Source organism: Neolamprologus brichardi, chromosome 13 (genome assembly GCF_056152115.1).
Source record: "Neolamprologus brichardi isolate AB-2024 chromosome 13, ASM5615211v1, whole genome shotgun sequence".
NCBI classification, from domain to species: Eukaryota; Metazoa; Chordata; class Actinopteri; order Cichliformes; family Cichlidae; genus Neolamprologus; species Neolamprologus brichardi.
The window spans coordinates 33,389,687-33,492,500 of NC_142116.1; the positions used below are offsets into that span (position 1 = coordinate 33,389,687).

The following is a 102,814-nucleotide window of genomic DNA, read 5'->3' on the forward strand; positions in this document are numbered from 1 at the left end:
TATTATTGAAAATCTTTGGTGTGAGTTAAAGAGAGGTGTCCATGCTCGGAAGCCACCAAACCTGAATGAACTTGAGATGTTTTGTAAAGGGGAATGGTCCAAAATACCTTCAACCACAATCAGGACTCTCATTGGAAGCCACAGGTAGCGTTTAGAGGCTGTAATTTCTGCAAAAGGCGGATCTACTAAATATTGATTTCATTCTTTTTGTGGTGCCCAAATGTATGCACCTGCCTGATTTTGTTGAAACAATTATTGCACACTTTCTGGAAATCCAATAAACTTCATTTCACTTCTCAAATATTACTGTGTGTGTCTCCTATATGATATATTTAACTGACATTTTTTATTGTAACAACCAACGATTTATACAGGAAAATAATGACTATTAACAAGGTTGCCCAAAATTTTGCATCCCACTGTAAGCCACATGAACTATGAAAAGCTGCTGGAAATTTCAGTATGTGATGTATATGTCCGGTTTCCATTTAAAAGTATCTTTGTTGTGTCATTGGCCTTTCATTTTCTTTCCCTTTGTAAATTAAAAGTTTTTTAGTTAACCATTAATAGTAACCACATTGAAATTTGTTTTTCCTGTAAAGGTTCAACATATGAAGTGATTTAATTTAATCACAAACATTTTTTTTTTCAGGGTGAGTGTTCCTGATCTTTCAGAGAGAGGCTATGAAGCTCTGTCTTCAATTCTCATCTCCCCATCATCTAGTCTTAGAGAACTGGACCTGAGTATCAACAATGTGCAGGATTCAGGAGTAAAGCATCTGTCCGCTACAGTGGAGAGTCCACAGTGTACACTGGAAGCTCTCAGGTCAGATGAAGAACTATTCAGAGTTCTTTTTCAGTTAACATATGTAATCAGTTAAAACTCTCAAATCAGCAGAAGGTCAGCTAACTGCATTAGCTAACATTTCTAACCTCTTTCCAATTCTTGAAAATGTTCTCTTCCCCCAGAATGAGTCTCTGTAACCTCTCAGATAAAAGTTTTGAAGCTCTGTCCTCAGTTCTCAGCTCGGGATCCTCTAGTCTGAGAGAGCTGAACCTGAGTAACAACAACGTGCAGGATGTAGGCGCGAACCTTCTTTCTGCTGGACTGAGGAGTCCACACTGTAGACTGAATACTCTGAGGTCAGTTCAAGTGATGTGATTTGTTTGTCAACTGACTAATATGAATATATTACACTAGAAGAAATGAACAGAATAGACCTTTTTGTTGTCCTTGTACATATACGGCAGAATCATGGGTGCTCCACACCAACTGTGCAAGAAAAGAATAAATTAATAATAAATAGTAAGACAGGGGGAATAAAAAGCAAACATGAGAAATATATACAATCAAGAGGGAACTATACAAAACAATAGGAAAGGCACATACTGGACAAGAAAGTGCTTGAAAGTTTTGCAAAGAACTTGGTCTGAATAGATTTATTCTGTGAGTGGCCTAAGTGATGAGGGATACTCAGACCATGGCTCAGGTGGATGGGAATGGGATAGTGTTTGTTAACAGTCTGAATGTCCCAGGGGAGGCTGTTTATGAGGCTGGAAGTGTTGGACCTGATTGACCTAATGGGGCAACCAGAGAGGAGCGGGTCAAACTGGTGCTGGGCAGGGAGCAAGGTGTCACCTGTGATGGATCTGTTTTTCTTGAGACAGGAGGAGCCGGGGATGCACTGTAATAACCCTTCAGTGCACCATCACTGCACTTCAACAAAAGTTATTGTTTTAATGTTTATCTTTCATTTTTCAGACTGAGTCATTGTAAGTTCTCAGAGAGAGGCTATGAAGCTCTGTCCTTAGTCCTCGGCTCCCAGTCTTCTAGTCTGAGAGAGCTGGACCTGAGTAACTCTGACCTGCAGAATTCAGGATTGAAGCTTCTATCTGTTGGAGTGAAGAGTCCACACTGTGTAATAGAATCTCTCAGGTGAGAGTTAAATTTCTGCAACTGATAATTATTTAAAACCTGATTGATATAACAAATCAACAACAAAAAAACCCAGTAACTTCATAGAAATTGCATCAAATGTAAAGATTCTGAGGTTATTCCTGATATGTGTTCACTTTTTGTTTTTTAATTGCAATAAAATATCTAATCTGATTCTCTGAGTCAAAAATCTTTATGTGAGCAGCATTTCGTTGCCTTGTACCTGTGACATGTGCAATGGCAATAAAGTTGAATTCTATTCTATTCTATTCACTTCCATCCACAAAACCTTCCTTCTGGCTGTAATCTGAAACAGGGCTGTTTGTTCATATATCAAAAGTGATTTACAGAACATTTTAGTAATGAAGATAAAATATTTTCCTGAAAACAAATGTTTACGCACACACACACACACAGTTTAGACAGGTTAGCATCGAATGTGAGTTAGCCCCCAGGTAGCTAGCAAAACATCTAACTAGCAAACCAGCTAACTGCAGCCCCGAGCTGCGACCGTGTCTTTATAACAAGAATGTCAGACATTCAGGCTGGCTTTCTTTGTGGATGATGATGTATTCTGACTGCTTACACTTACTGCTCCTGGATTCACATCTTCAGCATCATCATCTCCATCACCACACACCACTGTGACACAAACTGTGAAACACAGTGTGACTACACAGACATTTGGTCTGAAGACAAACTGATGTGATCTCCATGTTGCTTTTGTTGGACTTTGGGCAAGTGTCAGAGCTAAATGTACATGTAACATGTGTTTAAATATGTGAAAGTTACAGTTTTAGAGCTCTAATGTGCAGCTATTATGTTAGGAAAATGTTAGGAATAGACTGTAACACTGAGCACACTGAGTTTAAATCTTTATTTTACCACTCACTGCATTCTTGATGTTCTTGAATTCAGCAGGTTAATGATTGTCTACATCATTAAGCTCATATTCCCATCTAAAGTTTTGAATTTGACTGTTGTATTTATGTTCTCTATGATCTCTAGCAGCAGTTCATCTATAGGCAATGCTCAGTCCATCCATTTAGTGAAATGAGTGAAATTATGTTTAAAGTGTTCCTTGTTATGTGAGTGTGCACAGATCCTGAAGCAGAAAGCCTGGGTTAACAGAGAAATGATCATCACTTTGATGATACTCATCTCTGATTGGGATTTTAGGTGTTGTCAAAGCAGCAAAGAAAGCCTGGTTATGTTGAACTTGGTGTGGAACCAGCTCCCAGTTTGAGTTCAGGAGACAGACACCCTCTCTACTTTGAAGATCAGCTTCAAACTTTCCTTTTTGATAAAGCTTATAGTTCGAACTGGATCAGCTGACCCTGAACCATCCCTTAGTTATGCTGCTATAGGCTCAGGCTGTTGGTGGACTTCCCATGATGCTCTGCTTTCTTCTCCACTCCCCTCTTTTCACTCCTGATGCTTTTATATGTCACTACTGCATGTCCTTAACTTTTGTCTTCTCTCTCCTTAGTTTGTGTTTTGTTCTTGTTTCTCTGAGCCCATCTCTTCTCTTTCCCCTCAACCTGCAACCAGTCATGGTAGATTGTCCTCGTGGAGCCTGTTTTCATTGGTAGGCTCTTTCTGTTAAGTTAGTACTTCCTTTCCACCATCACCAAGTGCTGCTCACAGTGGATTGTCTGATGGTTGGGTCTTTCTCTCTAATATCTAAGCTGTTTAACCCACCAAAGCCAATCAGAGCGGGCACGCTCCGTTTTGCGTAACTATTTTTAAAACCCTGTGGAACCGGATCCACGTAAGCTACCGCAATAATTTTTTTTGCATATGAAACCGGAGGAGTTGTAGTTACATCTTATGCCATCAGCTTGTCCTAGGTCACGGTTTCCTTCCACATATAGATTTGCAAAAGTTGCATAAAAAGCGCTTGCAGGAACAAAAACATAATATTCCAGAAACACGCTTTGCCGATCCGATCAGCTGTTCATAACACTTCCTACATTGAAATAGACATCAGCGCAAACTATCACATGTCCACCATTACCTGCCCGAAACCGGAAAAGACGTCATTTTCTCGGGAAATGTAGTTTTTTATTTATAGGCCTTATAAGCCTATATTGGTGTTTTTAAAAGTCATGTTTGATTTCATGCTTTTCTGAATACTTTCCAGGATGGTTAGAACTCAAATTGCACTGCTGAAAATAGTTTATTTTGATACACATGCTGTTTTCTTTGCAAATTTGCATTATAGGATTTATTTTTGTTTTTTCTGCAGTATATAAAAATTGGTGTATCTCAAAAATAAAACTATGAAGACACTCAAAATAAATTTCCTGTTGTTGTAAACTGTTTTTTGCAACATTTTTGTATTTTAAGTTTTGAGGGATAAACCTCTTAAATTTCTCTAAACTGAAATATATGTAAAAAACAAAAAAAAAACAGTAGTGTAGTTTATTGCACTTTTTTGCAATTTATGTAGTTACAATGGACTTAATGCATACATATTATTATAATTTGGGCCATAACAGTTATATTGATGTATAGCAACTTGAAATGCTCCAAGAAATGACAATACAGCATGTAGAAATATAAAGTAAGCTCTGGCGGACTTGGTGCTATGGTAGGTCTTAAGGGGTTAAATATGTTGAACAGCTTGAGATGACTGTTGTTGACCGTTGGGAATTGTCACTTGACAAATTGAATGGATGGAAATGGATAAATGTTACTGTATTTGAGAAAATCATTGTGTACAGATGTATTGTTGTTTTGTATGTCTGCAGTCTGTCAGGCTGTCTGATCACAGAAGAAGGCTCTACTTCTCTGGCCTCAGCTCTGAGCTCCAACCCCTCCCATCTGAGTGAGCTGGACCTGAGCTACAATCATCCAGGTGACTCAGGAATGAAGCTGCTGTTGGCTGGACTGAAGGATCCAAGCTGGAGACTGGGCATTCTCAGGTATGGAGAGAATGTCAGAGAGATATATCATACCCCTTATGTCAAGCCAAGTGATTTGTGATTTATGGCCCCAACAAATGATTTATGGTCATAGGAAGTAATAAAAGCGATGGCGACCATAAAATTATCATATTAACAAAATTATTATATTAATAAAATTGTCATATTTCATCCCTCATTAATTTAAAAAAAATAATTGATTATTAAAAATACCCAATTTATCATCAATAGAATTTTTCTCATTTTCTCAGTTTTACTTTTAAGACTGTTACTTTAGTTTTACATTTTAAAAGTTTTTACTTTTTATTGCCATAAATGCCATCTATTCTGGTCCAGGGCATGCGCGCCTGTGTCTGGGCCCATGCGTGTGTGTGTGTGTGTATGTGTGTGAAAAATCTGTTAAACCTTACTAATGTGTTTAGTTAAACTTGACTTTTGTAGTGTTCAGTATGGCGAGACATACAGGCTGCATGCCACGGTGCAAAACTTTATTTACATTTATTTGTGCTTGTTTAATCCGAACAAGGAGATGTAGAATCAAGATCCCCACCCCCACACACACACACAAGAAATCCCCGCATCTCCCCTCTATCCCCAAAACCTTAGAATAAGTTAACAGGGAAATCCCCTGAAAAAACCCTCCGTCTTCGTCCGAACTCACACCACTCCTAACCCCGAAAGGGACTCCCCTCTATCCCCAAAACCTTAGAATAAGTTAACAGGTCTCTGAAAAACCCTTAGTCTTTTCTACACAGGACCCCTCTTTTCACATCCAGCTCACAGCCTAAATTATCCGTCTTACTCGCTCCGTCTCAGCTCCCCAAATGATTTTTGCCTATTTTGGAAACTTTGCATCCGAGACCAACTCCTCCTCCGAGGCATGCCTAACTTCTCCGCTGCCAATCACATATCAAATGGGCGGCTCATGCGGCAGCCTGGATAGCCAATCGGCTACAGGTCTGATTTACCTTCTCTGCGATAGGTTCACTGGCTGGGTCTCACTCAGGATAAAAAATTGACATTTAGGCTTTTTTTTTTCCTCCCAAAAAAAGAAAAAAGACTTTTCTCTCTTTTCTTAAACAACACGGATGCCAGACCTGCCAACCTGACCCTGCTCGCCCAGACCCCTGTAACCAGCTACAGGGCTTCCGCGACGCCAGCACAAGTCCCATGAATGCATCTTTGTAGGGTTAAGCCAACACCCGCTAACCCCTGAGATTCTGTCTCAGCTCCGACGGATTTTGGGGCTACGCCTTCAGCCTCAGAGAGAGCGAGGTCTATTTCTACCAACTAAAAGCAGGTGAAAGTTTTGGCCCTCGAACACCTCGGATTGCCTTTACATCATCTGACTTGGCTGTTTTGAGCCTATCCGGCCCCTTACCCTGCCTCCTCCTCTGCCAGTCCTTTTAAAAATTGCAGCGCTCAGTTCTTCTCCACACCACCCCCCAACAATGCTCACAGAGGAGAGTTTCAGAGCCTCTGCTGCTGTGGCTCATGCATTCTTCGAGCCTTCTGCTGATTCTACTCCGCCGCTGAGCCCTCCGGCGCATCTGGCTACACCACCTCCGGCCAGCCCACCACCAGATCTGGCTGCTATGCTTGCAGACACTCCGCCGCGGTTATCCCCTCAAGGTAGGAACTCACCCAGCCACCCGCAACTTTGGGCGATCCTGTCTGCCGAGCTCTTTTCCGAGAGCCCGAAGACAACCCTCCCCAGTCCCAGTCAGACGATGTAAAGGCAATCCGAGGTGTTAGAGGGCCAAAACTTTCACCTGCTTTTAGTTGGTAGAAATAGACCTCGCTCTCTCTTAGGCTGAAGGTGTAGCCCCAAAATCCGCCGGAGCTGAGACGGAATCTCTCTTCCAAGGGGTTAGCGGGTGCTGGCTTAACCTTACAAAGATGCATTCATGTGACTTGCGCTGGCGTCGCGGAAGCCCTGTAGCTGGTTACAGGGGTCTGGGCGAGTAGGGTCAGGTTGGCAGGTTTGGCATCCGTGTTGTTTAAGAAAAGAGAGAAAAGTCTTTTTTCTTTTTTTGGGAGAAAAACAAGAGTTGAATTTAAGCCTAAATGTTAGATTATTTATCCTGAGTGAGAGCCATCCAGTGGACCTATCGCAGATAAATTTGTGTGCTCTAATCACTCTAATAGAATATTATAGTTGACAGTCAAAGGAGCTTGCAAAGAAAAGCATCTGGACTTCGTTGCTTGAAGACGTTTCACCTCTCATCCGAGAAGCTTCTTCAGTTCTAAGGTCAAATGGTGGGGAGTCCCAGATTTAAACCTAGTAGGAGTATCCCCCCACAGAGGAACAAACCTTAGAACTGAAGAACCTTCTCGGATGAGAGGTGAAATGTCTTCAAGCAACTTAAATAAGTCCAGATGCTTTTCTTTGCAAGCTCCTTTGACTGTCAACTATAATATTCTATTACAGTGATTAGAGAACACAAATTTATCTGCGATAGGTCCACTGGCTGGCTCTCACTCAGCATAAATAATCTATATGGTGAATTGACTATTTAGGAAAAAAAAGAGAAAAATATCATTTGCATAATAATTTGGAATGCATTGTAGTCCTTGTCAGTAATCTTGCTGCAGAATGTTGGATTAACTGAAAATGTATGCTATGCCTTCTGATGATCCTGCCTAAGGGAATCATGTATAATGTAAACCGAATTGGTCGGTCCTAACACTATTTGAAAAAAGTTCTCTGAAATGAACCCTGTATAAAACCATAATTGACCTTAGTGTGTGAAGAGGACTCTCCATTTACATACACAAATTGGAGTCTATTAGATAGATATGATACAAACCACTGCAGTACAGTACCTGTAATACCTACAGTATGTTCTAATCACTCTAATAGAATATTATGGTCAACAGTATCAAAAGCTGCACTGACGTCTAGCAGGACAAGCACAGAGATGAGTCCACTGTCAGAGGCCATAAGAAGATCATTTGTAACCTTCACTAAAGCTGTATCTGTGCTGTGATGAGCTCTGAAACCTGACTGAAACTCTTCAGATAAGCCATTCCTCTGCAGATCATCTGTTAGCTGTTTGACAAGTACTCTTTCACGGATTTTTGATATGAAAGGAAGTTTGAACTTAAAGAGGCAAAGCGGGAGTTTGCAGAAAAGATCAACACACACTAAACAAGTTTTTTAAAAGCATATGGTCTTACAGTTTTCATAAGCTGTAAAACAGCCAGTTTCAGTTTAAGCGCTGTTTTCAATTAATTGCATTGTCAAAAATTGTTTTTGTCTCACTCCCATTTCTTCTTGTTGCATGCTGAAGCTCTTGGACTTTGTTAAGATCCAACCGTGCAAAATACGATTCTTTGCCATTTTTCAGATGGTTATCCTGAACTTTTGATCAGGACTGTGTATGTGTGTGTGTGTGTGTATATATATATATATACAGTGGCTTGCAAAAGTATTCAGACACCTTGAACTTTTCCACATTTTGTCACATTACAGCCACAAACATGAATCAATTTTATTGGAATTCCACGTGAAAGACCAATACAAAGTGGTGTACACATGAGAAGTGGAATGAAAATCATACATGATTGCAAACATGGGGGCTGAATACTTTTGCAAGCCACAATATATATATATATATATTGTGGCTTGCAAAAGTAAGAGGTATTCACTGAGCACGCTGTCAGTTGGGGCCATCTTTGTGATGTATTCGTGGATGTTCCTTGTCTCATCCTGGACTGTGGTGCTGACACTCACCAGTCCCCGGCCCCCTTCCTTCCGCTTGGCGTACAGCCTCAGGATGCTGGACTTGGGGTGAAACCCTCCATGCATGGTAAGGAACTTTCTTGTCTTTATGTCAGTGGCTTCTATCTCCTCCTTTGGCCAGCCTATTACTCCAGCAGGGTACGTGATCATGGGCAGGGCGTAGGTGTTGATAGCCCGGATCTTGTTCTTACCTTTCAGCTTCCTCAGGACTTTCCTGACCCTCTGCAGGTACTTATTGGTTGCAGCTTTACTAGCGGCCTCTTCATGGTTCCCATTCACCTGCGGGATCCCCAGGTACTTGTAACTGTCCTCTATGTCTGCAATGTTGCTTTCTGGTAGTTTGATCCCCTCCGTTCTGACTACCTTCCCTCTCTTTGTTACCATCCGACTAAACTTCTCCAGCCCGAACGACATTCTGATGTCATTGCTGTATATCCTGGTGGTGTGGATCAGTGAATCAATGTCTCGTTCACTCTTGGCATACAGCTTGATGTCATCCATGTACAGGAGGTGGCTGACAACTGTTCCATTCCGTAGTCAGTATCCGTAGCCAGTCTTGTCAATTATCTCACTGAAGGGGTTAAGGCCTATGCAGAACAGCAGTGGGGACAGAGCATCTCCTTGGTATATCCCGCACTTGATGGTGACTTGTGCTATGGGCTTGAGGTTGGCCTCTAGTGTTGTCCGCCACATTCCCATTGAGTTCCTGATGAAGGCTCTTAGGGTCCTTGTTAATCTTGTATAGTTCTAAACATTCCAGGATCCAGGTGTGGGGCATTGAGTCATAAGCCTTCTTGTAATCAATCCAGGCAGTGCACAGGTTGGTCAGTCTGGTCCTGCAGTCTCGGCTGACTGTTTGGTCTGCCAGTAGCTGGTGTTTTGCATCTCTGGTATTCTTGCCCATCCCTTTCTGTGCCCCGCTCATGTATTGACCCATGTGCCTGTTCATCTTAGCCACTATGATGCCTGACAGGAGCTTCCATGTGGTGCTGAGGCAGGTTATTGGTCGGTAGTTGGAGGGGACCGGTCCCTTCTGGGGGTCCTTGAGGATCAGGACTGTCCAGCCTTCGGTTAGCCATTCCGGGTGTCTCTCGTCAACTAGCAGCTGGTTCATTTGTGCTGCCAGGTGCTTGTCGAGTGCAGTCAGCTTCTTCAGCCAGTAGGCGTGAACCATGTCACGACCTGGTGCTGTCCAACTCTTCATACTGGAGACCCTTTCTTGGATATCTGCCACTGTGATGGTTACTGGACCCTGTTCGGGGAGGTCATTGTGGTCTGCCCTCAGATCCACTAGCCACTGAGCATTGCCGTTATGGGTTGCGTCCTTCTCCCATATGCTCTTCCAGTATTGTTCTGTCTCCAGCCTTGGTGGTGCTGTTCTCATATTGTTAAGAACAGCTGGTTTATTCTCCTGCCTTCTATCTCTCTGGTGTACCTCCTCAAGCGACTGGCCAAGGCTGTGAGTCGTTGCTTGGCAGTTTCCAAGGCCTCAGGTATGGACAGCTTCCTGTACTTCTTAGGCACCTTCCTCATCGCGCCTTTCTGCAACTCCGATAGTTGGCTAAGCTCCCTCCGTGCTATCTTGATCTTAGCCTCTAGCCTCCTTCTCCATGGAGGGTACTGCCCCATGTGGCTGTTCAACTTGTAGCCAAGCATCTCACTGATCACTGCTGCTGTATTGTAGATCAGCTTGTTAGTGTCGGTAATCGTGGCTGTAGTTATCGTCCGTAGTGCTGATTTAACATCATCTAGCAGACCTCCTGAGGGTACTTCACGTAATCTTGGGGGGGGTCCAGGTTTCAAGCTTGGCCATGATCCTTCAGGTCAGTTCCTCTCGCACTCAACGATCCTCCTCCTATCGCACTTGGAGCTTGGTACCCAATCTCGTGTGGGGGTGATGATATCTCCCCCCTGACCTGGCGTCCTTGCTCCCCCTTGCCGTAGCATTTATGTTGTACTTCGTCAATCTCTAGCTGTGAGCGCAGTCCCTTCTTTCGAATGTTGGAACACTGAGCTACTAGTTGTTTCGCCGTCATTGTGGATGTTGGGTATCGAAGAATCCATAGGTCCCTCATCCTATTCATATAACCCCTTCCGCCAGGGTTACTTGCGTAGTAGCATTCCAACAACGCCCTGTTTTCGTCTCTTGCCCACCGATGCCTTCTTGTTCCAGTAGCCCACTTCTCGTCAGGGTGCCCTGGTTCCTCAACACCTGACGCGGACCTTGTTGATCCGGGCGACGTCCGAGCCGGCATACCTTCATATTTATCTGTCTTGCTCATGTCTGCGGTAGGCTTGCTTAGCATAGGGGGTCTAGCCTTAGGACCCTTACTGGATAAAGATGCCCCAGGCGGGAATCGAACTTGCAATCCTCTGCTCCAAATGCGTGTCGTCTAACCACTATATTTATCTATATCTATCTATCTATCTATCTATATATATATATATATATATATATATCAGGGCTCGCAAAATTTAAAAATCCCTGGTAGCCCTTCGGGCAGGGACTCTTCAGTTTTTGGAAGCCCAAAATAAATTTAAGTAGCCCGAATAAAATAGAGAGCAATTTTTGATTGATGTTTTGCTTCCTGTTTTGTGTCCTTTACAATATTATACATCAAAGTATAATATTGTAAAGGAAACAAAACATTAATCAAAAAAATTGTTGAAAAACAAATTACAACATTGTATAAAAATTACAATCATCAACTCAAATACTACTGAACAGAAATTTCTATGAACTTGTAAGAACTGTGTAGAACATGAATTAGTCTGTGTCAGATCCTGAATTTGAAATTTCTACTGAAGTCACGGGTAAGAGGCAAGTGGAACCAAGATCTAGGACATTTGCTTTTTGAAGTTTGCAAAGACTGCTAAATTGTGCCAGTGGTAGTTCAATCTTTGCAACATAGCACGCTGTTCTAAACAGATTTTTCAGGTTTATTTTTAGTATGTTATTTGCAATTGGTGCTTGTTCCGGGAAAGATATTGCAGACTGAGCAATAATGCATTTCTTGCATTTCTCATGGTTTCTAATGGGGGCCTTTTTTAAAATTACTGGTCCCAGTAACAAAGGCGCTTGTCGACTCAGAAATCGAGGGAAAACCAACAACACACCCGGCAGAACATTATGTTATTTACACGGGTGCACATAAGTGGTCCGCAGGTGCGCATTCGCTGTCAAAATAAAAGACGCGCTCCAGATAAGAAGTTGCAACGCGCGTTTGCGTCCATATAAAAGGCACTGTTTTGTCCGCTAGAGTGGGATTTTCACGGCACATTCTGCACCAAATCTCTGTGCGTTCATCATTTGTCTGAAGCTAGCTCACCTCCTGCAACCACTTTTCTGAGAATACGCGCTTCTTTTGTGGTTCGGACTCCTTCTGACATTTCTTTGGAGGTGGAGGAACACCAAAGTAATTGCTTAAAAGAGCTTCTTCGACATCTTTAAGAGTTCTAAACAAATGTCTGTCCTCCTCCAGAAAATCTTATGGACGCAAACACGCATTGCAACTTCTTATCTTGTGCACGTTTTTTATTTTGACAGCAAATGTGCACCTGGTTATTTAGCTTGTCATATTGCAGCCACAGATATTCTTTTGTCCATGAAACCATAAAGCTGCACTTTCTTTTTGCCTTATAGTCTGATTTGTCATAACTTTTCCGTTTTGTGGTGGGCTTTTCTTTGGCTGTCCCTTCTTCACCCTGACCTGTCTTATTTGGCTCAGCAGAACTAAAATATATATCCTGCTGCTTTTACACACGCACTCACACAACACTCAGCGATTCTCTGCGCGATCAACCTCTCACATGTTTAAGCTTGCTGCGGGAGATTTCACTTGTCATGTTTGCATAGTAAGCTAACGATTGATAAGACTATGTCAGAGGAATTGGTGCGCAAATTATCGTCACTCACCAATCAGTACTGTCGCTCTCTATACACAGTTCTATACTCAGTTGCAAAGTGAAAGCAAAAACCAAGCTCAAATTCAAACGCGATTTCAATATGTCACATATTGACTGTGGCTCACTGATGCCAATGACATAATTACCCAGCTACATTTCCGAAAGAATGCAAAAGCATTGACATATAATTTTCCTTCCTATGATAGCCCGACGGGCAGGGCAGAGATAGGTCTTGGTAGCCCGACTGGAAAAATCGCTAGCCCCGGGACGTCGGGCTAGCGATTTTGAGAGCCCTGTATATATATATATATATATATATATATATATATGTATATGTATATATATATATATATATATATATATATATATATATATATATATATATATATATATAAAATGTGGCAATAACTCAGACTGGAATTTTCAGACTTTCAGAGGACAGAAGGAGACTGACAGGTGACTCTCAGTGATGTCAGCTGACAGCAGAACAATTCAGTGCAATAAAATGAGGATCAGAGTGGTTGCTGAGGAAATACACTGATCCCCTAATAGTTTCAACATGAAATATTCAAAAATAAATATCCAATATTTGTTTGACAGAAATTTCTCTGTGTGCATGTGGAGAAATCTGCGTTTATATCAGAACATGAACAGGTTTCAGTTGGCATTAAAACACAAGAAAACAACACTGCACTCACTCAGAGGTCATGTAGAGTAACCACACTGACACCAAGAGGAGAAAGACAGCTGGCAGCAAAGGCAGGGAGGAGAAGTCCTTTCCAGCTAAACCAAATATATAAAACCAATATAAAGATAATGAAGGTCACAGATTGAATCAGTCATATTTTGTTCAATACAGTGGTCCACTGACAGATCCAGGATCAGTTAAAATCATCAGCAGTTTGATACATGTATAGATTGAAGTGTATTTGTGAAAATATTGTGTCTAACAGTATGTGTATGAGAATGATGTAATGTCCATGTGTGCATGCTGAAAGAGACTGTGCTGGTCTGACCTCCTTCCTCCTTTCAGTGTGGGGCCTGCTGGAGTCCAATGGTTGAGACCAGGTCTGGGGAAGTGTAAGTGTGTTTTTAATGTGATTCATGAAAACAAAGCAGCACACATCACTCATTCACATCTCTGATGTCAGGAATCATCATCAAAGTGTCAATCCATGAACAGATGATGGATCAATAACTGCAGCTGGATTGTGTTTGTTCTCTCCATCAGATTCCTGTCAACTCGCAATCGACACAAACACAGTAAACAGAAGACTCAAACTGTCTGAAAACAACACAAAGGTGATCTTTGTGAATGAGCTTCAGTCATATCCTGATCATCCAGACAGATTTGATGAGTTTTGGTCTCTTCAGCTGCTGTGTAGAAATGGTCTGACTGGTCGTTGTTACTGGGAGGTCGAGTGGAGAGGATATGTTGAGATATCAGTGAGTTACAGAAGAATCGGAAGGAAAAGAGGCAGTGGTGACAGTAGATTTGGACACAATGATCAGTCCTGGAGTCTGGACTGCTCTGATGATGGTCCTCATTCTGTCAGACATAATAACAGACAAACATCCATCTCCTCCTCCTGCTCCTCTGTCTCTAACAGAGTAGCAGTGTATGTGGACTGCCCTGCTGGCACTCTGTCCTTCTACAGAGTCTTCTCTGACACTCTGATCCACCTCCACACCTTCAACACCACATTCACTGAACCTCTTTATCCTGGGTTTTATGTCTGGTTCCATGGTTCCTCAGTGTCTCTCGATCCAGTTGAGTATCAGCAGTCTCTTTCTGTCACAGAAACCCATCAGCTGTGTGGAATTTCTTGGTAATATTTTTCCTGTTCACTTCAGGATGCCAGAAGAACACAGATGACGAGTGAGGCTGAAAGTCCTTCATCCCGGTAGCCAACTTATTAAATCCAAAAAACTGAACCTGAAGTAACAAATGATGTGATAATTTACTTCAGATAAAATGTCAGTTATTTTTAAGATAGAAATGAAGTACTTTTTGAGTGATGTACAAGGTAGCAGACTAACCTACAAAATGGATCTACAGACACAAACTCAATTAATGTTCCCTTTAGTCAGAATAGACTTAAATATTTACTTTGAAAATACTGTTTTTTGTTCCTGCAGGGTTGATGAGTTCAAGATGAGTAAAGCTTCCTGTGAGTACTCAAACTGTCCTCCCATCCATCAATCAAGAACAAAATCTGATCTTAAAATGGACCAGTGTTAATCTGGTCTAAACAGTAATAATACATTACTGTCAAATGTATTATTACATTGTAGTTGAAGCTTTGTAAAAACAGAAAACATGTAACCACATCTGTGAGTGGACATTACACCCTATCACACACTTCTATACTTTTATTTATCTATCATGATTGTTTTTTGTTTTTTTGTGAGCTGCCCAGTTTCAGAGAGGGTTTTCGGGTTATAGCAGACTAACAAATCCTCTTAAAATTGGCTCTGAAACAGGAAATCAAGGGAAAAAGCTCTGAAACACTAAAATATACACCCCTCGTGTGCAGATCATGAAAACCTTGAAGGGGAGTGAATCAGAATTTGAATCACGTTATTTATTTGGACCAATCCCCAGAACTATGAGCACACATCATATGGAGGAAAGCACTCAAACATCCTGTAGCTGTGATCTGCAAAGTGATCTTAAATCTTTAAAATGCCAAATTCTTCATATCATCTGTTGCCGATCTTTTCATTAGGTGTTTCCGGTGTAAAACCAGACACGCAGCCTGGTTTGTCGGAGGACAACACAAAGATGATCATGGTGAGCTTTCAGATATTTGAAGACTCTCAAGCATAGATTTAACAAGCCTCTGTTGTACATTGATACTTTTTCTTAACCCTTGTACAACAAACTGTCAGCACATGAACTCATTCATCACTGTACATGAAAGCTTTGTGTTATCAGAATGCATTCAGGTTTTGTTCTCATTCATAGTAAAATATAATTTTTGGACAGTTGTTTACCCTTTTTTCTACTTATTGTACAGATGATTAACAAACTGCACAACACAAGTTTTTCTCCAAATAATGTTCAGGTATTTGTCCTAAAACCTGTAATGTTGCTGTTTTCAGTCAATTTTCACACCTGAAGTCTACAGTGAATCTGCATATATCTGCTACAGGTAATCTTTAAAAACATTTAAGTCTTCATGTATATGTTTGTTACAGCTTGTGTCCATGTGGTGAACTACATCTTCCCCCTCCTGTCGTCGCACTTTTCTTCTGTTGTAGTTAAAGCTTTAGATGTGGCCTCTCATGTTTTGTGTTAAAGTGTGGGAGACTAACCAGTTTATTGATCTGATGAAATCACCTACAGAACTGAAAAATGAGAGAGGATGTTGGGGGGATTACATTTTGTCCTTTATCTCACTTCTTGAGGATAAAGGATAAAATCCTGCAAACTTTGGGAAATGATATTCAGAATAATGATGATGAAGACGTACTGCTGATTGCAAAAAAATTTCACATGCAGGTTGGAAATGGGATAAAGTACAAAAGGAAATAAATATAATGCAACAAGCATGCAGAAAACTGGGACAGTAAAGTCATAATCTCTTAAATTAAAACATTTAAAAATATGAAATAGAAATAATAACCACCTCCTGTAAATGGATAGTATATAGCTGCAAGCTAGGAGTGACTGAGACATTGACTAACTGATCCACCTCTCCTGGATCTACAGTGAGGACATCAGGTTTTCATTCAGACTGGATATGTGTGGCCAAATCGATGCAAAGGCAGCAAAGGTGATCCAGACTGAAGAATAGAGATTTACAGGGCAGCTACAAGTATTTAAGTATACCACAGGCTAATACAAACTATGATAAAGATGCAGCAAGGTCAGCCACAGCCAAATACCTCCAGAAAGTAAGACAGTTACAGACAGCTGAATGGTAGGACTGAGGTCTAAGCCATCAATAGATATGCCCTACTGGTCATCAGATACGCAGCTGGAATAATGAGCTGTTGGAAGCAGAAGATAAATGCCACTGATGTCAAAACACAAATGCAAAAAAGCCATCACAGGGGCTCTGATCATGGCACCACAGTCCCTAAGCACAAAATCCATAGAGGCACTAGTCTACCATAGCCGACAGGGCCCAAGTTGTTTAAAAGTGCCCTGGAGATTATCCAGCACACACTAGCAGAATTTAGATGGAGACTGGGACAGCATACACTGAGACTCATAATCAATGGGATGGGGTAGTGTACAGGAACATCTGTACTACATGTGGACAACAAATCCTGAACTCCTGATGAAAGATGGTTAAAAACAACAGGCAGGATAGCCGCCAGGATTCCATACATTGTCTGATTGTGAGGCATCCCCACTGACACTTAAATATCTCATAAGTATCCAATGAAAGGCATGTGGGTTCAGTGCCAGTGCCAGAGTCACATGATAAAAATCATGCAGCAGCATGAAATGCAAATAAAGGACAGTTGATTAAAAATTGTTGTATATAAAGAATGTTTCTTCCTCAGTCTTTCTCTGCTGAGCAATCTGTGAATCTGTGATGTTTTTAACAGATTTAAAAAGCTAGTAGTCATCTTAAATTGACTTTTGCAATTAGTCCAAATTCCCCCATGATAACTTAATAAATTTTACCTTTTATGTTTTTTTAGAAGGATAATGCATGTATGCATTGATTTATTGTTTCTGCCATATCAACAAATTAGCTAAAAGATTTTCTGCAATATCCATCTCATCTTTTTAACAGCAGCGTCGTATGTTACTGCTATATTTTTTATATTCTTTACAGACTTTTTCACAATTTTAATAACATCTCTGGTTGAGACGGTACTCATCAAAATATTGTTTGTTTTTGCCAAAGTCATATGATGCATGAAACACCCTTTGTTATTGTTCATGTGCTGCCAACTTCACCTCTTTCTTGTGAATGTGTCGTGGGAATGCTGGATTAACTTAGCTAGATGATAACCAGTGTTGTTCTTGTGGTTTCCTGATCATCAGTATAGTGTGTCGTATAACCCCAAAGGTTGATTCTGTTCATCTGGATGTAACTTTTTTATTAGTTAATACATGAGCCGGGCACAGAAAGGGATTGCCAAAAAGACCAGAGGTGCAAAACACCAGCTACTGGTAGACAGAGCAGTCACCTGAGACTGCAAGACTAGGCCAAACAACCTGTGCACTGCCTGGATTGATTACAAGAAGGCCTATGACTCAATGCCCCACACCTGGATCCTGGAATGTCTAGAACTATACAAGATTAACAAGGACCCTAAGAGCCTTCATCAGGAACTCAATAGGGATGTGGCGTGCAACAGTAGAAGCCAACTTCAAGCCAATAGCACAAGTCAGTATCAAGTGCAGGATCCTACCAAGAAGATGCTCTGTCCCCACTGGTGTTCTGCATAGGCCTGAACCCCCTCAAGGAGATCATTGCCAAGACTGGCCACGGATACCGACTATGGAACAGAGCAATCATCATCAGCTACATGGATGACATCAAGCTGTATACCAAGAGTGAACAAGACATCATTTCACCGATCCACACCACCTTTGGTTGCCATTTTTTAAGCCAATATGATAACCTTATCCCACTAATGCTGTGGAGGTCCAGCTTTTCAGATCCAATTCAAATCAAATCACTCATAATGATTCTCTGGAAAACAGTAGAATTCTCAGAACATAGTTTATATAACATTGTTATACAGTAGAACAGTACATTGATAGCAGAAATAACACATAGAAAGCAAAGCAAATGAAAACTGAAGTAACCCCAGGGTGTAAAGCCTTAAAGCACAAACCGAAAACACACACAAAAACAGGAAAGAAGCAGCACTGGGGCATATCAACCCTCCTCTTATATAGGATCAGTGACCCCTCCTCCTGCCATCGGGTACCCTTTCATCATTTGTTTTTTCTTTCCATCTTCCACTTATGATACAACTCTGCACCATCTTCGCCTTCTGGCGTTTGTGGCGATAACCAGAATCCCAGGTACATGGCCTGCAAAGGACAGATTTATTTGCTTATAGAAACATTGAAAGGGCTGTACACGTCTGCATTACAGCCCTTTAAAGGGCTTCCTGCCTTTCCTTTACCGTCATTTAAAGAGCTGCCTGCTTTTGCGTTACAGTCATTCAGAGAGCTGTATGCTTCTGTTTTACAGCCACTTAAAGGACCGTAGGAATTTGTTTTACAGCCACCCGAACAGCTGCATGATTCTGCTGCCCAGTTAAAGGCAGCTGCAAACAGAAAAGAGGTCCTATGCATATACTTAGCAGTGCCAAACTGAATTAACCCTTTGTTGGACTAGTCACAATTGGCCATAACGCTATCAAAGGTTTCTTACTGATCCTCATTGTTACAGTTTTAAATAGCATTAATCAACGTGTTCATACAACAAGTGGCACAAATCTTTCATTAATACAGAGCTTCCCAAAATGTTGGGCCCGCAGTATGAAAAGGGGAATAAAAAAAAACAAAACGCTTGGACACTGCTAGCATAGGGTGCCTACACAAACGCAAAGCAGGAGATGAAGCATAGTTGAATATGTTTCTAAACCAACTTCATTCTAAGCCAAAGACTAGAAAATATGGTGAAGCATATCTGCCCTTTGGTTTCACAGAGAGGCATTTTTTGAAAAATGTATTGATAGAAATGTTGAATATTATTACACAGGAAAACAACAACTACACGTAAAGTAATCACACCATGACGCCTCGGCCTTTCTAGATGGAGGGACAGTAACTGTGTGTGTATATACACACACAGTTAGCGTGTAAAACCTGAAGATAGTCAGATTAACAGTATTTTGTCTCTATCTGCCATTCTGCAATTAATCTCATGTAAACAATAATGTGGCACACAGCGTAACGTGAAAAAAGGCACATACCTTTGACGTTGCGTGACAAACTCTGAATTCCTCGTCCACACGTAAATGCAAAAAAGGAGTTTTAAAAAACCTCCGTTTTCTGTGATTCAAAACGCCGTTTACAAAACAGCTGGACAAAAACAGCTGCTTTTCAAAAATACCCGTGTAGGTGTGGACGTAGCGTAGAGTTAGTAGGTGAGGTGTGAAATCGCAATGGAGCAAAATATGGGTGTGTGTGGTTGGAGAATGTGTTTGTGCGTGGGTGGAGGGGGGGGGGGATTTTACTTGTAAAACAAAGGGAGGCCGAGCAAAAAAAGTTTGGGAACCACTGCATTAATACAATGGTAGATATATTTAACCTAAATATTTGGGGCATGTGATTTAAACATGCAAGCTAAATGCTTAACACAGTGACTCCACTATATAAGCACTTCTTTGTGAGTATGCATAGTATATATGAGTATATATGATTACACACAATTTATGTGAGTAATTATGATTACCTATCTAGTGTACACAGGTATATATATTGTATTTTCTGCACTGTAAGGTGCACATAAATCCTTTCCATCCATCCATCCATTTTCATCCGCTTTATGCGAGGCCGGGTCGCGGGGGCAGCAGCCTAAGCAAAGAGGCCCAGATCTCCCTCTCCCCAGCCACCTCCTCCAGCTTATCCGGGGGAACACCAAGGCGTTCCCAGGCCAGCCGAGAGATATAATCTCTCCAGCGTGTCCTGGGTCTGCCCTGGGGCCTCCTCCCGGTGGGACATGCCTGGAACACCTCACCCAGGAGGCGCCCAGGGGGCATCCTTGTCAGATGCCCAAACCACCTCAGCTGGCTCCTTTCGATGTTGAGCAGCAGCGGCTCTACGCTGAGCCCCTCCCGGATGGCCGAACTTCTCACCCTATCTCTAAGGGAGAGGCCAGCCACCCTTCGGAGGAAGCTCATTTCCGCCGCTTGTATCCGCGATCTCGTTCTTTCGGTCACTACCCACATCTCGTGGCCATAGGTGAGGGTAGGGACGTAGATTGACCGGTAAATTGAGAGCTTCGCTTTTACACTCAGCTCCCTCTTCACCACGACGGACCGGTGCAGCGTCTGCATTACTGCAGCTGCAGCCCCAATCCGTCTGTCGATCTCCAGCTCCCTTCTCCCATCACTCGCGAACAAGACCCCGAGATACTTGAACTCCTCCACTTGGGGCAGGAACTCATCCCCGACCCGGAGTGGGCACTCCACCCTTTTCCGGCTGAGAAGGGTTAGGGTTAGGGTCCTTTAATTTTCTCAAAAATCATTAGTGCACCTTATAATCTAGTGCGCCTTATGTATGAATTCTGGCTTCTGCTTACTGACCTCGAACCGATTTTATGTAGTACATGGTGCTCAAAAATCTGTCAAAAAATGTTTTAGTATGACTTTGGTAAGCTACGAAGCCGCACCGCTTGATGGATTGTCGGAGCATTGCAGCTGCCGTAGTCAGGAGCCCTATATAGGATTGTCCGCGGGTTCCCATGTTAAATGCCCATATAGGTGTTATGTTAGGAAAATTTGGGAACTAAATGGGCCCCAACTGGGCAAAGTACACAGAAACCCACCTAGGCCCCATCTTTCAAGTTTTTTGTGGGTACCATGCGGGTACCACAAAGGCTAAAAAGTGGGTTTTAAGTGGGATTGTCTGCGGGTTCCATACTGTCCCCATTTTATAAGCCCATCTCGGTGTTATATTGGTAAAATCTGGGAACTAAATGGGCTCCAACTAGGTAAAGTACACTGAAACCCACCCGGGCCCCATCTTTCAAGCTTTTTGTGAGTACCATGTGGGTACCACAAAGGCTAAAAAGTGGGCTTTAAGTGGGTTTGTCCACGGGTTCCGTAATGGCCCCATTTTATAAGCCCATTTTGGTGTTATATTGGTAAAATCTGGGAACTAAATGGGCCCCAACTAGGTAAAGTACACTGAAACCCACCTAGGCCCCATCTTTCAAGTTTTTTGTGGGTACCATGCGGGTACCACAAAGGCTAAAAAGTGGGTTTTAAGTGGGATTGTCTGCGGGTTCCATACTGTCCCCATTTTATAAGCCCATCTCGGTGTTGTATTGGTAAAATCTATATTGGTAAGTTCTGTAGTTGCATCTTACTTCTAGTTTGAATTGGCTAATTTCTGGCACTGGGTGGGCCCCATGTAGTAAAACAGTCACAAAATCAATTTATCAGATGGCCAATACGGATTCTGTGACACAAAGACACCAAATATATTAAGGCTGGTGAAATATGAATAAAACCATTTCAAAAATCACGAGGGTACACAAAACAACATTTTTCACATTTATTTTGTCCAACAACTGTGATTTTACGTAACTGTATTCCAAAGTGTGTAAACTTTAAAAAAAACTAGAAATGTCAAACTACATCAAAATTCTTCAGATATTTGGAACTGTAACAACATGGGGGAAAAGTCAGATGGAAAACTCAAAAGCTTATCTTGAATCAGCAGGGTTTCTTTTTTTGTTTTTTTACAGAGCCGTAAGTCTATTTTGTACCTTTTGCAGCCCTCAGTCCTCCTCTGTCTTTAGCTCCAGTGAACCACTTGGACAGAGCCTTCCCTGCTTCTTGCAAGTTGACTTTTGATGGTAAATAATTCTTCTTCAGTGCCTCTGCAAATGACGAAGAAAATGGGCAAGCCAAAGTAAAGTTAATCTTAGCTTACTTCATTTGGTGATGATTTGCAAAGAACAATGTTTATTTCACTTTCTTGCCTCAAAAAATATATACAAATTGCATGATAACCAATCTCAGTTACACTTTCAAACACTTTATTAAAAACGTTTAGTTTTCTAAAGTTCAAATGTCTCAAGTGAAACTAACTTACAATACACAACATTAAAAAGACGCAAATCTCTGAACTTTTTTTCCCATGTCGGCCAAGCATGTTGTACTCCACAGCTAGCTCAGGTGATATGAGGAATTTCATCATCCTTCTTGTGGCATCGTCTACACTTGTTCCCCCTGTATATGCTACCATGGAAACCTAAGGGGAACATACAAAAAGGACAGATTAGATACTGGCATCTGGTTAGGATGTCTCTCTGGTGAGGTGTTTTGGGCACGTCCCACCAGGAAGAGACCCATAACACCCAGGACATGCTGGAGGGACTATGTTTTTCGGCTGGCCTGGGAATGCCCTGGGATTCCCCCGGAGGAGCTGGGCCAAGTGCCTGGAGAGAGCGAAGTCTGGGCCTCTCTACTTAGTACCAGATTGGGTTGCGGGGGGCTGCAGCCTAAGCTTAAGATAATGGACCAAGAATGGAGGACAAATGGACGCTTTACATATTACTTAATGTTTACTGTGTGGTGATAAAAAAAAAAATATGGTAGTAAACATAAGCTAAACTAAAAAAATTAATTGCGGTTCCTTAACCCTTTATCCCCAATAATTTTATGCAGGATAACCGGAATTATATATTGTTTTAGCTTTAAAAGTGTCACAAAATCCGCTGTGAGTGTGTGTGCTTTTGTCCCTTTTTTCAGTATTACTACTACTTCACACATAAAGACTAGACAATATGGTGAAGGGTTAGGGTAGTTTTTTTCCTCTACTGTATACTATATGAGTGTAATCAGGGATTAATGACAGAAAAAAAAAAGAAATTAAAACATTGCCGTTTTTACTGAAAAAGGCAATAAAAATGTACATGAATAAAATATTTAAATTAGTCAATTTGAATTAATAACTCTAAAACACTGGATAAAATCAAGTATTTGACCCTGTGGTTTATTTTCGGACATCTCTTTTTTTTTCTAAAAGTCCAGGCGTGTTGGGCCCCTGGTAGAGCTCAGTTTTGACAAGACATGTTTGGAAAAACCTGTCGCTTTTTGGGGGCTAAAGGGTTAAAATACATAGAAATTGGCCAATATTTGTATAAACTATCATAGAACAAAATTAAAAAGAATCTTTATCTGTTATCAGAATCAAATGTTTGATTAGAATAAAAAATTTAACTTTCTGGAAGATTTCTCGTTACATCTGTCATAAAAGTAACAACAACTCAGAAAAGAAACATGATAGCAACAGAAAAATATGATAGCAGTGTGATGTGATGGTTCCTGGCCAGATTTTTATACATATTATAAGCCCTGTGACACAAAAACCACTGAACTCGGACACACACAGACTGTTTTCCTTCGTGGTAATGAAGGAAAAAGTTGTTGCTTAAAAATAAAACAATAAATTTTTAATTAATAACATCAGCAGAAAGCCTTGTTATTAATTAGATGTACAATTTCTATAGAATAGGAAACAACTCAGTTCATTTTTGATCATATCAATACCAGCATATTACACAACTAGTGATGGGATTTCTGGCTCTTTTTAGAGAACCGGCCCTTTCGGCTCCCAACCTTCTCTTCAGGTTGTTTTGTTGCTTTAATTAATTTATTATTAACAACAATATAAAATTATGCACAAAAGTAATTACTAATGTAAAAAAAAAACCCTGTGGTTTTATTTATATATGTTTTTATATATAAATATATATGGTAGACCCTAGAGACAAAGCACGTAGAAACTCCAAAAAAGCACGTACAAACTCCAAAACCCATTTCTAGCGTTAACTGAACTTCCAAAAAAGAGCTACCTAGATCACTTAAATTACACAATTGAAAGTATATGTGGATTCTTTGTGTATTTATACACAAGCACTCATATATATTCAAATAATTCCAAAAAATGTTCATTTACCTTTTATTACCACACACCAAATCCGGTTGTTGGTACTTCCTGGCTTTTGTAGCCACTAGGTAACAAAAGCTCAACACTGCGCCTAGCATCCTGGAGCACTTCTGTTGTGTTTTGTACGTGCTTCGGAGTCTATACATGCTTCAGAGTTTTTACGTGTTTTGGAGTTTGTACATGCTTCGGAGTTTGTACGTGCTTTGTCTCTAGCGGGCACCGTAAATATACTTTTATTTATTCACTCCACATAAAATATAATAAATAAATCATATAACACAAAAACCAACTATTCACATTTCAACTTTTAACTGTTTAAATTTTCAGCTTTTTCCTTTTAAACAAATTTAAAGTGAAACAACACAAAACACTGCAAACCACAACACAATTAAATATAAATTAAAATATGAAAACAAAAAGAAGATGCACATTCTCTGTCATATGGGCCTGCATGAATAAGCTAATCCTTTATCATCCGCAACTGAAAATAGTTTTGGATGATTACTATACCTTTCTTATGTGACGTTTTTGTCCCTGGCTCTCTTACTCTCTCTCTCTCCCTCCCGCTCTGTTCCTGTGCTACTGCGAGTGTAACTAGCGCCCCTCCCCCCCTCTTCCCAGCGCAAACCACAAGGCTCGCGTGCCGAGTGAAGCGGAAAAAAGTGTGAGAGAGAGAGGGTGAGAGAAAGAAAAACAACCCACGGCTCCCAATAAGGAGCCGGCTCGCATCGTTCACTTCAAAGAGTCGGCTCCAACACATCACCAACAACCATGATGAAAAACGCTCATCTGCTTCCATCACCATCAGCTGATTAACACTGAGCTGCTGCAGTCCACACCATCAAACTAATTTAGTGTTTAATGTTATGTTATTTAATGCTTGTATTTTTAAATCGTTACCAGAGCTTAAAGACTGTAGATGTTCACACCTGCTGGTGGAAAACCAAGCTCAGAGCAGTATTTTTTTTTATAACAGGAAATTAAAATTTCTATTGGTTACCGTGTTTATTACCACTTTTATCAGAAATTTACTTCTTATAAAATATGTGTAACCACGGTAACATCTGTCCCCACTTCCGCCAGTCCCTTTATTGTGGCGGGAATGAACCCCGTATAACTTCCGGGTCAATCAGCTGCATCTTCCCTGCTTCCCTGGCTGCTGTTGTCCCTGTGGTTGGCGTACTTGTCAGATATTGACAAATTTTACACTGCATACTAGTTGACAGCGTGCAATAACCCGGCCGATTCATTCATCTTTACACCACCTCACAATCGACTCAACGGTGAGTTATTTGTTTGTTTTGTTTGGTCGCAATCAATGTACATGCGGAGCGGCGGTCGCACATCCTAAAACGCCGGTAAGCTGATTCTAGGCTAGCGACAGTAAGTGCAATTACTGGTTTTATTTATTGAATATTGTTGTTTTTGTTTATTCTACTATGGCCGGATGTTGAATTAACGTATCCAGAGTTGAACGAGTGATTTGATTTCTGTAGTTTTGTCCGTTTTGCTTGTTTTTTGTTACTTTTCTGATGAAATGCCAAAACGGCCTATGAGATTTTGCATTGAGTTAAATTCCATTTAGATTATTGAATCTGTTGCGCAACATCTGTGATTAAATGAGTTTTGTAAATATATTTGAATAACTTTGGATAATGTTTATTAGCTTTATTGCTGATATACTTTGATGGGACCCATGATAATGTTTTTCTTTGATTTGATAAGTTCAAAGAAAAACATTTGAACCGGTTTATTGAAATCAGCTAGTGAACACATCAATCACTTTATTGAACTACACGCCTTGCACTCTTGTGAGCTCTGGTTACTAACAACAGGTGTGAATGTTTGGAGTCCAAAATACAGATAAAGATTAGAATAACAAGGCAATGTAAAATCAGTTTAATGCAGTTGACAGTAGCAGCTCAGATGGAAATCAGCCAATTGTGAGGGGAGCAGAGGACCAAAACTGTCAGAGTTGTGGGACAAGTGAAGAGAACACTGTTGGGATTATCGTTAGCATAAAAGATGGAAATTTAAATAAATGTTAAATTTTAAAATTGCCTCCTGTCCCTAAATATATATATATAGATATATATATATATATTAGGGGTGCAACGATACACAAAATTCACGGTTCGGTTCGGTTCGATACTTTGGTGTCACGGTTTGATATTTTTTCGATACAAAAAAAATGTTCATGCCTTTTTATTAATTTGTCATTTATTAAATTTTCACGGCACATTCTGCACCACATCTCTGTGCGTTCATCATTTGTTTGAAGCCAGCTCACCTCCTGCAACCACTTTTCCGAGAATACGCGCTTCTTTTGTGGTTCGGACTCCTTCTGACATTTCTTTGGAGGTGGAGGAACATCACAGTAATTGCTTAAAGGAGCTTCTTCGACATCTTTAAGAGTTCTAAACAAATGTCTGTCCTCCTCCTGAAAATCTTATGTACGCAAACACGCGTTGCAACTTCTTATCTTGTGCGGGTTTTTATTTTGACAGCGAATGCGCACCTGCGGACCACTTATGTGTAGCCCTGGTTATTTAGCTCGTCATATTGCAGCCACAGAAATTCTTTTGTCCATGAAACCATAAAGCTGCACTTTCTTTTTTCCTTATAGTCTGATTTGTCATAACCTTTCCGTTTTGTGGTAAGCTTTTCTTTGGCTGTCACTTCTTCACCCTGACCTGTCTTATTTGGCTCAGCAGAACTAAAATATATATCCTGCTGCTTTTACACACGCACTCACATAACGCTCAGCGATTCTCTGCGCGATCAACCTCTCACATGTTTAAGCTGCGGGAGATTTCACTTGTCATGTTTGCATAGTAAGCTAACGATTGATAAGACGATGTCAGAGGAATTGGTGCGCAAATTATCATCACTCACCAATCAGTACTGTCGCTCTCTATACACAGTTCACGCGATTGCAAAGTGAAAGCAAAAAACAAGCGCAAATTCAAACGCGATTTCAGTATGTCACATATTGACAGTGGCCGATGCCAATGACATAATTACCCAGCTACATTTCCGAAAGAATGCAAAAGCATTGACATATAGTTTTCCTTCCTACGATAGGCCGACGGGCAGGGCAGAGATTGATTTTGGTAGCCCGACTAGAAAAAAGCCCCAGGACGTCGGGCTAGCGATTTTGCGAGCCCTGTATCTGATTGAGGAATCACTCATCTTTGGAAAAGAGAGTTTATTATGGAGAAATGTCTCTTTCCAAAATAAAAGCTATACTATACGCTTCTTCTGGGCTATATTCTCAGCAGCATATTAAACATATCAGGTCCCCATAAGGAGAATCATGTGCTAACGGCTGTCTAAATGACTCGGGTAAAGTTTGTAGCATGCCTGCTTGTTTTTGTCTGCTTCCACTTGTCTTTGCACTAGGATGATGTCGGAGTAAATGTGCAGTCATATTGGTTGTGTTCCCACTAGTGCTGTCAGCGTTAATCTGAAATGACATTAACGTCACAACACGGCAAATCTCCGTTAACGAGCTACCGCGGATCGCCTCATGAGTGGGGCTGGAAGACGTCAACACATTAACGAGCTAACTGCGCTAACACACTAGTTCCCACCAATTGAGCATTGCTGGCACATCCAACATACTGTTTTACTTTTGTCCATGACGCGCTTACCTTCAGGGTCATACATCACATGAAAACCAAAATAGTTCCAAACGCCAGATCTGAATGAGGGTGGGGGAGGTTCAATTTGCCATGTTGCAACTAGCCTAGCTTCTGTCTCGCTAGCTTGCCCTGCGCTCAGTGAATCTGTGTTCCACTACTCCGCCTAGGCTGCACTGTCGAGCGCAGATCCACTGAGCGCTCAACACAGACAGCATCTTCAGAAGGAAAGTTGATAAAATAAATTAAAAATGTTGTATCGTTCGATACATATGCATACCGAACCGAAAGCACTGTATCGAACGGTTCGATATCGATACGAGTATCGTTGCACCCCTAATATATATATATATATATATATATATATATATATATATATATATATATATATGGGTTAGGGTGATCCATGATCCTATATTTCATGAGGGACCTATGGATTCTTCGATACCCAACATCCACAATGACGGCGAAACAACTAGTAGCTCAGTGTTCCAACATTCGAAAGAAGGGACTGCTTTCACAGCTAGAGATTGACGAGGTACAACATAAATTCTACGGCAAGGAGGAGTCAGGACGCCAGGTCAGGGGGGAGATATCATCACCCCCACCTGAGATTGGGTACAAAGCCCCAAGTGTGGTAGGAGAAGGATTGTTGAGTGCGAGAGGAACTGACCTGAAATATAGGATCATGGCCAAGCTTGAAACCTGGATCCCCCGAAGCTGGTTACCAAGATTACATGAAGTACCCTCAGAAGGTCTGCTAGAGGATGTTAATGCAGCACTACGGACAATACCTACAACCACGATTACCGACACTAACAAGTTGATCTACAACTTGTTAATGTCAGCACATAACAGCAGGGTGTAAGATGCTAGCAGGCAAGGCATACATGGAACGCCATAACCAAGTGGCAGGCATAGTGTACAGGAACATCTGTGCCGAGAATAACCTGGAAGTCCCGAGGTCAAAATGGGAAATGCCCCCAAGGGTGGTGGAGAATGACCGAGCTAAGATCCTGTGGGACTTCCAGATACAGACAGACAAAATGGTGGTGGCTAACCAACCGGACATAGTGGTGGTAGACAAACAGAAGAAGACGGCCGTAGTGATCGATGTAGCGTTTCCGAATGACAGCAATATCAGGAAGAAGGAACATGAGAAGCTGGAGAAATACCAAGGGCTCAGAGAAGAGCTCGAGAGGATGTGGAGGGTGAAGGTAACGGTGGTCCCCGTGGTAATCGGACCACTAGGTGCAGTGACTCCCAAGCTAGGCGAGTGGCTCCAGCAGATCCCGGGAATAACATCGGAGATCTCTGTCCAGAAGAGCGCAGTCCTGGGAACAGCTAAGATACTGCGCAGGACCCTCAACCTCCCAGGCCTCTGGTAGAGGACCCGAGCTTGAAGGATAAACCGCCCGCAGGGGCGTGCTGGGTGTTTATACATATATATATATATATATATATATATATATATATATATATATATATATATATATACTGAATACCAGTAAAAAAGAAAAAGAAGTAATGCACTCCTTTCAAGGATGCCCCAAAGACCATCACTTTTCAAAATAATAATAATAATAACAAGTAATACAAATAATATGAAAGTTACTTACATGTCAAAGATGGTGTTTGTGATCTTGAACAATCTAAACGTGATAAGGAAATGAAAGAAAGTGCATGAGAAAAAAAATACAAACATTTTAATTTTTTCCCAGGATAATTCAATATAAAAGATTTTCTTACTAAACAAAATGAACAGTGTAATTAAAAGTCTGAAAGGCACTGCATGTGTTTATATGGTAAACTGACTAATTCAAGCAGCAAGCAGTGTATCTAACTAGCTGACAGATTTTAAAGTCACAGGAAGATATATCAAAATGGTGACTTATGCCAGAACAAATGACTTGACAGACATAAATCCTAAATTTCCTTTAAGTAAAAAATTGGTGACATAGTAATAAGTCCCTAGTGGTTTTCAAGTTATTACATCGCTTGTTAATTTTTTATTAAATGATTAAGAAGCCAGATGACTTCAAAACATTTACAAATTACTATAAAACACTATCTAAACTTCAAAACAAATGCCAAAATCTCCAAATTAAAAGTACTCGCAAACTATAAAAATATGATTATACTTAAAAATATGAAAAAACTAATTTAGTGGAATTTTTTCCTGCTCAAGAATACATTAAACATGTACTGTTTAATTGAAAAGAACAAAGTTTGTGTACTTTTAGAAAGGATTATTAGATATTTGGGGGTACTATCCATAAAGAGGGTCTCGTACATTTACGAGCATCTAATTTCCTGGATTTGTTTAATAGGTCTTTGAACTTAATAATAATAATAATAATTATTATTATTAGCAAAAAGAATTTAAAAAACAGCAACAAAATGCTTAATAAATAATAATTGTTTTAAATTTAAGCTTTGTAATTGTAGCAGATTTGATTATGTCTGTAATTTTTTTTATTTAGCCCTACAGTAGTAAAAGCCATAAATGGGAGTTAGATGTATTACTAGTATTTTACACAGCATTCAGCTATATTAACATGTTCTGCATTTTCCTACTTCACCATCTGATCTGAACAGCTGCACTTTTTTAATAAATTAATAACCAAACATTTCTCAGTAACCAATAACTAGATGGAACAGCACAGTATCTAAGAGAGTGATCAGACGGTGTTTGAGCTAAAGAAGCTGTGTGTTTCTTTTGGGTGCTTTTTGCTCACTGATCCACCACCGTTTTCCTATAGTACAATGCATATCTGGTAACATTACCGTAAACGTGACCAGTAGGTTCACGTTCAGATCAGAAAACCGTTTCAGCTGCAGGCATCTACTGCTGTAATTTAAACAATCACCTCACCTCATGTTTTACACCCCTATAAGGTGAGCTTGCTACACTGCACATGTATTTTACTTGACATGTTATGACTAGCTCATGTTCAAACATTTAAAACACTATTCAGCCATTTTGTTTACTGGGTAGTGCATAACTGCCGAGTTACCTGAGCGGGAATCCACTAAAGCCAAAAAAATAATATTTTTTTAAATTGATTACAAATACCTTATAGGAAAACCTAAGAAAAGGTTGCAGAAGCACAGAAAAAAACTGCTGTGTACGTTATAGTATGTAAATTCAAAAACTGTATAGAGAGAATGGCGCAATGAGAACAGACATGAACTTTATTGAATAGAATATAGGCAGTAAGAGTTTTGTAATGAACTTTTAATCGTGTTTGCCAAAGACAATGACGGTAAATTAACCCAGTTCTACCTGCTAGCTAAAGATGTTATGCTTCTCCCCCTTATACCGTTTAGGACAACTATAGAAAGTTACTAAAATAACCATTGATGAAAACTTATCAAACTTTTAGTATTTACCTTTGTCATAGTTTTCGATTCTTTGGTATCCTTTTGTCTTCCACATTCTCAAATACCGGGGAAAGACCGCGAAGACTAGACGCTAGGTGGTGCAATCTGCTCCTCCCTCTTTTTAAATGAGGCAATAGGAGCTGCTCACATTAAAAACAACTTTATTTAAATAGTTATTTTACACCTGATACAAAAATTTTAAAAATCAAACAGTGCACAAGTTTAAAAGAACTATTTTATTTTTAAAAGTTTTTTAAGCATAGGGATGGTTAATATGTTTAAAAAAATTAATATATAATATTTGTCAAATAATTGTCACCCAAATCAACATCATAATAAAAATAGAATTAATCAAATATATGATAATGATAAGAATAATAATAACAGTTTACCTAAAAGCTCTTCTAACATTAGACTGCTTTTGAAAAGTTTCAATAGTGTCAATACACCATAAGGACAAGGGAGTTTCACAGTTGAAGTGTGACTGCTTGAAAGACCCCATTCCCTCTCCTTTCCAGTAGTTCAAAGAAAATATAAATTATTTCTGGTTATATAATTTGAGGGCAAAAGTTTGAAGAGTAATATTTTAACAGATCCGTAATATACTTCAGGAGCTTTACTGGATCCGATTAACCAAAACTTCCAACTTCCATGTAGCTAACTGTCTTTTCTCTAATACAGTAGAGTGAGTCTGATCTACTAAAAATCCTCAACTGCATGTTTGCTCAAGTAAATAGTCTTAATTGTTTGAACAACCAGTAATCCTTAATTTGCAAATGCCAAATCATTATTTTGTCTGTGTAATTCACTTTTATCTTAGGTTTTTTTTTGTATTTTTTGCTGTTCTTTTTTTTTTCTACTCTTATGTCTCTTTAAATTAATAATTATTGCTGCTGTGACAAGTGAATTTACCTAAGAAGAATCATGAAGTCCTTATTTTATCTTATCTGACCCTCACCAAGCGGCCTACCATGCAGAGCGCTGAAAGTTCAAATTAAGTACTTAAAATGAAATCTAAAATTAAAAATAACCAGTTCAAACCAGTTATTTGGAATAGTGTGCAGACTGTTTTTAGTAACATTGAATGTTCAAAAACACCACAGTTCCTATAGTCTCACTTGACAGCTGGGTTGTAGTGTCTGACAACACATAATATCTTGAGGTCTCAACGTGGACTTTGAGTACATTCGCTAGCCAAGGCTAAATACTGAGAGGGTCAAAAATGAAGGGTAAAGAACATCTGACTGTACGTAAAGATAGCAAAAGTGATAAACTGAGGTTGTGCCAAATATGTTAAAGTTAGGGTGATTTAGTCAAAGGAGCTTGCAAAGAAAAGCGTCTGGACTTCTTTAAGTTGCTTGAAGATGTTTCACCTCTCATCCGAGAAGCTTCTTCAGTTCTAAGGTCAAATGGTGGGGAGTCCCAGATTTAAACCTAGTGGGAGTATCTGTCACGGTTCGCTTGAGGACTCACACGCAGGACTCAGAGGCACAGTCAGTATTTATTACAGTTCCACCAGGTGTATATACAAACAGTGCAGGGGGTAGTGCTATATACAAAGCAGTGACAGGGAAAAAGGCTCCGGGGAAATCCAGGTAGGGAAAAGACACTCGCTCCTCTTCTGACTCTCTCCTATCGTGACCACTCTCTCCAGACGCTCACACAAAAGGAATCCGCTCGGGGAATGCAGGGTCATGTCCAGGGGATCTATGTACAGAAGGAAACACACGTTAGGGGTTTTGCGCAGGGAAGCAAAAGAGAACTTGCTCAGAGCCGGGCTGCACACACAATGATCCAGCGATGAGTAGAAGCCACTCCCTGGCTTAAATGCTGGCTGCACTGATGAGGCCCAGGTGTTTCCTCTTCAGAGGGGCGTAGGCCGAGGGCGTGAACCCACCATGAGTTCCACCCTGGCGAGAGAGAGAGCAAGAGAGAGAGAGAGAGAGAGAGAGCACTACTAGTCAGCGGCCTGCTGATCCCCTGGCCGTGACAGTATCCCCCCACAGAGGGACAAAAGGACCCCCTGATGATCCTCTAACCGCCTGAGGCAAGGTGTGAAACTGGGTGTGGGTCCCAATCAGCCAGGGTTTCGGGTGAGCTCATTGTGAAACCTGGCCCCACCTTATCATGCGAATTCCTGAGGTCAGATGGCCCAGGATGTGAGTGGGCGTTAAGGCGTCTGGGGAGGGAACTCAAAACTGGATTATAGATGGCAGACAGGTGTCGTAAGCCACCGCCTCTGTTCAAAGATGGTCGCTCACAGTGGACATAGATGGCTTCTTTCACTCCTCTTTCAAACCATCTGTCCTCTCTGTCCAAAATGTGAACATTGGCATCCTCGAAAGACTGTCCTTTATCCTTAAGATGCAGATGGACTGCTGAGTCTTGTCCTGTGGAGGTGGTTATTCTGTGTTGTGCCATGCGCTTGTGAAGTGGCTGTTTGGTCTCTCCAATGTAGAGGTCTGATCTTCTTTTCTGTGCCTCTTTGCTGACTTTAAGAACGCCCATTTAGGATAGCCGCACGTTTTGAGTGCTTCCTTTACATGTGTGTGTTCCTTCTTTTTTCCTTCAGGCTTAGAGGGAACATGTTCTGCCCGGTGGTGTAGGGTCCTAATTACTCCAAATTTGTGTTCCAGAGGGTGATGGGAGTCAAAGAGGAAGTACTGGTCCGTGTGTGTGGGCTTCCGGTAAACTTCGATTTTGAGGTTGCCATTCTCTTTAATGTGCACGGCGCAGTCCAGGAAAGGCAAACAGTTATCCTTTGTGTCTTCCCTGGTGAACTTGATGTTTTTATCCACAGTGTTAATGTGCGCAGTGAAGGATTCCACTTCTTGTGCCTTGATTTTGACCCAGGTGTCATCTACATATCTGTACCAGTGGCTGGGTACTCTTCCTTTGAAAGAGCCAAGCGCCTTCCTTTCCACTTCCTCCATGTAAAGGTTGGCTACAATAGGTGACACGGGGGAGCCCATGGCACAGCTATGGTTTTGTCTGTAGAAGCCTTCATTGTATTTGAAATATGATGAATTGGTACAGCCTTCGTTATGTCACTGTGACGAAATTGGCCTTAAAATGCAGCCTTTAAGGCTGCAGACCCTGAATTGGGATGCAGCCATAATGTGGTGGTGCACCATCTTGCTGGAAAAAGTCAGGGAACGTGCCAGCGTCAGTGCATAAAGAGGGAAACAGATCATCATGTAGCAAATTCAAATATCCAGTGGCCTTGAGGTTTCCATTGATGAAGAATGGACCCACTATTGTTGTACCCCATATATGACACCAAACCATCACTTTTGTTGTTCAAAAATTCTTGGAGGGATCCATCCAATGTGGGTTAGTGTCAGACCAATAGCGGTGGTTTGGTTTGTTAACTTCACCATTCACATAAAAGTTTGCCTCATCACTGAACAAAATCTTCTGCGTGAACTGAGGGTCCTGTTCTAATTTTTGTTTTGCCCATTCTGCAAATTCTGTGCGCCCATCTGGGTCATCCTCGCTGAGATGCTGCAGTAGCTGGAGTTTGTAAGGGTGCCATTTGTGAGTAGCTAATATCCGCCGAAGGGATGTAACTAATGCCACTCGCCAGTGACATGCGGCAAATGCTTGCTGAATGAAGCTAGGACAGCACCTGATGTTTCTTCATTAGTGACAGTTTTCTTGCATCCACATGTTGGCAAATCCAACATTGAACCAGTTTCACGAAAGAAAGCAGTTTACTAACTGTAGCATCGGAGATGGGTGGTCTCATAGGTTGTCTTGCATTGAAATCTGCTGCAATGACCCGGTTACTGCGTTCACCAGATATCAACACAATTTCGATCCGCTCCTCACGTGTTAACCTCTTTGACATGTCAATGGCTGTGAACACAGAGAAACTTGTAAATAACTCATGAAAGAATAAAGTTACGTTGAAACCAAGCACACCTTTTTTTGTGACATTACCAATAAGTTTGATGTGTCACATGGCCCTCTTCCTATTGAAAAAACAAAAGTTGTATCCAAGATGGCCGACTGCTCTCGTTTGGCTCTCAGCGAAGGCAGTTGCACTTTTTCTCCTCTCCTCCTTCCCCTTATCTTCCCTGCTTAGCCTCTTGTGTCCTTGTCTTGTCTCGTGTGTATTACTTTCTCTGGAACACTCTCTCACAGTCTGTTCTACATTTATATGGATACACCGTAATAACATGGGAAGGGTTGGTGATATTAAAGTCCTGTTTGTGGCACATTAGTATACGTGAGGGGGCAAACTCCTCAAGATGGGTGGTGACTAGGGCTGGGTGTCGTCACTGATTTCTAGAATCGATTCAATTCCGATTCACAAGCTCCCGAATCGATTCGATACACGATTCGATTTAATTCGATTCAATTCGATTCGATTCAATTCGATTTGAATCTGGGAAATTTTGAGAGTCAGAAATATTATAATTCAGATCAGTACATTTACATATTTTTGTATCTATAAAAAGGAAGCTGACACACGCAAGACTTTATCAAAGGTGTGAGCATCACAGCAGAGGCCTTTGTGTCAAAGTAGCTGAGGATAAAACACAGAAAAACATGAAGGTGGGGGATACAAGTCAGAGAACGGTTGCATTACAGAAAGACCACTGAAATGTACACTACAATGGGAAAGTACAAGAGGAAAAAAAGAGACCTCTACTCATAAGCGGCGGCCCTCAACATCAACCTTTCTCTTTTTTGTACAGTCGCCATGGCAGAAATGAGCAGAGAAGGGCGGGCTCGCAGCACAGGTGCAAGTAGCAGAAAAAATGTGCATCCACCATGTGGTGAAAAAAGGAATTACACATTTAAAGCCAGGATTTATTTATTCAGACTTAGAAAGTGAGCCATAAATTATACATAATTAGACTGAAGCTGTGGGCCAACCGCGGGCCGGACTTTGGACATGCCTGGCGTAACTGTATGTGTGTGTGTGTCCATAGTTCAGCTGAGACAGTGTCCTTCGCCCTACCAGGCTAAGTAAACAGTCTACCAGCCAACCCAGGTCGCCTTGCATAGAGTGGGAAGAACAGTCAAAACACAGTCATTATCAGGGAGTTTTTGTTCAGCTCCAGCCTTGAGCCCACAGCTGGCGCTGAAGAAATAGCTGCATTATGATGTTGATTTTTCTTTTATGCGAACAACTCATGAGAATTTCAAAGTTGTTCTTTAACACTCCGACACTGGTCTCTCAATCGCCTGTTGGAGAGCCGCGAGCTTCTCCATGATGATTTTTTTTTTTACCTGTCCTGTTTGGATCTTTAGCCATCAGAATTGTTGCCTGAAGGCCAAGAAAGATGCAAAGTGGCTTTACTTTACCAATTGGATCATCATGGCCTTGCCATATTGGTCCATTTTATTGACCTTTATTATAATTATGTATTTATTTTATTTTATTTTCGGTTGTTACAGACGGGACAGACATGACTGGGGTATTGGACAGGGAGAAAGAATGAAAGAAAGAGAGGGGGAGAAAGAAATGTATTTATTTATTTTACCTGCATCACCTGTTAAGAAAAAAAAAAGAAAACAAGCAGAAGAAGACGAGAGCAATAGAATAAACAACATCACGAGGATCTATGGGAATATAACAGTAAATACTAAATGTTAAACATTATTGTGCAGCACGTAAGATCGAAAGCGCACAGTGTGCTTTAAGGTAGGAGCCAAAAAGGGTGTAGCTTGTGTGTGTGAGCACCCGTGTGTACACCTTTGAGCATGAACGCGCTCGTTTTTAAAAGGTTCCTACATGTAATGATCTGTTAGAGGGTGTGGGGAGCCACAGCCCTGTCCACCAGGGCATGAAGCAGGTATGGAGGAGATCAAAACTCCAGACATCCAGAGGCCCTCAGAACACAAGAGACCAAGGAAGACCAACAGAGGGGCAGCCGCGCCACTATCCCAGAAAGAGCTGAGGAGAGTCCCAGATGAGGGGTCACTCAACAGTCGCGGAGCATAAGCCGGGGGGGGGGGTTGCAGTGACGTGCCCGTGAGCTCTGCCGGCAGCCAGCTGCGCCAGAGTGACCGAGCCCCAGGCCGAGAAGCCGAGGACACCCCACCTCCGAATTGGCCCGAGCGAGCCCCAGGCTCCAGGCCAGCAGCCACCAAGGAGTGAGCCGGTGTGTACCTGGACACCCATCCCAAGACACAAAGACCCACCAACGCACCGATGTCTGAGGGCGTCTGCCACTGGCAGGGGAAGTGGTGGGGGGAGATAGGCCTCCATACCTTGGAGGGCCTGAGATGTCCCCAGAGAGGTGGCGTCTGATACCCAACCTGAAATATAGACACAGACATACAGGCACACACAGATACAAACATCCATTCCCACCCTCATGCTCTCATATGCAATTACTCAACACTCACCCAACGTGGAGACAGACATAGAGAGACGTTGTACACACAATCACACTCCCCAAGCGTACTCTAAGCCCCGGGTCTAGGTACCCTTGCCCCTGGAGGGGGAAACTGCACCCAGACCCAGGTGGTGTTACCCTTTTCCCTGCGGTGGGGAGATGCAGACCTCCCCGACTCCGCAGCAGCAGGGAGGCCCCACATTCCAGACCCCAGTCGGACAGCCAACTCCTCCTCCTAGCCCTCCCGCTCCAGCAGGCCGCAGAGAACGGGGGTGTGAGACGACTCCAAACCTCCCTCCGCCTGCTCATATGTAGTGTTGATGCATGTGTGTTCTAAGGTGCATTTAAAACCCAGGAGGACATGGAGCTACCTGCCAGAGAGCAGCAAGTAAGTGCATAGCCCCTCCTGATAGCCCTCAATGTCTACGTGTATTTAAAATTGAGAGGTGGACAACGATGCCAGGGGTGAGGTGTACACCCTGATGGTAATTTGGGGTCCGTGTAGCGTGCCCACCCCCAAGATCCTATATGTATGTGTTATGAGAGTGTGAGTAATGTGAATATCTAAGTTGTGAGATAAAATTGAGGCACAGGCAACCAGAAGGGGTAAAAAAGGGGGGGGTGCCTCCCCTGCACCCTGGTGACACACCTGTACCCCAAGGACCTGCATGTGTGGGTGATTATGGTGGAGCGGGAAGAGGGGGGCAGCTGGAGATGGGGAGGGAAGGAAGGGAGGGGCAAGTGACCCCTCCCTGGGGCCAGCTGACCCCAGTAGGCACCCCCATACTCTGCAACTCACCAGGGAAAGGGGGCCCAGGCCCATCCGGACCGTGGCCCAGTACAGCAGCACCGCCTGGCCCCACAGAGCCTGGGACAGCCCATCCGACCCCATCACAGAGAAAACTGCACCCACCCCGTCATCCACTCATCTTCCAGACTACATGAGACAATAGAAGCCCAGGCTGAGATCTTCCTCCACCGCTCCTGTATCTCCCCCACCTGCAGAGTGAGTTCCTGAAGAGAGGAAAGCTCCTGCAAGATGTAACAACCTCCCCCACCAGTCGAAGAGCACCCCGGATGGCTCGATGCACTGGTGGCACCCTGCGCCAGGGCTGGGTCCCCATACACCCACCCGCCCGCAACCCTGGCAACACACCTACCAGGACCCAAGCCCCCGAGGCCCAGCCAGGGCCCCAGCCCGGAGACAGACCACCCCCACAACCCCACGCCCATCCCGGACCCACCCCGGGGCAGCCAGGCTACCAGGTCAGTAACCCACCTCCGTCAGGACAGACCCTCCCCTAGCCCCGCTGCACGCAGCCACGAGGAAACTGTCACCTAAGAGCCAACAGAGCCCGTAGTAGGCCATGACCGCTACCCCAGGTTGAGCCCTCCAAGGAAGATGCTCCTGGGGAACCCCCCGACGCCCTAAGCCTGTCCCTACCCCCACACCAATCACATCAGCGAAGGTGGTACCAAAGTATGAGGGCCCCCCCCCGCGCTAGGTGATGGAGCTGATCAAAGGAGCCCAGAGCAATTGATCTGACAATGTGGTGGCAGAGGCTGTATCAAAACTAATGTAATCTAATAGATAATTTCTATATTGGTTAGAATTAAGATTCTTTTTATGTTTCCAGTTCATGAGGACTCTTTTCTTGGCTATGCAAAGGGCAGTGAAAGCCATATGGGCTATATTCTTATCTGTAGTGACATTATCTAAGCTGCCCAACAAACACACTAAAGGGGATGTTGGAATGTTACATTTCAGTCACTTTGATAAGTCCTCACATATCTTGCGCCAAAACTTCAGAACTGGTGGGCAGAACCAAAGAGCGTGGATATAATTGTCCGGAGAGTTGGTTTGGCAGTGTGAGTGTAACCACGGTGACTTGTCATAACGGACCATTTCACAAAATATGCCATTGCTGTGCCAACACCAGGCATCCCTGCCTGGTGCCGCTCAGGAGACAGAAGCTGAAGGATTTTTGGTCATTTGTTTTGACACAAGCTGTTAGGGAGTTATATAATATTTTTAACCAGTTAATGAAAGAAGATCCAACACCAAATTTGTGTAAAGTTGCAAATAGAAATTTCCAGTTAACTCTGTCAAATGCTTTTTCTGTATCTAAAGAAAATATTGTAGTTTCAAGGTTTTTACAGTATGAGTAGTCTATCAAATTAAGTGATCTGCGTGTATTTGTTGATGAGTGCCTACCTTTTATGAAACCAGTTTGGTCAGGATGAATTAAGAGGGGGGTTATTTTCTCTTTGAGAAAGCCCTTTGAAAGAGCTTTGCAGATTATTTTAAGGTCTACATTTATAAGGGATATTGGACGATAGCTTGAGGGATATACAGGGTCTTTGCCTGGTTTTAGCAGGAGATTAATGTTTGCAGAATTCATATTTGATGGAAGTCTGCCCTTTTCTTCGCTTTCCAACAATGTTCTGAAAAAAAACTGGTGCTAGAATCGTCCAGAATTCTTTGTAGAATTCTGCAGGAAAGCGGTCTGGACCTGGAGCCTTATTATTGGGCATACTTATCAGGGCTTCCTGGAGTTCATCTGATGTCAGTGACGAATCCAGTACCATTGCTTGAGTGTCTAATAATTTTGGAAGAGTTATGTTGTCTAAAAACTGATCAATTTCCTTTTTAGATGGGTTTATTTGTGGTGAATACAATCTTTTATAGAAATCCCTGAAAATGTTGTTTATTTGTTTCTGGGCATATACTGTGTTCCCAGATGAATCTTGAACAGAACCTATAGTTGTTTTTTCTTTATTTATTTTTAGCTGGTTTGCTAGAAATTGACCAGATTTATTACCATGTTCATAATTTTGTAAGCGTAGTCTTTGTACTAAGAATTTTTTTTTTTTTAATCAATTATCTCATTTAATTCTACTTTTGTTTTGCATATTTTGTTCAATGTTTCCTAACGTGTAGGCTTCTTCTAGGGATTTGATGTTTTTTTCTAATTCCTGAATATTTTTGTTTTCTTTCTTTTTGCGTGATGAGAAAGAAATTATTTTACCTCTCATCACAGCTTTCCCTGCTTCCCATAGAACAGATGCTGATGTTCCGGGAGTGTCATCATAGTCTAAATATGAAGTCCACTCTTTTTAAAAATATTTAATAAAGTCTTCATCTTTAAGCAGCGATGTATTAAATCTCCAGTTTTTACTTGGCGTAGTATTATTCTTGTTCATTAGTGTTAAAGATACAGGAACATGATCGCTGACAGCTATAGGGTGAATCTCAGTGTCTGAAATGTCACTCAGCAGTGAGCTACTGACCAAAAAATAATCCAGATGAGAGTAGGAGTGATGAACATGAGAAAAAAACTATATTCCTTACTGGTGGGGTGAAGGGAGCGCCATGCATCGCAAAGACCAAAGTCGCTCATATACTGTTTGATTACATTTGTGGACTGCCAATTACGCTGAGTTCCTGCTGTGTTGAGCCTATCCATTTCTTCATTTAGTCCAAGGTTGAGGTCACCTCCAAGAACAAGTGTGCCATCTAAGTGTTCAGAGAGTGCACTGAAAAAACCGTGAAAGAATGAGGGATCATCAACATTTGGACCATATACACTTACAATACATAGCTTTTCATCATGTATAAATAGTTTAATGATTAAGAATCTGCCCTCTGGATCTATAACTGTATCGAGTACTGTGAAATTAATATTTTTATGTATTAAAATTGCTACTCCCCTTTGTCTAGAATTATTGGTAAATATTTTTAACCTCTTTTCTCTGGAGCCAGCTCCATTTATATGAACAGCCGGTTCCGCTTTCTTAATTCTCCGATAAGCCAGGGGCAAGCCAGCTCCAATCAGCAAGAACCCTGTTATCATGGTTCCGAATAGGTGGGTATCTTCAGCATCCTCGATCGACAGTCCCGCCAGGCACATGATCCTCCATTTTTGCCACCCGTCCATCGTGTATCCGGCAGGGAAAGTCCCTCCAGGGCACTCAGGCTCTCCCGAGCCCAGACTTCTCGTCGAGAAAAGGGTGTCAATAGCATTCAGAGACCAGTTGATCAAGTCCATAATTCTCTTTTAGGTTTTAGAGAACAGACTGTGAGAGAGTGTTTCAGGGGAAAAGTAATACACACGAGACCAGACAAGGACACAAGAGGCTAAGTAGGGAAGATAAGGGGAAGGAGGAGAGGAGAAAAGTGCGACTGCCTTCGCCGAGAGCCAAATGAGAAGAGCACCCTACATAACAGCAGGGTGCAAGGTGCTAGCAGGCAAGGCATACATGGAACACCATAACCAAGTGGCCGGCATAGTATACAGAAACATCTGTGCCGAATATAGCCCGGAAGTCCCAAGGTCAAAATGGGAGATGCCCCCAAGGGTGGTGGATAGTGACAGAGCTAAAATCCTGTGGGACTTCCAGATCAGTCTGTCTATCCTTTTGGGGCCACGGGGACAGTTCAATTCAATTCAATTTTATTTATATAGCACCAAATCACAACAACAGTCACCTCAAGGCATTTTATATTGTACAGTAGATCATACAATAATAGATACAGAAATAAACCCAACAATCATATGACCCCCTATGAGCAAGACTTTGGCGACAGTGGGAAGGAAAAACTCCCATTTAACAGGAAGAAAGCTCTGGCAGAACCAGGCTCAGGGACGGGCGGCCATCTGCTGTGACCAGTTGGGGTGAGAGAAGGAAAACAGGATAAAGACTTGCTGTGTAAGAGAGACAGAGATTAATAACAGGTATGATTCAATGCAGAGAAGTCTATTAACACATAGTGAGTGAGAAAGGTGACTAGAAAGGAAAAACTCAATGCATCATGGGATTCCCCAAGAAAGCCTACGTCTATTGCAACATAACTAAGGGAGGATTCAGGGTCACCTGGTCCAGCCCTAACTATAAACTTTTGTCAGGGCTCTGTGTGCTGCCAGGCGGAGATGAGGATCCAAATGCAGGTCTCAGAAATAGAATGCAACTCAAAAACCTCAGCTTTATTGCTGGCACGAAAACAAAACATGAACTGAACAGTAACACTGTGAACTGAAACACACAGGCTTAATTCTGAGGGTATGATGCGACAGAGAACACAGGAAAACAAAGGGCTTAGAAACAAAATAGACAAGGAGCATGAGTCCAGATCAGTCCAAAAACACAAGAAAACAGTTCAACACAAAACTAGATCCATCACAAGTCCACAAATCAAAAGTTCAGGGAGGCAACTGCTCAAAAATCCAAAGACCCAGTTCTGGGCCGGCTGCCTGGAGGCAGCAGCGGCGCGGAGACAGTTCAGGAGGCCGACCGTGCGGACAGCAACAGCGGCGATGACACAGGTGAGCCGAATCAGGAGGCCGGCCATGCGGAAGGCAGTTGCGGCGACAGAGCAGGTCCAGAGGCCGGCCACGTGGAAGGCAGTGGTGGCGACAGAGAAGGTCTGGAGGCCGGCCATGAAGCCAGTGCCGAACTCGTTCTGGAGGCCGCCCTCGACAGCCATGACGTCCAACTACAGGCCTGGAAGGCGGCTGGCAAAGGCAAAGTGCAACAGGCCGAGCTGGATCTGGCAACTGTGGGACCAGACGAGGCGGGGCCAGACGAGGCGGGACCAGACGAGGCGGGACCAGACGAGGCGGGACCTGACGCTGCAGGCGACAGTGTGGAAGTTCCAGGTGGTGATGTTGCAGGCGATGGTGTGGAAGTTGCAGGTGGTGAAGCAGGTGGTGGCTGAACAGACTCCCCAGAGCCATCAGCAGACACGAGGATGTGCTGGCTGGGTCCTCCAGGACCCCCATCTGACGAGGTGTGATACTGGATGGGCTCCACAGAACCTCCAGCTAATGAGGCATGATGCTGGCTGGGTTCTCCTGAACCCCCAGCTAACTTGGCTTGAGGCTGGACAGGCTCCTCAGAACCTCCTGCTAATGAGGCATGATGCTGGCTGGGCTCTCCAGAACCCCCAGCTGACGTGACTTGATGCTGGCTGGGTTCTCCTAAATCCCCAGCTAACGTAGCTTGATGCTAGCCAGGCTCTCCAGAACCCCCAGCTGACGAAGGTTGATGCTGGCTAAAACAGAAAATGACTGGAAGGGCCTCCTGGGTTCTCTAGCAGAGACAGGCGGCTGAAGAGGCCCCGCGGACACTTCAGTGGAGACAGGCGACTGAACAGGCCCCTCGGACCCTTCCGCAGAGATGGACAGCTGGAAAAGTTCTCCAGAACTGCCAGCGGAGACTGCCAGCGGAGACTGCCAGCGGAGACTGCCAGCGGAGACTGCCAGCGGAGACTGCCAGCGGCGTGGGAGCCGCGAAGTGCTGGATTGGCTCACTCGAGCTTCCAGCAGGGAGTGATGCAGGACCAGAAGGCATTGAGATCCCTGGCTGAGGGTGTAGATGATTGGCTGACTGGATGGGTGAAAGCACTGAACTGATGACAAAGCTAATGATTGCGCTACCAACTGAGCTACTGAGTGAGCTATGGACTAACAAAGGTTGTAGTAAGTCTGGTTGTGGTTGTGTAGTAAGTGGCTGACAGGGCTGAAGACTGAGCTACAGGTAGCGGGGCTGAAGACTGAGCTACAGGTAGCGGGGCTGATTGTGGTGGAGGTGAAGACTGAGCTAGCAGCAACTGCACAGGGGACTGACCTAGTGGCAACTGAAGTTGAGATGAAAGTGGTGGTGGAGTTCACGGCTGAGCAACAGGCCGGGCGGCTAACTGGGCAACAGGTCGGGTGGCTAACTGGAATGAGGGTTGGGAAACCCACCGTTTATTTTTAACAGAAACAGAAACCTCAGGACCCTTTGTTTCAGCTTTTAGCTCACAGACATCTGACTCAACACTAGGAAAAACAGTCTTTTGATTTTCAGATGTGTTGTTAGCTACTGTTGACCCGAAAGGAGCAAAGGAGGAACAGTCATTCTTCTGCTTGGTGGCGCTGGAGTATAACTTCCTGTCCTGCTCAAACACAGTGGTGTTTTTGAGTAGCTTATCTGCTTAGCAATTTAATTAAAAACTTTTAAATACAATCTTTTTTATAGTATAATTGTCACGTGTTTCATCCGAAGCACACATTCTGTGTGTTCACTACCTAATTTATAGCCAAAATATTCACTCACTGTATCTGTACTGTTTCGCTAGCTTCGCTCGTAGCCGACTCGCTAGCACCATGGCTACTTCACCTGTCCCTCCTGCAATTTCCTATTCATTGTGTCAGATGTTTAGTTACTCATCTGCCTCCTTTAGCAGTAATGATACCTGTAACAAATGTAGCATATTTGAAGCTCTGGAGGCCAGGATTACTGAATTGGAGACTTGGCTTCGCACCCTTCATTCACCCGTAGCTAGCCAGGCCCCTGTAGCTGGTGCAGCCGTAGACAGCACAGGCCCCACAAGCTGTTTTCCCGGCAGACCCAAAGCAGCTGGGGAAAGAGGGCGGCTAGGTGACGGTGAGGAGGAAGCATGGTCTTAAACAGAAGCCCCAGGTATATCACCAACCTCTTCATGTGTCTAACAGTTTTCCCCTACTCGGCGACACACCCGCCGGGGGTCAAACTCTGGTAATTGGTGATTCTGTTCTCAGACATGTGAAGCTAGAGTCACCGGCAATCATAGTCAATTGTCTTCCAGGGGCCAGAGCAGGCGATATTGAGGGAAATTTAAAACTGCTGACTAAGTGTAAACGTAAATTCAGTAAAATCATAATTCACGTTGGCAGTAATGACACCCGGTTACGCCAATTGGAGGTCACTAAAATCAATATTGAATTGTGTGTGTAACTTTGCCAAAACAATGTTGGACTCTGTATTTTTCTCTGGTCCCCTCCCCAATCAGACCAGGGGTGACATGTTTAGCCGCATGTTCTCCTTAAATTGCTGACTGTCTGAGTGGTGTTCAAAAAACCATAACTGGCAAACCTTCTGGAGGAAACCAGGTCTTGTTAGGAGAGACAGCATCCATCCCAGTTTGGATGGAGCAGCTCACATTTCTAGAAATATGGTCAAGTTTATTAAACCGCCCCAAAATATGACTATCCAGAGTTGGGACCGGGAAGCAGATTTGCAGTCTTACAGGCCTCTCTGCAGCTTCTCTCCTCCTGCTACCCCCCCAAAAAACCCATCTCCATTGAGATTGTGTCAGCTCCCAAGCAGACAAAAAACAAACTAAAAACCAGCAACAAACAACTTAAACATAACCAATCACAAAGAAGGACAAAATACAGTATCCACATCTGAACCAAAGAGTAAAACAGTGAAATGTGGATTATTAAATATTAGGTCTCTCTCCTCCAAGTCTCTGTTAGTACATGACTTAATAACTGATCAACAAATCGATTAACTCTACCTTACAGAAACCTGGTTGCAGCAGGATGAGTATGTTAGTTTAAATGAATCAACACCCCCGAGTCATTCTAACTACCAGAAACCACGAAGCACAGGCCAAGTGGCGGTGTGGTAGCAAATTTTCATTAATTATTGATCAACAAAAGACCAAGACAGACTTTTAATTCATTTGAAAGCCTGATGCTTAACCTTGTCCACCCCAGCTGTAAAACTCAGAAACCAGTCTTACTGGTAATTATCTATCGTCTACCTGGGCCTTACACCCTGGGGTGATCGTGGCTCAAGAGTTGGGAGTTCGCCTTGTAATCGGAAGGTTGCCGGTTCGAGCCCCGGCTTGGACAGTCTCGGTCGTTGTGTCCTTGGGCAAGACACCCGTTGCCTACTGGTCAGAGGGCCCGGTGGCGCAAGTGTCCGGCAGCCTCGCCTCTGTCAGTGCGCCCCAGGGTGGCTGTGGCTACAATGTAGCTTGCCATCACCTGTGTGTGAATGGGTGGATGACTGGATATGTAAAGCGCTTTGGGGTCCTTAGGGACTAGTAAAGTGCTATATAAATACAGGCCATTTACACAGAGTTCCTGTCTAAATTCTCAGACTTTTATCTGATTTAGTGCTCAGCTCAGATAAAATAATTATTGTGGGTGATTTTAACATTCATGTAGATGCTAAAAATGACAGCCTCAACACAGCATTTAATCTGTTATTAGACTCAATTGGCTTTTGTCAAACTGTAAAAGAACCCACCCACCGCTTTAATCACACTCTAGATCTTGTGTTAACATATGGCATAGAAACTGAACATTTAACAGTGTTTCCTGAAAACCCTCTCCTGTCTGATCATTTCCTGATAACATTTACATTTACGATAACTGATTACACAGCAGTGGGGAGTAGACTTTATCACAGTAGATGTCTTTCTGAAAGTGCTGTAACTAAGTTTAAGAATATAATCCACCCACTGTTATCATCGTCAACACAGAGCAGAGCAGCTACTTGAACACTACTCCAACAGAGGTCAATCATCTTGTTAATAATTTTGCCTCCTCACTATGTACGACTCTGGATACTGTAGCTCTGGTGAAAACTAAGGCCTCAAATCAGAAGTACCTGACTCCGTGGTATAATTCTCAAACGCGTAGCCTAAAGCAGATAACCCATAACCTGGAGAGGAAATGGCGTGTCACAAAATTAGAGGATCATCATTTAGCCTGGAGAAATAGTTTGTTGCTTTATAAGAAAGCCCTCTGCAAAGCCAGAACATCTTACTATTCGTCACTGATTGGAAAAAAAAGAATAAGAACAACCTTAGGTTTCTCTTCAACACTGTAGCCAGACTTCTTCAGAAATAAAATTTTTATCATTAGAGAAAAAATTACCATTAATCATCCCACAGATGTAAAATTATCTACAGCTACTTTTAGTACCATTGATATTCAGTTAGACTCTTTTTCTCCAATTGATCTTTCTGAGTTACCTTCAATAATTACTTCCTCCAAACCATCAACGTGTCTTTTAGACCCCATTCCTACAAAACTGCTCAATGAAGTCCTACCATTAATTAATGCTTCAATCCTAAATATGATTAACCTATCTCTAATAATCGGCTATGTACCACAGGCCTTCAAGCTGTCTGTAGTTAAACCTTTACTTAAAAAGCCACCCCTACACCCAACTGCCTTAGCTAATTATAGGCAGGCCAATCTCGAACCTTTCTTTCATATCAAAAATCCTTGAAAGAGTAGTTATCAAACAGCTAACAGATCATCTGCAGAGGAATGGCTTATTTGAAGAGTTTCAGTCAGGTTTCAGAGCTCATAACAGCACAGAAACAGCTTTAGTGAAGGTTACAAATGATGTTCTTATGGCCTCTGACAGTGGACTCATCTCTGTCCTTGTCCTGCTAGACCTTAGTGCAGTGTTCGATAATGTTGACCATAATATCCTATTAGAGCAATTAGAACATGCTGTAGGTATTACAGGTACTATGCTGCAGTGGTTTGTATCATATCTATCTGACAGACTCAAATTTGTGCATGTAAATGGAGAGTCCTCTTCACACACTGAGGTCAATTATGGTGCTCCACAGGGTTCAGTGCTAGGACCAATTCTGTTTACATTATACATGCTTCCCCTAGGCAGTATCATTAGAAGACATAGTATACATTTTCACTGCTATGCAGATGACACCCAGCTCTATCTCTCCATGAAGCCAGATAACACGCGTCATTTAGTTAAACTGCAGGAATGTCTTAAAGACATAAAGAGCTGGATGGCCGCTAACTTTCTGCTTCTTAATTCAGATAAAACTGAGGTTATATTACTCGGCCCTGAAAATCTTAGAAACATGGTATCTAACCAGATTCTTACTCTGTATGGCATTACCTTTGCCTCCAGTAACGCTTTGAGGAACCTTGGAGTCATTTTTGACCAGGACATGTCCTTCAACGCACATATTAAACAAATACGTAAGACTGCTTTCTTCCATTTGTGCAACATCTCTAAAAGTAGAAATATCCTGTCTCAGAGTGACGCTGAAAAACTAGTTCATGCATTTATTACTTCCAGGCTGGACGACTGTAATTCATTATTATCAGGATGTCCTAAAAACTCCCTGAAAAGCCTTCAGTTAATCCAAAATGCTGCAGCAAGAGTCCTGACAGGGACTAGAAAGAGAGAGCATATTTATCCTGTTTTGGCTTCCCTTCATTGGCTTCCTGTTAAATCCAGAATTCAAAATCCTGCTCCTCATATACAAGGTCTTAAATAATCAGGCCCCATCATATCTTAATGACTTTTTAGTACCATATCACCCTATTAGAGCACTTTGCTCTCGCATTGCAGGCCTACTTGTTGTTCCTAGAGTACTTGAAAGTAGAATGGGAGGGAGAGCCTTCAGTTTTCAGGCCCCTCTTCTGTGGAACCAGCTTCCAGTTTGGATTCAGGAGACAGACACTATCTCTACTTTCAAGATTAGGCTTAAAACTTTCCTTTTTGCTAAAGCATGTAGTTAGGGCTGGACCAGGTGACCCTGAATGCTCCCTTATGCTGCAATAGGTGTAGGCTGCCAGGGGATTCCCATGATGCATTGAGTTAACACCCCTCCCTGAGCCTGGTTCTGCCGGAGGTTTCTTCCTGTTAAAAGGGAGTTTTTCCTTCCCACTGTCGCCAAAGTGCTTGCTCATAGGGGGTCATATGATTGTTGGGTTTTTCTCTGTATCTATTATTGTACAATGTACTGTACAATATAAAGCACCTTGAGGCGACTGTTGTCGTTATTTCGCGCCATATAAATAAGTCATACATGAATATGCAAAATCCAAATACATGTGGCAGTCTTAAACAGTCATATCTCAACAACATCAGTGTCTGTATTCCGTGTGTGTGTGGGGGGGGGGGGCATATGTTTGTTTTCAGCCATACCATACATAGACATACTTCCTCATCAACCTTCCCAGTTGCACCAAACAGGATATGACTTTGCAATGACCTTAATGTGTGTATGAGGTGTGCTAAAAGAGCAGAAACGAGCATCTCATTAAAGTATATAAATAGGAACTTGCAAAAGGTCGTTTCTCAAGTGGACATTTAACCTTTTGGGGTCCAGGGTATAATAGGCCGTTTTTGAATACTTTTGATTTTACCTCTATATTTCACCTTTAAAAACTGTTTATCTTGCCTTGTTTGGTATCATTATTTTCAGCACAACCTCAAATATCTGAAATTTGAGTTATTTTTTCATTTTGGCATACTATATTAGCACAGTTGATCTAAATTCAGACAGAAAATTCAAAATCCGAGTAGAAAAAAGTTATATTTTTTACTGTAAAATCCACAAACATGTTAAATGAATGATTTTCATAATTTGAAATGCAAATACAAATTGTACATTTCTAAAAATTATGCACAAGTTTTGCAAACATCTAAAGGTATATGGTACTATTTACCTAAAAATGCAGCCAAGGCCTCAGGCGTTTTTTATATAACAATTTAAAATCTATTTACAGAACAATCAATTGTGCTGCATCAAATAAGAAGGCACACAAATGATTTGTGCCAGTCCAAAAAATAGTTTGTGTTCAGTATAAGACAGAGGAGAACACCACAGGCCCGCTTTCCGTCGTAGGTGTCACTCCTAAAACTTCCCCTTCTCCCTAAACAACCAAGTGCCACATGTTGCCATATCAATTTTTTTGATTGGCTGAAATGGTAAACTTTAACACCAATAGAGAAAAGGTCTTTTCTCTTCTTTTTTTTTTTCACTCGCAAGCGGAGAGTGTTTGCTAGCGCTGTCCTTAGAAAACGCAGTTTTTACTGTTCTTCCCGCTGTAAACATGTAGACTGGTTGAGCAAACTCCCATGCACCCTCAAGTATCCTTGAGAGTATAAAGAACTGATTCAGTGTTCCATGACCAGGACGAAAACCGCATTGTTCCTCCTGTATCAAAGGTTCGACTAACAGACAGACACCCCGGCATACACCTTCCCAGGGAGGCTTAGGAGTGTGATTCCCGTATATTTGGAACACACTCTACGGCCCCTTTCTTAAAGACGGGAACCAACAACCTGGTCTGCTAATCCAGGGCTACTGCCCCTGTTCTCCACGTAACATTGCAGAGGCGTCTCAACCAAGACAGCCCTACAACATCAAGAGTCTTCAGGAAGTCGGGGCAGACCTCATCCATCCCAAGGGCTCTGCCACCAAAGAGTTGTTTAACTGCATCAGTGACCATGTCCCCGGAGATTGGCGGGTCATCCCCTTTGTCCCCAGACTGTGTTTCCTGCACGGCAGACGTGCCAGTGGGATTAAAGAGGTCCTCAAAGTATTTCTTCCACTGCCCGACAATTTTCTCAGCCGAGGTCAGCAGTGCTCCACCCGCACTATACACGGGTAAGGTAGCACACAACTTTCCCCTCCTGAATCGACTGACGGTTTGCGAGAATCTCTTCGAGGCAGTCCGAAAGTGCTTTTCCATGGCCTCTCCGAACTCCTCCCACACTGGAGGTTTTGCTTCAGCTACTGCCTGTGCCGTGTTCCGCTTGGCCTGGTGATACTTATCAGCTGCCTCCGAAGTCCCACAGGCTAACCAATCCCAATAGGACTCCTTCTACAGCTTGGTGGCTCCCCTCACCTCTGGTGACCACCATTTTGTTCGGGGGTTGCCACCACAACAGGCACCAATCACCTCTCGGCCGCAGCTCAGAGCCGCGGCTTCAGCAATGGAGATGCTGAACATGGTCCATTCTGACTCACTGTCCCCAGTCTCCTTCAGAATGCTGTTGAAGCTCTACCGGAGGTGTGTGTTGACGATCTCCCATATCGAGGCCTCTGCTCGGCATTCCCAGCACACCCTCACTATGTGTTTGGGGTGCGCCAGGTCTGTCCAGCTTCCTCCCCTGCCAGCTGATCCAACTCACAACCAGGTGGTGATCACTTGACAGCTCAGCCCCGAGTGTCCAGACATATGGCCTTAGGTCTGATGAAACGATTACAAAATTGATCATCAACCTGCGGCCTACAGCGTCCTGGTGCCATGAGCACTTATGGACACTTATGTTCAGACATGGTGTTTGTTATGGCCAAACTGCGGTTTGCACAGATAACCAATAGCAAAGCACCACTCGGGTTCAGATCCGGGAGGCCATTCCTCCCAATCATGCCCCTCCAGGTCTTGCTGTCGTTGCCCATGTGAGTATTGAAGTCTCCCAGTAGGACAGGTGGAGCACTTTCCAGTACCCCCACCCAGGGACTCCAAGAAACCGCCACTTCGCACATAAGCACATACGACGGTCAAGACCTGTTCCCCGAACTGGAGGCGCAGGGAACTAAACATCTCGTCGACTGGGAGAAACCACAACATACAGGCAGCAGGCCGAAGGGATACCAAGATACCCACCCCAGCCCACCTCCTCTCACCAGGGGCAACTCCAGACTGAGACAGAGTCCATCCCCTCTCTAGGAGACTGGTTCCAGAGCCCAAGCCATGCATTGAGGTAACCGATAACCCCATCCCGGGCAGAGTAAACTGTCTCCTTTATGGTCTTTTCATAGGGGTCTTCTGAATTCCGCTTTGTCTGGTCCCTCACCCAGGACCAATTTGCCATGGGAGGCCCTACCAGGGGGCAAAAGCCCCCAGATAACATAGCCCCTGGGATCCCTGGGACACACAAACCCCTGCACCACGATGAGGTAGTGATTCGCGGACGGGTCTTCCAGATACAGACGGACAAAATTTATTTATTTATTTATTAACCTTTATTTAAGCAGGAAAATCCAATTGAGATTAAAAACCTCTTTTTCAGGGGAGACCTGGCCAAGATAGGCAGCAGCAGGTGTCTCACAGTTACAGAAATTACTCAAACACAGGCAGCAACAACACACATGCAACAATAAGTGAAAGAATACAAATAAAATTAAAGAAAATTCAAAGAAAATAAATAAATAAATAAATAAAAATCAGTTAAAATGACAATCAATCTAATTGAAACAGTTGCATGTTATGGACTTGGCCTCAAGGATTCGTTGTTTAGATTTAAAAGCACTTAATGAAATAAATTCAGTCATTTTCCATTCCTTCTGCAGTTTGTTCCTAGCCGAGGGTGCTAAATGGACAAAAGCTCTTTTACCGAGTTCAGTTCGGGCAAATGGAACAGAAAGCAACAAGTAACCATGCGGACAAAGAGAATACCGACCAGCATGTTTCATTACAAGCAGGGAACATAGATAAGAAGGCAGCAACCCAAGTATCGCCTTATATATAAAACTGTATAAATGAGAGTTCCTCCGACTTACCAAAGCAGGCCATCCTACCTGAGAGTATAACTCACAGTGGTGAGTCTGAAATTTACGGTTAGTGATGAACCTCAGAGAAGCATGATACACAGAATCAACCATTCGAAGACATTGAGCAGAAGCATTCATATATAGAATATCACCATAATCCAGCACAGGCAAGAATGTTGAGGCAACAAGCCACTTCTTTGTATTAAAAGAGAAACACAACTTATTTTGAAAATAAAATCTCAGTTTTAACTTCAGGTTTTTCACAAGATTCTCTACATGTGGTTTGAAGGTAAGCGAGTCATCAATTAAGATTCCCAGATATTTATAGGTGTGAACCAACTCTATTTTATTACCTTCAAGAATGGTTACTGATGGGATTGTTTGGGCTCATCTCCTTGATTTAGAAAACAACATGAGCTTTGTTTTGTCTGCGTTGAGAACAAGTTTAAGCTGAAGTAATGAGTGCTGGACAGCAAAAAAGGCTTTCTGCAAGGAGTCAATGGCTTGGACAAGAGTGGAACTGCAGCTGTAAATAACTGCATCATCAGCATAGAAGTGCAAGTTTGCATCTGGCACATGTAGACTAAGATTGTTTACGTAAATGATAAACAGAAGGGGACCTAATACAGAACCCTGTGGCACTCCGTTGTGCACTGTAACAAAGTCAGAACATAGACCGTCAGATTTAATGCACTGAGTCCTGTTACTGAGGTAGTTTGAGAACCATGCCACTGCTCTCTCAGAGAGTCCTGTCTGGAAGAGTCTAAGTTTTAAAATACAATGATCAACAGTGTTAAATGCTTTTGACAAATCAATAAAAAGGGATGCACAGTGTTGTTTTTTATCAAGTGCAATAGTAATATCATTTACCACTCTAATTGCAGCTGTGATAGTACTGTGATTGTTCCTAAAGCCTGATTGATATTCAGATAAAATGGCATTGGTGTGTAACAACTCCTTTAACTGCTCACACACAAGAGCTTCAAGACCTTTGGCCAGCACAGATAGATTAGATATTGGTCTGTAATTAGTTAACACTGCTGGGTCGCCCCCTTTTAATAGTGGAATAACAAAAGCTGATTTCCATACTGAGGGAATTTTATTTGTATCCAGTGTGAGGTTGAAAAGTGTTGTGAGAGGCTCTGCCAGAAAATCAGCTGCCAGTTTCAAGAAGTAAGGATCTAGTAAGTCTGGCCCTGGAGATTTTCTAGAATCTAACAGTTTAAGAGCTTTACAGACCTCCTGCACAGAGAAAGGAACAAAGTTAAACGGCTGACCAGTGTACACCAGAAGGTTTGTGCCAGATTTTACAGAGACTGGGTTCAGAGAGTCAAACAAAGAGCCAGAAGATATAAAGTGCTTGTTAAAGCAATTCATAATCTCCTTCCTATCATAAACAGGAACAGAATCCTTAAAAACATAGGTGGGTAGAGCGTGGGAGCTTTTACTCACTGAAAGAGACTTAATGATTTTCCAGAACTTCTGTGGATTATTTAGGTTCTCAGTGGTGACAGACAGATGATATTCTGTTTTAGCTTTCTTAATAGAGGAAGTACATTTGTTTCTTAGTTGTCTGAAAAGAAGCCAATCACTAGGGTAGCCTGTTTTCCTCGCTTTGGTCCAAGCCAGGTTGCGCTCATGAATGATATCTGCCAGCTCTGGGGAGAACCAAGGGTTTTCACGACCTTTTATCCTATTTCTTCTAAATGGAGCATGTTTATTCACAATTTGCATAAACCCATCCCTAAAGAATGCCCACGCTAATTCTACATCAGGGGATCAATCCTATTTTCTTCCAGTCATAGTTTGACAAATCATGATAAAATGCTTGTTCATTAAAATGTTCAAGAGTTCTTTTAAAAATAATACGATGTTGTGACTTGGCCACTTTAGTATTTCTAATAGCAGCAACAACACAGTGGTCGCTTAAGTCGTTACAAAAATGGTGATGGCTAACCAACCGGACATAGATGTAGTGATGCCGAATGACGAACATCAGGAAGAGTGAAGACACAAAACTACAGAAGTACCAAGGGCTCGGAGAAGAGCTCGAGAACACCCGCCAGCTAGTTGCTCCAGCAGGTCCCAGAAACTTCATCTAAGATCCCTGTCTGGAAGAGGGCAGTGCTAGGACCAGTAAAAGTGCAGGATACTCAAGCTCCCAGGCCTCTGGTACAGGACCTGAGCTTAAAGCATAAAGCCCACCCACAGGGATGAGAGAGTATTTTTACATTTTAAACCATTATTCTCTCTGTCATATTCTCTCTCTCTATCTCATGTGCATAAGAATCTGCAGCTATCTAGACTTTATTTTACTTCACTGTTTCTATTTCTCTCTTCTTTTCTTTGTCCCACAGATTTAAGTGTCCTGGTTCAGGTCTGTTCCAGTGTTCTCTGACAGGACTGGTGTTTGATGTGAGCCAGAAGGCAGAGCTTCTGTACAGGATTATCCAGTGGGATCAGAGTATCCTTCAACCATATGGCAAGACAGCTGCAGGGCCACTGTTTGACATCAAGGGCTGTAAGGATGCAGTTCATCAGCTCCACTTCCCACACTGCGAAACAGTGGAAGGTGAGCAAATTACAAATTCTGCAGGCTGCAGAGTGTGTTACACAATCTGAAAAAAAAGCTTCTGTCCCAATATCTTGTGGTATTTGCGTCTTCTTCAGACTGTTCCGTTTTCTTAGTTGGGAACAGACTAGAAGTCATAAACAGAAACTTCTGCAGCAGCTGTATGATGATTGAGGAGAGAGAAGCAGCTTTTTAGTGATCAGCTCTTCTGTCCAGATCAAAAACTTCTTAGTGACGAGAGTATTATGGAAATTTTCATTTAATAAAGTCTGCATACAACTATTAGCAGTAGCTAGCATCTTTTAATAGAATCCAAGCTTGAGTGAGAGAGACCGGCCATAACAGGACACTGACCAGCAGAGTCTCTCCCAATCCCAGCGTAGTCCCGGGTTTAGAATAGAATAGAATAGAATAGAATAATCCTTTAATTGTCCCACAAGGGGAAATTTGGTTGTAACAGCAGCCAAAAAGACAAATATACAAACAAACAGTACACAGGACACGGAACAGAAACATACACAATTTTTCTTACATATTTACATTAAGGACAATGGTTACTATAAACAGAGAGTACTGTACAGTTATTAAATACCTTCTACAAAATAAAAGGCATTACACAGCTGTTGTTTACTCCTTTGGTCTCCCCCAAAGAAAGAGTTAAAAACTTCACCACCTGTGCTTTCCTCCCCAACACTGGTGCCAGGCTTTCTGTGTGAATGCCCCCATTTCCCGAGATACAATAACCAGGCCCCCACAGTCTGTGCAACTGTGTGAACCAGACATGGTAAACCAGGTGACATAAAAGCGCTGTTACTAAGAGAATACATCAACACATAAATGAAAGAAATTCTAATACAAGAGCAAAAAACATAAGCTATATAGCAACATGCAGATAGGCCAGTAGGGGGAAGGAGAAGACACGTAATAGAACATAGTGCAAGGGTCAAACTGGGAGCTACACCTGTGGGCTCAGTGGATTTTCATTATTAGACGGATAACAAAATGAATTTGTAACTCTCTATATTCTGTAAAGTAAAACTAATGCATTTGTATTTTTAGTACAATGGAGTAACATCAATTACTGTTCACTTATTTTCTTGAAAGTTCTAAAGTCCTAGAATCAGAAATTAAGAAAGACAATTAACAACATTTGAGTGACAAAAACTGTCTTGGTTTTCACAGCTCTACTTTCTGACAGTTTACTGTCTGTCATCCACTTCTCTGATGATGGAGTGTACATTCTTGAGCCGCTGAAGATCACAGATACTCATGTGATTGTGGAACTTCCCCACTGTTCTGCCTTGGGCCTTTTGTGGGATTTCGTAAAGAGGTTTTGGAATAACACACCAGTTAGGGCCCAAGTTTTATTGTTCCTCAGAAAAGTAGAGTTGGAAAAGTACCTTGATGTGTTTCTCCTGCCAAGCAACATCCCAGTGCATGAGGTAAAGACATATGCAGTATTACAGCTTCATCTTTTTCCTTAGTGCTAACAGAAGCTCAGTACAGTACTCAGTATAGTATTTTTTTTTCTTCGAGAAGCTCATGAAATGTTGTGTATGTATAAAGTATGTATATTTATGGATGTGTATGAATCAATAGATGGCTTTGTGTATATATCAGGCTTACATCATTCAAATATTTTGCTCTTGTTTTAGTATCGCCATTGTGAAAAGTAGCGTGCTTTATTTTCATCATGTGACGGCAACATCTGTGGGTCAGCAATAAGAGATTGAGCTGATGTCTCAGAGTCTATTGGGAATGAAACTTCTAAATAAAATGCTGTCATGTTTCTTAAGGTGGAAGCACAGCATCCAGATTCTTACAAAATCACAGTGGCTTCCGACTGTAAACTCATCAAAGAGCAGACTTACACTGTTCACTTACAAACAGATGAAACAATCCAACCCAAGGTAAGTTTTCCAAATGGAAAAAAGACCAAACAGATATTGATAATTTAGTAGTACAACATGAAAAGTGTAGTAACCATCTCTATGTATAGAGAACCAAGCTCTAAAATCAAGCATTTAATGACTTTGTTTGTCTTAACATTAACCACATAAATCCAAGCATACAATTAATAACACATTTCTTAACACAATGTACAATTTTAGATTATAGCCTTAAAATTATCAGACAAAGCAAAATTGCAACCCATTGTGCCACCTTAATCTACAAAATTCACAAATTCAATTAAATTCAATAAAATTTTATTCATCCTGAAGTTTGACTCCGAAGGAAATTGGGTGACACTTGAAACATTTAGTGAATTAACCCTTTAAGACCTACCATAGAACCAAGGCCGCCAGAGCTTATATTATATTTTTACATGCTGTGGAGCCATTTTTGGGAGCATTTCAAGTTGCTATACATCAATACAACCATTACAGCCTAGATTTTAATAATATGTATGAATTAAGTGCATAGTGATTACATAAATTGCAAAAAAGTGCAATAAACTACAAAAAAATTGAAAATCGTTTTTGTTTTTTTAACATATATTTCTAGTTAGAGAAATTTAAGAGGCTTATCCCTCAAAACTGTAAATACAAAAAAGTTGCACAAAATAGTTTCCCACCACAGGAAATTTATTTTGAGTGCCTTCATAGTTTTATTTTTGAAATACACCAATTTTTATACACTGCAGGAAAAACGAAAATAAATATTATAGTGCAAATTTGCAAAAAAGCAGCATATGCATCAAAATAAACTATTTCCAGCAGTGCAATATGAGTCCTAAGCATCCCAGAAACGACACAGAAAGTCATAAAGTCAAACATAACTTTTAAAAACACCAGTATAGGCTCATTGAGGCCGGGACGATAAAAAACTACATTTCCGCGAAAATGACGTCACTTCCGGTTTCGGGCAGGTCATGGCGGACATGCGATAGTTCGCGCTGACGTCTATTCCAATGTAGGAAGTGTTATGAACAGCTGATCGGATCGGCAAAGCGTGTTTCTGGAATATTATGTTTTTGTTGCTGCAAGTGCTTTTTATGCAGTTTTTGCAAAGCTATATGTGGAAGGAAACTGTGACCGAGGACAAGCTGATGGCATAAGATGTAAGTACAACTCCTCAGGTTTCATATGCAAAAAAAATTATTGCGCTAGCTCACGTGGTTGCAGAGTTACCGGGATTTAAAAATAGTTACGCAAAACAGAGCGTGCCCGCTCCGACCGGTTTTAAAGGGTTAATCAATGGCGTTCTTGACCACCTCCAAGTTTTCGCAGTTTAAAAGTAGTATTATTTGCTCATTACACCAATATTTTTTTGTTTTGGAGGGAATCAAGGAAGCTCCTGCTTATGTTTCCTATTAAAATGTGCAAAATTTAAAAAAAAAAAAAAAGTGGTTTCACAGGAACAAACGATCATTACGTCTAATTCAAACTATATTATTTGGGATTTTGGGAATTAAAGAAACTCACAAAGACTTGCTCATGTCGGGGCATTAGCCACAGTCTAATCCCCAGCTCCCTCGCCAGAAAGAGCGCTACTTGCTGCCGCTCGTGTAGTTCTGGGTCCGCTGGGTCCATATCATGTCTTTGCGGAATGGTTGTTGTCATTTTGTCAGACAGTCGTGGTTAGGATATCGAGAAAAAATTGGACCCAAATACTGGATTTGCACACCAGTAAAGAATGTGGATGACGTTTATTATGATGACAGGATGAACAGATGCCAATGCTCAAAGCTTAATAAAAAGATATAAAAGAATCAACATAAAATAAAATGATATATTTCCCACAATTATTTTAACATGTTTAAATAAAGCCACATTATACATTGCAAAAAGGATACTGCCACACAACGCGTAGCATACCGACAATTTGTCTCGTCCCGAGGCGTCTCATAGTAACAGGAAAGGTAACTTTTGCGTCCCTATGATATGTTCTGGTCTGTGGATTGAATCCAATGGAATAATGGTCCCAGCGGTAGCACCCGGTTTAGCCATGTATTCCAGCCCTAACCTTAACCATAACCTTAACCCTAAACTTAACCGCAACCTGCAGATTCATTCCAAACAGTTCTCATGTTTCCAAACACATAACATACAGATGGGTTGAGTGGCCGAAAGCATAACATACTGACGATTGGCCACATAGTGTCTGTGTGTTACGTTTTGGGATGAGAACGTGTTGCAAAAACAATGACACAATCAAGCTTGTAGGTATTGTAATTCTGTAAGAAGGACCTGACATCAGCTCTATCCAGGTTAGTGAGGATGTCAGATATGTGGGGGGACCCAAGAAGTTTTAAATTAAAATCCAGGACATCCACCCTTAAAGAAAAGAAAAAAGAAAGAAGTTAATTTAAAAAACAAAAAACAAAAACAAAAACATAGATACCAATCAGTCATACTCAATCAATCAATCAATCACAATTACTGAGCACAATCATTCTTATATTACCTAATAAAACTGCTTTGGATAAAGGTACTGAGTCTCTGCTTCTGGTTTTCAGAGAGCTGGATTTCCTGTGGAGTTTGGACCAAACTACTTCCCAACATACGTGATCCGGCTTCCTATAAACATGAAAGATTTCACAGTAACAGTCCGAGACCAAACAGACAAACAGGTCTGGGAGCACGAAGTTCATCTGCCAGGTAAAGTCTTCATCCACCTACAATTTAATATGAGCAGAAAAGCCTTTATAGCAATCAAACACTTCCTATAATTTCAGACGATCTTTTCTCCACAGGTGCCCAAGGCCAAGTTTCTCTGCAGACTGCCTGATGTTGTTGTTAGGAATCTTCGTGTATTGCTCTTGTTTTCATGGTGCCATTTGCTGTAATTAGGTTCCCTGGTCCATTGGCTGAAAAGCACCCCCAAACCATTAGATTCCCACCACCATATTTAAAAGTGGGGAAGGTGTTCTTTGGGTTGAAGGCTTCTCCTTTTTTTAACCCCAGATGAAGAAATATTTTTGGCCAAACAATTCAATTTTCGTTTCATCTGACCATAACACAGAAGACCTGACATCTTCTTCTTTGTCATTTTTTGCTTCCGACCACGTCCTTTGAGATTTTCCACAGTGCAGAACATCTTATATTATTTAATAATACTTTGCACTGTAGCCACTGGAACTGAAAAACATTTAGGCCTTTCCTGACTTGTGAGCAGCCATAATGCACAATGGCAGGTCCTGGAGAGAGCTTCTGTTTTTCACCTGTTGAAACTTGTTAACACAGTTATTCTCAATTAATTAGGGTAACTTGGACCATTTGGAATGGTAAAGAACTTTGGATTTTACCAGAGACTGTGCAAGTTTGTGAGGGTATGAATAATTTTAGACATGACACTTTTTGCTCAAATGTAAATAAAAGAACGAGATCGCAGATACAAGCGGCGGAAATGAGCTTCCTCCGAAGGGTGGCTGGCCTCTCCCTTAGAGATAGGGTGAGAAGTTCGGCCATCCGGGAGGGGCTCAGAGTACAGCCGCTGCTCCTCCACATCGAAAGTAGCCAGCTAAGGTGGTTTGGGCATCTGACAAGGATGCCTCCTGGACGCCTCCTGAGTGAGGTGTTCTGGGCATGTCCCACCGGGAGGAGGCCCAGGACACGCTGGAGAGATTATATCTCTCGGCTGGCCTGGGAATGCCTTGGTGTTCCCCCGGATAAGCTGGAGGAGGTGGCTGGGAAGAGGGAGGTCTGGGCTTCTCTGCTTAGGCTGCTGCCCCCGCGACCCGGCCCCGGATAAAGTGGATAAAGATGGATGGATGGATGTAAATAAAAGCTGAAAACTATTTTTTCCCCCACAATGGTACCTCTTGTCTTATTATCTTTTCGGACACACCTTTGTCATTTCCGGTCAAAAAGAGAACTTGCTGCTTGAATGAAAGAAACTTTAAATCAAAATTTTCCAGGGGTATGAATGATTATGGGCTTGACTGTATACACATATATTTGTGTGTATTCTCCTGAGAACCAGTCTATTCATTTATGTCCTCTCTAATGCACTTTTTTTTTGTCTATATCTTTTGACTAATTCAGCTACCCTACTAAGTCCTAAATAGAGGACATCCTGGGCTTTCCATTTCCACTTAGATCCACAGAGGCTGGAAATCACATAAAAAAGTTCAAACAGAAGATTCTTTTTTCCCTCAGTTCTCAGGATATATATGTAAACAATTTATCATTTTAAATAACATGTATCTTGTCTCGTAATTGTTTTTCCCTTCTTTTGTTTTTTTTTAAAGGATCTCCAGAGAGGAATGTGCCAGTAAAGGTGAGGCTATTGTCAGTTAAGTGTATTGTCAGAGTCTCTGAACCTTTTCACGATATGTGAAAAAGCAGAGGACCACCAAACTGAGAGAGGTTTGCATGAATTTTTGTGGTAACACTTAAATGCAGATTAATTTGAGTAAAGCGGTGATCAATGTTTTAATGTATTTTTTACATCATCAGAACATAACACCAGTTTAACATCTACTCCCTTGTATAGCAGTAATACAAGTAGAAATATAACATAAAAAATGAATAATCAAGAAAAATATTTTGAGACAAAATGTCATAAAACTTCAATGATGTATTTATCATTTACATGAATATTGCTGTAATACTGAACTCTGAAAAGAATGCAGCAACACAATATTAAATCTCTTCCGCAACACTGTGTTCTGATTTTAACAGATAGACAGGAAGAATCACCTCCTCAGGATCCTACAAGATTTAAATGATGATGAATTCAAGAGCTTCAAGTGGCACCTGAAGTCTGAGAAGTGGAAGAACATCTATCCCATCCAAGAAGACAAACTGTCAAAGGCAGATAGGCACGATGCAGTGGATCTGATGGTGTATGTGTATACGAATAATGGAGCTGTGCATGTGGTGGAAAACATATTACAGAAGATCCCCAGGAGAGACCTGGTGAAGAAATTAAAAGACATCTACACTCAGACAACAGCATGAGGCAGAGGAAGCCAAGCAGTCCAAACTGTTTTGTATTGAATGTGAAGAGAATAATTTGATGTGAGTCTTAAATGCAGGTAAAATGACTTCCAATGGTTCAGTTTTCTATGTGATCGAAATGCATCGTGATGGCTTATACTTGATACTAAAACTTATTTACATAGGATTTTTAAACTCTCTTTCATCTTTATTTCTGTGAACATCATATAATGATAAGTTTTTGTTTAATTATCTAATGAAGCTGATGTGGAAGTTCAATAAGGAGTATCTATGGTCTGACATCTGTCTGCTCTTAGGTGCTGCCGGGTGAATATAAGCTTCATATCACTTCCACTTTCCCATGATATCAAGCTGTTTGTGATATCACAGGTCTAGTCCATTTTTTTTCCTGGCACTTTATTAAATCTCCTTTTGCATCTGTCATTCTCCACCAAAACCTTTTATCTAAATTCTGTACATCAATAAATCATGTTAATTTTTTCTAATGATCTCTCCTTATTGAAATAATTTTTGAATTCCTGCATTTAAACAGGTTGAAAAGAAACACACATGTATTGAAGTATTGAACAGCATCCCTTAGCATCACTCTGAGACAGGATAATTCTAATTTTAGAGATATCGCGCAAATGAAAAAAAAAGCAGGCCTGCACAGATTATATATAACTGATACTGTAAGGTCTTACAATATCAGTTACAGTGTCAGAGTCTTAGAAGAAATGATTTTCTGTGTTTAATAGCTGGACATTTGGAGCATTTCAGTGTTTGAAACAAACCCAGAAAAAGTTTTAAGTTAAACTGACACACTGAGTCATGTATGTCTCTGAAGTCCAAACTGATCAGTTTCTGATTCCTCTGATTGTGAAGTTGTTTTCAAATGCTCCTGTGGGAGTTTCATTCTTTCCCAAAGTTTTATTTTCCTGAACTTAGTGTTTCTGACTGATGCTCATCATCTCTGTGTGAAGGCAATGTTTGCAGTCTGTAATGTTTTCCTGGCTAATATCAGCACAAATCTGCTGCTCCATATTTCACAGTAACAGACTCACAGCTGGACTCTTTATCCAAAACTATGCATGAACATTCGGGAGTCAACAATGCACTGGAGAACTGGGTGACATCTGTGTTTGGGCAATGGAAGGATGTATTTATGTCTGCCATGTTTTCTCTTGTTACTTTCATAGGAATATTGGTTACAGGTTGTTGTCTCATTCCTTATGCCAGACGAGTGCTGGAGAAACTGATAGAGAGGGCAATGGATTCGGGGCCAGATGGTCCGGGGTCTATGATGCTGTTGGTGGAGGTGGCTGAATGGACCGAGGAGTGAGACAATAGAAAGGATGTTGGCCTTCTTCAAAGGCCAAAGAGGAGTGTGGGAATTATATAATTTTAATATCACGTTTATTCTTTTATATCCTTTTGATTAAGCTTTGAGTAGTGGCATTTGATTAAAATATTTATTCAATATGTTCCACATATAGTTTCCATTATGTTATTACACATATTGCAATAATGTGCTCATAGAAGAGTTGGCCTTCTGTCTGGTAAGAGGTTACAAGCTTTATCTAGTGAGGTGAGAGGTGAGACAGAGTGCAGTGAGGTCGAGACAGCTCGCTTGCATACACAGACATTATACAAACACATATCTAGGTTAGAGTTAAGACATATTTTGCTTGTAACTGCATTTTGTGCCTGCATAAGCAACAGTTTTTTGTAGGATGTGCTTCTGATGTTCCAGAGATAAGCGAGAATAAGAAGATCAACAGGAAGCACCTGCCGTGGAGACGGAGAGAATGTCTTTTGGAGTGTGTGTCACAGGTTGTCAGCAGAAGAGCTGTGGTTACTGTAACCTATGCATGTTATGTATTTGCTTGACGCAAGAGGGGGCGTTATACCCTGACATATGAAAAACGTTTTAACTTTGCTTTCTTGGGGGAATTTATGCTGAGGATTGTGACGGTGTATTTCCTCCACACGTGTGTTTAATAAAATCATTGTTTTGACGCACTTGGTCCTGTGGTCGTTTGTCTCTCACCTCAATCACGAATCGGGACAAATGTTTTCCTGGCTAATATCAGCACAAATCTGCTGCTCCATATTTCACAGTAACAGACTCACAGCTGGACTCACGAGGCTGAGTGTGTGATCAGAGTCCAGAAATAAGAGCAGCAGCAGAGTTAGCTGTTGGTCAGCAGCTGAACTCAGCTACTGTGGATCCACTTACTCATGACTGAAGGCAGGGTCTAAACTCACCTGTATGTTAAGCTTCACTCAAACCATTTAAAGCTGATTTAATTTAAACAGATGAAATATGATGTTGAGAAAGTTCAATCAATCAATCAATCAATCAATCAATCAAAGCTTTATTCGCCACATGCAGGTTGCCCTGCAGTGAAATGGGACCCCCCCGACCTTACACACACAACACAGACATTACATGGGGATACAAGTCGGAGATTGGTAGCGTTACAGAAAGACACTGAAATGTACACTACAATGGGAAGGTACAAGAGGAAAAAAGAGATCTCTACTCATGCTATGCTTCCATGGTAGGACAACATGAGAACAGGAAACAAGAAACTCCTCTGCATAAAAAGCACATAAATGTCCACAGCACAACTTTGTGAAAGACATGACAAGCCACAGGATTGGGTGGGGGGTGAGGAGTAATACGAAGCGAACACAGCAGCCGCCCTGCACAGCGCTACCATTCCAGCGCGGCACACAGACCCGCCGTGTTCCCCCGCAGGAAACAAGCATCGAAGGCGTTTGGAAAGGGAGGGGGATGAGTGTGTGCTTATCAGTGTAAGTGTATGTGTGTGCGTGTCCAGAGTTCAGCTGAGACAGTGTCCTCCGCCCTATCAGGCTAAGTAAACAGTCTGCCAGCCAACCCAGGTGGCCTTGCATGGAATGGGAAGAATAGTCAACACACAGTCGTTATCTGGGAGTTTTTGTTCGGCTCCAACCTTGGGCCCGCAGCTGGCGCCGAGGTGTCCGCATGTTGATGTTGTTGATTTTTCTTTTATGCGAGCAGCTCAGGAGAATTTCAAAGCTGTTCTTTAACACTCCGACACTGGTCTCTCAATCTCCCGTTGGAGAACCACGAGCCTCTCCGTTCCGTGGTGTTGTCATTCTTTTGATTCTGAGACCCCACAACTGCAGTGAGCTGTTCTGCGATGTGATCCAACTTTCGGTCAAGGGTGTCATTTTGAGCAGGCCTCTCCTTGATGTATCCCAATATACGCTCAATGGTGTTATTTTGAGTCTTCATGGCAGCTGTAAGCGTCTCCAAGGTGTTATTGACGAGAAGAGATTGTTGTCCGTATATTTCCATATTTCCGAAATCACATTGTAGTGACGTATACTGAACACAGTAAATTATATAATGTAAACAACTACCTGAAAAACAGGTAGAACGATACTTTTGTATCGTTTATTGCATTTATGGAGGGAGTGATGTATGCTGGGTAATGGCACAGCTAGCGACTGGGTGACTTTATTCACCCGCTTCGGCTGTTACCAGTCCATACAATTGGCGTTATTAGCACAAATCAGTCCCATAGATATGGGCCATCTCCTGCAAGATTGTTCAGAAGGTTGTTATCATCCATCCAGATGGAGGATCACTAACAGGAGCGTGGGAATACTCCAAAATCCACTCTGGCTGGAATCCGGTGGATACAGCAGTGTTTACAGGTAAGACCGTTTAAACAGACAGCATTTATAGAATGACTATTAAAAGTCAGCGAGTGTCAGTAATGTTAATGTGGTTATGTTAGTAATACACTGAGTGCTAATATAACAGCTTTAAGATGCATTTGTAGATATTATTACGTGTTTTACCGTCTTTATGGTGCTAGCTTAAAGTTACGGTGTAAACGTTAGCTTATATTGTAGTAAAGCTGTTACTGTTTAAACGATGTTAGCACAGAAATATTAGCTTCTGTCATGACTGATGAAGTTACTAGTTAATAAAGTTTCCAGTAAAGTGTTTAATTGCAGCCACAGATTGACAGCAAATATCTCGATTAGCTTCAGTACATCTGTAATAAATATGTGCAAGTTTCAGTGCTTCGTTTAAACTGTATGATACTTATACTGACCCAGGGTCAGTGTAAAATACAATCCTAGCTGTGTGAACAAGCCTGGCTCCTTTAATCCTGCATGACAAACCTCAGGATGCAGATTATTATTACTCTTTCCTGCTGGCACACCTGTCACACCTGAGAGTCAGCTAGAAACTTACAGTGACATGGACATCATGCAAAGACTGCCAGACTCTGTAATACTGCAAATGATCAGTGACTCAAGTTAACACTAAACTTTAAACAGGTCTGTGTCTCTGTGTGTGCTGAACATTTAGGATTGAGTCAGGCTGCATTGAGTTTATTCATTGGGACTTTAATGTGTTAAAAGCAGGTTGAAGACGGCTCAGAAACATTTGAAGATTAAAATTTAGCATTATGGCTGCTGGTGGTGTGTAAAGCGTCTACTCAGCTGTATTTTTGTTACTAATTTATGTTTGTTGTTGTTTAACACAGATTTCAGAAGAGCAAATATGCTTAATAGTTTAACTAGATTTCATTTGTCAGTGTGGGACTGCTGAGTCACCTGAAGAACTCATTTCATTCATTCTCCACATGATGTTCATTTACAGAAATGTTTCATAGGAACTGATTTCTCCCAAAAGGGTGAACTCTGTATGAATGTACTTCTTAAATGAAGGCAAGTGTTTGTCCTTTTTTGTTCCTCAGTTACAGTACGTGATATCAAGGGCAGGCGGTCAACACTGGGGGAAGACAAGAAGCAGAGCTTCCAAGAGGGAGCTGCAGTGAGGACACAGCCAGGTCACTGAGGTCAGAGGTCAGAATCTGAAACAGCTCAGGTTTATATTTTAGGGGTTATAAAAAAATCAAAATGTATTTATAAAGAAACCTTTAAATAATAGTCATAATTATGATTATTATAAGAAATATCAAACATTTAAGTGGATTTTCTGTTACACATATTGTGTTAGCCCTGCGATAAACTGGCAGCCTGTCCTGTCTTTGTCCTGTATCAGCTGGGATAGGCTTCATCCTCCCGCAACCCAAATTGGATACATTGTATTCCAATTATGTAATCTGATCATTTACAAAATCAAGATATCTAATCAAAATGTAAGTAATAATTATAAAATGGGAAAGCAGAAATAAGTGTGACATAAATGTAAATGTGTGAGCTAACATAGAGGACAGCTACATGCAGTTTGAAAAACCTTTGTTGTCAAGTTTGCAGGTATATCAGCACGAGACATTCTTACATAGAAGAGTCTGTTAAAGTCTCTAACTCAGTGAAGCATTATTGGTCCAGTCTGTTTGGATAAATATAGTAAGTTGATGTACGTCCATTTATTGACACATTTTCTTAAGTGCTTATCCAGTTCAGGATCACAGTGGAGCTGCAGCTGGATATGTTCACTAAATAAACCTTACAAAAGTTAACAATAAACCTGCATCCATGTACGTTGTTGTCCACAGGATGAGAAAATCAAACTGGAAGACTGTGGAACATGTTAATAAATGTTTGTGTTTATCCCTGTGTCTTTCACAGGAGGTGCTGGAAGGTTTCCCTAATAGTTCCTGGTAAATCAAAGCAGAACCATAAAGGTTGCTGGACTGCATGATGGCCTTACCCCTGAGCAGTCATCCTGTTAAAGGAGGAACCAGTTAGAAGCTGTTTTCAAAGTAGCTGAGCAGATTTCATCTCAAGTAAGCGATTAACTGTTTGTTCATCTGTTCTGCCACTTAAAAAGCATTTAAGGACGTCTTTTAAGTGTCCAGTTGAATTAATTCTACTGGCTCTCATGGTCGTTTGTTATTATGGACATATTTTTCATGTTCATCCAGCTATTTAGTAAATTCTATCTATTTAGTAATATCTGTCAGCTATAAAATGTAATATAAATATAAAAATATCTAAATATATCCTGCCCTTTATATTTTAATGATGTAAGTCTGTTATCGTGTTACATTAGCATTCCTCACATATCAATGAGATGCTGTACAGTACAATCCTACAGACACAGCAGAGGGATAACGACGGCTATTCAACATCGTTACACATTCGAGCTGCATGATGCAGACAAAGTGACTAAATCATCTTTTTTGTGGTTTATTGTCTTCAAACCAGCAGACAAAGCTGATGGCAGAAGATGTTTGGAGAAGAACTTCAGGCCGTGGACTGAAAAGGTATTTTTTTCTTGTTATCAAAAGACATTAGGAGGGCAGCTTCTACAACTGGTTGCACTAAAGTAAAGCTTACAGTCTAAGAAATCACAGTGTTGATATTCAGCACAAAGAGAAAAGCTCACTTGTTTGAATTTATTTAATTCAATTCAATTCAATTCAATTTTATTTATATAGCGCCAAATCACAACAAAAGTCGCCTCAAGGCGCTTCATAGATACAGAGAAAAACCCAACAATCATATGACCCCCTATGAGCAAGCACTTTGGCGACAGTGGGAAGGAAAAACTCCCTTTTAACAGGAAGAAACCTCCGGCAGAACCAGGCTCAGGGAGGGGCGGCCATCTGCTGCGACCGGTTGGGGTGAGAGAAGGAAGACAGGATGAAAGACATGCTGTGGAAGAGAGACAGAGATTAATAACAGATACGATTCAATACAGAGAGGTCTGTTAACACATAGTGAGTGAGAAAGGTGACTGGAAAGGAAAAACTCAATGCATCATGGGAATCCCCCGGCAGCCTACATCTATTGCAGCATAACTAAGGGAGGATTCAGGGTCACCTGGTCCAGCCCTAACTATATGCCTTAGCAAAAAGGAAAGTTTTAAGCCTAATCTTAAAAGTAGAGATAGTGTCTGTCTCCCGAATCCAAACTGGAAGCTGGTTCCACAGAAGAGGGGCCTGAAAACTGAAGGCTCTCCCTCCCATTCTACTTTTAAATACTCTAGGAACAACAAGTAGGCCTGCAGAGCGGGAGCGAAGTGCTCTAATAGGGTAATATGGTACTACAAGGTCATTAAGATAAGATGGGGCCTGATTATTTAAGACCTTGTATGTGAGGAGCAGGATTTTGAATTCAATTCTGGATTTAACAGGAAGCCAATGAAGGGAAGCCAAAACAGGAGAAATATGCTCTCTCTTTCTAGTCCCTGTCAGTACTCTTGCTGCAGCATTTTGGATTAACTGAAGGCTTTTCAGTGAGTTTTTTGGACATCCATATTTTATATTTACAATCATAGTTTTATAAATTCTGACTGTAAACAGCTTTTACAGCTTTGATATTGTTTGACACTAGATATCAGGTTTAATTTAAAGGTTTCTGTGTCCCAATGAGCCATTTACACTGACCAGTGTTTCACTTTAACTGTAACACATTCATTATTTAGATTCAACAAAGAAATAACTGAATGTAAAAATGGCAGCCCTCAGGCCAGGTTTAATTGATGGAGATACATGCATGCATTATGAAATTTATGTATCCCAGATAATTGTTATTCATCTAGTCCTGGCAGCCCCCCCCCCCCCCCCCCTTCCTCCCAAGTTAACTGCAACCCAAAAGAACTAGTGGGGCTATTTACACACTCACAACCAGTGTGGGGTAAAAAGAGCCACCAAAAGGCTGTCAGCCACAGATGTGCTATAAGAGTTAGAAACTCTACTCATGGAGAAACTTTCTAAGCCTAACAGGGGAAGGTACTCCTGCCCAAATAACATGATATAACCCCACATACACTGTAAAAACGATAACTAGTAATTGTTGATTTGATTAAATTTTTCAAATTAAACTCAATTAGAAATAAAAATTTCCATTTACAACCTAAAAAAACTTGTCTGCCCAACAAATTTCTTCCATTGTTGTCCTAACTAAGATTTTCTAGAGAGCATAACAAAGATTATCAACTTCTGAGTAGATTTTTTGAGTCAAGTTGGGAACCTGTGGGAAACCCCGTAGATGACTGGCACACGTGGTCTGTGCCAAGTTTGAACTGGACCAAACGAGCCTGAGCAGACCTGAGCTGTGTGATAGTGGTTTGTCAATGTGTTCTGGACTGAAAACCTGCTAAGAAAATTTGAAGAAACGTGGCCAAAGTTGGATGGAAATTACCATTTTTCGACCATTACGGATTTTACCTGGTCTGAAGTTGGACTGTATTTTTTGACCATTTTTCGGACAGGACAAGCTGCCGACTATTTGCCCTAGCAGGTAAGCTAACCAGATCTATTATTAGGATTTTCTACAAGCGCCTAGGCTGCATCCTCCTCAGGACCCAGGAGGGTGGAATGAGTAAAACACTGAAAAAAAGGCAAACAATAACATATTTAAGTTATCTAAGTGACTTATATATCATGTTTAAGCTAGCGAAGGACCGCGCGGGGGTGTGTATGAAAATGATATGCCAGCCAGCTAGCTATCAAAGCCGGTGGTAACAGACGTCTCCGAAAACGTAGAAGCATTTTTGCAAATATGTGTTGTCTTATTAAACTGAGCAGATATTTGCAATTTACACAGCTACATTCTCGCCTGAAAATATCTTAAAAGTTTACTTTGTGAGCCGAAAAGGGTAATAAGAGTAATATTAAAACTAAGTGGCTGCCGCCATTGTTGGAAGCTAGAATCGGCTGGGCCGCGCTATGAATTCTGGCATAGGGTGGGCCACGAAGGATACACCTGACCCATCCTTCAAAGCTGTGGAAAGTATTGTATTGTTTTGAGAGCCTTTTTGTTGGTGGAGTATTGATTTTATGTACCATTCCACGGGTAGACACGATCTGTACGGTCCGACTTTGCACATGCGCAGTAAGGATCAGGGAGTCCGATCCGTAACTCGTTTTTTTTCTACATTATATTGAAATGTTTCATTATTGCAAACATTTTCTCTCAGGCGGAGAGAGGTCGTGGAGTGTCAGCCTATGGTGTCCAGTGTGTGTGTCCAGGAGAGATGACCTGGGCTGTTTTACTCTGAGGAGGTAAGACTGTCCTAATTTATTTATAATTTAATTATTATTCAAATTGGGCATGATTTATACTAGATTGACTATATTGAAGTAGTACAGTATTTGCTGGGGCAATGCATTGGCCAACTTTATTATATTGTGCTACTATTCCAGTCAAGACCCTTGCCAGTGTTACATTGAAATCCTTACCCTGAACTTTTCTTTACACAGAAAATGTGTAAAGAAATTTATATCAAGAAAAGAGTCCCCATGCTAAATCGAAATTGTGAAACAGAAAGGCAATCTCATAATTTTGACTTAGCATGTTTTTTTTTGTTTTCTTTTAGTGCTAGAAATAGGACTTCTATAGACTGAGATGGTTAGGGAAAGAATACCAAGGCAGGTCACAGAATCTGATTGGTCACAGATTTTGGTGCAACTTAGAACATAATATGTATTTGCATATTGATACTGGGTTTTGTGGAGGGTATTTCTATTCCTGTGCAAAATACGTATTCATGAGAGATTTTTGAAGTAGGTTTTGCTGTTGATAACACAGTCAGGCATATAACATGGTGCAGACTGTCCAAGACCGCTACCCAGGAATTTTCTGTGCTGAATAAATGACAATATTTTGGTGAATGTCTTGTTTAGATATCTGAAAAATTTTATCGGATCACAAGCAAAGACCTCCTGGGGACCTTCAATGCATCCCTTGACAAATTTGTGCCTGGCCTGCTGAAACTGTACCGGCCTAAGAAGGGAGCTCTTTGTGAGGAGATGGAAGACCTCCTGGATAAACTTGATGAACAGGTGAGTGAAGTGCTTCTTTATCTGACATTTTTAGAAGAGAGAATACTTTTCTCTTAACAGAAACTGAAAAAGATGTTGGCTTCAAACAAAACACATCAGTGGACATGTCAGTAAAAATTAATGCCATCAGTCATTGCTTTGTTCTTATTTGGCAGTATTTCTATTTAATTTGTAAATAGAAAGTAAAATTGTTAACATGATGTTGTTGTTGGGTTTTTTTTGTAAGTTTTGCGTATTGCTGGGTCTGACCTGTGCTTTATTTTCATTACTATGAGAGTTCTGATTTTGCATTGTGTATAGTACACCATGTTACTACACTAATTGAAATTCTTGTTTTCCACTGAATACTTTTTAGGCATCCGACATTGTGTCCCACCGGCACTGAGAGGCCTGCCCATTTTCCTCAGAGAGGATGCAAAAGAGGTTTTCCTGAAGTGCTTAGGAAGTACAAAAAAGTAATGCAAGTAAAACTAATTGCTATGAGATGTTTTTAAAGGATGAGTTAATCCAAAATGGAAATGTACACTTCCTCAGTGCAGTCCAGATAATTTTATAGTGGGGATTGCAGTTGTCATAACTCTCACTCCTTTTTTTTCTGCTGAGCAGCAGCTGGGCATTGTTAGTGGGTGTTCCATAGCAGAAAATATTTTTGTACAAAACTCACAAGGTGGCATTAATTAAAGGAAAATAAGCTTTTTGTTCTTAAAACCTCTATGAGTCAAATGACCAGCATGGTATAGAGGTTAAAGTTAAAATCTTTAGAAATTTGTTTTGTCTTTAGTTTTTCTTAGCTTTCAATAATTCATATTTTACTTTTCTTCAGGACACTGACATTTTGTAACCAGTGTTGAACAGTGTATCAGTTGCCATCCTCACCATCCTACAAGATGACGATGCCGATACGTCTGTGCGAGAACATGCAGTGGTGTTGGAAGGGGACATCGTGCTACATAACATTCCAGATCTCTCTACTGCCCTGCCACACCTCTTTGGCCTTCTGTATGCCCTCAACATTGATTATCCAAAGCAGATGAGTTACACCTTTAAAGCAATTGAGGCCATCTTATTTTGACCTGGTGGGACAATATGAAGGTGACGTGGATAAATCATTATTCGAAATGTAAATTTTAGTCAGATGAATCTGTATTGTTGAGAATATATGGTGAAAATTTGTCTTGTAGTATTTTAAAAGATTTGTTATAGTGTTTTCCACATCACATGAAGCATAGAACTGGTGTTTTACCTGTTAGTTTCCTCTTCATTGATGGTAACATTTCTAATAACTTTTAACTTCCATAGTTCATCATAGTAAGCCCATGTAAAATGTCAATATCTGGGTACATAGGCAATCGTTTGTGGAATTACCCTATTTAAGGTGCAATAGTTATGTTCAGCTTTTACAAGACGGTCAGGGTATGTGCGTGAATTATTAAGTTGCTGGACACTTTTCTTTTTTGGTTCTGGACTGGAATTTTAACGTCTCTGCTGGGGTGCTCAAAGCACCCAAAAGAAACTGGCAACACATTTTTGTTTGTTTGTTATTTCTTTTTCTTTCTTTCTTTCTTTTTTTTTTTTTAACAGAAATTCACCCTACTGCCCATGACATTCTGAAATGTACTGAAAGCACTGTTGAACAAAATAAATAAGCTTTTAGATAAAATTGAATTGTGCTTTGTTTTATTCTATATCTATTTATTGAGTGTTCTTTCAAGTATAATCACAGCATACATTTTCCTTTGTTTATATAGGTACATTTTCAACTCACTGGAGTAAGAATTGTATGATTACTCAACAAGAATATCCTTGTTTGGTGAAGGCAGAAAAACATGGCATTGAAACCAGAATTTCTTCGTTAGACTTCCAGGATTATCCTAATTAGGTGAACAAGAAGAACCAAGTTGGCAGAACTTGTAAATCTTAGTTTAGTCAACAACAGTTGCAAAAGTTGAGAAAACTCAAAAATCTCTTGCATCATGTTGCCTTGAAATTTTAAGTTTTCTCAACTTTTTCTTTTTTACAGTGTACAGCCCAGCCATAAAGTGAACCAAGTCATTTAGTTAAAGACAGCATGGGACCAAATGCATGTAACTAGCCTGCACCAACCTGTCATTTCTTCCTCCTGAATTAAATGAATGAATGGATGAAAGTTAAATGACTACAAACCTAAAGCCACTAGTTCCCACACTGGAGTTCCCTGACACTGTGTGTCAACCGTATTTAGCTTGTATCAACAGTTGTAACAGGCTAAGCCACCTGAGACACTGCTTTGAATGATTGTTCCTGTCTTAATGATTTCAGCTGGCTGGTTTCAGTTCAGATGTTCTGCTTTTTCCTTTCAGTAGATCAAATCAGCTCGTGGTCCTTCTGCTTCCATTTTAATGGCAAGAAGAAGAAGAATGCTTCAGCGAAGTGGCGTTCATGGTCTCAGTGAACAGTCATGGTCACACACTGCATGTGGTTTTAAAAGCAACGTGTCTGTTCACCACAACAATGGAGATGTGTAATATTAGTGCAGCTACGGTTTGTTCTTGAACATCAGTTCTGTTTTCTACTTTGATCACTTAGACCAAAAAAGTGTTGTTTTCAGATTCTTTCTTTTAAATCTATAAAGCACCTGTTCATTTTTTATTACAATTAGTTTCACATAAATGTTAGTGTTTCCTTTATGATCTTTTAATGCTTACACTACACTGTACATGTCTACATTAGAGACATTTCTGTTACCTGTTTCTGTTGACTCAGAGTTGTGAAATGTTCTTTTATTTGATGCACAATATGAAGTTCATAATTTTCTTACAAAATAAACTCTAATGACAAACATGAACAGCCATGCTTATTTCTGAGACATGAGTTTTTGAATGTGTTCATATTTAGACAGTGTGCATTTGTATGCTGAAACTGTAACGGTGAACCTGAGGTGATGGTCAACAGAAGGCAAATATATATAAATATAAAACAATATTGAAGTAATGTCTTTACCCTCTGCAGCGTGTGTGGACGCTGTGCACGCAATCACCTTATTTACTGTAGTAAACATGCACCGCTAGCGCATGTGACTGACTGTCTCCATAGTTACATCGTATATTATTAGCTATGTAAACAGCTTCCAAAGATACCGCCATAGCTCTCTGCAGCTGTAACACTTTCACACTTTGCAAATCATTTCACGTGTTTGATAGTTATGAAGACAGAATATGTTTTTAAGGTCATGCTAGGCGGTTGCTATGGTGGTTGCTGTGGACTTGGGTGGACCGCGTCCGATTCCTGTTATTAGCTGTCCGCCATAGGAAGGCTGCGTTCCATTTACAAGTAGTGACAGTCTGCCGTAACTCGATCTCAAACCCCACTTTGTTCTTTAATTATAGGTCTTTTATAGCCGTTCATGACACGCACACACACACATACACACACATAAAGCACTTTGCCTCACCATGAGAATGCAACTTTACCTAACCTAACCTTTAAAGTATCTGATATAGGATAGAAAAATGAAGCAACCTGTGATAATGTTGTAAAGTGAAGGCTGTTTGTTTCTGCACTGCGTGAACTTCACACACACTGAGTCAGTTTCTGGAGTGTAGCATCCAGCACACAGTCTGACTGCAGCTCTGCTGGACCTGAGCTGTGATGGCTGCACTTACAGCCACACAGTGGTAATACCTACCATGTTAGTGTAAAGGCTTATAAGTAACACATTTGTCTTTCTTTAAATATAGGAATTAATTTACAGGACAATAAATAACTGGTTTTGGTTTAGAATTAATTCACACTGCATTCTAAAATAAGTGCGCACATTAGTGATGGCCCGCTTGAAGCTGAAACTCCGGTGCATGTGTCAAAAAAAACAACACACTGCTTCAGAAGCACTGTGTCGAAGCTTGATTCGTTTGGCCAGAGTCACGTGATCAGTGACGTCTGAAGCTTCATTTAGAACCTAACTGCTTCGGTGTCTGATTCAATGGTTTATAAGGAAATGAATCATTCGTGGGATTTGTGGAGTGTTTTGATGGTGACAGATAGCAAACCACTGATCATTCCACTGAGAGATTTGGAGCCAGCGAGGAATAGAGGAGGTTCTGTTGTGTGGGAGTATTTTGAGTTGATTTTTGTCAATCGGGTGGGTTTTCCAGCTTTGTGTTCTGGCTGTTTGCTTTTGTTTTGTGTGTTTATTTTATCTGAAAACGGGAAAAAGGTAAAATGTCAAAAATCTGCTTCCATAATATAAATATCATTAAATAACTTTAGAAAAACTTCCACTTGACTCTTTACATGTAATGTTGTAAAAATATATATTTGATTGTTTAATTAATCTGAAAATGTTAGTCTGCCAAATGTGCAGCAATTTAATTAATTTATTCTCTTTATCTGATAGTTTGTGGGGCCCAGGTAGACTGTATAACTGCCATCGCACATTAGAACAAATTCTCTTCTTAAATAAAAATGAAAAAGGGCTACTTTAAATGCATCATGTTTTTAATTTGCAAGTTCATAAGCATTTTCCCTTTCCATTTCACAATCAATTCTACCCCCAGGTCAAAAATATGTCTGGGAAATTGGAGTTCATTATGTTAGGTTTAGTTAGGTTTCCCCTTTGTCTCGTTAAGTTAGGTCAGTTTGTTTGAGATATAAGTAGTGTTGTCAAGTTTGAGTAGAGTTCTATTATTTTGACCTCTTTTATGGGCCCAAGATTTTGATTCGTTTTGCATGAGTTACCCAATTATGTTTTTTGGGTTAAATAAAAAATAATTTTTTTGGACTTTAACCTGTGCCTAAGTTACCTTCACTGCGCGGTCCATCACATGAGCGATCCCTCTGATCTTCTTTCTAGTCCTGTCCATCCTGCTCACCTCCAACCACACTGTAAAAAAGAAAAAGTTGAGAAAACTTAAAATTTCAAGGCAACATGATGCAAGAGATTTTTGAGTTTTCTCAACTTTTGCAACTGTTGTTGACTAAACTAAGATTTACAAGTTCTGCCAACTTGGTTCTTCTTGTTCACCTAATTAGGATAATCCTGGAAGTCTAACGAAGAAATTCTGGTTTCAATGCCATGTTTTTCTGCCTTCACCAAACAAGGATATTCTTGTTGAGTAATCATACAATTCTTACTCCAGTGAGTTGAAAATGTACCTATATAAACAAAGGAAAATGTATGCTGTGATTATACTTGAAAGAACACTCAATAAATAGATATAGAATAAAACAAAGCACAATTCAATTTTATCTAAAAGCTTATTTATTTTGTTCAACAGTGCTTTCAGTACATTTCAGAATGTCATGGGCAGTAGGGTGAATTTCTGTTAAAAAAAAAAAAAAGAAAGAAAGAAAGAAAAAGAAATAACAAACAAACAAAAATGTGTTGCCAGTTTCTTTTGGGTGCTTTGAGCACCCCAGCAGAGACGTTAAAATTCCAGTCCAGAACCAAAAAAGAAAAGTGTCCAGCAACTTAATAATTCACGCACATACCCTGACCGTCTTGTAAAAGCTGAACATAACTATTGCACCTTAAATAGGGTAATTCCACAAACGATTGCCTATGTACCCAGATATTGACATTTTACATGGGCTTACTATGATGAACTATGGAAGTTAAAAGTTATTAGAAATGTTACCATCAATGAAGAGGAAACTAACAGGTAAAACACCAGTTCTATGCTTCATGTGATGTGGAAAACACTATAACAAATCTTTTAAAATACTACAAGACAAATTTTCACCATATATTCTCAACAATACAGATTCATCTGACTAAAATTTACATTTCGAATAATGATTTATCCACGTCACCTTCATATTGTCCCACCAGGTCAAAATAAGATGGCCTCAATTGCTTTAAAGGTGTAACTCATCTGCTTTGGATAATCAATGTTGAGGGCATACAGAAGGCCAAAGAGGTGTGGCAGGGCAGTAGAGAGATCTGGAATGTTATGTAGCACGATGTCCCCTTCCAACACCACTGCATGTTCTCGCACAGACGTATCGGCATCGTCATCTTGTAGGATGGTGAGGATGGCAACTGATACACCGTTCAACACTGGTTACAAAATGTCAGTGTCCTGAAGAAAAGTAAAATATGAATTATTGAAAGCTAAGAAAAACTAAAGACAAAACAAATTTCTAAAGATTTTAACTTTAACCTCTATACCATGCTGGTCATTTGACTCATAGAGGTTTTAAGAACAAAAAGCTTATTTTCCTTTAATTAATGCCACCTTGTGAGTTTTGTACAAAAATATTTTCTGCTATGGAACACCCACTAACAATGCCCAGCTGCTGCTCAGCAGAAAAAAAAGGAGTGAGAGTTATGACAACTGCAATCCCCACTATAAAATTATCTGGACTGCACTGAGGAAGTGTACATTTCCATTTTGGATTAACTCATCCTTTAAAAACATCTCATAGCAATTAGTTTTACTTGCATTACTTTTTTGTACTTCCTAAGCACTTCAGGAAAACCTCTTTTGCATCCTCTCTGAGGAAAATGGGCAGGCCTCTCAGTGCCGGTGGGACACAATGTCGGATGCCTAAAAAGTATTCAGTGGAAAACAAGAATTTCAATTAGTGTAGTAACATGGTGTACTATACACAATGCAAAATCAGAACTCTCATAGTAATGAAAATAAAGCACAGGTCAGACCCAGCAACACGCAAAACTTACAAAAAAAACCCAACAACAACATCATGTTAACAATTTTACTTTCTATTTACAAATTAAATAGAAATACTGCCAAATAAGAACAAAGCAATGACTGATGGCATTAATTTTTACTGACATGTCCACTGATGTGTTTTGTTTGAAGCCAACATCTTTTTCAGTTTCTGTTAAGAGAAAAGTATTCTCTCTTCTAAAAATGTCAGATAAAGAAGCACTTCACTCACCTGTTCATCAAGTTTATCCAGGAGGTCTTCCATCTCCTCACAAAGAGCTCCCTTCTTAGGCCGGTACAGTTTCAGCAGGCCAGGCACAAATTTGTCAAGGGATGCATTGAAGGTCCCCAGGAGGTCTTTGCTTGTGATCCGATAAAATTTTTCAGATATCTAAACAAGACATTCACCAAAATATTGTCATTTATTCAGCACAGAAAATTCCTGGGTAGCGGTCTTGGACAGTCTGCACCATGTTATATGCCTGACTGTGTTATCAACAGCAAAACCTACTTCAAAAATCTCTCATGAATACGTATTTTGCACAGGAATAAAAATACCCTCCACAAAACCCAGTATCAATATGCAAATACATATTATGTTCTAAGTTGCACCAAAATCTGTGACCAATCAGATTCTGTGACCTGCCTTGGTATTCTTTCCCTAACCATCTCAGTCTATAGAAGTCCTATTTCTAGCACTAAAAGAAAACAAAAAAAAACATGCTAAGTCAAAATTATGAGATTGCCTTTCTGTTTCACAATTTCGATTTAGCATGGGGACTCTTTTCTTGAAATAAATTTCTTTACACATTTTCTGTGTAAAGAAAAGTTCAGGGTAAGGATTTCAATGTAACACTGGCAAGGGTCTTGACTGGAATAGTAGCACAATATAATAAAGTTGGCCAATGCATTGCCCCAGCAAATACTGTACTACTTCAATATAGTCAATCTAGTATAAATCATGCCCAATTTGAATAATAATTAAATTATAAATAAATTAGGACAGTCTTACCTCCTCAGAGTAAAACAGCCCAGGTCATCTCTCCTGGACACACACACTGGACACCATAGGCTGACACTCCACGACCTCTCTCCGCCTGAGAGAAAATGTTTGCAATAATGAAACATTTCAATATAATGTAGAAAAAAAACGAGTTACGGATCGGACTCCCTGATCCTTACTGCGCATGTGCAAAGTCGGACTGTACAGATCGTGTCTACCCGTGGAATGGTACATAAAATCAATACTCCACCAACAAAAAGGCTCTCAAAACAATACAATACTTTCCACAGCTTTGAAGGATGGGTCAGGTGTATCCTTCGTGGCCCACCCTATGCCAGAATTCATAGCGCGGCCCAGCCGATTCTAGCTTCCAACAATGGCGGCAGCCACTTAGTTTTAATATTACTCTTATTACCCTTTTCGGCTCACAAAGTAAACTTTTAAGATATTTTCAGGCGAGAATGTAGCTGTGTAAATTGCAAATATCTGCTCAGTTTAATAAGACAACACATATTTGCAAAAATGCTTCTACGTTTTCGGAGACGTCTGTTACCACCGGCTTTGATAGCTAGCTGGCTGGCATATCATTTTCATACACACCCCCGCGCGGTCCTTCGCTAGCTTAAACATGATATATAAGTCACTTAGATAAATATGTTATTGTTTGCCTTTTTTTCAGTGTTTTACTCATTCCACCCTCCTGGGTCCTGAGGAGGATGCAGCCTAGGCGCTTGTAGAAAATCCTAATAATAGATCTGGTTAGCTTACCTGCTAGGGCAAATAGTCGGCAGCTTGTCCTGTCCGAAAAATGGTCAAAAAATACAGTCCAACTTCAGACCAGGTAAAATCCGTAATGGTCGAAAAATGGTAATTTCCATCCAACTTTGGCCACGTTTCTTCAAATTTTCTTAGCAGGTTTTCAGTCCAGAACACATTGACAAACCACTATCACACAGCTCAGGTCTGCTCAGGCTCGTTTGGTCCAGTTCAAACTTGGCACAGACCACGTGTGCCAGTCATCTACGGGGTTTCCCACAGGTTCCCAACTTGACTCAAAAAATCTACTCAAAAGTTGATAATCTTTGTTATGCTCTCTAGAAAATCTTAGTTAGGACAACAATGGAAGAAATTTGTTGGGCAGACAAGCTTTTTTAGGTTGTAAATGGAAAGTTTTATTTCTAAGTCAGTTTAATTTGAAAACTTTAATCAAATCAACAATTACTAGTTATCATTTTTACAGTGTACCTGTGTTGATCAGCATGCTTGTATTCCAAAGGTTTCTCTATGTAACGATCTGCTAGGGAGTGTGGGGAGTCATAGCCCCGTCCCCCAGGGCATGAAGCAGGTATGGAGGAGATCCAGGCCCCAAATATCCAGAGGCCCCAGAGTACGAGGACCCGAGAAGGACCACCAAAAGGGGGGGAACCATGCCACCCTCCTGGGAAGAGCTGAGTAGAGCCCCAAATGAGAGGTCACCCAGCAGCTACGGAGCAGAGGCCAGAGGGGGTTGCAGTGGCGTGCCCGCGGGCTCTGCCGGCAGCCAGCTGTGCCAGAGAGGACCGAGCTTCAGGCCCAGAGGCCTGGGGGCACCCCATCCCCCGGAAGGGGCCCAGCCGGGCCACAGGAACCAGGCCCCGCCAATCAGCCACCAGGAGTGAGCCGGTACATACATGAGCGCCGAGCCCCAGACACCAAGAACCACCAACACACCAACGTCTGAGGGCATCAGCCACTGGCAGGGAGTGTGGTGAGGGGAGATAGGCCTCTGTACTTTGGAGGGCCTGAGATGTACCCAGAGAGGTGGAGCCTAAGACCCAACCTGACATATAGACACAGACGAACAGGCGCACGCGGACACAAACGTGCATTCCCACCCCATATACACAACCAAATACTCGGCACTCACCCAACGTGTAGACAGACACAAATAGACACTGCACAGACAGTCACACTCCCCAAACATACTCTATATCCCAGGTCCAGGTACCCCCGCCCCCAGAGGGGCAAGCCGCACCTAAACCCAGGAGATGTAACCCTTCTCTCTGGGGTGAAGGCAAGCGGACCACCTCCTTATCTGCAGTAACAGGGAGGCCCCGCATCCCAGACCCCAATCTGACGGCCAGCACCTCCTCCCAGCCCCCCAGCCCTGATGGCTAACAGAACCGGGGTGAGTGAAGACCCCAAACCTCCCTATGCCCACTCATATGTGGTGTTGCTGTGTGCTGTTCTAAAGTGCATTTAAAACACAGGAGAGCATGGTTCCTGCTTCCTCTCAGAGAGCAGCACGGCTCCTCCAAAAAACCCTTAGTGTCTATATGCACTTTTCCACAGCATGTCTTTTATCCTTTCTTCCTTCTCTCACCCCAACCGGTCACAGCAGATGGCCACCCCTCCCTGAGCCTGGTTCTGCCGGAGGTTTCTTCCTGTTAAAAGGGAGTTTTTCCTTCCCACTGTCGCCAAAGTGCTTGCTCATAGGGGGTCATATGATTGTTGGGTTTTTCTCTGTATCTATGAAGCGCCTTGAGGCGACTTTTGTTGTGATTTGCCGCTATATAAATAAAATTGAATTGAATTGAATATGCATTTAAAATTGAGGGTAGGGCACCAGCGCCAGAGGTGGGTTGGAATACACCGACCATCCTCTGGATGCTGTAAAACGTGCCCACCCCCAAGGCCCTATATGTATGTGTTATGTGAGAGTGTGAGTAATGTGGATGTCTAGGTTGCAGAATAAAATTGAGGCACAGGCGGCCAGAAGGGGACAGAGGGGGAGTGCCTCCCCTGCACCCTGGTGACATACCTGCACCCCAAGCCCTGCATGTGTGGGTGGGTGTGGTGGAGTGGGAATATGGAGGCAGCTGAGGATGGGGAGGGAAGAAAGGGAGGGGCAAGCGGCCCCTCCCTGGGGCCAGCTCCCCTGCTGACCCCAGTAGGCACCCCCACACTCTTGGAACCCACCAGGGCATGGTGTGGGGCTGGGCAGCACCGCCCAGCCCCACAGTGTCCGGGGCAGCCCACCCGACTCCACCCCAGAGAAAACTGCACCCACCCCATCATCCAATCATCTCCCAATCTACACAAGACAATAGAGGATTTTGAGATAGAGGGATAAAAATTCCTCCACTTAGATAGGATTAATAAAATAGGAGGTGGGGTGGCACTCTATGTTGATAAAAATTTAAGGTTTGAAAAAAATGAGTAGAATGACGAGGGTGGTAGATGGAGTGATGGAATGTATAACAGTGGAAATAAATATGAAAAAACAGAAAAAATAGGATTGTCAGTTGCATATATAGAACACCAGGGTCAAAGATTGAGACTTTAAAAGACATTATGGAGGACTTATAGACAAATCTGAATCAGAAATAAATGTTTATTTGTGGAGACTTTAATATTGATTAATTGAACCCAAATCATAATAAAAGTATTGAAGAATTTATTGATCCTGTCATGGTCCTGAGTCTGCTGTCTCAGTGTTTTATGTTTCTTTATGCTTTTGCTATTCTGATTAGGTATTTCATTATTATTCGCCATTTTGTTAGGTTTCTGTTCTGTGCCTGTCCTGGTCCTCCTTCCATGACTAACGACTACCCTGGATACTACCTTGGATCTTTTATGGAAGTGACAAATACTATTAGTAAAATGAACGAAGTCTTTTTTGTGGAATCTGTGCACTCGCTCTTACAGCTGTTTGGTGGTTGTTGAGATGGTTTTGTGAACTTTTAGCTGAGATTCTTACATTTCTGTAGATACCACACATGTCTATATTTAAATAACAGATCTCTACATCCCATTAAACCAGATCTTCTTCACCCGTAATACCGCAGACATTGGGATTCATGTTTATGCTTGATTACGTTGTATAGTATGAATGTCCATAAGGAGGTTTTTAACAGTAAGAAACAGTAAGAAAATTTTTAAAACTTAAGAACATGCAGTTAAAAGTCCAAAACTTCTGCTTCTGGTTGCTTGTGGTAAGTAATAGATTAAATGAGTTAAAAGTTATAAAATTTAATTATAAATGGCTTCAGACTCATTCAGGCAATTGAGCTGTGGTTCTGTGCTACATGCACATATTTCTGCGTCTCTGCCATTCAACCACACTTTGTATACAGTTTATTTTATGTCATTTTCAATACTGAACTATACTTTTGGTCTTTTTTTAAGGCAGCCATTTTTATTCAGTGTTTTCATAAAAGCCTTATTTTTATCCATTTACTACTATTAGGAAGAACACACATGTTTAAGGTACGCCATGTTTTTATACGGGATTACAGATTAAATCATTTTTGTGATATTTAGTTATAATGGCTGTTTTGCTTAATAACAATAACAAAGTACTGGAAAGAAAGCCATATAAGAAATAACACAGAAAGCTCTGAGTTCATAAACTGGGATATAACTGCTGACCTGACGAACGACGGTGTGAACCACATCCTCCCAGTGGTTACTCAGCTTGCCTGGACCTCCTCGAGCCAGCAGGCCACAGCCAGGATCCATCATCAACAAGCAGGCCACAGCCAGGATCCACCATCAGCTAGCATGCCCAACCAGCAGGCCACAATTAGGCTCTACCATCAGCCAGGATCCACCATAAAATGGATATACCCATATTTTGGGTATATCTAGGAATGGTTAATACCATAAAACTTCAAGGTGTGATCATTGATCATAAGGCCTGTTGGAAATCATATATCACTTAATTGAGGGGACAGTTAGCATGGGGCATTGCTGTCTTAGGGAAAGCAAAATAATTTCTGGATAGGAAGTGACACGGAAAGGTCTGAGTTCATAAACTAGGATATCACTGCTGACCTGACGAACGAGGATGTGAACCACATCCTCCCAGTGGTTCCTCAGCTTGCCTGGACCTGCTAAAGCCAGCAGGCCACAGCCAGGATCCACCATCAGACAGCAGGCCACAACCAGGATCCACCATCAGCCAGCAGGCCCCGCCAGCAGGCCACAGCCAGGATCCACCATCAGACAGCAGGCCACAACCAGGATCCACCATCAGCCAGCAGGCCCAGCCAGCAGGCCACAACCAAGCTCCATCCTGAGCCAGCAGGCCAACCCCAGGATCCACCATCAGCCAGCAGGCCCAGCCAGCAGGCCACCACAAGGATCCACCATCAGCCAGCAGGCCCCGCCAGCAGGCCACAACCAGGATCCACCATCAGCCAGCAGGCCCAGCCAGCAGGCCACCACAAGGCTCCACCATCAGCCAGCAGGCCACAACCAGGCTCCACCATCAGCCAGCCGGCCACAACCAGGCTCCACCATCAGCCAGCAGGCCACAGCCAGGCTCCACCATTAGCCACCAGGCCACAACCAGTGTCCATCATCAGCCAGCAGGACTTGCCAGCAGGCCACAACCAGGCTCCACCATCAGCCAGCAGGCCGCAACCAGGCTCCACCATCAGCCAGCAGGCCGCAACCAGGCTCCACCATCAGCCAGCAGACCGCAACCAGGCTCCACCATCAGCCAACAGAACTAGCCAGCAGTCCACAACCAGGATCCACCATCAGCCAGCAGGCCACTGCCAGGATCCACCATCAGCCAGCAGGCCACTGCCAGGATCCACCATCAGCCAGCAGGCCACTGCCAGGATCCACCATCAACCAGCAGGCCACAACCAGGCTCCACCATCAGCCAGCAGGCTGCAACCAGGCTCCACTATCAGCCAGCAGGCCAAAACCAGGCTCCACCATCAGCCAGCAGGCCACTGCCAGGAACCACCATCAACCAGCAGGCCGCAACCACGCTCTACCATCAGCCAGCAGGCCACAGCCAGGGTCCACCATTAGTCAGCAGGCCACAACCAGGCTCCATCAAGAGCTAGTGAATTTACAGGAAAAGACAGGCCCGGATTTAGCATGTCTCAGGATTGATTGGGGCTGTAGTAAAAAGGGACACAAGTGTTGAGAAGGTGTTGCCTCAAAGGAGTAATGTCAATGAAGAGGAACTGGGGGACATGAAGAAATCTTTGAACTTCATGTCAGAAGAAATAACAACCATTGCAAAACAACAAACATTGATAATCAACTTAATTGAGGATATTAAAGAATTAAGAAGGCAAAGTGAGGAAAAGGACAAGAAGATTGCTATGTTTGAAGGACGAGTGGCAGAGTTGGAAGAATATTCGAGATTAACAGATGTGATAGTAATGGGTCTGGAAACCAAGCACCAGGCATATGCATGGGCAGCAGCAGAAAAGAAAGGGGAGCCACCTGAGCAAGAGTTGCACTCTCTGGAAGAACAGGTAATGGTCCTTTTACATACTAAAGGCATTGAAATGGATAGTAAGGACACTGAGGGGTGCCATGTTCTTCCCAGGAAAAACAAGAATCAAAATCCTGCCATTATTATAAGATTTGTTAATAGGAAGCAGAAGAAAGTGCTATTGAAGCAAAGAAGAAAGTTGAAAAGAACAAATGTGTATGTTAATGAACACCTAATCAAGAAAAAAGCAGATATTGCAAGACAGGCAAGATTATTAAGAAAACAGAAGAAAATACAGTCAACCTGGACAAGAGATTGTAGGGTGTCCATTAAGATAAATGGAACACCAGAGCAGGCAAAGTTCTTAGTCATTAAAGAGCTGACGGAATTAGAAAAATATGGCTGATAAAATGTAAGGCAAAGCATGGGGATGGTCAATGGCACTTTCAATGCACTGTCAAATTGGTTGGTGATTGGCTAAGACAAAGTATTGTTAAAGGTAATGGTGTGTGGATAAGATGTGTAATAAAGTCAGATGTCTGACAGATTTTAAGTTTACCCAATTGAATGCGTTTTTAGATGCTAATGGCATCATGGAACTTTTTCAGTCTGGTTTTAAACATCTACACTCCACTGAAACAGCACTTTTACGTGTTTTTAACAATATCTTTTTAGCTACTGATTGTGGAAGTTCCGTGATCCTTGTGCTTTTACATCTTACTGCAGCATTTGACACTGTTGACCACAATACTCTTATCTCTCATTTGGAACACCTGGTTGGCATCAAAGGTGCAGCACTGGATTGGCTTCGCTCATATTTGAGTTGCAGAACGTTTAGTGTTAAAGTTGAAAATCTTGAGTCCACCTCAGCCCCCCCTTTCTTGTGGGGTGCCCCAGGGCTCAATCCTTGGCCCTCTTCCTTTTTCATTATACCTGCTCCTTTTGGGGTCTATTTATAGAAAACATGAAATATCCTTTCACTGTTACGCAGACGACTGGCAAATGTATTTGCCTTTAGCACCAAATGGCCCAGGCTCCATCCAAATCCTTTTAAACTGCCTTGAAGATGTCAAAGCTTGGATGGCTCTGAACTTTTTGAGTTTCAATGAGAGTAAAACGGAGGTGATTGTATTTAGATCTAATAATATTTCATGCAACCCGCTCGTAAATTGAGGTTGGCTAGGGTCTTATATCAAGCAGCATGTGACAAACTTGAGAGTCATTATGGATTCCGATTTTAAATTGAACAAACATATTAGTTCGGTGTTGCAAAAAAGCTTTTTCCAGCTGATGCAAATAGCAAAGCTGCAGCCAGTTTTGTCAAGACGTGACATGGAGAAAGTAATACATGCCTTTATTTCAACACGGCTTGACTATTGCAGTACACTTTATGTTGGTCAAAGGAGCTTGCAAAGAAAAGTGTCTGGACTTCTTTAAGTTGCTTGAAGACGTTTCACCTCTCATCCGAGAAGCTTCTTCAGTTCTAAGGTCAAATGGTGGGGAGTCCCAGATTTAAACCTAGTGGGAGTATCCCCCCACAGAGGGACAAAAGGACCCCCTGATGATCCTCTAATTGCCTGAGCCAAGGTGTGAAACTGGGTGTGGGTCCCAATCAGCCAGGGTTTTGGGTGAGCTCATTGTGAAACCTGGCCCCACCTTATCATGCGAATTCCTGAGGTCAGATGGCCCAGGATGTGAGTGGGCGTTAAGGCATCTGGGAGGGAACTCAAAACTGGATTATAGATGGCAGAGAGTTGGTGTCGTAAACCACCGCCTCTGTTCAAAGATGGTCGCTCACAGTGGACATAGATGGCTTCTTTCACTCCTCTTTCAAACCATCTGTCCTCTCTGTCCAAAATGTGAACACTGGCATCCTCGAAAGAGTGACCTTTGTCCTTTAGATGCAGATGGACAGCTGAGTCTTGTCCTGTGGAGGTGGCTCTTCTATGTTGTGCCATGCGCTTGTGAAGTGGCTGTTTGGTCTCTCCAATGTAGAGGTCTGGGCATTCCTCGCTACACTGTACAGCATACACCACATTGTTAAGTTTGTGTTTTGGAGTTTTGTCTTTCGGGTGAACCAGTTTTTGTCTGAGCGTGTTGCTGGGTCTGAAATAAATCCCGGTGCATTTTTGCAATTTTCCTCAGGTTACACGAGTTGAGGAAAATTGGCAGCACGGTGGCACGGTGGTTAGCACTGTTGCCGCACAGCAAGAAGGTCCTGAGTTCAATTCCACCATCAGGCCGGGGTCTTTCTGTGTGGAGTTTGCATGTTCTCCCCGTGTTTGCGTGGGTTCTCTCCGGGTACTCCGGCTTCCTCCCACCGTCCAAAGACATGCAGCTTGTGGGGATAGGTTAATTGGATAATCCAAATTGTCACTAGGTGTGAATGTGCGTAAGTGAGTGTGAATGGTTGTCTGTCCCTATGTGTTGGCCCTGCGACAGACTGGCGACCTGTCCAGGGTGTACCCCGCCTCTCGCCCTATGACAGCTGGGATAGGCTCCAGCGCCCCCCGCGACCCTGAAAAGGATAAGCGGAAGCGAATGGATGGATGGATGGATACACGAGTTGAGTTGTTTCACGCTGAAAAGTTGTTGTTTTGGCCCTCACTGAAGACACCGACACTGAAGACATAGCTGTTCTTTTGTGCTGCTTTTAAGCGAAACATCCTTTGCATGTAAGGCCAAGGGTGATCATCTTCTTCAGCTCTAGCGTAGACTCTGCCATCATATTTCTTCTTTCGTTTGTGTCGCTACTTTGAAACGCTTGGGCCGCTCTGCCCGCCACGGTTTCAAACTGGTCATGTGACTGCATGGCCACATCTGATTGGTAAAAAGGTTACCGGAAACTCTACTGGCGGCATGTTATCTAATGTGTTAAACTAATTACTTTTTTAAAAGTAACGAGTCGAATTTTGCAAATGTAGCGGAGTAAAGGTACAGTTTCTTCTTCACAAATGTACTCAAGTAAAAGTAAAAAGTATCATGCAAAAAAGGTGATAAACATGATACATGATAAACATTTGGGAAGTTTTAATTATTTTTGCTAGGGAGGAATTAGACTGTAAAGACTGACATGTATTGTTTTATGTGAAAAGATAATTCTCTATTAATAAGGGTTGGTACAAATATAACACTCTTCTATTTAATTCGAGAACTCAAAGCACATTCTTACTGGAAGCCTTGTTAACGCATTAACACACATTTATTTAACTGCTTATTTCAATGTTTTGCGCTGGGATACTTTGAAATCCCTGGACATGTACCATGCATGTGGTAAATACATGCAAGTACAACCAACATTTTTTTTTTTGCTTTCTTTCTTGTAACAACTCATTGTTATAATTGGGATTGAGAGAACAGCCTAATTTTTCTAGAGAGGTGGATGGGAGAGAGGGAAAGTACTAAAGTTAAAGGTCAAAAAACAATTACCTGTCAGAGACCAGGCAAATCCAGCTCAAATATGCACCATAAGCCTCTTCATATTTATACTTACAAAGGATTTCCATGAGCTATAACCTTAGACAGAGAGTCATTGAAAATGTTTATTTCCCCCCTCATTTTGTTCTCTGTTTAAAACATTTTACTGTTTTATAACTGTCTCTTATTGGTGTACTGCTAATGATCTGAAGGCAGTGATCAGAGTTGCAGGTTTTTCTTCTGGTTGATTCCATTGCAGTGTTGGTAGTTCATGTAGTTTTGGTCAGTCAGTGTAATAATCAGGATCATGAACAGGATCAGATGTTGTAATGAGTGAATGAAGTCAGACTGTAGATTTTCCTTCTTCTAGCTGTACTGACTGACCTTTGACATCATGTGTTGATGACTCTTCGCCTCTGTCTCCTCTCACAGGGAGAAGATGATCTGCAGGATCCTGCTGCTCATCATCCTCACCTCATGTCTCTCTGGGTAGTTTACAGCTTCACTTTACGAACTCCAAATAAAGCTCAACAACAGATTTGTTCCAGTTCTCAATGTGTCTGCTCTTCTCTTTCCCTCTCTGTCTCCTCAACAGGATCATTTGTAGTCAATGTGACACAGACCTCCTATCAGGCAGAGGAGAACCACAGCATCACACTGGAGTGGACGTTCACCACCAAACATGACAGGTCCTCCAAAACTCTCGTCCTCTGTGAACTCTTCATCAGTGAAAAATCCTCAGTTCTGTATCATGTTCATGAAGGTGTTGAGATGTCAGAGTCTCAGGATGAAAAGTTTCAGGGCGAGTCCAGAGTGACAAAGACACCCTCAGAGAAGGATGAATCAGACTTCAATTGTCCAGACTCAGGACTGATGACTCGGGTCTGTACCTGTGTGAGATGAACACTGATTATGGCGTCAGTGTTGGAAGATGTAAACACAACGTCACTGGTAAGATTACTATTAGACTTTTTGTTTAATATAATTTTCACTGTCTGGGCTAATAAAGCCGATTTATTGGACCCTGCAGAAACTGCATTATTCGCAGAGATTTAGACTTTCACACAGAAAATGCTACAGACATCATTAGGGTTGAATTTCATGTGGCTTACATTTTGATTATGGCCACAATCATAAGTAAGCAGATATTGTTTTATCTTTTACAGCTGCTTATCAGCTCCAGCCTAAGAGACCAACTTTGAGTTCACATCCAGAGAGTCTGGAAAACCCCATTCCTCACATTTTCATAGCACTGGGTCTATCAGCAGCAACAACTCTACCCACCGTCTTTCTGTCTTCTTATATTTCTTGGTTTTTAGAAAAAAAAAATAAAGCAACATGAATGTCAGCTTCTTCCGATGTGACTCACTGTGTTGTTTCATATTGTAAATAACTGTTTATTTAAGAAGGCATTCTGACTTAATGTATGAAAATCTATTTATCAAGAACAGTGGCAGTCACATGTTCGCGAACAGAAATAGGACAGGAGTGTCATAATGTGTGCTGTGGCAGGCGAGAAGAAGGACCCAAAAATTAAACTCAAAGTGGCAGCTTCATTTGCTGGGGAAACTCGAAAATGAATACAAGAAAAGAAAACTAGAAACTCAAAGCACTATGCACTAACCAGAAAACTGGGGAAACTAGAAAACAGAAAAGAGTACTCCAAAGTTACAATAAAGAAGGAGGAAAAAACACAGCATGGAGAGTGTACGACGTGACAACATGCAGGGGAAGATTGAGGACTAAAATACGCAGGCAGGAACATGAGAGGATGGGGAGCAAGTGGAAACACAGCTGGGACTAATCAGACATAATAACACGATGGAAGGCAAAACTAGATACACTGACGTAGGACAAGGACTATGAAAGTAAAGCAGGAAACACATAGCGACAAGCGTGACTCGACATGGCAGACATGGGGACTAAACACAGGCTAAGATATCCACTAAGGGAGGAAAGACTGCAATCACTAAGAACTAAAGAAAACCCAAACTATAAACAACAATAATCAAATGATATAATTACAGAGTCAGAAATACAAATACTGGGTGGCAGACGCAGTACTGTGATAAGGACACAGGAAATACAGACAACTATTGCAGTTTAGAAGAAATGTGGCATGAAGCATCTCTTTTTAAAGAGTTTGTTTTCAGTCTTGAGGACACAAAGAATAGCTGCTGTGTGTTTACCCATTTTAAATAAAAAAGAACACAGTATGTTGTGGAGAGCATCTGAAGAATCTTTGTTGGCACACACAGTATTTGCGCACTGGTGGGAAATCAACATGTTTGCTATCCTCCCACAGAGAGTGGCTGATAGCATCACACATCCTATTATGTCTTCTAATGACTCCTCTCTCAATCAGACTAAAATCTGCCTGTCATTTTATCACTGTTCATTTATCTCAAAAATAACAATCCTCGATCTTCGGACACAAATTTGTTAGATCGAAAAGGTTTTTATTTATTTTGTTATTTGTAATATGTGTTTTTGGAATAAAGTTTTTAAAAAAACATCAGTTCTACTGGTTTTAGTGTGTTTATGTGTGTTTATGATGAAAAATAATGTGACCACTTTTAAAATTGCACTGTGTTTTAAAGTAGTAGATTTTGTTTCTGAAGTACATGCACCAAAAAAAAAAAGGATTCGTTGGCCTTTATTAAAACTGGGAGGAGAAGTGTGAAGTTGCAACAAGATAATTGGATATTCTGTCAAATCAGGACTATCAACATACAAAAGCTCAATGTGCAAACACATTAATATGAAATGTCTGGGCTCAAATGAAAGAAAGAGAGGGGAGGGGGGTCAGTCGTTGGGATGCGCATGCGCAGACAGATTGCACGACCGGCGGGCCTCAAGAGCACCTGGCTGCAGCCACTGGGGAGCGCCATATTGCGACCTCCACACTAACCAGAAACACATAAATTCAGTTAAATCGACTTTGAGCTCCTTCTTTCAGCTTTATCTTGTAGGTGAAGGGTAAGACTCCAAACCCCTTGAATATGTCTGGGTACAGATCCACTATTTCTTTCACACTTTTGGGCTCAGAGCTGTTTATACTGTATACCCGTCTGACTAGGCCGAGTCTCTCACATGCTTTATATCCCAACAGAGATTCATGTCCCTCTAGAACAATGATAAACATCAGACTGTGATATTTTCCTTTTACTTGTACCCTGAGCCTGCATTTACCTTTGGTTTTGATTGGTTCTCCATTATATGCTTGGAGTAAACTGTTATTTTGGAATATGTGTGGTTTCGTTTTCATTGCTTTCACATCCAGCTCATTCACCAGATTAGCCTTGGCTCCTGTGTCCAGTTTGAAAGTTACCAGGGCTCCATTCACTGGTAACATCTCTGTCCATTTGTCCTGCTTCACTGTACTGACTGCAGGTTGGTCCATGGGTGTATCGTGCTGCATTACCAGTCCCACAAAAAATGTGTCACTGAGAGCAGTTTCTTCTACTGTGTGTACTCTTTCTTTTTGCTTATTCTTTGAAAAACATTGCTTGGCAAAATGGTTTTGTCCATTGCATTGCAGGTGGGCATTGTTTCCTCCATGTTTTGTGCCACATCTTTTGCACAAGAACGTGTCTTTTGATTCTTTCTGTTCTTTTTTGTACGTGCGCCCTGCCTGCCATGTATTAACTGCAGCTACAGCTGTGCTTTCCGTGTCTGTTTCCCTCGGCGACCCGCTGAAGGTTTTTGCATGTTGTATTGCGAGCTCGCTGGCATGACAGACTTTCACAGCACTTGCTAGAGTCAGATCCGCCTCTCTCAGAAGCCTCTCTCTTATCTTTGTATCTTTTATTCCAAATACGATCTGATTTCTTATCATAGATTCTTGCAGCTGTCCAAAAATGCATGTTCTTGCCTTTAACTTGAGGTCGGTCAGAAACGTATCAAAACTCTCTGAAGGTTTTTCTATACGTGACCGAAAGACATACCTCTCAAATGTTTCATTCTTTTTGGGCGAACGGTGTTCATCAAACTTTCTCACTACTTCGTCAAACTTTGTCTTGTGCAGTTGCGAACACAACGTTTTATATACTTCCACCGCTTGTGGACCTGCTACGGTAAGAAGCAGTGCAATCTTCCGTGTATCAGGCTTACTGTCTAGGCCGACAGCTTGCAGGTATAGCATAAACCGCTTATAGCGACTTCCACAGTCGCTAGAGGCCGGCGATGGAGCTTGCCTCTTTGCCTGACGCGCTGTCAACTTTACGCAATAATGCAAGAGGTGGAATTGTTTGCTTATTTATTAAAGTGCTTTGAGAGTTTACAGAGTAATGTGAACATCTTGCAATTTGGACTCTTACAACGTCACTCTAATGTAACAAGGCGAAACATGTTGTGCAGCGGTCAACAAAAACTACGGCTACCCAGCCCTCCTCTCTGTCAAAATCAAAACCAGTGAATGACAGACTGGAAACGCCCTCTTAATGTCACCGCTAGCACCCACGTGACTCCCATTACACATCATCATAGCAACCAAACAAATGAAAACCCAGTGATCATCAAAATTCAATACATTTAATTATGGCTCCTACAGGCTCAGAGCCTGAAGCAGAAAGCTGAGAACCCATCCCGGTGATCGTGTTCATCTCAGTTTATTAGTTATCTTATTTTTAAATCTCGAACTTTATGAATAGTGTTCTCCTGTTGTTGCCTCCTAAGTCTCCATGATAATAGCCTAGCAGCTTTGGGTCCTGGCTCATAACCAGTGTTGTCCATTATAATATTTTTTCAATTTCCTCACTTAAAATTTTGTGGATCTCCTGTTTAATCCGCCTCATCTGCTCCAATACCCGGGGGCACCTTGTAACAGTTGTTCCAATTTTTTCAATTTTTCCTGCAAATCTAACAGCTTTTTTGCTCTCACCTTATTTAGGACTGCACATTTTGCAATACTTTTACCCCTAAGGTATGCTTTAGCCGCATCCCATAAAGTTGTAGGATTAACTGTTCCATTGTCATTGAGTTCTAAATATGTTTTTAACTCCTGTCCCATTTGTCTTTAAAACGAGTCATTATTTAACAGACCTGTGTTAAGCCTCCACAAGGTGTTTTTGGGGCTAGTTTTAAACCCAATCTTCATAGTTAGTCCCGAATGATCAGATAAATCTCTCTGTCCTGTTATACAATCCTTCACTCTGTGGAGATCTTTACTAAAAGTAAAAAAATAATAAATCCTCGAGTACATATCATGTCTTGCTGAATAAAATGTAAATTTGCGTTCATTTTTGTATAAATATCTCCATATATAGATAAACCCCAACTCAGATAACATTGTTTTTACTTGTTTCTCTACTTTAATTCCCCTCCGGTCTCGGCTAGTGAGTTTGTTGAGTTTAGATCACAGCCGACCACCGGCAGTCTGAAATGGAATGAAGCCCATTGACAGCCAGCAGGTCTAAACAGGAACGCACCCATTTGTATGCGTGGCAATAATGTGGCTACAGCTGACACAGGATTGGTTCAAACTAAACATCAGACGCATTTCACAGAGTTCACAAATAAACTCACGTTTTTATCTTTGAAGGTCATCATAAAGTAGAATTTATGGTCCAGTAGAAACAGCAGGAGGTTTGAGCCCTTCTGATGCAGCACAAACAGGATTTGGAGGAAGATGTTAACAGATTAGAAAGAATTGTACACTGTGGATCAATGCAAGTCTTTCTAGATAGACAGATCTTTAATAATCCCTCAGTTAGGTTCCTCTGGGACAGTCACAGATAGAGACACCGATTCTGACGTCCTTTGAAAGCCTGACTTTGAATTTTCATAACTCGTCATGTACACAGATGTTAATTCTACATATTCCTAGTACTGAACTCTAAATCAATATGAAGAAAATGCTCCTACTAATCTGCATATATGTGGATATCAAATCCTTTTCCAGCACATGGATAAATCTCTATAAATCTTTCAATCTGATCAGAATGGGCACAGTGTTGTTATTGCAGCACTCCCTGATGTTTGAAAAGCTAAATGTCCATTTTAAAGTGGTCGTGTGTAGGATTGTGTTTCCTTCCTTTGTGCAGTTCTTACAGTAAACATGTTTGAATGTTTCCTGTTCCCCTGATGCTGCTTCCTGTTGGATAAATTTGTTTGAATAACATGTTCTTATAGGTTTCAATGAACTTCAAACTGTGATCCACTTACAAAACTGTCTCATTTTATTGGAACGATCCACATTTGCATCCATTCACGGTACATTTGACATCTGAACACGTTTGTACACATGATGAAAGGACAGATGGTGTTTGTGTGTCCTTCTTAAACTTAGTGTGAATGTTTCATCATGCAGAACTACTTAGAACAAAGTCTTTGGGAACATTTGGAGAACACGTTTAGGAAAGTAACATCCTGGTAGAACATTTTCTTAAAGCAAAGCAGAGCTGCAACATGACTGTGAGGATTCAGAAGAATAAAGTCAGAATACTTTATTATTATGAAGACTAAAGTGCACCTTAATGCTGCCAATGAATACACATGTTCTTTGTGAAAGCATGTGTGAGCACAGCTGAGATGCACTACACTGACCCCACTCGCCCCATTTCTTCATCCATTTCTTGCTCTTGTGCTTGAAATGAGCCGCAGACACAGCAAAAGTCAGAAGCCTCTAAAATCCACAAAAAGGGGGCTCGTTAGATCAGGATATTGGATGTGATCCATAGAAAACATGGATAATACACCACTTTATTTGAAGACATCTGTAGCACTGCCTCAGTTCTGGATGTTTCCACAGACTCCTCTGTGCACCTAAAGAAAAGGTCAAAGGTCAGCAGCACATGTAGTTGGGACAATTCTTCATTTACAAAACAACAGTTGCACAAACTATACAATTATTTTCTTCCAATTAGGACTTTTCACTTTCAGAAATGGTCCTGTGTGATTTCTAGGCTGTGATATGAAAAACTAATTCCTAATGGCAGCGATTCACTCAGTAAACATGTGTTTCCTTCACCAACCTCACACACAGATCCAATAAGATCAGGAAGTGGGCAGTATAGTACAATATGTGTTATTCTGTACTGTACTGCCCAAACTAAAAATCTGCTGAAGTGTTGGAAATGATTCAGATGTTTATTTTGGACGATACAGCAGAAGATCAGACATGAAAGTGGAGATAACACAGAAGACCTGCAGCAAAGGGTCAGAGGTCAGACTGGGCCACTGGATTCAACAATGAGCCAATGATCATCAAGTAGTGACTAAAGCAGAGCCCTGACGTTCTGACATTTATCACACAGTTAGAACAAATATCTGCTGATGACTTCATCTCATGAAATGATGATAGATGTCAATTCATTGATCAGCTGAGCTGCTGCTGCTGATCTTCATCGTGCACAGAAACATTCAGCTTGTTTCAATCAGTAAATAACTCCCACTACTCTCAGTTTGAACTGTTCCCACTCAAAATGCTGTGAGAACAATGATCATTGTAGAACTTCACAAACATCACGTGTTGTTTTCCACATGTAAGATCAGCAAACATACAGAAACTTCCTGTTGCCACACACGGCCTCTAAAATCTCTTCCACGGTTTCTGTCTGAAGTCCACTCTCTGTGTCGGATCCACAGGAAACAACAAGATCTTATTAACATGGTTTTCAATGTGTCTCCTTACAAAAAGTCCAACCAATGAACAAATGTGTATATTTGTGGAGGCCGAACAAAAGCATGACACATTTGTCTGTTTCTATAAACTGGTGTCAAACACAAATATGAAGAGTTTCATTGACAGACTCCAAAATGCCCCCGCAGTGAATCAAAGGGAAATCCTACAGTGAGGCCAGAGAATCTTAATGGCTCCAACATCAACACATCCACAATGTTGTATCCAGTTCTACCTCACAGAGTTACTAAGACACACCCTCTGCCAGCGTTACAACAGCTCCACCTGCTTCACCTGTCTCCTCAGCATCTGTACACCTGAAGAGAAAAGAAAGGCTCCAAAAGCTCAAATCTACAAAGGATTCATGAAGTTTCATCCAACAATAACATGTTTGCCTTCCACAGTGTGCTGTTAGACACCACTGTACCTCTGCCATTTCAAAAAGAGCAGCTTGCTAACATTTTGGCTCCAAACACTTTGTGTTTAAGTTCCTAATCTTTGTTTTCTTTATGAACAACATCTGGAGCTTTTTGACTCATAGAAACATTATTTTGTTCTTTAGATGACAGCAGATTGGGACTGAATAATCAATCACTATCAAACCAATAAAGACAAAAATGCTGATTTTACAGGAACTTTGTTGGAGAAGCTGTAAAGACATGAAACTGGTGGAGATCCCAAACCAGTTGATAGTGCTGATTATTCCAAATAAAGCTGTTTTCCATTTGAGATGAAATGACTTTCTGTCCTGATATATAATAAAGATGTTAGTTGTTTTTGAGCCCCTGTATTAAAAGTAGATCCAGTTTAAAGTCAGCTTGAGTTTGATGTCTTTATGTCAAAGCTGCTCATGATGTTGAGCGCCTGATGGAATAAAAACAGTGAAAAATCTCCTCAATATAAAAGCATGTAGTCCAGACTTAAATGTAGCCTATTGTTAGCTGAGGTCCACACACAGTGTTTGACAGTGTAAACTGTGTGAAAGGGCTGCTGGTGGAGCTCACTAGGATGAGCAGGTGACCATGTGCCACGAGGTGGAGAGCAGCTGGCCTGGGTTTGATTCTGACCACGTCCCCTTTCTCTCTCTCTCTGCTTTGCTGTCACTTATCTTCACTGCTCTGTCCAATACAGCTGAAAAAGGCCCCAAATCAAAGAAATCTGCCTGCAGCCTCTGAAATGTCTTCTGTTTCCTTTCCGACGGCTTTTTCACCGTCAGCCCATCAGACAGTCCAGCAGCATTTATGATGATGTCATGATTTTGAAGAGACTGCTATGGTGGCCTCCCATGACCCCCAGCCTCATCTACACTGAGATGCAGACATTTGAAAACATTCAGCACACAACTGAATAATAGTCCAACACAACAGTCTGTGTACAGACACACACTGACCTTTCATATAGACAAAGGAGTCAATCAAACACAGCTAGTTGAGTCATTTCTTGTGTGAGTCTAAAGTGAATCTAGTATTTGAAAGTCCACTCCCTGTATTTGTTGTTGAAGACTTCTTCAGCTTCTTCTCAAGGACATCAGCTGCTTGCTTGGCAGCAGAGGCAGTTAAGAAGCTTCCTGAAAAACACTGAACAGTGAGTTCACTGTGGCATATGACAAATACAGCTTTGTATGTGCAAATGTGTCTGTGTCAACTTTTCAAATGCTGTTGAATCCAAAACATCAGCGGCTCCTTGGCTGCTCACTTCATGCACTTCTGTCTTTGTGACAGTCCAATGACATCACAGCTGTTTCCACCCCCAGTGTCTCAGGACTGGACACCTTTAAACATGTCGAGGATCAAACAGCCGTCCAGCTAAACATACATGAAACTATCAAAGCTGACAATCATTCCAATAACATCTAATGGTTCATATATATAGACACAGGACTACAAGGAAATGGCTCTCAGCATCTGGCTGTGGGAACAAAAGAGTCCCTGTTTTGTGTTCAAATTGTGTGCATGTTTTAGACGTGTGTCACATGTAGAAACACAAAAATCCCACAATCACACAAAGATGTGTTTGACACAACTGTGCAGCTGTAAGTTGTTTCTAATGATTCATTGAAGCTCTTCTAACATTCTGGAGACAATCAGTACATGAATCTGTTCAACACGACAACAATTTGACTTCAATGTGAACGTTTGCCATTAAATAACCTTCTTCATCCAGCTGACAAGCATCCTTCATTCTATGATATTAACAGTTCCTCCTGTTGATGACAAACCTCTGACATGATCTGCTTGAGGAGCTTTTTCATGTGAAGCTCTCTGAGCTCAGGGCTAAGTTGCTGTGTTTCATCTTTAAGAGCTGCCGCCTCCTCGCCGGACTTGTTCTTCTCTTCTTCTCCTAATGACACAATTTCTGCTTCATATCTTTCACTGGGCCTAAAACAGATGAAGAGTAGATCTACTGCTGTTCACTGTTTGTGTCAATATGGAGAAATATGCAAAGAGAAACACAGCACATACAGAGAAATGTAGACAGGATGTGCAGCCAGTGCAGTAAATGGTCTAAATATGAGCTCTTTAGAAAATGATCCTGATTAACATGAAACTAACATCAGATGAGAAACACAGCTTCCTTGTTTCATGTCCAATAACAATCAATGAAGAGCTAATAAAGAGCTATTCTATTGTAAAATGCTGAGATGATTATTAGACAGAACCCAGTGGCTCACCAAAAGCCTGCATTGAAAATCTATATGAAAGTAATCTATGCTCATATATGGCAAAATCCTTTAACTGTCACTATGTTTTTCATCTGGGGGGTTAGGGGTTAGGGTTAGGGTGTTGAATAAAGATCAGGGCACCAGCAATCGCCGGTTCCCTGAGATGCACTCTCCACCGTGGGACAGGATGGTGGTACCCCTGCCCCAGTTCAAAAAATTGCCCATCTTGGGTTAATGCGCATCTACTGAGCTCTTCGCGACGTTTCGGCGTTCCTTCGCCTTCTTCAGGCCGAGCTCAGTGTTAGTGATGGGTCGTTCGCGAACGAAATGGCTCTTAGAGCCGGGTCTTTGAAGTGAACGACGCGAGCCGGCTCCTTATTGAGAGCCATGAGCTTTTTTTTTTTCTTTCTCTCACCCTCTCTCTCGCCCTTTTTTCCGCTAAACTCCGCATGCGCGGCCTGTACTTTGCGCTTGGCAGAGGGGGGAGGGGCGTTAGTTACACTCGCAGTAGCACAGGAACACAGCCAGAGAGAAAGAAAGCGAGGGACAACAATGTCACATTAGAAAGGTATAGTAATCATCCACTATTTTCAGTTGCAGATGATAAAGGATTCAGAAATCATGCAGGCCCATATGACAGAGAATGTGCATGTTCTTTTTGTTTTAATATTTTAATTTATATTTAATTGTGTTGTGGTTTGCAGTGTTTTGTGTTGTTTCACGTTAAATTTGTTTAAAAGGAAAAAGCTGAAAATTGAAATAGTTAAAAGTTTAAAATGTAAATAGTTGTTTTTTGTATTATATGATTTATTTATTACATTTTATGTGGAGTGAATAAATAAAGTATATTTATGGTGGCCCTTAGAGACAAAGCACGTACAAACTCCAAAACACGTACAAACTCCAAAACACGTACAAACTCGGAAGCACGTACAAACTCCAAAACACGTAAAAACTCAGAAGCACGTACAAACTCAGAATCACGTACAAAAGACAACAGAAGTGCTCCAGGATGCAGGGCACAGTGTTGAGCTTTTGTTACCTAGTGGCTACACAAGCCAGGAAGTATCAACAACCGGATTTGGTGTGTGGTAGTAACAGGTAAATGAACTTTTTTTTTTTAATTATTTGAATAAATATGAGTGCTTGTCTATAAATACACAAACAATACACACATGCTTTCAATTGTGTAATTTAAGTGATCTGGGTAGCTCTGTTTTGGAAGTTCAGTAAACGCTAGAAATGTGTTTTGGAGTTTGTACGTGCTTTTTGGTGTTTGTATATGCTTTAGAGTTTGTACGTGCTTTGTCTCTAGGGGCCATATATAAACATATATAAATAAAACCACTTTTTTTACATTAGTAATTCCTTTTCTGCATAATTTTATATTATTGTTAATGATTAAATGATTAAAGCAGCAAAACAACCTGAAGAGCTGGTTCGGAGCCGAAAGAGCCGGCTCTTTTTAGTGAGCCGAGCCGAAAGAGCCGGATCTCTAAAAAGAGCCGGAAATCCCATCACTACTCAGTGTGTCTGTGTTGTGTGCCGTCTTGGCTTTTATAGTGTTGCTTGTCTCCTCCCACTTCTTGGGCTCTCTCTTTTTCTTTTTTCGTGACTTACTTGTCTTTTCACTTTGCTTTCTATCTGTTTCCTTTTTCCTTTGACTTTTTTTCTCTTTGTACTACTCTTTTTCTCTTTGTCTTTCACTTGTTTTTCTCGATTTGTTTTCTTTCATATCTTTATTTTTCTCACTGTTGTTCTCTTTGTTTACACTTGTTTTTCTCTTTGTTTTCTTTCATCTCTTTGTTTTTCTTTGACTTTTAATGGCACCCCCTGTCTTTTTTGACATCCCGTCCTTTGTTCACTCTATTTGTGTTTATGGCACCCCCTTCCTTTAAGTCCTTTCCGTTGTTTCGTGTACGTGATTCTTTGATTTTCTCTTTAAACTTATTTTCTGGCTTTGTTTCTTTTTTCGTGACTTTCTTGTACTTTCTTGTCTTTGTACTTGTGTTTTTTGTTTGACATTCTTGTCTTTTCTTTTCATTGTTTTGCATTTCTTTGCTTTTTAAGGGTTTCCCTCTGGTTAGGGTTAGGGTTAGGGGGTAATAGCCAGTAGTTGACCGAATAAAATGGAATAACTCAAAAAGTAAGTGTCATAGAGAGATGAAAGTGGTCTCTATTGGGGGGTTTTTGGGTCCTCTGGACACCCTGGTGAAGACCCCATGTCGATAGCAGCAACGGTTCTGGACTTAGGCAAAATCGGTCAAAATTTGACCGAATAAAAAGTACAAAGTTGGAGATAGCAGTGTCTGATTGGGCTTATTGGACCACCACTGTACTCCTCAGGCCCTGCCGGGTTGTTAGACACCCAACATGGCAGGGATCGGTCACTTAACATGTGACTGAATACTTTTTTGTCAGGTGACCGAACCTAGTCATGTGACCTATCGACGGATGCGGAATCGAACCGGGATGCCAATTATGCAATCCGTATCTGTCCTAGCAACGGTTGAGGGCAGATACAGTAGCTGGGACCAGAACCAGAAAGGCAGTGAGTGCAGGGGGCTGCCTTTTAGGCTCCTATCCCAAGGGTAAAGCGTACCCTGGTGGCCAGCCAGGGTATGACTCGCTGCTGGCTGCCAGCAGAGGTCACCATTAGACATGCCCTTCAGTATCATGGTGTTGTGTGTTGTTGGTTTTTGAGGTGCATGATGGGCGATATATGCAAATTATGGAAGGGAGCCTACTTCCTTGTTCCCATGATGCTTTGCTGTTCTCTCATGGCTATAATTGGGCTAGCTTAGCATTGGGCTAGCTTAGCGTTAGCATTTTTGCTAACTTCTCTGAGGTGCTTCCTGGAGTAAAGGGAAGTGAGTCCCCACTGTTTCCTGTGGTGGTAGCTTAGCATCGGGCTAGCTTAGCATTTTTGCTAACTTTTCATAGGTGGTTCCTGAAGTAAAGGGAAGTGAGTCCCTACTGTTTCCTGTGGTGGTAGCTTAGCATTGGGCTAGCTTAATATTAGCATTTTTGCTAACTTTTCTGACATGTTTTGTGAAGTGAAAGGAAGTGACTTGCACTTGTTTTCCCTAGTGTTTGCCACTTGTTTTCCCTAGTGTTTGGTGATGTTTTCTTAGGTTTTACCACTGGTTTCCCCTAGTGTTATGGTTAGGGTTAGGGTTAGGGTTAGGTTAGGGTTAGGGTTAGGGGAAGGGGACTGAGCCTGCCACCTCTGTGAGGCAGGAAATGCACGGGCCATCCCTCCCGAAGGAAACCCACCCTGCTGGTTGTCACGATTACGGGAAAGCCTCCGCCTTTTCCCGTATCGGACGACGGTCCAATCTGCTGAGGCCATCCGGTCCTCAGTCTTTGGCTAATTTTTGTGTATGTGTTTTTGTTGTGTATGTTTTGTATA

General features: G+C 41.6%; 2 protein-coding genes and 1 pseudogene across 2 annotated transcripts; all 3 read left to right on the forward strand.

Annotated features, from left to right (window-relative positions):
• The first annotated feature begins 4,707 nt into the window (after window positions 1–4,707).
• LOC148100110 (uncharacterized) lies at window positions 4,708–63,401 on the forward strand. Its single transcript, XM_087849801.1, has 14 exons — window positions 4,708–4,863; window positions 13,548–13,594; window positions 13,746–14,284; window positions 14,369–14,418; window positions 14,654–14,685; window positions 15,244–15,308; window positions 15,620–15,669; window positions 54,961–55,175; window positions 56,358–56,617; window positions 56,972–57,085; window positions 59,635–59,776; window positions 61,369–61,397; window positions 61,802–61,965; window positions 63,299–63,401. Exons 1-14 carry the CDS (start codon window positions 4,808–4,810, stop codon window positions 63,399–63,401), a joined length of 1,866 nt encoding a protein of 621 aa, XP_087705927.1. The 5' UTR covers window positions 4,708–4,807.
• Window positions 63,402–85,415: 22,014 nt separating this feature from the next.
• Window positions 85,416–86,108, forward strand: LOC148100111 (uncharacterized). Its single transcript, XM_087849836.1, has one exon. The coding sequence runs from the start codon at window positions 85,455–85,457 to the stop codon at window positions 86,106–86,108; it is 654 nt and encodes a 217-aa protein (XP_087705962.1). The 5' UTR covers window positions 85,416–85,454.
• An 18-nt stretch (window positions 86,109–86,126) lies between these two features.
• On the forward strand, window positions 86,127–90,461 carry LOC148100112 (uncharacterized; annotated as a pseudogene).
• Window positions 90,462–102,814: the final 12,353 nt, after the last annotated feature.

Coding starts and splice junctions, on each gene's coding strand:
- LOC148100110 (XM_087849801.1), top strand. CDS start 4,808: ATGAAGCTGCTGTTGGCTGGACTGAAGGATCCAAGCTGGAGACTGGGC. Junction 4,864..13,547: donor TGGAGACTGGGCATTCTCAG/GTATGGAGAGAA, acceptor TCCTCCTTTCAG/TGTGGGGCCTGCTGGAGTCC. Junction 13,595..13,745: donor GAGACCAGGTCTGGGGAAGT/GTAAGTGTGTTT, acceptor TCTCTCCATCAG/ATTCCTGTCAACTCGCAATC.
- LOC148100111 (XM_087849836.1), top strand. CDS start 85,455: ATGAAGAAATCTTTGAACTTCATGTCAGAAGAAATAACAACCATTGCA.